Source organism: Diadema antillarum, unplaced genomic scaffold, assembly GCF_040938485.1.
Source record: "Diadema antillarum isolate AM-2024a unplaced genomic scaffold, OU_Dant_1.0 seq00000912_RagTag, whole genome shotgun sequence".
In the NCBI taxonomy this organism is placed as follows: Eukaryota; Metazoa; Echinodermata; class Echinoidea; order Diadematoida; family Diadematidae; genus Diadema; species Diadema antillarum.
Window position 1 is genome coordinate 524,536 of NW_027271768.1, and position 113,668 is coordinate 638,203.

Here is a 113,668-nt window from a genome sequence, read left to right on the forward strand (position 1 = left end):
TTCAGTTTATCCATTACTGATGTATGCAATTTGAGTTTGACACGATTGTATAAGCTTCGAGAATCCAAGCAATATCATTGTAAATGGTATCCATGAAAAAAGAACATGGAATTAATACAGCTATCCAAAAGGCATGTGATAGTATGTGATTATTGTAGCTTGACTTGGATTTTACCTCACATTCACTATAAATAATAATGAGAAATTGTGAAGGTAAAAGAAACCCTTGCTACAGCAAGGCTTTCTTTTTCCCATGGGGGATGGTGTCACAAATGTACACACTAGTAGTTATGTACACATACATGTATGATGTACTGTATGCCTGGCGGTTTTAATGTGTATGTACACAGGTTGACCAGATTAATGGAGAACATTCTATGTGGTATAGATATAGTACATACAGGCTGACTAGATCAGTGGAGAATTTTCTAGGTGGTATACAATGTAGCTATACAGTACATGCATGTAACAGGAAATACATTATAGCTTACTCAATCTAGATTGATTTTACCCATTCCAGAATGTTCTGGGAAGTGCTAACATATTTGGCTGAGTGAGGCACTGTCCCTGTAGCCCAATGTGATTGGTAGTTATTCTTGGCAATGATGTTTTGTACATAGATAGGCAGTGAGTCATCCAGATTTCCTGGAACTTGGACTGGCTAGTAGGTTGGAGAGAGTTACAGAATGTGCTAGAAAGGGGTGAATAGATAGTATATAAGCTAGAGAAATTCTGCAGTAGGCAGAGTACCCAACACCTCTGCTCTGAGAGTTACGTCACTTCTGGCTCTGAAGCGACTTGTTATAGTCAGTCCTGTGTTACCTGCTGACCTGTTATGTTTGTGGAGATAAGGCCTGGGAGACATTTTGCCTGCAGATAATTAATTTGCCTTCATTGGGGATAGACACCATTTTTATGTCAATGGACATTGCTGCGGAAAAGCTGTGACGGGCTGGATTCCTAGCTGGACAATATTAAGTGAATCATCATTCAACGCATCAACTGGATGTGGTTGTCACAACATTTGGACTCTGCACGTTTCGCCGTGGACGTATATCGTGGATTTTACCCCGGATCTATACCGTGGACTATCGTAACCTGTGCCTCTGGAGTTACGTCAGAGGAATCATTCATCGGTGCATCGCGGATCATTCGTTTGTGCATCGAGCATCGTATTTGGACATTTCCAGGGATATTGCGTGTAATGCGTACGTAAGTGATTCCATCACTGACTTATATTTGTTTCTATTGATCATTATTGTACTGATGTGAAACCGATTACCAGTCTGTACCTACAATATCACTGTTAATAAACCGCCTGAACATCAGTTGATTGTTTTTTTTTGTGCGATCATTCTCGGAGTGATTTTGGTCGTAACATTACCAACTTACCCTATTAAAAAGATCAAACTCAAGAAAACTGCAAGAAACACATGAACTGTCCAAAAAGTTGTGAGTCTCCCAGGATGAAAATTTGATTTCTTAACTGCCTCCTGGTAAAATTTCAAAGTGATATACTTTTTGCTCTTTCTGAAGCATTTGGCGTTTTAAATTTACCATTTACTACCTTGACCAACGATCTCTCTTGAGCTTCATCATGTCTAGAGTTCAAGGGTGAGTTTCTCACCGCTCTACTCTTTTCATGACCACCTGTCTCTCAATTTTCATATCATGCAGAGCAAATAGAGAAAGCCAATTTATTGATACATTTGAAAACTAAAAGTCAGAAAACTTAACTGTAAATACATTAGAAAATTCACATGTGACTTCATCGGGTGTGCATCACATCTCAAAAGGACACGCACACACACACACACACACACACACACACACACACACACACATACATGTTTGTCTGCATGTGTATGTTTATAAAGAGAGATAGATAAATATACACACTCACAAAATACAGTGCACCCCCATTATAACAAAGTACTCGCGACCGGCGATTTCTTTCATTAAATCGAAATCTCATTATAACCGAACGGTACGGTGTATAAAGAATAATGGAGATGATAATTTGGTTACCTGAAGTTTAATTTTGTTGTAACGAGAATTTCGTTATAACCCTGTTCGTTATGAGTGCACTGTAACAGAATCAGATATACAAAACAATGCGAGCGTGTATAGTTAATCCTATTCATGATGGCACACATGTAACTGCTGTTATGATGTATATGGTGTTAATATTTAAATGTAATACAAGGTACATGTACTAACCTTCCATATGCAACAAATTACAAAATATACAAGACATTTATAACAACACACATGAATCAACATGCAGGGGTAGGTAAATTTCTTTTGCACATTTGACATTTCTCAATGAAGTTTATTTTGATATCATTCAACAGAATAATTTGTCAATACCATTTAATAAATGTATTTCATACACTTAAACTGGTGGCTACACACGTTGAATCCACAACTGTTATACTTGGGGAACTTGGGCAAAGGGTGATAGACCACAAAGGCTTCTATGATAACTCAATAGCAAACCAATCATAGTCTTCATTTCAAACAAAATATGAAAAGAAAATATGGAGAAACAACTTACACTAATACCAGAGGTACACATTTGCATCATATCCATATCAAATTCATATCCAATAAGAACATCTAATATCATTTTATACAGCCTAAAACAATGTAAAATTGTTAGCCCACACATAACATGTACTCATTTATCAGACTCTACCCATACTAAATTGTGGCTAATATGTTTCAGGGTGCATATGTCTGTGTGTGTCATTTGAGGAAGTATATAAGGGAAAAAAACAAACAAACATACTTAATGCTGCCTTCAATATTTAGGAGCAGGGAGGACAATTCATACTTTGGTTAAACACAGACAAGCATTACATGTGAACTAACATACTAGAAATCTCTCAATGCCTCTGTGTTGTCTCATAGTGGTTGACAAGTCTTGTTTGAAACACAGAAGAGCATGTTGAAAAACCTCGCTATAAACTTGGTAAGAGGCTTTCCAATTTTTACTGAGCTCTCTCAGACTCACCTCCTGACAATAAAACTGCCACTGCTTGCATTTGGGTGGCCCCTGGCAATAACAAAAGACTTGTACGAAATGCTGCTTGTGCAATGATCAAATAAAACACAGAATATCAGAATGTAGAATACAAGCTGAAATCTTGCACTGCCTACTCCTACCAAATTAACTGCAGGGCTGTAGAGAATAGAGAAAAAAGTGTCTTTAAGACCCTTTTCTTTTCATTTTTGTTTGAATAACACATCTTCTGAAAAGTTATTTCCACAAGCTGACAAAATATACAGCATTATTTTTCATTTGCACAGAGTATCTTTTCAACTCGCTGAGAGCAAAAGGCTGAGTGCAGTGGAGTACCTATCAGAATTCAAAGCCCTAAAAATAAATAAGACTGTTGAAATGGAGTCAGTCTTAAATATTTTCCATCGAGCTCCCAACAAGTTACCGCAAAACTTTCGTGGAAAGTTTGCACGGCCCCATACAGCTGTGATGGCCGACTGTGACATCCAGCGCACTACGAATCTTGTTCTGTAATGTCGAGATGGGGTGACATTGGAGGTCACAGATTCGTGAGCGATTTCTAGCATCCATGCACACAGTGCACAACCAGGGGAAAAATTGCCAATTTCCTTCTTCTCGTGAGGTAGCCATACACTTGGAAAACCTGCAAACGTAGCATCTGTAGCAGCCTGCGACAAATCGAGTCTGTGGCGTGAGCATTTGCTGAACAAAATGTTTCAACCTATGAAGTATTCCCAGCGAGTTTCACAGCAGATCACTTTTCTGAAAACCTTACAAACAGACGGACTACCTTTAAGCATGCAATAACAGTGAAGCAGCAATTTAATGTCGCTTCTGTATTCTCTGTACACGAGTTGCACAAGGGTCATTGGAATGTTACTGTTTCAAGAGAAATCCTACTTGGACCCAAACGCACACATTACAAAAGCCTTGATATGAGACTAGGAGTACACACCAATATAGCAGCTGGACACACTATCCATCATTTACACAAATATTCTCAGTATACCAGCTTAGTGCAAGTTGTGGAAACACAAGAAAATAAATACTGTGTGTTACGACTGGGTCATTGAAAAACTGGCTCGATTCCCAAGCTTTCAGCTGGCTTCTGTTTAGCCCAAACCAGTCTTTCAAATATCATAGTACTACTTCAAGCCACAGGACGTATTGCCATATTATTTAACTATCATTTACATAATTGGTGTATTCATTAATCTTTTCTCTCTTTTTTTTCACACAACACATCTTTTTTTCTCAGTGTCAGAAAATATACTTGCTACCTGGTTACTTGGCAGGATTTTTTTTTCAGCTATAAGATTGTGAAAGGGGAAAAAAACTTCCTTCAATGAACATTCACATCATATTTGACGGCTCTCCCTCCCTGGTTTTATGAGAGTTGTGACAGTCAAAGCTTCTACGAGATACAAGTGAATACATTCCTGCAGAAATCAGATAATTTATGCACGTACACCAGTCTGGAATTAGAGCCTAGTATCTACAGAACACAGAATAGAAATGAACGAAAGCGCAGAGCGAGTAAGTACAAGGACTACAAAGCTCGTACTCCACTCTGCTGTAGAAGTTAAATGATAGGACTGATTAACTCACCTTTCGGTATCTGGAGTGCACGATCATTTCTGACCCTTATGACAGCCAGTGAAATGATCAGTGCACTTTAATGCTAGTATGTCCCAATCAGAACAACAAAATCAATATATAGAATAGCTCTATCTAACGATACAAAATGTTTGGTAGATTACTTTCTGTTTTTTTTTTTAAATTGTACAAAAAAAGACGAACAGCAGCACAATATCTCCATTGATTGGCAAAGCCATGATTCAGTGTCCCTCGCCTCTCTGTTAAATGCTACAAGTACCATTTATATAATATATATATAATATTTACACAAACAATACCTTTTCTCTTAGTTAATAATACGCTCTGCTGCAATATACAATCTATGGAATGCCTGACAGGCACAGGCAACAGGAGGCGATCACAACAATCAGCAAACAAAGTCACATTTAGCTTGCCATAGCACATACAATCAGTTGGTTTTTTAGAAATGTCCAAAATTGCTTCATTCCTCAAGGAGTGAATTACACATTCGTAGGAAGAAGCCCCCAAAGAGATGCAGAGAGTAAGCACTCATTTGTTTACTCAACTTGTTCCTAAATTTTTTAAAAACTCTTCATTTTTTGTCTTCTGGCGTGGCTCCAACTTCCTAATCATGACAAGCAAGTGGGTACTAAGTGAACACAATCGCTTTCTCCTCTAAGTTGTGAGTGTACACATCAACATCTATCCAGATTTGCATAATATTGCCACACAAAAAATGGTTGCACTCACATACAGGGAAATGAGGGGGTAGGGTTGGGGGAAAGCTGTTCACCTAGCGTCTGAGCAAACGTCGATACTTGATCCCATAGGTGCCACATCATTCACAACTTGATCAAACATAATGTACCTTGCTTATCACTGAAAGACTGTGATTGGCTCACATACAGCCCTGTTAGAGACAGAAAGAGTTCATTCTACATCATCCTATGCCTCATCCCAACTTTTCAAGAGCACTCCACAAGCCAAGCTGAGTAAACAAAAGAGACTACCACTCGAACATTGTTATACCAAAATTTGTTGTTGCTTGTCCCCCCTAAGCTACAATGATGTATTCTGCTGATAATGTGATTACCAATAGCTGGAGATCAATATAATCTCCCCCAGCTCCCCCCCCCCCCCCCCACCCCCCACTGGATATAAGTGCCCATCCCAATCATGCTCACAGCATCGAACAATTCATTTCACACCATTTTTGCCATCAATTTCCACCACGAGGTCTTTCGTTCGCCAGTTCATTGCAAAATCTCATCAACATATGTACAGCTTAGTTTGTAGCACAACCATTTCTTGCACAATGTACAGTTTAGCAGCAGTTTCACCACTGTATACGTCATGCAAGACATGATTTTGCACACGTTCCTGTGAAACGCCATTACCGTTTGTTTCTCCACAGGCAAGAACGTCCTTAGGTGGACAATGAGAGCAGAAAACTACAATGTACATCCAACAACGGGTTGAAAAGGAAAGCTAACTATTCTTAATTTCCATCAGGTTCACTGGAAAATAAATGCTGAAGTACGAAAGAGATACAGCTGGCATGAAGATTATGACAGTAGCCAGACATATACCACGACTGCCTCAATGAAAATGGTTATGCTATAAAATTGATCATCACACGTCAAAATGCTGTGAGCATTGCATTATTACAGAACAATGAACGGTCACCTGTATTGGTAATATCATGTGCACAGATTACTCTACATATCTAATGGGGAAGCTCATTCTCTGATAGTTTGCAATACCCACTGGTCAAAACCACTGCCTTCAACCGCCACTGGCAGTGATCGTGGAAATGCAGAACAAACAAACAAACCAGCCCAATATCAACCCATCAAACTCTATTTCGCTGTGAATTTCATCCTCATCCCACTGACTGTGAGCACAGTTGAATCAGAGACCTTTCTTTTTTTTTCTTCCAAGCGAGCGGACACGAAGAGATAGATCTAAAGAGACAGAAGTGATGTCGATGCTTTGTTAGCACGCGCAGCCCTCTTTACCCGGCTGTTGGTCTGTGTTCAGTTGATTGCTCCGGGGTGCGGCGGGCTTGTGTTGTACCCCTGATTCAGCGGCATTTAGATCAAGACTGCGTACGGAAGATGAGACAGAGAAAGAATTCATACAGCATGGTCATTTTGAAACCAGAAAAATATCATGAAAATTATACCGATTTTGACATTTAATCACGTCATAATATCTTACTAATACAGATCAATAATGAATTCAAATTAACATTACCTCAGATGGAAACACTCAAAGGATACCAATTAAAGTGAAATACTTAAGGGATTATAATTATCTTCTCAAAATGAGAGGGCAACTATCATTTGCCATGCAACATCCAAATACGACAAACAGGTTGGGCTAAATCAGAAATATGAATCAGACATACAGCAAGCTAGAATCTTATGGCGATCTTAGCACAATCCAACACACCCAACTGCCGTCATCAATTTGTAATGTCTTGGCCACCTATGAAGCAAAACTGTTTGACTCTCTAAACACTTTCCAATTACTACAGAAATAAGATGTCTTTCTCTTCTGTGCAAATTTAGATCTACCTATGACAGTCACTTGAAAAATAGAAGCCTCAGGTTCCATAAAACAAAACAAAAAAAATGATGTTTTTCCATTAATCTTCTTTGTTCTGACAGATGAGGCATCTGCATGAACCAGCAGCATGTGTAACTTCACTATTTATGTGCCATGGTGGAAACCCCCTGTGTGCCACATTATTCTGAGACACCAACGGAGTCATACTTTGAGAAAACATTCTGTTTTTCAAATCTATGTAAGTTTTTTAGATTTCTCTTGCCAATGGACAAGCAGTGATCAAAGTTGTACAGAAAATATCAAGCTTTGCTTTGATGTAAACTGTACATCAAATCTATCATTGCTTTTCTTTCAAATAACCAGTAGTTACATTACTGTAAAGCAGGACTTTTGCACACAAAACAGCGGCAGAAACTTAGAATTTACATCTAAATCCAGTAGAGAACACTGATTGCTAGTCAATCACCACATAAAATGCAAGCTAAATATGAGAGGAACGGAATCATGACAAATGCTTTCGTTGTACTGTGGCGTTTAGCAATTTATCACTCGGTTTGGGCGGCTTTGTGCGTTTGAGCAGACAATGCAAAGTTGGCACGCCGTCGACTGAGTCGGGCGTGCAAACGTGGCACATAAAAAGTCAAAAAGACTCACCTTCCATCCTGAATATTTTGGTAGATCTTTTTGGCAGTATCCAGGAATGCTTCTTCTACATGGTCACCCCTGTGAAAGAGAATCAATGACAAGACAGTTATAAAGTTTTATTCCATATAATGATTCCTGCAGTGAGTAGTCGTTTTTGTTTGTTTTTTAAACACTGAAATAATCAGTGTTTACGTCGATGAAGGACAATCTGTCAATCAGTTGCGAGTCAGTTCTATCCAGAATCTAACATGGTAACTGCCATCCTTCAGCAAGCACTTGCATTTTGGTCATCCTCTAAAAACCTATACATCTCAATATGATGGGAATATCATTTTGTTGAAGTTTAAAACTAGAAATGTCGCTATGGCGACTGGTATGCCTCCACCATAATGCATGATTCTCCTAATAGGTCTATAGTACATGTGGACAATGTATCGAATGTTCACCTTCCTTGACCTATGTTTAATTGGATGAATAGGAGAGCATGTATTTGGGGATTTAAGAACTTTCACTTCGACTTTGACCCTTTCATAAGTTTCCGCACTTGAGTAATTTTCAGGGTATGGAGTAAAAGTGCAATTTCTGTATTGAACAGTAAATTGTTATCATTTTCATCTGGCCTTTGATTCATAAGAGAATCACTGTCAGGCAGAACATACATAAATATGTACTAAGTTTAAAGATAACTTGAGCCACTTCCGAGATATGGAGAAAGAAGAAAGTTCAGCACTTCCACTTGATCTCTGACCTTTTGACCTTTGACCTTTTGACCTTTGACCTTCTTGGCAAAAAAAAAAAATCCCAGAGAATATCTAGTGGGTTTTACATGCATACATCAAGTTTAAAAAAAAATAATCCTGCTGGCATTGCATAAATACACTGTATAAGGAAACAAATAAAATTTTCAAGTATTGCCCTTGACCTTTGACCCCTGACCTTTGACCCCAAGAACCCCAAATTCCCTAGATAACCACTGCCATTCAGTACATGCATATATACTTTGTTCCATAAAGATACCTTGAACAATTTCCAAGATAGAGAGAAAAAAGTGAAATTTTAACATTTTACTTGACCTTTTGACCTTTGACCTTTTGACCTCATGACCCAAAACTTTTACCAGAGAATCTTAATTGGGTAATACATGTATACACTAAGTTTCAAGAAAATATCTTCAGGCATTGCATAGATATGGGGGAAATAGTGAAATTTTAAGCATTTGACCTTGACCTTTTGACTTTTGACTTTGAGCATGTGCACCCTAAAGTTGACAGGCACAACTTCACCCCCTAATACACATACATGCCAAGTTTCATTAGGATACCTCAAAAGGTTTTGATAGTTACCCTGTCCACAAAATTCATTACGGACGGACGGACGGACGGACAACCCGAAAACATAATGCCTCCGGCACCACTTCGTGGCGGAGGCATAAAAATATCATTTATAACACAAATAGTGCACAATGCATAAAAAGTCTGAAGACAAAGCTACCACCATTTACCCATTAAAATCACAAAGGTTCCAAAGAGCAATCAAGGAGATACTTGAACAGTACATACATCTGAATGGGCAAAAATAATTTACACACCAGGAATATCCTTTTATTTCCTAATTAGACATGAGGAGATAATGCAGTGTTCAGGAAACCTCCTCCAGAATCAAGGAGACCTGGCAGCTCTGCTAAAGAGAGAAACGCACATTATATCAGCGACTCTGGTCTTATATTGGTTTCAGTAATCACACCCTTCATTACAGGTTTCCATAAAATTTTAATATGTTGTCCAAGAGGATAGGTCATGCTTTGATTTGATACTGATTAACATTTTTACATACGTTGTTCCTATCCCTAACTCACAATTTGTAACTATTTTGAAGCACTAAAGTTGGGTTTTTGTTTCATCTGCAAATGGTAAATAATGCATTTAAAATTCTCCTTGAAGACTTCAACAATTTGTAAAGTAAACATTTCTCTGCAGGTATATTGATTCATACAGCCTTTGTTGTGTGTTGTACGTTTACTATAGTTATTTTTATTTTCACCTTGAATGCAATTTGTTAAAATGCTTTCTTTTTTCGAAAAAAAATCATAATTGTAAAGCGCCACAGGAACATTTATTTGCTTTATCATGCAAAAAGAAGCTTAGCATCATATATTTAATTATCATTTAAATTGAATACATCTGGACAAGGGAAAGCCATTCCATTGGAGACGGCTTTGCATCTTACGTCTTTGCACTGGCTTCTAGGAAGAGCAGACCATTCTCTTCTGCAAACTGCTTGGCCTCTTCGTATGTGACATCTCTTTGCGCTTCTAGGTCACTCTTGTTGCCAATGAGGAATATTACCTGCAATTGTAGACAACAACAACAAAAAACGGAGGTATGGGGGATTCTTGTTAGAATGAGGACCTACAGAAAACAGTGACAGTGACCTTGAAATATCATCGTCCTGTTGCATAAAACTTTTTAAATGAGAAAAACTCTGGTAAGAAGAGAAAACTCAGGTTAGCATGAATCTGCCATTGACTTTATAGGGAAAAGATCTCTATTAACAGTTTTCCCAGGATAATAGTTTAATGCAACAGGCCCCAGGTTTCTAAACATACCAGGATACAATAATAAAGACACGTAAAAGAGTTTGGACTTTAAATACAAATCACCTTCGTATTTAAGAGAATTTAATATTTTGATGCATGCCAAATCTCTGCTTTTACAGTAGACCATTGGCTTCTACTGTGACACAGTGCACACAAGGGATCACACACACTCTAGGCTAACTATATTCAATGGCAACTATCACCCAAAATTTGGTTTCTCGTTTTTGTTGCCACAAAATCTTAATCATCATCACACGTTTGTGAACTTCATTTATTTCATTTTGGATATCTTTCCCTTTTTGATGGGAATTTGGTTGAGGACAGGACTCAGGAGTATTAAGGTACCAGTAATAAATTCTCTTAAAACTTCAGTTCATATCACACTCTCCTTCATGACTGATTTTCCTGATAATAATCTTATTTCATTAATTCCTTTCTGCCTGAGATTTGCTAACTTGAACTGAGACTAAAATAGTACATCATCAGAAGGTTGACATACTGTGTTCGGGTTGGTGAGATTCCTGGCGTCGGTAAGCCAGCTGCTGAGATGGTTGTACGTGCTTCGCCTTGTGATGTCGTAGACCATTAACGCTCCCGCAGCGCCACGATAGTAGCTCCTCGTTACCGCTCTGGTGGGGCAGATGAGTTCATGGTACATATTTGAAAAATGTAAATACCATGCCAAATACTGCTTCCTTCAGAGACTGACTAGCTCACATCTAGTAGCGATGGGACTATGAAGTACATGTAATTATGATATAATCATCAGACATTTGACATAAATTTCTAGCAACATCTTTTCTCCTTTTTTTTTTCTTAACATTTCAGTCTGCAGGTCTCTATGTAAAACTTACTCCAAAACATTTCATAATCTGAATGTATGATTTCATTTTCAGAGAATGATAATCTTATTATCAAACCTTTCACTTTAATTTTAAGCTGTCACTTGAAAGGGGACAGTTCCACATGAACTTAAAATTAATAAGATACAGTAGTAGTTCCAAGATATATTGTCAATAGTCTATTTTAGTTTAATAGACATAATAATTCAAGAGTTCATGCATTGATCAATTAACAGACTTATTGTACTTCATACATTACCGATATCTGCACCAGTATTGGAATATATTTAGATCGATCTACAATTGTACATGTATCTAAAGATTTTGACTTAGTCGATCATAATGTATCTTTAAAGTTCTCCGTATGGTGTACATGATCTTCCTCTGTTGTGGTTTGACAGTTTATATCTGAGAAACTTTAATTAGTAAACTGTTTGTATTAACAAATAATCTTGCTAATGGCCTAATAAATTGCGGTGCACCATAAAGGTCAGCATTATTTTGAAAAACACAAAAAACAAACAAACAAACAAAAATTATGTAATTCCAACCACTGTCTGTTTCTGTATTGTATAAATTATCTACATTCATTTATCTACATTTGTTGTTGTTGTTCTAACCTGAATCTCTCTTGTCCTGCTGTATCCCAGATCTGTAATTTGATCTTCTGTCCCGACACTTCAATTATCCTTGTCCCAAACTCCACTCCGATTGTGTGCGGACAATCTGCCATGACTGTGGGAAGAGAAAGCCGAACAACTCGTGATGGATTTTCTGCAGTGATGGTTCGCAACTGCGAACTCATACACGCAGTTGGAAAAACTACACCCCACTGTACAATGAATTTTTCTGCCAGTGGCACTTAGCATAGCAGTAAAATAGCAAGTTTCCGAGTGTAATGTTGGGATTTTTCACTGCCGGTATGAATGACCCTATACCAGTCTACTACACATACACAGCTCTTTGAGGGCAGTTTCTAGTCATTATTTGCAAAATACTCGAGTGTCCTACTAATATTCATAATTCTATGCATGAAGTCATGCACTTAGCAATAAATTTAAGACACATGATTTTACACATTCTATGAACCATTAGAGATTTTTAATCTTTTTTCTTTTTTGTTAAAGGGTAGTGTACACTTCTAGAGTATTTTGAGTGGCATACAAAAAGAGAAACAGACAGACAGACAGAATGTCAGTCAAACAAACAGGAGATGGGGAGAGAAAGACAGTGACACAGAAAAGGAAATTCATGGAATGCTTTCACTTCTTCCTGAACCAACTACAATGTACATAGAAGCTACTGCTAGAATTTGGAATCTATAAATATGCCATTTGGTAAAAATGGCAAATGTCAAGCCCAGATTACAACTGCCACAAAGTAAGTTTGGCTTGCAAGAGGCATTCACCTAAATTCTGCAAAGAGCATGCACACTTTACAGACTCCAAACAGCTGGCAACCAATACATGCCTTTAAAAGCTTGATGCTGTCTTCTCACATTAAAACCCATGAATAACACTTCTTTCAAGCATTTGATAATACATCGTGGTATTGTTTTTTTCAGTGTAGATCACACTGCATTGAAAATTCTGAATGATTGCCTCTATGCTGTAAAAGCATTGATAAATCTTTGCTGAGAAATACAATTGTAAATAAATATTAAACTCTACCTACATGTGTGTCAACTGTCAGGTAATGGGTATTACGAAACATGATGCACCTACACCTCACAAAGCAATGGAAAACACTCTAGATTTTAAAAAAAAAGACAACTAAATATCTATAAATTGTACCTACAGTACATCATCTCAAGATGCCTGTGTCATGTCATTCTTTACATTAATATATTGTCCTTAAAGTACACAACTTAATTTTCAGCTACATTCCTCTCTTTTGCTTTACTTTAAAGACACCATCAAACCTTGGGAAACTTGAATCTAATTCCATACAGACTTGTAGTAAACAAATACAGTGGAATATAAGAAAGTGGCTTCTGTGAACAGCAACGGTGCCTAAACATACTGGGCAATGTGCAAGGTTCAATGTACATTGAACAGAGTGAACCACCCACTGGGGCTTTTAACACATGTAATGGAATGAAGCTGAACACACATCATCAGTGATAATAAAAGTCTCGCCGACGGTGAGGGAATAATATATGCACCCTATCTCATGCACCACTGATCAAATACTGAAAGGCGCCTAAAATCTCCGAAAGGAAAAGCAGGCATTGTTACATGTTGCAATGATGATTACATACTGTATATATTACGACATCACAATAATACAATACACAGTGTGCATTTTTGTTATCAAATCAAAGGAACAAGCAGTATTACATGTATGAAAATGTTTTACTGCAGTTAACCTTAAAAAAAAAAGATGAACGTTTTACATAACATTCATTTTTGAGAAAACTTTGTGATGGAGACGGATGGATTTAAAAATAGCACAATTACGTAAAATAAAATTCAATACATACATACAGTTACAATAGAATTATTTCTACATTATCTTTGAATGTAAAAGCGTGATATAATTTGTAATTGCTGTATTGCATATTAACTATTTCTCTTTACGATATAATTTTAGTTGACAGAACTGGCATCTTTGCTTCATTAGTAGTCATTTTAACTGATATGCTTAATACAGAATTGTATGAATTCAGATTACACAGAAATAAACAGCAGATAGTTTATCATACTTACATTTTTTCTCTGTAAACTGATGTAAGAGACATGACTTCCCCACTCCCATGTCTCCTATGATGATGTATTTGAAAATATAAGAGTAGTTGTATGGCCCGGCAGCCATGGCGAGATGTGTGCCTGAAAGATATAACAAAAACAAGACATAAAGCTGAGTACATGGGACTATTATCATCGTAGCATGCCCTTCTACAGTACATTTGTACCTTTTGTAGTATTAATGTCAATAGTACTGCACTACCATAGTGTGCAAATGCAATTGTATGTGCAACATGAAACCAAAACACTCTTACATACATTGTATAGTAGAATACAAACTGGAAACACATTGATAGAGGTGGATGACCCTATGTGCACACTGTACTTAAAGGGGCTGTACAGTACTGGTTGAGGTACAACTAGGGATTCATGTTTTGAACATTCCTAATTGAGATAATGAAAAGCCTCTTATGAAATATGAAAGAGCATGTAATTTTAAGAAGAATTCAACGTTTATTAGATGAAAATTGCTTTTCAATGGCTGAGATATCCAAAAAAGTGCTAATAATAAAAGGCGACATGCCACAACTTTATTAGGATCTCTTTGTTTCACATTGTTTCTGGATATCTCAGCCATTTCAAAACCGATTTTCATCGAATAAACTTTTGATACCCATAAGAACTGCATGCTCTTTGACATCTCATAGAGTGGTTTCTGAATATCTCGCAAAACGTTAAAAGCTAAATCTTCACCTCGACCAGAACTGTACACACCCTTTAATTATCCAGTGAAGAAAGCTGTAGTCCCTTGTTTAATACGTGTAGATTGCTTGTACATGATACGTGTACATCCACCACATAGTAGCAGTGGTTTAAAGCCATGGTTTGGTCTTTCATATGCCTTTGTGTAAACCAAATCCTGACAAACGACGGCTATCCCTGAAACTGAACCCTTAGTCACAAAATTGTCTTTATGAATTTAATATTTCAATAAAAAAGTATGACAGCATTTTCCAGTTTAAAATCATTCATGAGTGCAGGTGGATGGATTTTCTATCGACCCCTTATCACACTGACTGATGTCAGAAACAATGTTTGAAATGGACTAGATGAAGGAAAGGTCCAAAAGATGTACACTTCGTGCACTGTATCCTTTGTCAAATTGTACAGAAGCAAATCATCCAATTATCCTTCATATATACAAACTTGTACTTTGTAAGCTCAAAAGCTGCATTAGTCTTTACACAGCTCAGTAATGTCATGTGATAACTGATATCCATAACAAACCAGGCACAATGTACAACTTATTTTGAGTATTGCATTTAAAAACAAATTTCCTTGTCTAATATTCATGATGTTTAACATGCTCATTTAAGCTTGGCTGAATGCCAAAAGTTTGTAGGTGCGTAAAGGTGATGACCAATATTTATAAGCTGCATTCACACATACAAAATAGGAGGATAACAATCACAATCCATATCTCAAGATTTTTTTATGCAAGCATTCACATGGACAGAGATAGCAGGATAACGATAGTGATAAAAATCTCAACAATTTTTGCAAACATTCACAAGGACAGAAATTTCCACTAACTGCCAATCGCGATAATTTTACAACGGATCTGCTAATGCATGAAATCAGTCAGACTGGCGCACGCAGTGTGCTTCATTGCATTTAAAATGCTTCTCTTTTGCCCTTTTGTCTTGTATGTCATAAAGGTGTGGTGCCCACACAATTATGATGTGCGCTTTGAATAATGGGCTATAAAATCTCGAGATTATTTGCCCAAGCATTCACATGGTCACCAAAGGGGTGAATCATCATGATAATTCAGAAATAAGCACAAGATTTCTTGGGATTTGAATCATGATGCTGATTGCAATAATCACTGGGATTTTTGGGTCCACACAGTCAAAATCTCATGACTTTGATCGCAGCGCAAATCTCAAGATTTATATCTCGCTACTCCCCCTACGTGTTCATTCATTCATTCAAGCATATGGCACAGTGTGTGTGCCTGGTTGATACCGTTTGCTAGGTATTGCTAGTCACCTGGGGCAAACCACGAGGGGTCGGCACCCTGCTCTCTGGGATGAATGAATGATTGAAGTGGGATCTCTTACGTGCGTGTGTCGTTGCTAACACACACACAGGACCTCCATAAATGTCCTCTCTGAGGGACAGAGTGTTGATATTCGTAATGCTTGCACACAGCATTGCTCGGTGAGATGCGGGGAAGTGGCAGGATTCACACGGAGGGTATGCACATTGAAAAGCTCTGTCTGGTTTACAATGTGCATACCCTACGTGTGAATCCCACTATTTAAAGGAAAATTGTAAGTGATATATAGACAATATCATACAATGTACTTTAATTACGGTAACCAGAGTGGTTAAGGCTCAATTCGGTCTGCTCTATGTGTGGAGAGTGCACATGTGTGGAGAACAATGTATAATACAGGCAGCCTGAAAGTAGACAATTGTTCTCCCCGATTTGCATCACAAAGGACATGCCTTGTGCTCTAGAGACATGAACAGCAGGCCGCACTAGGGCCTTTCACACTTAATGACTACAGACCCCTGGGAGTTGCAACCTTTACATGGGGGGGGGGGGGGGGGGGGTTAGCACTCACTTGTCCTGTTCACACACACACACACACACACACACTTGATATAATGGTTTTTGAAAATCAATGTTTGCAAAGTGAAGTTAAAACCATAAATCAGTCCATCTTTATTTTTGTAAATTTCTTTGTGTGCCCCTGATTTTCTTTTTTTTTTAATCCCGTAAATCGAATGTAACTCGCCACCCATAGGTCAACACACTCCCGTGCCCAGCGTCATACTTTGATCATTGCTCACACATGCTCAGTCCAGAGATTTGAAGCTCCTAACTTGCAGCCAAGTGATTTTTTTTTTTTTGGGGGGGGGGGGGGGGGCTTGTGTAAATGGTGGCAAATACAATTGATTTTTGCATCGCATTGCAAAAAAAAACAATAATTCATGTATATGAATGTGACTTTTATAGAGCTCTGTATCTGTTATACTCTTGATACAAATTAAGTTAAAGAAATCACAAAAGTTTCAAACAAAGGCAAAATAGCTTTAATATTATTAATGTATGTGATGTACGTCAAGTGGTAGAAACTTGGAAAGTGTAACTGTCATTCACGTTTCTTCTTCCTATCAATGCTAGCATTCCACTGTACTAAGACTCTGTCACTCATATCAAGTCACAGCTAATCAAGTATTGTTTATCAACCACAGTGCTGAGAAAAAAAGGTTGCCACTCTTTTACTGCACAGTTGATAAGTATCAAATTTCAGATCCTCGGGGAGGGATTGTTTGGGTAATGAAGCATCACAACCCATCAGTAGTGTACATATTCATACAACTGAATAAACTGAATACACGTCACTGTGTACAGGAGCTTCACACAAGTACACTTTCAATGATCCACAGAGTCAATTCTTCCTACAGTGTACATGTATACAGTAATCCTGTGATATGAAAGAACTTACCGGTATTACTGTATGTATTGAAAGTGAAATGTTGCTTGACTTGCACAGTTCAGATTGTTTGATATTTTCTTCCTGTATATGATGCTGACCCTTATGGTCATAGTAAATACAAAGATGTGCATTCCATGTTTAAAACAGCAAATGTGATAATAATAGCACTAAAATGCCTTCTCATATGAGCATCTGTATTTTGAATTCAGTATATGCTATTCATCCCTACAAACATTCCATCCACATTGTTTGACTGCGCATGATCAAAGAGCAGGATGCTAAAAACCCAACTGACTGTTAGTCCTGGGCAACAGAAACCCACTGTATATACAATGTAGGGGCCCTTGCCGACAAATGTACATGTAAATTCCCACTTTGGGCAAACAGGTGAAACATCTCACATAATGCCTACCAGATTGTTAAAAGTCAGATGATACAATCATTGTCATATATTGTACCTACCTGCACAATCTCCCCACAACACAGACATGCACTGTTAGTTCTAATGGTACAAGAGCATCAGTTGGCAGTTAATTAACTTTATGGCCTTGAACACGCACTCTAACAAAGCATAAAACCCATTAATTTTAAGCTATACACTGTAACTCCCTCCGCCCTCCTTAAAATAAGAAGTGAAGTTTACCTACACTGCACTATCAATTCAGTAAGGCATGACAAATTATATTAAAATGGGGGGGGGGGGGGGGGAGGAAACCCAATCACATCCACATATGTGCACTTGTAATCATGCTTTCTGCCCAATCAGTCAGAGTAATAATACTAGATACAAGACAATGCCCACATGTGTTCTTGGACATCAAACTTCCAGCAAAGATTCTCAGTTTTTATGTGCTCCAAAGGGCTGTTCTAGAAAAGCCCTTCAATATTGTTTATGAAATGGAGATTATCACTGACTGCATGATAATCCATTCATCATTTAGAGTAGATTATAGAGGTCCACATTACAAATTGCAATTGGGCTGTAAAATACCTATACCATGTCACAGGTACAGGTTGCATCGATTTCCTGCATAAATTTCCTTGTTTTGGGGTGTTTTTTTTTAATTCTCTCTCTGTTTTTTTTTTTAAGTGTAACTGCTCATAACCATCAGTCAAGTCACAAATGAAGATGAGATATCAGTCAATGTTCAAATATTTTCATTGATAAAGTGAAATTAAATGCTAAGCTAAGTGCGAGTGTATCATTTCACGTGAAGCAAATACTTCATCATCTCGAGAAAAAAAAATGTAAATTAATCAAGATGACTCGTAATAGTGTGTATAAAATCTACAATGTATGGCACGAAGAATCACTTTTCCTGCTGACATGTATTCAATATACTGTACATAAGGCATACAATACACAAAGTGTATCACTACAGCCAAATTATTATTGACATGTCACAGATATGCACATGCAGCTAACATCCCAGAAATGTGGGCACATAGTGGGTAGCATGGCGATTCATGGGTGGCCCAATAAGCCAGTTCGGGGTTCCAGTTTGAGCATGAGCAGAAAAAGGTCATTTGTACCGAGAGATGGGTTGGTTTTTAATTTCACTGAGATAACCATCTGTAATGCTATGATTATTCATGGAATCCTTATAGATGGTGCCTGCCAGTATATCCACCTCACAGCAAGCCTAGTATTTGGCAATGTTAACAGAAAAAGTTTGTTAATGTATTCAAAACAGCACAATGAAATTATGCTTCCCAAAGTGTTGATTGACGAAACATTCCGGTCACTTTATCTACACAGGTTCATTCTTTGTGAGAATACGAGTTCCATAAATTGCTATGTTGGGCAAGCTGCTGCATTATGTTGCTTTGAAATGAGTGAAGTGCCTAACCAACTGAGAAAAATGAGAGGTCATTTGTACCCATGTGCACATGAGCTATCTCCGAACTGGCTTATTCATTCACTGTCCACCAAGGTACACTGTACATTCGAAAACCACAACTACTGCATTGTAGCACCAGTCAGTGAATACACGGACATTAAAAAGTATCCTCATTGGTAACGGTCAACTCCTGTCAAGATTCTTCGGCCATGTGCGTACTTAATACAAAGAGATAATGATAATAATAATAATAATGACAATGATAATAATAATAATAATAATAATAATAAATAATAATAATAATAATAACAATAATAATAATAACAATAATAACAACAACAATAGTAATAATGATAATAAGACAGTACTTCACTGAGAATACAATATTAAGGTACAGGGTACAACAAGGTAAATGGGTGTGATTTACAAACTGTCTTGCAGATGATTACCATTCTTGTCCTATGGAAGTATGGGGTTGCAGAGCACTTCATAAAAAAGAATCACACCCATCTTTTCACTGTCATCATCAAACAAACAAAGTACATGCGAATGACCTCATTCTTTAATTTTTATCATCAGAGTGTCGCCACTTCATTATCAACCTGAACATGCATAAAACATAGACAGTGGTTACCCCATTGAGGACTGATTTTGCTGTAACATGCACTTCTCACAGACACCTACATGTACTCAAGATTCTCGGGACTCTTCTTCCACTGATAGTGATGATGATAATAGTACTTAAAGGTACTAGCCCACATTTGCAAACCCACGAAAATCAAAACTGCATAAAACAGGTCCAATATGACTTCAAGTACAAGTTATAACAGTAACATACCTCACCTGTTGCTCTTTGTCTATACCATTCGATAAAAGAGAGATAATCATCGTTTTAAAATCAATTTTCAAACCGGGTCAACCCAACCCAAAATCGAATTATGAGCGCGGGCTAGCTACGTACATTAACTTACACATGTATCGCATGCATGTAGTACGTGCGTGGACCGGAGCTAGCGAGCGTTTTTATACGCACGCATACGGTGCATTTTCATTTATTTTTATGAAAGTAATGGACTAATTGGAACGAAATTTTGCACAGGTGTTACTGCAATCATACCCAAACTCCATGCTAACTATGAGACCAATTGCTGCAGGTTTACAAATGTGGGCTATTACCTTTAAAGGGGATGGCTAGTACATGGTGTAACTGATCAGTGGGAATCAGTGGGAATGCTGGGGGATGCTTGTTCCAATTCTTGTGGGATTCATTTAAGAGTACATTATATATCTCTTGTTGTGTGAAAATTATTTGCTTCAAAATGGGCTCATATTCAAGTAATGTCACTGTACAAGCATGCTACCCTGGAACCATTAAACTGCACATTACTTGAATATGAGACCATTCTGACGCAAATAATGTTCACACAACAATAGATACAAAATGTACTCTTTAATAAATGAATCCCACAAGAATTGGAACAATCATCCCCCAGCATTCCCACTGATTTCCATTGATCAGTTACTAGCCATCCTCTTCGAAGTAGTACACATATTAGTAGTAGTTGTAGTTGTAGTTGTAGTAACAATAGTAACATTCATGAAAATGATAATAAAGATGATGATAATGATAATAATAATTACAATATAAACATAAAAAACTACAACCACAATGATTCTAGTTGGGCAACTGGCTAGATTACTTATCTATAAATACTAAGATTCTGACTACAACAGCAGCTCACATCATGTACATGTACATGTATGTGATAGAAAGTATAACTGATATCACCACCATAGTTGACTGCCAGATTTTATCACAGTACACAAGCTCATAAACAGACTTTATAATTGCAGTTTCTATGTGTCAATCTGCTGAACCTCAAATCAATTCAGTACAGACAGCAGGGGTGCATTATATGGATTACATCCTTTTTCTGTACTGCAGAATGTTAAAAATCAAAATTGAACTTGTATGCAGTGCTTCACAAAAGGACCCTTTTACGTAGATATGAGAAAATGGGCTTGATAACATATTATTTCAAGAGAATAACAATTTGAGATTTACTGGCTTTACCACAAACAAAATGTTTGGTAGATTACTTTCTGTATCATGTAACAAGTGTGCGATACAGTGACTTTTGAGCTACGCATTGTCCACTACATTGTACATTACAAATGGTGCACGCATGTGCCCACTTTACCCACTTGTGCTAAAAGTTAAAGCACTTCAGGGCTGCCTCTGAAGCACTACTTGCCTGTATAAAGAGTCTGTAATGAATCCACACCTGCCTTTTTTAAATGACTTTAATACAGTGTACATTTAATACATGTACCGATGTGATGAGATTAAAAAACAGGGGGCCTACTAGTATACTGTACAAGTGTATGTACACTGTACCTGTAGTTATGCCTTATAACCTAATATACTGGGTGAAACATAAGTGTACAGTACTCAAAGCTTGAAAAACATGCTATACATTGTACATGTACCAACAATATGTACCACAACAAGCAGTGTGTCAAAGTATTACTGCTGCAGTGACAGAGAAACTACTGGGATATGTGTCTGTATAGGTGTAATTTTATTGGTGTATGGACAATAAAATGTACTAAGACCATATGTGAGTATAAGGTAATCTTTCAAATGTAAACATGGCTTTTTATCTCTCCACTAAAATAGTTTCTCAACAGAGGGTTATGTTTATTTGTTCCCTGAACGGAAATATGCAGCACTTATTCCTCACGTGGACAATAATTTTCAAGTTACCGGTAGGTGTAGATGTGGTAGGTACATTGTAATGCATTATACAAATTGATGTGAACAGGATGCATACTACCCTGTACAAAGCTATACCATGAATCACTTTTGAATACCGGTACACAGAGAACATAATCCTACACGTGTGCACAGAGAGGTGATAGATTACTGTTTTTTATATACTTTTTTTTTGTCTCAGAAGGAAGGACGACAGGATGAATAGGATGTGACTGTCTACCAGGAAATATGTGGTAGTGAGTACATGTACATTACAGGTATGTATTCAGTAAAGTTTTGTTTTGTTTGTTTGTTTGATTTCCATCTGAGAAGATGGCTGGATAGCCAAAATTCAGATGCACTAGTTGGTCTTACATGGCGTCCAGTTGGATGTGACACAGTATCACTTCACTGGGCTATATGCACCCTCCTCTTTGCAATGAATGAATGAAGCTGGGTCTTTTACGTGCATGAGTTGTGACTCTCTCACACACAGGACCTCCATTCTATGTCCTATCCGAGGGACAGAGGTCTCATACTAGAGGGAACAGTATGATATCACACATTACTATCTATATAGGACGTTTTGTCAGCGCATTAAAAATATAATTGGAAAAAAAAAATATTGCTAAGCTAGACTTGGGAATCGAACCCAGTTCCTTTGGATCTGGAGGCAGACGTGCTATGTTGACCAACTGTGCCAAACACTGCCCTCTGCCAAACACTGCCCTCTGCATGTAGTGACATGCTATGGATGTGACAGTGGAGCCTATCAGGCTATAGACTGGGGTGTACATCCAGAGACACTTTTCTGGCGGGGAACAGAAGGGTATTCCCCTTGATAGAAGACCAATCAATGGTGACTGCTTCCCTTTTCAGGTCACATTACAGTTGCATTCACAAGGACAAAATAGCATAACTATCACAATCCAAATCTCAAGATTTTTGACGCCCACGCAAAAGGATAAAAATATCTGGCTAATTGCCGATACGGTAGCAATAATTTGTCGACCAAACTGTGCATGCCTAAAATCTACTGAAATGGTGAGCCTGAATTGCCCTCATGTTCATGCGCTGTTCAATCATACATGTTTTACTAAATGATTGGATAAAAAGATCTCGAGATGTTTTGCTCCCGCATTTACACACTCAAGGCGGTGTGAATTATAGCACTATTTCTCAAAATATCGCAGGCACTTCAAAATTAGAGCTAATACTTTGACATGCAAGGGGATAATCAAAGCAAAGAGAGGTCTTTGATGTGAGATGTCAGGTCATAGCCCAGAACTGATGTACTGTACACTGTATGCTACAATGTAGTTGTCATACTGTACTACAAGAGTTCAACTGTACATACCCTATATGTACATTTGTATAATATACACTGGTACCAGGCAAGGTCTTACAAATGCACTTTGTACATGACACAAAAACAAAGCAATGAAGAGTGAGCATCTGGGCTCTTGGAATTTTTATGTTCACATACATTGTACTATGTACATGTAGGCAATGGGGATTTTTCTTGTCATAATACAGCTTGCTTGTTATACATGTAGCAGTTACGTGCAGTATTTCATTAAATTGTAAACTACATGTAATCTCATTATAACAGTCGTGTTACAGATGGACTTCTTATGGGGGGGGGGGGGGGGGAATATGACCACAGAGATTTTCATGTAACGTCTGGTACCTCGTTATACATCATTGTAAACTGTGCTCATAATATTACAAGTTTCCCCTGTAATTTATCATGGCATATTGGTATCACAGTACATGTACCACGGTACTTTTATAGCTCCAAGTGTGAGTTCAAATAGAAAACAATAGCTACATTGTAATATAGATGGATACCATGGGAAAAATACTAAATGCAGCACAGGTTTACCATTCTTTTTGTACTAAGACCCTGTATTCAGTATCATTTTCAAAAGAATGGCCCATTTCTAAATCGTCTCAAAATTTTCAGGAAATCAAAACAAACATAAAGTTCTATCAAAACAGACTGCGACCAAAGGTCTGATACTGTACATCACTGAAAGGATTGCTGAGTAATGCATGAATTCCTCTTTAATTCACTGACATCATAAACCTGTGTACCCTATGGAAACCTACAGTCTACAGGACAGGATTCTGAAATGACAATTAAAGTGCACATTTGTGACCTTGGGTACTGGCATTGATTTGGATGACGTACCCAATCTTGTGAAATAGACAGGAACTTACAGGAAACGATCAAGCAAGTTCACTACTATAGTTCTACCACCACGTAGGCTGATAGACCTATAGATACAATACTTCAAGGACTCAGCCTAACTGTAGAATACCCAACACTTGCCAAACATGCAAGTACCACTGCATGCGCGCATACACTGTAAGTACCCAGTAGGGTTGGGTAGTGTAATGTTGATTGGGCACTATTTTACAATTGTACTTTTGTATTCACATACAAGATATCTTGAATTCTACAAAACCAGATGGCAGCAAAATCACAGGAAATACTTAAAAGCGTATTTCCAATCACTCACTAAAACTTGAACCAAATTGGTTGTCAGAAAGAATTAGGTGATCCGAGTATCCTCTCGGATCACCTTCTGTATCTGTACGGATTCTTTGTTTTTCTTCTTCTTCTTCTTTATTTCTCCTCAAAAGTTGTGCAGAGGTTAGCTCAGAAAGTCCGCTGCCTGTCAATTTCAAAATTATATCATGTATGCATCATGTCCCAAAGACGGCAAATCTAATGTATCATTGTGATCAGTCGACCGTGACGTCACTATGACGTCATTATATGAAAACACATTCTCAATCATATCTCATTAATGAAATAGAATTTTTCAATGAAATTTACGTCACATATATTTAAAGTTATGCGCATTCTACTCATGTTCTCAAAATTCATATTTTCTCTTAAAACGTGCGCGTACGCGCGCGTTGAAATATTTGTATGCTCCAATCGAGCTCAAAATTTTTTTGCACACGTTTCAGACCATTTGGAGCATTTTTTGAAAAATTGAAAAAATCGGACGGACGCGTACGCGCGCGCGCATATACGCACGCACAGCTCATATGCAATTGAAATTTCCAGTTTTTTCACTTTGATCGCATGTCTGAAATGTCAAGGAATATTTATACCACGTTTCAAGTCAATCCGACTCAATATGACGTCATACGGGGCCGTCAAAGTTGAAATTCCGCGCGCGCGTCAATGGCGATATACAGTGCAACTATGCCAAAAAACTGCCAATTTTAAATCCGATTTTACTCGTCAGGATGGACGGTGACCCCCCATTTTCTTTACATATATTGAAAGCTGATGAGTTGTACATGTCATTTCATGGGTAGGCAATGCTGACAAAATGATTAAAAGATATCAAATTTCTTAATAAAGTAAAAAAAGTACATTTTCAAAATGACGTCATCAAATTACAAGTTTACTCGAGCGTATCTCACTTATCCTCTGCCAATTTTCTCCCATATTTCAGTATGTTGTAGCTTATGAAATGTTCTTTCATTAATGTAAAAACAACATTTTGATTAGATGACGTCATCGCCTCGTAAAAATGGATTGAATGTATCCTTGTAGAATTTGACCAGTTTACGTGTTATCTCTATGGGAGAGCAGTTTTTCTGGCAGTGAAAATTGACATGACTCTCTTTTTCGAGCACTAGCTCACTTTTGCTTCGGTGAATTTTTCCCAGATTTTAGAATGTTGTAGCTGAGACTTTGGGCTATCGTAAGTGTGCCCTTCATTTTTTCATACGACGTCGGCATCACGTCGAAAAACTTGGTTGAAAATGGCACGTGGCTTCGATGCAGCGTCATTTTGCTTAATACACAGGGCCTATGGAGCATGAAATAGGTCATTGCATAGCGCATCCGACTCGTAATCCTAAGGTCCCTGGTTCGAGGCTCACCCCTGCCAATATTTTTTTTCATTTTTTTAAACACTTTTTTTCTTCTTTTTCTTTAGTTAGTCTTAATCTCCCTTCCTAACTTTATCTTTTTCTGATTTTTTTATGCTTCTCCTTCAAATTTCTATAAAATAACATATTTTTTCTTTATTTTTCTTTCTTTCTACTACTTTCTGTGCAATAGATGAACAACAACAATGGCTATCAATCCCATATTTTGCACATGTTTAGTTCATGTCACGTACATTATTTCATAAAATAACAACTACTTGATCAGACACCATCTTGGGTATGTAAATTAGGGTCAAAGGTCATAAATGTGTCATCCTGTGTCTTGGTGAATACATGTCCTATCTTTCCCATATTTTGCACACACAAAGACCATGTAACAAGGATCATTTCACAAAATAACCACTTTTTGCTCAGACGCCATCTTGGGTGTGCAAAGTGAGGTCAAAGGTCATATGTACTTCTTTCTGTATTTTCGTTATGACGTGTTATCTCTATGGGAGGGATTTTTTTTTAATGTGAAAATCGACATGCTTTTCTTTATCGAGCACTAGCTCTCACTTACCCTTCGGTGAATTTCTCCCAGATTTTATGTTGTACCTAAGACTTTGCATTTTGCATCTTGGTGAATACCTGTCCTATCTTTGCCATATTTTGCACACGAATATAGACGATGTCGCAAGAATCATTTCACAAAATAACCACTTTTTCCTCAGATGCCATCTTGGGAGTGTAAAGGTGGGTCAAAGGTCATATGTATTCGTTGCTGTATCTTCGTTATTCAGTGTATACAGAATTGGTACCAAAGATGGCAGATATGACTCCCTTTTCTAAATGAGAATCCAAACCTCACACGGCCAATGTCTCTAAACACAGATGAAACTTGTATTGTCATGCCTATTACGATCAGGACTCGAATCATTGATTAAAAAAAAATCGGATCACCTTAATTTGTCAGTGATGACAAATTACAATCTCTAGTTGATATTGTTGTCTACTTTCTTGTCATTGCTCAAAACAATTCACTCTTTGGGAGCGATGCAAAATGTAAAAAGTTTGAATACACAAGATGCACGACGGACGCCAAACAAAGAGCGATCGCAATAGCTCACTTGAGCCTTCAGCTCATGTGGGCTAATAAACCTGATAACCATTGAAAATGAGGAGAAAATTTGTGGGTTTTTTTCATAATTTCATATTCTATAGTACCATACCCTTCAATTCAACACAACTGGTGCTCAGACACTTAAAGGACAAGTTCACCTTCATAAACATAAGGATTGAGAGAATGCAACAATAATAGTAGAACACATCAGTGAAAGTTTGAGGAAAATTGGACAATCGATGCAAAAGTTATGAATTTTTAAAATTTTTGTGTTGGAACCACTGGATGAGGAGACTACTACAGCTTGTGAGTCATATGCGTACAACAGTATAAAGAAAATGTAAAAGAAAATTTAACATATTTTCACTTTTTTCGCATAATAAAAGAGCACTTGACTTGCCTCTTTCTAAAGGCGGGGGGAATAATATTACCCATAACATTTGTCGGTAACGAGTCAGGGGAATGTGTACTTTTTTCAAAAGATGGAATTTTGTGAAATTCTCTTTATATTTTCCTTATATTGTTGTACGCATGTGACATCTAAGTTATACATACACTGCAGCAGTCTTCTCATCCAGCGGTTACTGCACAAAAACTTCAAAAATTCATAACTTTTGAACGGATTGTCTGATTTTCCTCAAACTTTCACTGATGTGTTCTACTAATATTGCTACATTCTCTCAATCCTTATGTTTATGAAGGTGAACTTGTCCTTTAACCTGTTGAAGACAGTCTGATATTGCTACAACACGCATTTCCCATAGACCCCTGCCCGAGTATACTCGGGACTCATCCTCAACGGGTTAATAGACACATGAAACTCCATGGGACGGTTGTGCAATTTTTGTGCTACCACAAGCAAGTGTGCAGGAAAAAGTCTCACACATGAAACAGCAACAACGATGTACCCAAAGCTCGTTTCGTCCGCAGTCTGCAGGAAGTGATACAATACTGTACTTCTGCATTCTTGACATATATTGTAGTTAGAGCGAACTACTGCTGATATTGTAGAATATCAAAGCTGGACAAACTTTTATGCACAATGTAAGGACTCATCAACCATACACAAGCAAGCTGCATCAAGCTGCGTCACTGTAGCTGTATGCCACTTGGTGAATGAGGAAAATACGGACAATTTAGGGGATCCAAATGCTGTATTTTGCACAAATAATAACAGAGTATGAATTAAAGAAGTTTTTAAATGTCTACATTAAAGGACAGGTTCACCTTCATTAACATAAGGATTGAGAAAATGCAGCAATACAAGTAGAACACATCAGTGAAAGTTTGAGGAAAATTGGACAATTGATGCAAAAGTTATGAATTTTTAAAATTTTTGTGTTGGAACCGCTGGATGAGGAGACTACTACAGCTTGTGAGTCATATGCGTACAACAGTATAAAGAAAATGTAATGAAAATTCAACATATTTTCACTTTTTTCGCATAATAAAAGACCACTTGACTTGCCTCTTTCTAAAGGCAGGGGGAATAATATTACCCATAACATATGTCGGTATACAAATGACGCACAGGTCTGAGTGCGTCAGTCGGAATTGTGTGCATAAGGTAACTATGGAATGCTTAACCCACGAGGCGAAGCCGAGTGGGTTTAGGCTAAATTCCATAGTTACCGCATGCACACTATATTCCGACTGACGCACGAAAAGACATGTGCGTCATTTGATTTATAGAATGGGTAATTTTCTTGTCAAAACCCAGTTTTCTATCGTGTTACCCGATGACAAAATTACTGGATGCATTTCCTTTTGGCTTTCCGTAAAGGGCATGCATACCCGTACTTACGGTTTTTACTGGATGCATGGCCAGCCATGCATAAGTTTTTACTGGATGCATGGCCAAGCCGAGTGCGCGAACGCTTGCTTTAGTGCGCGAACCTTTGTTACAAGTACGCGTACTCTTGCTAAGTGCGCGATAACATGTTTACCACTGTGACTCAGCGTGTGGCCAGTAAAAATGAACACATAGCTCTCGACCAATCAGATCGCAGGATTCTCGCTACCCATTCTATAATAACGAATGAAGGGAATGTGTACTTTTTTTCAAAGATGAAATTTTGTGAAATTCTCCTTATATTTTCCTTATATTGTTGTACGCATGTGACATCTAAGTTATCCATACACTGCAGTATTCTTCTCATCCAGCGGTCACTGCACAAAAACTTCAAAAATTCATAACTTTTGAACGGATTGTCCGATTTTCCTCACCCCCATTGCAGGGGTCGCACTTAACGTAGATAGTCGGAGAGGCGCCCTCTAGCTCTCCGACTACCTACTACGTTGTACGTTGTAGTATACGAGAGTGAATGCCATTCAAATAACACGCAGATGAGGAGTGAAGCAATAAGGACGTTTACAGACCTGATTTCAGCCACAGATTTCGGTGAGTTTTTGACGTAATTAAACAAAAAATCGCTTACCGATTATTGAATGATTATCATAGATTACGATAATTTCTTATATTTTAGTTTTCCACAATTAATAAAGATATTCATGAAGGAGTCGCACAACCACACTGAAAAATGACAACGTCTGCGAGGGAATAGAGGTGCAGCCGCGTCGCTTCGCGACAGCGGCTGCGTGTAGTTAATTAACGACATGACATTCACCATTATACAACACCTCAGAATGATGTCGAATTGTGATTGGCCAAGAACATGTCACATGACATTCAATAGAAAATACCTACCAAACTCATTGAGAGTGACAGCCATACAATAGGCCCCTGGCATGGGCCTACGTGTATTGCACGGCTCGAAAGTACTATAGCACGGCTTCGCGGGGGGCTACTAATGCATGGCCGCTCACAGAGTTCTGTGGCCGGCTCACAGCAGCAAAGCGCCAGCAAACTACATTGTACGTGCTGGCCCTATGTGCTGGCCGGCTGCGATGCGCTGCCGGTAAGTCTCACAGACCAGGCGCGGCGGAGTACTGCAACGTTAACGTGTACGCGCAGCTACTTTACCTAGCTGGTTACGTGTATTGCGGCCTTTCTACCTACTGCTGTGTTTTTACTTTTGACTCTGATCTGCTACGTGGACCACAGTGATCCCAAAATCAAGACTTCATTTCAAGTTGAGAAACCGTAATTTGATTATTTTTCTGTGTTTTTATACAAGATCATTTTCGGAAATAGACAAAGTCTAGACCTACTACTAGATCTACCGACATCTCAGATCGGCCTAACAGTCCGGCCTAAACTCTATCTAACGTTAGCGTAGAATGGGTATAGACCCTGCGGAGTTTGTGATTCCTGTGACTGTGTGGTCGAATCATGACGAGTGTTTGAAAGCAGTACATAGGGTGGTTTACAATTCTCGGCCTAATTGTTACATTTATTTTTGGGCCTTCCTGAGTTGGCGTCACTAATTTAGTACTGTGATTGTGGACAAGGTGTTGTATAAAACGAATAATTTATGATTTTGTTCGTGCATTGGGGCACGTAATACCGCACTCGGCGCGAGATTCGCCACTGGTCTATTCAACGCGGCGCTACGCGCCTTGTTGAATAGACCAGTGGCTTATCTCGCGCCTCGTGCGATATTCGTGCCCTATACACTCACAACTCATAAATTATTCGTATACTGTTTCACTGCACTGGATGGATGGCATGCGCATGTGATGTGGGTTTTAAAAGTCTGCAACTGTCTTTGCAAGGATCTTCAGGATCAGGAATAATCAAGGTCAAAGAGGCATATCAATGATTCCATGATGAGGAAGTAGATGTATTCTAGCCGGCCTCTTTCTACATCTACGTCGTTTATATGAGCGGATGATTTTTTCCGAAACTGTAAATTACGCTTTGGATCAACAGAACAACATTGCAAGCGACTGCCTTGTCTGGAGCATCGGTACCGGCGAGACATTCCACGACACACCGTACCATTGATCAGTGTACCACTCATCACTGCATGCACTGCCTACCGATTCCGTCCGTGCGCCATTCATCCCCGCCGCATCAATCATACGATCTACAACACACAAACACACTGAAGTCACCGCAACACACGCAATGTTTTGGATAATAAAACTTACGATATGAGCCTAATGCGTCAAATAATTGCCTCCAATGGCAGATAAACAAATGCTTCTACGGAGATTCTGCGATCTGTCAGCACCACATCAAGATGAAGAGCTAAGGAAGCCGAAAAATACACGATCTCAAATGCAAGAGCTATGGTTCAGCATTACACGGAAGAGGCGTTATCAGTGCGACAGTCATACCCCGTAGTTCAATATGGCGGCTTTGGATACTCCTCTCGTTGTATGACGTCACTGACCGGCAAATAAGAAGGCATCAGGGTGGGGTGCTAAAAGTTAATGATAGACCCACTAATTCAGTTACACAATAAGATTGATATTTGAAACCAACGATACCCTACATTCAAGTCCTTTCTTCAACTCGGGTTGTATGCAGAATATTGCAAGTATGATGAGAACTTTCAGAAGCTGTTTTTGTTCTTCTCTTGTCAACGGGGAAAAGATGCAGAAAATCAACTACATATTGTATATAAGGAATGAAGAAAGATTATAACAAAAAAACATAGGCCCGTAGAAATAGGACATAATAAAAATCCAGTTTCTCGAAGTGGAAAAGACAGAATGGAATAAATTAGAGTAGACAAAGCACAAAAAGAGAGTATTCTCAAAGAAAAAAAAACCTTAGAAATTGTTTCTGAAAAGATGCGGAAAATCAACTACTCTGAAGAAAAATAATAATATGTCCTAAAGGCCTATATAGGCCCACTATTGGACGTACAAGTACCTCCAATAGTGGGCATATAGGCCAGTTTCTTGAAGTGGAAAATAAAGTGGAAAATACAACAGAGAATAAAGTAGACAAAGCTACAAAAAAGAGTGATCTCCTAAAAAAAAAATGAAAATGTGACAAATCTAAAAACTGTGAACCTTTGCTATATGGTCTTATTGAAACAACAGAAACTAAATAAACAAATGGTGAATATTGTATCACATAAACTGCAAATTGTAGGACATTAACAGAAATTTTAAAAGTACTAAAGATTAACATACATATCTTTCTTTTATCGACATGATGTACGGTCTGTGCCATGAAATGGCTCTCATGGTCATCACAATCCCCATAGTGAGCCACGACTTCACACGTGCAAGTCATGTCTTTCAGCATGATGTGAGTGGTCAGTCAAAGTTTGTTTCACAGAGAAAAAAAAAAGGTCTACTGCACCTGCAAAACTGATACGGAATGTCCATGTTAAACGCTGTTGTGAATAGATAAACAAATAATTAAATGGAAATGTTTTTCCACCTCTTAAAAATATTGCCCTGCTATGTGGAATTAAGCTAACCATAATAAGCCATGACTTATAGAAAGCCTGATCTTTTGCACCAATTTGACAAAGATTCCACCTGCGTCAGTTTGCATCAAAGCATTAAACTGGTCCAAAGCCCTCGGAGCAATATCATTCAAGAAACAGAAAAATATCGCTATCTAATACATACCATCCACCACAGCGCATGCCATGTATACCGGGTAGTATGCAAGATATTTAGTCTTCTTCTTCTTCTTCTTCTTCTTCTTCTTCTTCTTCTTCTTCTTCTTCTTCTTCTTCTTCTTCATGGCTTCTTCTTCTTCTTCTCCTTCTTCCTATAGTTCTCTTCCTCCTCCTCTTCCTCCTCCTCCTTTTAACTTTGCTAGGTAATTTGCAAATCTCGTAATTTGCAAATCTTCAGTGGGTGTATGAAAGAGGTTTATAATTTTTTCGTTGATTTAGAGAAAACTGTATTTATTATGAAAAAATAGAAGTAGTTATAGGAAACAAATAAACTCTTGGCGTAAATTTTCTTTAACGTTGCTCGGTAGAGTTGTAGTTAATCAAGTCACTGTTGTTATTTGTTTTTGTCTTTACCGAGTCCTAAAGGTAATTTTGGGGTGAGCATGCTTTATAGTTTTATTTGAGACAGGAAGTCTGATAAAAGAAATACAATTCAAATGCCTCACACATAGGACCTATTATGAACAAGGATGAGTGAAAAGTGATAAATATTGTAATTCATATATGCACAAGTTTTACTGCAATGAAAATTATTATTAGACGATTCCTGCTGCTATTCACAGACTGTCAGAAAAATTATTGAGCTTATTTCTACCTCAGATTCATCAATCAACATGAGCCTCGAAAATGATTTCCTATTTGAACAAGCCTTATATACATCTAATCCTTATTGGAAGGAAGTATTCACAGCTTACGGAGATTTACTTTCTGTTTCTAATCAATTCCAGTGTCAACCCTCGTGGAATACAATAAGATAACTGTAGGGAATGTATCGCTTTTGAAAAGAATGCCATGGTACAAAAATTAATTCATTTTTTTATGATTTGTTAGATAAAAGAGGAAACGCTTATAGGTTCATTTATTGCTTTTAAGAGGAAATACGATGTGGGTGTGATTTTTTAAGATTTTGTTGGAACAAGTCAAGCAGAAAAGAAAGCAGGTTGAATTAGAGGTATGTGATGGAAAAGTTTTGTCAACCATGATACCGGAAATTTTAAATTTGGTTATTAAACAATGCATTATAAAAGCGATGTTCGCATATTCATTTTATGTTTTATTGAGGAATAGGGTAGGACCTATGTATATCAATGTAAAGGATTTTTTTAAATGGCAGCAATCAATACACCTCGAGGAAAAGAAATGGCAATTATTTTCGTTGGCCCCGTATAAGAGATGCTAATTCCAGTTCAAAATAGTTAATAAAATTTTACTTACAAATAAGATGTTGAATAAAATTGGGTTGATTGAAAGAGTACAATATTCGTTTTGTAGTGTGTATGTTGAAACTTTAATGCATCTTTTGAGTGAGTGTTAATATGTTGATAGATTGCTGGCGGAAGTAAGAGGTTGGATTAACTTATGCGGCTTTAGAAATGATATTTACGACGGAAAATAAATTATTTGTTTCGGGGGTTAGCAATTCGGCATTGAATTGAAATACTGTGCTTCTATTGCAAAATAAAAAGTTTAAACCTCGTTTGTCTTCATGTAAAGATATAGCACGAGTCTAATGTCAAAATAACATTTGGCCTAACAAGGGCATGATTTCATCCTATGGAGATAGACCACCAGTGGTTTTTCTTTCTGTTGTTGTTTGTCTGTTTGTTTGTTTCTTTATCTAATGTTGTTATTCATTTATTTATTATGACTTTTTGCTCAGTATTATTTATTTATTTGTTTATTTGTTTGTTTGTTCGTTTGTTTGGGGTTGAGGCAGGAGGTGTCGGGAAACTCTCAGGCCTCGGGCCTGAGCATTTTGAAAAAGAAAAATCTTATCAAAAGAAAACATTTTATTTTCTCCATTGCTTCACATAACATGGCTAACATAAACGTTTCATAGCATTTGTGTCATGAAATAGGTTTATGGTCACTAAATCAAAGAAGAACAAATGATCAACGGCGATCCATTAAATAACAAGTTGTTCTAAGCATGCATACTTGTACTAAATCTATCAATTTTGTTTTGCGTTCAGATCCTTTGAGAAGAGTAATTTTCGGTTTTGCTTCCGTAATGGAATCTCAACATCTACTTTTGATAGCTAAGCTCTTCAATTACCTGATTTAGGCTAACCTTAATACGGTATCATAGTGGTTACCCTAGGCTCTATCACTATCTCTAACCACCATATTTCGAACTTCCCGAAATGCCCTCCGGAGAATCACAGCGTTAAAGGGATTGTACAGTACTGGTTGAGGTGGGGATTCAGGTTTATAACATTTCTAAGACGTGAGATAATGAGAAACCTCTTATGAAATATCAAGCATTTTAAAAAGGATTCAACGTTTATTTGATTGAAAAAAAATGGTTTTCAAATGGCTGAAGTAGCCAAAAAATGATAATAATAAAAGGCGACAGGCCACGCCTTTTATTAGGATCTCTTTGTTTTACCTTGTTTTTGGATATCTCAGCCATTTAAAAACCGATTTTCATCAAATAAACTTCTGATACCCTTTAAAAATGCATGCTCTGTGACATCTCATAAAGTGGTTTCTGAATATCTCGCAAAACGTTAAAAGCCAAATCCTCGCCTCAACCAGAAGTGGACAGTCCCTTTAAAAGGAAATTTGCTTTCGAGGAGCCTTCCCTGAGCATACGCCTCTTTAGCCAGCAGTACGTCATTGATAGATTACTTTTTCATGGAAGCCCCTCCTTTACACCATGGACCTCAGCGCTGCACGGAACCACTATAAAAATTCGAGGAGCAGACGCCAACTGACTACTTCAGTCAGTAGATGGCGCTGCATACCTTTGAACCACAGAACTCGTCATGGAGCTTGCCGAGAGTTATGTGAGTTGTTAACGAAAATAATCTTTGCCCTATCATGTGTAATGTCAATTAGGCAATCACTGTGTATTTTTAAGAGTCTACAATCCACGTAGCTAATTTGGTGAATCATATGATCTGGGAATTAGCTCTGGTGTCCTATCTTAAAAGTGCAGTGTGTGTCAGTGGATCACGCTTTGTCAGTCCCATACGTTCGTTATCGTGTAAGCACGGATAGTGTCATATGTGTCAGTCTCAGCTCACATTGATTGTGTGGTAGTTGGCAACCCTGCTGTAAATTTGTGAAAAGTGACTGCGACTAGATAGACTCGTATTAGTAATCACACGCACTTGTAAATACTCACTCCTGGCTAAATACTTACTCCTGAGCGATACACGCGATGGAAACCAAAACAACAACAGCTTAACAATGACTTGTAGTTGTACTATCTAGCAGAGTTGTTAGACAGTGTCTGTTGTGAGTCTGTTGTAAAGGCATAAAGCAAGTGGACCTTGTGTCCTTGATTCGACAGGGTAGGGTTCCATGAATAGACCACTCTTACAAATAAAGATTTACTGAAATTCATGAATAAAAAATGGCACATATCAAGTGCGAAATTCAAACTATGCAACTACCTCCACTCGTGTTCCGAAGAGCACAACAGTCACAGTGGGCCTCGTCGCCAGACCCCCGAAATCATTGTCGCGACCCTCCCGGGTCATTAAGGCATTAGCAGTTCAACAGGTAATGTAACATAATGGGTAAGTAAAGTTGCATAGCAACACACATAGACTCGTTTCATTCCAAGTTACGAAGTTACTAGTCCGTTTATCTGCATTGAATCTGTACAGTTTGTACAAACGGCTACAGCCATGATGGCAGCCGTTTCTGAGATAACTTGAGCGTTTACGCGATATTTATATTTTGCATGCCACCCGTGCCAGAATTTGCGGTATCACCATGGTTCCGTCGCAACGTGTTGTGTATGCGTTGAATCTCTCGCACAGCGTGGAGTACATGGAGTACCGCCCTCTCGTAGTGCGATGTACTATGTATACAGTTTCGCCCGCCCGTGGCACGCGTGCTAATACATTCACATAGGCAGGGCGAGCGCACGGCGCGGTATGTCGCGAATGTCGAACCATGGACACCCGGTGCCAAACAGTAGTACAGGCGTTCTAACGATGATTGCAGCACAAGCGTTTGGATCATGCACGCTATTTTGCTTCCGCAATTTAGGATGTCGAACATTGGGTAACTTGCTTTACATGGTCATGGTTGTTGTACTTACATACACGTCATTGACATTGCAATGACCTCGTTTATGGTCAAGTTTATTCAGTGTGAAATTGGACATAGAAAATTCTTATTCAATATAGGTATCAGGTTACTGATTCATTTCTACTCGGTAAGATATCATGCTGTTATGGGTGAATGATCCTGAAGAGAAAGGAAAGATGTTTGTCAAATAATGAAAGACAGCTTCATTTGCATTGCAATTTGTATGTATGAATCATGGCATATCATGATGGTACATTGTGATGTAGTCCCGTGAGCAAAATAATACTTAACACTTTTTGTAGGACATCATGGCTAGTGAAAGCTCCTAACAGCCCAACTTCTCCTACTTACAACCTCACATTAGTCAACAAATATTTTGCCCTTTGGGGTTATCTGTCTTTATCTTATGCTGTAAGCCAATAGATATTTGTTAGAGAAAAGTTGTGCAAGTGAATAGATTTTTGTGTGCTCTAGCTTTTGACCGTAGCATATCCTATTTCTTCTTCTTCTTCTAGCTACAGCAAGCAAACTCTAGAGCTTGGATATTAGGTTGCAAGCTCAAGGTGGCTAGTAGTGTGTTAAAAGTGGGCCCAGATTGAAAGTTTAGATATCCATGTCACCTAGTCTTGCCCTATCCACTGACTAAAATTGCCACACTTGTTTCACTGCAGTTACACATGAGTTTGTGACGTGCATTTTAATCCATAGCACCATTCATGTGGCAAAATACAATTATCTGCACTCTTCAAATTTTGCATTATTGATGCAGCTGAAGGATAAGTCGTCATGGCAACCGGAGCTGTTCCTAGGTACTCTCAGGGAGCTGGTGGACAAGGAGGGCACAAAGGAAGTCCTGGACATACTCAAAACAGACAAATACAAGGTGAAGAGGATATAAAGTGGGGCTGTAGGGAAAAACATCCTACAGGAATAGTGAGTTTTAACTTTGTGTGGGATCCTACATGTCAATGTAGACTTCTATGGCCTATGGTCCCCATTTCAACCGGAGAGGTAATATTCAAAAGCAAGTTTATAAAATGATAGTCAAGTGACATTTGTGGATGATTTTTGTGTGGAATATTTCATTTTTATTTATTTGCTGGGTTTTCTTTTTTTTTAGTTATTTCTTGAAATGTTGTGTAGGGTTATACGTTATGTAGCCTCTTCATAAAAGAGTCATCACTAACATGATGTATTGTGCTAATTCAAGTTAAAGCATGTTTTCTTTCATTACACTAAGTGGATGTGAGGTTGATCAAGGTTAGTTTGCAAAGCCAATGTACTTTCTACTATAATACCATGGCATAACAATTCAAATTTTTTTGTATGACTGTGGCGAAGTCCTGGCAATCTATTGTCAGACTCAATAACAAATTAAATGAATGGTTTTTGCTTTGATCCTCAGCCAATGGTAGAGTCGATTGCGTGGGACATCTTTCCCATTGTGACGCCACACATCAGCAATGCTGAGGAGAACAACGAGATGTTCAAAGACTGTGCCGATATTCTGAATGTCTTGGCAGAGGTGAGCATATGAGAATGAAGGGATCAAAAGAAAGAATTCACATTATGCAGTTGTGTTGCCTAGGGCAAGTAAAACTCACAGTAGGGTGAGTTAAGTAAAATGGGCACTTGATTGGGGAAAGTATGCAGCCTATGTGCCTATGAGGGCAAGTGGAAAAATATGTGACCTGCCACTACAAAAGGATCCAAAAGTCACTGGCGGCAAAGCCGCTAAAATTGAGATCGAAGTCAGATCATCAAAGTCAGTCAAAGCCATCAAATTTCTGTTTTTGATATAATTTTTAAGTCTCATGTTTCGTCAGTCATCTGCTGAAATTTTGAAGCTAAATGATCAAAGGAAAGGCAATAAACTAGTATTTTTCTGAGCCGTGATTTTCTGACTTTCAATGGAACAGAAACGTGTCCAAAGATTTGGATTTTGCACCACAGACAGACTCCACCCCTAGCAACGAGGGAGTAATCTAGTTTGTAAGTGCGTGGCATCCTGGTTGCTGATTGGTCGTCCATAGACCGCTGGCGCTAAGCTTGAATGAACATCGCGGAGGTTGCTAAGAACATACTTCTATTGTCAAGCGTTGAAAACTGTCATACCTCCCCTTGATCACGATTGCTTCGAAAGGAAAACTTTGAAGGTGGTTTTCTTGAAATACTGATTTTACATACCGCTTCATAAAATCATTGATATCTCCGCAACCAAGTACTTTTAAGAGTTGTGATACATATGAAATTAAAGTGGAAGAGTAAGGAAATAATGTCATTTCATTTTCAGAAAGTCGACCTCCCCTGATTTCTGGATCCTATTGTTGTGTAGTGGGTCACGCATGTTTTTGTAATAACCTGCAGCCCCTTAACCCTATTTTAACTGGGGGGGGGGGGTCAAATTGACCCCCCCCCTCGACATTTCGCGCCATGATTCCGCAACACACAAAGATTTTGCCGTGTCATTTCATGACTTTTTTTGTTAAAGTTTCCTGCATATTTTGAGACCAAATTTGCGATGTTCGGGTATACCATTCTGAAGTTACGCAATGTTTTGCATGTGCATGTCAACCCGAAAACAGCTCAAATTCATGATTTCGTGTGCAAATCCAATGCAAATTGTGTTTTTTTTTTGTTTAATTGATATAAATTAGATTATTTCAACTTGTGAACATTGAAATTAAGCAATTCTAATGTAGGTCAGCTTAAAAAAGTGCCTACAACAAATTTTTGCAAAAAACAATAGAAAACAAAAGGTCGAAAAAACAGTAAAACACATAAGAAATTAACAAAACAATAAAAAACAAAAGAAACTGATTTTCATTGCACTACTTTTTTCAAGAAAATTGTTTGATGTGTCTTGAGGAACTCTGACACAAATATTTAGCAATCCTTCATTCTTTTTGATGGAGTTATAGGTGAAAATATGATTTCATACATAAATTTGCATAATTAATTTATCAAAAACATAAAATCAAAGTTTTTCTATTGTATGACCGTGTAATCTTGTAGTTTACATCCGACTCTATGTTCATGCAATATTTTGCGGCGATCGCGCGATCGGCGGCTGAGATCTGAAGTGGGGTCAACTTGACCCCCCCCCCCCCCAGTAAAAACTTGGTCTCAAATAGCCCAGTTAAAATAGGGTTAAAGCACATCCCCAGGATCTGTCAGTAGCTATGACTGAGATTTTAGGGTTGTGTTATTACCTCCTCCAAGGAAGAAGGTTATGTTTTCATTGGTGTAGGTTTGTTTGTTTGTTTGTTTGTTTGTTTGTTTGTCTGTTTGTTTGCAAACTAACTCCCAAAGTTATGAATGTATTTGAATGAAACTTCCAGGAAAAATTTATGATGACACAAGGAACAGATGATTTAATTTTGGTAGTAATCCAGGAATCTTTATGGATTTTTGACAGATTTTTAATCTTTTGGCAGATAGGGTCAGTGAACTTGGGAGTTCAAGCTGTATGTATTTGAGGTTTGCTCTAAAGCGTGTGCTCTGCTCGGGCCAGGCGAGGCGCTGCGTAGCTGAAAGCTGATAAGGTAAACAAAAGGCTTCTTTCTTGGGGAAATTAGCAATTTTCAGCATGCGTGTATGTTTTTACTGCCTTATGAAACTTCTTTCCTTTGTTCACGTTGTGAAAAACAGTAACAAAAAAGCCTAAAGTTAAATCTGAACAGCAACAGAGATTAGGAAACTAAACAGAGCAACTGAGAGGAAAACAGACAAACCATGTTATGAGGCATTTCCATAACTCTTCCACACATCAAGTGTCATAAGATATTTTGCACAGTTCATCTCCTTTGATTTAACTTTGTATACCTGATATCATATTTTCTGTTTACATTGATCAAAATGCAATCATATGCACAAGGCTGTATGTATATTTGTGCTTACTTGAAACTTAATGCAACAACTTAATGCAACCGATGGGCAATGATTTTCATGTACAGTTGTACTGTCTTAACAATATATATATGTTTGTACACCCTCTTTCTTTCAAATCTAAATAGGTTGGGAAGCCTAAAGAAATGATTCTTGGATTCCTTGAGCAACTTGACCGATTCTTAGATGACACCTCTTACCGCACCCTCCTAAAGCCCATTACAACAGGTTAGTCAAAATTTCTTATTTCGTGCAGTAGATCTACTCACCAAAAAAATTCAAATTTACAACACACTATTCTTCCTGTGGTGTCTAGCAAAACCCTCTCACTTACTCCAAGAGACATTTGTTATTATGATCTTTTGAAGTGTAGAATGTACAATCTCATAACAAGTTTAATACTTGTCACCTAAAGTTGCTGTTTTCACCTACCTAACAAGTGATTTTTCTACCAGTTACAATCTATAGTAGATAGGAATAAATCATATGTGTTTAGTATTTTGGGAAAAAGTTGACAGAGCTTAGGTTTAAAGACTGATTCAGTTTGTATGAAAATATCAAAATGAATCGTACATATAGCAGGATGTTGATATAAATGTTAACGTAAGAGTTCTTTTGATGTACCTCCACTAAAACTGCAAACTAAACTACTTCTCAGATCAATTATTAGACATATTTACCTTTCTAGTGGGAAGAAATGAGAAAAAATTATTATACTTGCCAGTGCGGAATTACACATAATAACCTTGTAATTCCTCTGTAGTCCCTTTGTTTCTCTTTGTCCCCGCAATTTCATATCAGATATGTTTTCTTCTCTTTCTCTTGTGAGAATATAAGTGCTCTCTATATAGATTTGAATTTATTAAACTGATTTGTGTTCTGTCCTCCCATCTCGATTAGTGTTGATGCGATTTGGCCTGACAAAAAGTTACCATCTCAACCAGACATTTGTATTGCTGCATACACACATCCAGACAATCAAGGTAATCAAAAGTATAACTATGTAATTTTAACTTAAAATTTTTAAAAGAATTAACATTTAGCTTAAAGAGTTTCTTTTATTTTTTTTCTTGGGGGAAAATTGTTATATCTGTGTAGTTTGATGGCAGTTGTCATTCCGTAGCTTTGTCTGATCCAATTAATTTGCATAGATTTCTGGTGAAGGTTCTTTTTGTAAAGACATTTCTGATCTTGGTTAATTGCATTTCTGTTAAGTGGTTTGAAATGTTAATCAACTTGTTCTTTTTTCTAAGATCTTGCCCTGTGTTAAATTCAAAATATTATATTGTAGTTGTTCCGCGTATTGGCAGTACTAGAAATAGCAATAATAAAGTCATAACAGAGGAATGCAGGGAATGCATTAATAGCCAATCTTGATTTAATGAATAATCCGAATTTTCGAGGATCCTTCCTCTTCTTCAGGGATGACAGTGCGAATATTCACAATGATTATTAAGAGTGAGGTGTTACTACCCTGCTAGCGCTGGTGGGATATTGACATATCACTGTGAAAATCCATTGGCACCTTCATTGTATCATGTTAACTTCATTGCCTTTATGACGTTTCTATTATTGCTATTATTGTCTCATGATCTTTTTGTGCAGCGCGCGCAATCCTAGTGTGACGTCTTATCTATTATGACATAGAGTATGACACTCATAAGCGCACAACATGCATTTGTTGTTATTATCTATTATTTTTTTGTTTTGGTTACACATATTACGCGCGCTAGCAGGGTAATAACACCTCACTCTTAATAATCATTGTGAATATTCGCACTGTCATCCCTGAAGAAGAGGAAGGATCCTCGAAAATTCGGATTATTCATTAAATCAAGATTGGCTATTAATGCATTCCCTGCATTCCTCTGTTGTGACTTTATTATTTATATTTGATAGATATAGATATCTGTAATCATAACACTGATGGCTTGAGGTCTGGCACTTATCAAAACTGATATGAAAAAGGCATTGAACCTATTCTAAAGATTCTCCAAAATATTGAACCTGTAACTCTAAAATACTAAACTGTATCAAAGAATTTGATAGTCTTGCCCTCTTAGTCCCTAGATTCTGTATACATTTTTGTTGAATTTCAACATCAATCCATGATGTGCCAGGCACGTTGTTAACATGTTCGCTGTGGGAGCCTGGTGATCTGTGTAGTTAAAATGGAGGGATTTCAGAATTCAGTATGGAACTGGTTAACATGCCAAGCTTCTATTGTCAGCATTCAGTAATGCGCCCAAATGTGGTCTGGTTGTGGATTAGCAAGCCCACTCAGGCATAGCAGTGTGCCTCAGTCCAAGGGGAAGACCATGGCATGGTGACACAATAGGATTAAGGGGGATTAGGTGGTCTATATTCACTGACAATTAGTTTCCAATCAGCTGTACCCATTGGCAGAGAAAGCTCTCCAGTGTGTTTGTTAATGGGCAAACAAAGCACAGTAAGGGTTTGACCAAAAGATCAGTCTATATCTTGTCAACTGGGATATGTTCCACGGGGACTACATGTGCTGTCTGGCTTCACAGAATCCCCTTGTATACAAAGAGAGCCATAAAAAAATTATAAAAAACTCCTCCACACAGATGGATTTCCCTGTCTAAGTCAGAGCTTGTAGGTCTTAAGAATGATTGATAAAATCTTGCATGTCTGTATGATTGTCTTTCAAAGTTTCCATCAAGTCTAGGAATGGATGAAAACCAGAGACGCCTTCTGCTGGAAGAACCGGCAATCTTGAGGCTCGGCACCAGCACAATGGCTGTGCTGGATTTTCTGGCACCGTTTGTCTTTGAGGTGGAGCAGATGTTGTATGGCAAAGTCAGGAAGCTTACTACACTCGTGAGTTTCACTGTGCTTGTATGTCCGCTGCAATGATGTGGAAACATTGAAGGGACTGTACAGTACTGGTTGAGGTGGGGACTCATGTTTTGAACATTCTTAAGTGAAATAACGAGAAACCTCTTATGAAATATGAAAGAGCATGTAATTTTAAGAAGGATTCAAAGTTTATTTGATGAAAATTGGTTTTCAAATGGCTGAGATATCAAAAAAAGTGACAATAATAAAAGGCGACAGGCCACAACTTTATTAGGATCTCTTTGTTTCACCTTGTTTTTGGATATCTCAGCCATTTCAAAACCAATTTTCATCAAATAAACTTTTGATACCCCTTAGAATTGCATGCTCTTTGACATCTCATAGAGTGGTTTCTGAATATCTCGCAAAACATTAAAAGCTAAATCCTCACCTCGACCAGAACTGTACACACCCTTTAAACATTGATTCCCTATGATATTCTGCAATCTATTCTTTGTAGGAGACCCACCTGTTCTTAATAGAGTATCAAAGTGTGACATCATAGCCAATCATCGCCATGGAAACCATTTCTTAACAACCTCATCTTGCCCAAGTGTTCATGGGCACACCTGGTTCCAACCCAAGCTATAACAAAACACTGTGACATCACTTCAGTTCCGTATACGATAGGTATTGAGTTAACTTACACGTTGAGAAATTTATTTGCCAGGTTAATGTACACTCACATATGGCAAAGTGGTTCTTGCATCCTCTTTAGTGACAATTATTTTTCCTTTGATTATCAACATTTTGTTGTAATGTGCAAAGTACTGTACAAAGTGTGATTGCTACAAATATCAAGCACATTGCATTCTCTCTGTGACCTCTCTTCTAAGGCAGATCAATGATTTTGAGGATTTTTTTATTTCCCACATTTTCTGATTTTTCACAGGAGAAAACTGAGATGGAAAACTGCAAAGTGGAAATAACAAAGCTGTAAGTATACCATCAGCGATCTCTCTTTAGAGGGAAAGAGTATGTGCAGAGAGCACTGAGTTGAATGATGTCTTCTTGTTCAAAATTTGTTAAGTTCCATGAGAAATATCAGTGCAAGGAGCTGTGATCACTACTTTCTGTTATATTCGTTCCTTAAAGGACAAGTTCACCTTCATAAACAGAAGGATTGAGAAAATGCAACAATATTAGTAGAACACATCAGTGAAAGTTTGAGGAAAATTGGACTATCGATGCAAAAGTTATGAATTTTTGAAGTTTTTGTGCAGTACCCGCTGGATGAGAAGACTACTGCAGTGTATGAATAACTTAGATGTCACATGCGTACAACAATATAAGGAAAATATAAAGAGAATTTCACAAAATTCCATCTTTTGAAAAAAGGACACACTCCCCTGACTCGTTACCGACAAATGTTATGGGTAATATTATTCCCCCTGCCTTTAGAAAGAGGCAAGTCAAGTGCTCTTTTATTATGCGAAAAAAAGTGAAAATATGTTGAAATTTCTTTTACATTTTCTTTATACTGTTGTACGCATATGACTCACAAGCTGTAGTAGTCTCCTCACCCAGCGGTTCCAACACAAAAATTTAAAAAATTCATAACTTTTGCATCGATTGTCCAATTTTCCTCAAACTTTCACTGATGTGTTCTACTAATATTGTTGCATTTTCTCAATCCTTATGTTTATGAAGGTGAACTTGTCCTTTAAGTTATAATTTACAATGTGCGTAGTATGTACTATGTATCTTGTTTCATCTTTCCATTTACTTCATGATTGAATTTCTCCTTTCTAATGTTATTTTTCTTAATCACGAGACGCTTAGCGCCTAGAAACTTGAGTAATATAAAGCGCTTTATAAATGATGTTTATTATCATTATTATCATTAAGAAAGAGATTTGCAAATGATAACCTGTCTTTTATGTATTTGTGTGTAAAGGGGGGGGGGGGCAGGGGGAGGTGCTTTTTTAAACATGAATAAAGTGGATTAATTCTTAAGCCCTGACTTCAGCAAACTTTATTTCAAGACAGAGTTGAATACGAACGATGGAATATTCTTTCATACTCAGTCTCATGAAACACAGCTTTTGACCAACCAAAATCCTGTCATCTTCTCTAAAATCCCCAGTGTGCTGAGGATCTTGGACTACCCTCTGGCCAGAACGGACCTGGTGTGGACCGAGATGGAGGAGGACTCGAATGCACCCAGGCATAAGTCTGACTTCAGGCTTTGTGCAGAGCAAGCTCTGGTAAGGCACTATATTATGCAATGCTCTGTGATTCTTGTGTTTGCAGGGGACTATTTCCTTAGAAGACAAATATTGAAATTGAATGACATGAGCGATGTGACATGAGCAACAGATCATGGAGAATGTTTGCGCAGCAGAATTTTGCAAGTGCTGCAAGGAATATGACCATTTGAATTTAAATACTTCACCCATGAGGACTTCCTTTATTTCTGTCAAAGTAGCTGAAAGATAATACAACTAAGATGTCCACCACAAGCTTTCTTGCTTACTGTGTGCACAAAGTAACCAATTTTCCCTTGTCTCATTTCTCATCCAGTTGATTTCTTTGCGTGATATTGATGTTATGACCTGCATGTATATCCAGCAGAAGCACAATGTTTTTGTACAAATGTGCACAATTTTAGGAAATTATGATATGCAGATTAAGGGATGTTTTATGAACTAATATAGTAAGGAGTATTGGCTGATTTGTAGTGTGTTTTGGATATCATTTTATTTCTTTATTTCATTTGTTTGTTTCAAATCAATAAACAGACTAGTCGTTGCGACACTTTCAAAGTAAACAGAAAAAATTACAAAAATCTTTCCTCTGAAGGTTCCCCTTATGGGGGGGGGGGGAGGGATTATCAAAACTGATAACTCACTGGCATTCGTTTGACTAAATGTTTTATTAGATATCAACTTAGTTTTTCTGATCACATGCATCTCTTCACGACCTGCATCACTGTCACTTTGAAAAACAGACCTACCTGGCCAGGATGCGGTTCAGCTTCACCCGCCTCCTCCACTATGGCAACGAGTTCAAGCTTCCCGTCACCCCTTCTCCAGAGGAGGACGAGCTGGGGGAAGAAGACCGGGGTCCAGGGGATATAGGAGGAATGCCCCCCATGGGGATTGGCTGTTTCTTGTATCTAGTCATGGCTGAGGAATTACAAAGTGATCGTCTGCCATCAATATACAGGTTGGTGCACATTGCTTATATCACTCCCGCACTGGTTTCTCAGTGTATGATGCATAACGGGAACCTGGTTACCTGTGTATTAAGTCAATAGGGATGAAAGAATTCAGTATGGAATGGGTTAATGTCTCTGCCATTTAAAATGGTTTTGAAGGTATCAATCTTTCCTTTCTTTCTTTTCTTCTGTCTGTGTATTCGACCATCTATCAGCTGGTGTGTGGGAATTTCTTGTCACAAGAATTCATCTGCATATAATTTGATATGTATATGGTTAGTCAAAGATGACCTGATGAGATAGTAGATCTTAAGGTCAAAGGTTGCATTCTTTTTAAAGCAAAAGTGGCAAGTTATTGATTTAAGGTCAGAGTTGCAAGGTCATACGACAAAAGCAGCAACAAGTGCCCCATGTACTTCTGTCAAAATGCAACAACCTGGGATAATTCAACACTTAAAGTATGATTATTTTGGTATGATGCTTGTGAATGTTTGTGTGCAAGATTCATGTGTGTAATGATGCAGACCCAGCTATAAAAAAGACAGCACAGCAACAAAAGAAAAAACAACAACTGAAAACACAGGAAGAGGATGTATTTTAAGAATACCAATACTCCGTAGCTAATGGAGATGAGATACCCTTTGGTTTTCCAGTGTACACCAGTTGGTACCAGGGGGACTTTGGAGATGGAGATACAGACTACTCATACAATGCACCATGTCCTCTTTTTTTTCTCTCTCTCATCTCATTTCGCCCCCTTTCTTTTTAAATTTGCTAGGATGATGCTAAATGCTTCCATGTGCATCTCATTTAGTTGTGTTTGATTTTACTATCTTGTAAAAAGCCACAAGTCTGAAGACACCAGCATGTACACAGTGATGACATTTTTTTTAAAAATCTTCATTAGGTCTGACTACCTCCTGGAGGTCATGAGTGTCTTCATCACTGCTCTACTGAGAAAATCTCAAGAGGAGGCTGTTTACAAGGGTCTAGTGAGTAGGAAGACTCATATCTTCTCTTTTCAAAGACTATTATCTCTTGCTCTCAATCTCTCATTAGAATAAAAATATTAAATAGCATTTACCGTGGCTTTTGCATCCTGGAGATTTGCTGGTCTTCCAGATGTGCTCATAGTTCATTGAATAACACCTCAATAGATCCTTAACATTCATTGCTTGTTTGACATTGATCATTTGTCCCATTTCACCATTACGTCATCATCCGTGCAATTGTGGCTCCATTTACGGTGCAATCTTGGATACATGCGATTTTCTCCATTGCATGCACGCTTGGAGCGCAGCACGCTATGTATGTAAAACACTTGCATTTGCAGTGTGTGACAGCATGCTAGTGTATAGCGCTCAGTGAGCACTCTCTCGATCTCAGATCTCACACATTTTTTTACTTTCTAAATTCATAACAATCATGTGACAAGGATCTGTTCTTAGATGTTATATGAAACAAATAATAAATGTTTTCATTCGTGCAATGGACAGAATTGTTCATGCAGTGAAAGATTAAATTATTGCTCCATTCAACTCCACTGTGCCTCGTCATCTTTCACCTCATGGAATATTCTGTCCATGGCACTCATAAACATTTTTTATTTGTATAATATGAGATCAAATAACTAGAATATGTCAATCAGTGATGCTACAGATTCAGGATAAATTTGTCCATACTAATAATGAGACATCTTTTCTCCCGAGTTGGATATCAACTGTAGATTGTGATTTGATGAGACCCTGTTTTGAATAACAACATGATTTACAAATAGTTGCATCATATCTTTAGTTATCAAGTTAGCTGTTTTTCTTTGAAAACAGTCATATTAAGCAGTAAATATCTGTTGAAGAGCAGACAAAGGATAAGTTAAACATGAGCACTTGAATGTAGCTTTATTAAGCCAACCACTGTCATGTGACTCTAATGTCCCTTGAGTTGGTTCTCAAGATCATCCTCTGTGTTGCCAATAAAGAAGATATCATATTCAGTAGATAGTTATATTCACTAAATGGTCGACCTCATTCCAAGTTATGTGTGTCTTTAGATGAGTTAATGATATCTTTGTTGTTTTTTTCTTGTCTTTCTCTCTTTTTTCTCTTTTTGCACTGATTGTCCTAACATGCAGAGATTATTATCACTGTTAGTGGAAAGCATTGAGGACGGCTCCCTGCACCACAGTCTCCTTAGCAACACATTCTATGAGGACCTCCCACAGATGTTGTCTGTTGTCATGGTGATGAGCCCTCTGAATCTTATTGTGAGTGTCAATATTTCTTACTTATCTGAATGGCATCCTCTCTATCAGTGTAAAAAGGAACGTTGTTGACTGAGCAATAATCAGCTAAATTTTAAACAACACGGGTACATATGCATGTTATGTAAAATTGATTGAGAAAAAGTATCAATATAGCAGAGGGCTTTTTTTCCATTCAATCATTTGTTTATGGAAGCATGCATAACTGTATTGACTTCAGAGGGAATAACTGTCTTTGCGAGTCAATGGCTTAAGTTTGTCTCATGCTAAAACATGCCCACATGTTAGGACTCTTGCAAGCGGGTTGAAATCTGTAAATGTGAATTATCAATGGGGATATGTAGTTTTGCATAGAATCATTGTCCATCATGATGATTTCAGTGTTAAGGTGCTAATCTTCCAGTGACAGATTTATTTTGAGACTTGAGACTGGTGGGAGGATAGAATAAATCATGGAATCAGTCATTTGTACAATATCATCCACGTCCATCAATACACGTAGACATGACACGTTGCACAAATGTGGAACTCCTATACCTCGTGCTACTGTAAAACAGCGATGAGTAAGTGTGACTATGGTATGTTATGGGTTAATGCTTGAAGGAAATTTAATGTAGAACTCTTTCTTATCTGCATCAGAGGCAAGCAGCTTTCAAAGTGTTCCCAGCCTATATCCACAAGTTTGACTGGAAGGGTCGCTATCGGTTACTTAGGATACTTCTGAAGAACACCGTCCATTCGGGCGTATGCGGATTTGTCATTGGAAAGGTCAAAGACTATTTCATCCACAGTTCGCAGGTAGATTGAAAACTGATTTTTCTTCAATTTTCTGTTATATATACTTTGATATGTTTGGTAACTTGCATTTGTTGGTTGACTCTCACTTTCATTTTGTTACCTCTTCTTGGTACACCAGGTTAGGGCTAGCTGCTCACTCAACCCTCCCCTTTTTGCTCTTTTCTTTTCTTTATCCCTTTGTTGTTCCTTTCTTGTTTGACATTGCCTCCCTATTCATCCTCATCCTTCAAAGGTTGCCCCCTTGGTCCTCCGGATCATCACTGACCCTCTTCTGCCTTTTGTCTGTCAAACCTCCTGCTAATTCCCCTCATTTTACCTTTTGGGCTCCTTGCTTATGACCTCCAACCCCTCCCTTTTGTTTTCTTTGTTCTGTGTCCCTAGCCCTCCCCTGACTGTTCTTGTTGTGTGTAATCCTTAGAAGTGATTGCTTTCCCTGCCTGTTTGTCATTTTACCTCTGACAAAGACTCTGCTAGGATTGAAAGCTCAAGCCTCTTTTGACTCCATCTTTTTTTTTTCTTTTTAATTACCTTTTATAAGAAAAGCAGAGAGATAACTCTTCTGCATCATGTGTTACTCCGAATGCCAGATTAAGTACCAGTAATACATTTGTGCAGTTGACTAATGGCTTGTTGATCGGGTGATGTTGCTCCTATTTGTCCTTAGTGCCAGACATAAGTATGACTTTGAAATTGATTGTCATTTCTGCTATTTGCATTGCAAGATGCAAAAAGGATGACTCTTTGGTAATGCCATCTTGGTTTGTTCCTTTCAGCATTTTTTGTTTTGTTTTGTGTCTTTTTTTACCAGAATGTGGACACCAATTAATCTGTGATAAACAAACTAAACAAAATGTCATCCTTTTTGTATGTTGACAATGTCTTTGACTGAACCGATCATTCTTTAGATAATTATGCACCTAGCCTACCCCCTCTTTATATTCTTATTTTCCATCAATATTTTTGTTCTTCCCAATCACAGCACCATGACAACGACTGGTTTGTTGGTCAGAGACTCGCTGACCTCTACCCTTTGATCTTTGTTCTCCCCAACGGTCCTGAGAGTGACCTGCTTGAGAGCTCGGACAAGTGAGTGTGCCTCCACTTGACCCCTTGACCCTTTGACCCACCCTTACATGAGGATGATTGTGATTAATGGACAGTCCTGTAGGGAAATGAAAATGGTTTCCAGAGTTACCTGTTTAGACCAGGCATGGATGTAATCTCTTGCAGAGCCAATAAATAGTGTAACTGACCCTTAAAGAAATCGCGAGATATGAAGAAGTTGTCACATGTTTACGATATCAATATAGATTTCTGACTTTATTTCAATATCCTATATAGGCATTGAATAATGGAGAGTTATGGCAACTAGATTTCCAATAATGGATGGTTCTGATATTTAAGAAATGGATAGCAATATCATTTTGTTTCAATTTCCAGATAAGATATGGCTTCATCTACTGTTTTAATCTTTGGTAAAACACTGGAGAATGACAGAAACTGAAGTTTAGATATTAGGGTGGTATCAACCCTTGAAGAAATCAGTGGACATGCAAAATGTTCTTTCACTTTGGATAGACCAGATGAATATCTGTCTTACTCTCAATATGCCCTAGCATTGAGCTTAATTTGCCAAGCTTTTTTTTTTTTCATTAGAACTAGTAATCCCGCCAAACTTGACCTAGTTGTTTAGTTAGCAAGCCCATTCATGTTTAGCAATGTGCCTCAGTCCAACAGGAAGGCCAGTGTGACACAACAGAGATTAGGGGGATTAGGTAATCTCTTTTCTTTGACATTTGTTAACTCCATTTATACTTAGCATAAAGGGGGTTCTGAAGCCTCCTATAGCAGCTTCAAGCAGGCAGACAGACAGAATTCAGAAAAGAAGATCCAATCAGGTGTGAGCAGGTCAGGTTCTGAAACCACCTACAGGGGATGGCTTCAGAGCCTGTGATAGCAGCCTTAATAAGCTGCAGTATAAACGCTAGGGGGTTCAAGAAGCTGCTTTTTTGCCGACCCGGAAGTTGTCACTGAAGGTCATCACCAACTAAAGTAAAACAAGTCGGCCATCGTGACCAAATGTCACCGATGCATTTAAATGCAGAACAACTTGCACACTTTTATGCTCAATCACGTTTGCCGTTAGGTAAGAAATTTGAAAGCGGGTTACCTTAGGAACGGGGCCAGTTGGGCCTGCTTGGGCGAAGCTAGCCTGAGCAGTATAAACAGACAAGACACCGTTTCTTTGAGCAAAGTTTCTAACCTCCTCGAGGAGGCTCTGAAACCCACTCACAGTATAAACGGGGTATAAGTTTCCAGACAGTAGTGCCAATTGGCAAAGGAAGCACTCCAGCATGCATGTAAATCAATGAACAAAGCACTGTAAGGGTTAAATATGCTTCATTATTATAGCTCAAATATCTTAGTTATCATAATGACAAATGCTGGAACCCAGCGCCACCCCCCCCCCCCCCTTTTCCAGGGAGTCAGGGGGACCGCATGTGTGTTCCCCTAAGTCTCTGATAAATAGGTACTTTTTGCATGACGAAATCCAGCCGAAGAATTGTATTAAAAAGTGCAGCATATATGACTTTTCACTTGGAGACTTATTATAGAAGGGGATGCTCAGAAGTTTAGGCATTCCTTAGATAAGGGGTGCTTTCAAAGAGAGGGAACAAGCATACCCTACCCTAAATGATGCTGATTTGGGGGGGGGGGGGGGGGTAATGGAAACTAAATTTCAACAGACATCTTTACATCTTAACCCATTGAGGACGAGTCCTTGAGTATACTCAGGCAAGAGTCTATGGGAAATGTGTGTTGTAGCGAAATCAGTCCGTCCTCGACGAGTTAATGACATCTCTTTTTATCTCAGGGTGATGGCTGCTCTCAACTTCCTCCGCTTCCTCCTCCTGAGGGACACGCCCACCTCCAACGACTCCTGCATCTGGAGCCGCATCGATCACATCAACAGGGGCTACCTCACTGACCTGCACACCGGTCTTGGTCTCTCCATGGCCCACTACCAGTTCAAGATTGACTCCCTCATCAAGGAGAGCAAGACCAAAGGATCAGGATCAGGTTCAAGTTCAATTTCATTCTTATTTTGCTCCATCTCCACATAAATCACTGACATATATGCACAGTGTACATGAAAGTAAAAAATTTCAACATAAGTGATCAATAAAAAGGGGGTACATTGTACTTTAGAAACGGATCATACAAATAAGCATTATAGTGATAAAATTAATCGGAGGATGGAGATTAGGGACCCACTGTAAAGTAAAGTTTGAAGATTGTGGGCCCTCTAATTATTAGTTCCCGCTTGGTAAGTGACCGCTTTGATTGATCTGTCTCATTTTCCGAATCCTGTTCAAAGCCAGTGTTAGAACTCCTCATACTTACTAGCCTGTATCAAAGATATATATACTTATGAATTGTATCTTCTTCTTTTTCAGTCTGATTTTTTATTCCCCTGCTTGTAAATCTCATTATTTGTGTAGTGGCGATTAGTGGATAGTCTAAGAAGCTGTCTACAAAATTGTGTTCATGTGTATCAGCATCTTTGCATTCTATTTCGTGAACATACACTCAAGTGTGGTTTTCTATTGTGCCTTGAATGTGTGAATAGTTAATGCCTCATATTGTAATTCCTGGTATTGTAGTTCCTTGCATGTTCCATAGCTGAATAATGTGGTCATGGAGTTATGTCAATATTTTACATGTTTCTATCTTAACCACATACCAAATCTTCGACAGCCCAATGTTTAAACAGGTGACAATATTAGTAGTAGTAAAATGGCTTTTTATTATGTATATCTTGACTGTTTTGGCAGTAGGAAAACCAAAAATGCAAACCAGCTTGAGCGTAGCGGGGCATCAGCTTCCAGTCATGCCTCCAACACAGCAAATGCATGTAAGTCTGAAAATTGTACATCTCTTGGACTTCGGGTAATCTTATTCCAGGTGTAATGGTAGTCACTCATTTTTGTCAAGCTTATCTCAGTCCTACACATTTCGATCCAGTGATCCAAAATGCTTGCAACCACATCTAGACCTTGATAAAATCTAAACAGAATTGTATTGCGCTTGCTTTATGGAAAGCCCATCCATGAATTAGGACAAGAGCAGAAAACACTCAAAGTGTTATGATTTGAACTTTTGAATATTTTAATTTCAAATGAAAGTCATTATCTGGTAGAAAATAAGTGTTGATATGACTAATAGCATTAGAATGAAAAATGGTCATTACAATGTGAAAAACTTTATCTAATTAAGAACATGTGACTCTGTGACATTGCAGCAATAGATTTGTGTGGTATTGAGAAGTGATAGTTAGAATGTCATTTGCTTACGGGTCAAATTAAAAAAAAAAAAAAAATATATCACTTAGTCATCTAGAGGTCCTTGTGTTTGTGCTTTTCTCAGTAACACCATGGCTACATCTGAACGATTATTGATTAGCAAGATCAATGGTCAATATCATCAAAGATACATGACTTTAGAACCAGCACTGGCTGTCAGGTGCGAGCTTGGTGGTCTAGTGGATAAGACACCTGTCCAGCGATCATAAGGTCGTAGGTTCAAATCTTCCTTGAGTATATCTTTTGTCATGGCTACTACTAAAACACTCATCAATTCACTGCTTATTTACATCGATGTAGGGCAATTTGTCGATCAGTATCAAAGACATTCTGCAACTTCACTAAGGTTGTTGTTGTTGTTGAGCTTCTGTTTATCATTGCTCCACCTCTTAGGTTCTCAAGTCGGCCTGCTGCACATTTGAGCTGATGCAAAGCATTGTGGGACGTGTGAGAGACCTACTGGCAGCCAATGAGAGGTCGGCGCAGGAGCCCATGCAGGTTGAGGGAGACAGCGCCAGCTAACACTGCGACTTCCATCTTCCATCACGTGGACCCTGGTAGATGTCGCCACGATGGACTACTTATCTTTGAACTGCAATGCCGATGGTGATCAGGACTCTTGTTAATCCATACTTGGACAGAGTATCGGTGGTAATAGCTGGCCTATGAGTGCCTCATCACAAGAAACCTGCATCAGTGGTGGTGTATTTTGCTCTCCCTGCTGGTGCTCAGTTCATCAGTAATGGGGCATTCCAGTCGGAGACAGGTTACGGTGAAGTTTCAATCTTTGACCCGCCAAGGTTCCTTGATTCTGCAGGGGGGCTTCCTAGAAAATCACTGGTAACTTCTTTCTTTATGTCATGACAAAAGGACATGTAAACCTCCCTGATTTTGGAATGGTCATCATCTACTGAGATGCTTGTAACAGAGAAAGTATCTCCCATATTGCTTTCCCTGAAGTTGATCCACGAATGTTGCCAGCCATATGGAAGCTCCCAAGTTTTGAGATGAGCCTCTGGCATCCCTGCATACTTGTCACACAGCAACCATACACTGGACATGGTAGGATCATGGTATTAGTGCATTAACTCTTTATGTGCCATGTTCGCACACGTGACTCAGTTGACAGCATGCCAGCTTCACATATTCTGCTCAAACGCACAAGCCCGCCCAAACTGATCGATAAATCGCCAAATGCCACAGTACGATGAAAGCGTTTCTCGTGAATCTGTTCCTCTCACATGTACCTTGCATTTTATGTGGCGATTGACTAGCAAGCAGTGTTCCCTACTAGATTTGCATGTAAATCCTAAGTGTCTGTCACTCTTATGTGTGCAAACTCACGCATTTATAGTAATGTATAGCTACAGGTCATTTGAAAGTTTCCGTGGTAAACCAATTATACATTTGTCATACAATTTACGTCAAAGCAAGGCTTGGCATTTTCCTACAACTTTTCACACTGCATATCCAGCTTTTAACAGAAACATGATATTACATAGAGTTGAAAAACAGAATGTTTTCTCAGAAGCATAACTATGTTGGTATCTCAGAATAATATTGCACCCAGGGGGTGTACACCATGGCACATAAAGAGTTAAGAATGAGGTGATTTTGCTGTAACACACACTTCCCATGGCCACTTACCCTAGTGTACTTGGAACTAGCCTTCAACAGGGTAATAAACATACATCCCTCCATTTCCAATCCAGGATACATGTAGACAATATTCATGTGCTATACTATGTAAAAAAAGGTAATGTGTCCCTCCAACAAAGTTGGGTTTTATTCACTCTGACATAGCTGGAATCTGCCCACTATTTATTTTCTTGTCCCTTAACCCTTTCAAGGCCATATATGGTCCTTTTTTTGTACATCGTCAATTACACTTTAATTTTGAAATTGATGCCAAGATATTGAAGGTTTGTGGAAGTGTATGCACCACGCCCCAACCTTGGAATATTAAAAGATTAAACTCAAATCTAAAAACCATTTGTAGTGTGATCTTGATTTTGTGAAAAGTCAGACTTAGAGCCTACAAGCTTACTGTAAAAGTGGATATTTTTGCGCGATATTTTTCGTGCTCGGCGGGGTAAGAAGAGTTTTGCGTGTTTTTAATTCCGCGGAATCAAGACATCAACTACTGGAACATATGGCTTGCAAAAATATTCGCGTGCTTTTATTTTCATGCTAGTTTCGGGTTGCGCAAAATGCGCAAAAATTTCAACACCGCAAAAATTTCCACTTTTACAGTACATGAAGAACCTGCTGATGTGCAACTGCTTCACTCTTTTGAGCAACTGCATAGAACCATCGTGTGCTAAACGACAATAGTGTTGAAAACTATTATGAGATTTATAGCCCTGAGATACAAGTAGCTCGTGACAACACTTTCAAAAAGTGTGCCCTTTAGACCAACCTGCCGTTTTTAGAGTGTGGTCATGAAGTGGTTGCTAAGTGTCAGAGTGCAGTATCAGTTGAAAATGTCCATATTCAGTTTTCATCCAGGTTCTCCCAATGCATCTTGAGATGTTCTGGACCACAGCTTGCATACAGGGTCTTTTGTAGCTGGCAAAGAGCGACCCTTTTCTCCACTCCCTGCAGATTCTTTGGGAGATCAAAGCACTTGCTTTTTCATGTATCAAAGTCATCACCATTTGGAGACAGAGTTGCCTCAGCCGTTTTACCATGTTTGTGGAATCAGATTACAGTGCACTTCCATTATAACAAACACGGTTTATAACGAAACTTCGGTTACAACGTATTAAACATTCAGACCACATCATTATCAGCTCTGCGGTATGTTTCTTATTGTCCGCTGTACCTGTTCATATCCGTTCTTTACAAACATTTGATTTTTTTCACAGCTAACCTGAAAATTGTCCTTTGCACAAAAGCATAGTATATACTATTACAGTACATAGCTGACAGAAGTTTGTAATTGTCTGCATTTTTTCTTCTTCCTCGTCTGCCTCACAATGCGTCTTGGAATAGTTTTATCAGATAAAAGTTGCAACATAAATGCTCTGTCTTATGACTATCATTACTTTTCCATGTATGTTACCACCCATAATTGCATAGCCTTTGCTCTAGAGGGTGTGCTGCAGGTTTCAGCTAATTTTCCAGTTGAGCCTGGCCTGCTCTGCTGGACCAGTTCATCCACGTAGAGCACTGCCTTGTGCTCACTAACCACAGAATTATCCAAAAGCAGTTTGTGTAAAGACTGCCCTCTCCAATTTGAAATAAAAAGCTGGTCACTCCAATATTACAGATGACAAGTTGGGCAAATAATTCAATACTGATGTCACCTGCTACACTTCCTTTTATCTCCATGTGGACCTCACCACAGAAGATTGAGATCGGAAAGCGTTGGGTGTAGACTTATTATGATTAGTTTGAATAGGGAAGAGTTTGAATGCAAAAGCCTGTAACTGCCATTTTCAAAGTCTTTAACGCTTTATGTGCCATGGTGTAAACCTCTTGTGTGCCACATTATTCTGAGACAAAAACGTAGTCATGCTTTGGGAAAACATAATGTTTTTCAAATCTGTGTAACTTTTGTAGATGTTTGTTACCCTGGAAATGTAGTGCCCAAAGTTTTAGAGATGTCAAGCTTTGCTTTTGATATAGATTGTATGACAAATCTACAATATGTTTTTCTATCAAATGGCCAGTAGCTACATTATTGTAGAGGCATGACTTTTGCACATAAAACATTGACAGAAACGTAGAATTTACTTGCAAATCCAGTGGGTAACACCGCTTGATAGTCAATCACCACATAAGATACAAGCTACATGTGGCAGGAATGGAATCGCAAGAAACACTTTCATATACTGTGGCTTTTGGCGATTTTATTGATTGGTTTGGATGGGTTTCTGCGTTTGAACAGAATGTACAAACTTGGCATGCCATTGACCATGTCAGACGTAAGAACGTGGCACATAAAGAGTTAAAGTGAGATCATTATCAAACAGAGAAAAATTAAATCTTTTCAGTGATACTTTAAAGTATATAAAGATATATAGATGATGATTTTTGGATCTCAATTGTTGCTTCATTGTAATGAAAATTTCGCTATAGCTGTGTTTGTTATGACAGGAATGCACTGTATCTGTTTTTGCTTGTAAGCTCTTAGTATCATCAATGAACTCTACAACCACATTGTTGACGTTATCTGCACTATTGAGCTCGTCAGACACTGGGTTGAAAATCTTGGTGCTTGTGTGTGCACATGCATATCAGCGGGTTCTTCATATTAGTTTGTATTAGTGTGATCAATGTTAAAAATCAAGAGCAGTCTTATTTCCATCCTGGTTAACATAAGGGAAATGTGTTGCTTTCAAGTGACCTGGTGACATGTTGTAGGTACAGGGGGACCTCGTTATAATGAACTGCGTGGGAAACTGAAATGTCCTTGTCATTTCCAGCATCTCCTTAAATTATGGCTAAAATCAAAAGCATTAAAAATGGAATGGGACCTTTAAAATTATTTCACTGTATCAGGTATCTTGCAGTATCCAACTTTATTATAATAAGGTTCCACTGTACTGAGTTTCCCTAAGATATTCTCTGAATGACTCAGTACTTGTACTGGCTGTGATGTACAGGCATTCAGAATATACATGCTACGACACTTCACAGGTCTCATGGATATATGGCATTTTATTTGCCAAGAGAAGAAACACCAGTCCAGTATATGTTCGATTATCAGACATAGCATATGTCCAGAAACTAGTCATTTTTCAGAAGTTGTTGGTGATTTGAGAACTTTTCAAGGTATAAGTAAATAATTGAAACGTGTTTGCACATGTGGAATATTATCAGTCAAGTTTTGTGTTCAAAGGGGATATTGACCCTTGACCGTAACACATTAAATAGCATTCTGTAGCATGTGTGTGTGTGTGCGTGTGTGTGTGTGTGTGTACATATAGATATATACATATATAAAACACTCAGGATCCACCTCTAGAGAGACATTGTGTAGATGAGCAATGTCAGCAGTAAAACATATGATTAAATGGGATACTGTATACAATGTATTTGAAAACGTGAAGGATACACAACATGTCTCCTTGAGAAGCTGTATCCATAGTCATATATATATACTCCTAGATGGGTCATTTGGAAGACATTTCCATTTGTTTTATATGCAAATTTTAAAATACATGTTCAATGGCAATTTACGCAATGGAGACACGAAAATTGTCTCCTTAATGACCAGTTGTCTCCCTAATGAAGACACTTCCCCCCAATATGTCTCCCTAAGGTGCCAACTAGGGATATATATATATATATATATATATATATATATATATATATATATATCAGGGCTCCACACTAACTTTTATTTTTGGTGGCCCAAAGGCAAACATCCTACCTTTTTTGGTGGCCCGATCAGGCCACCAAATTCTTCATTTCTGAAATTTTGGTGGCTCGCAAGTTTTTGGTGGCCCCGGGCCACCGGGTCACCGTTAGTGTCGAACCGTGTATATATATATATATATATATATATATATATATATATATGTTTTATATCTATATCTATATATATATATATATATATATATATATATATATATATACGTGATATAACACACATGAATACATATGCTTATCACTAGTGAGACAAACATATATTTCTGACAGACATGAAATTTAACTTTGATTTGATCATTATGTGATCAGAGGCACTTTTCATTTATTTGTTCATTTACAAAACATGTATGACGCTTGCTGAGGGATACTTCTGACAACGCAACCCAAAAGGTTAGGAAAATAATTATATTTCATTCTTTAGCCTACAACTTCAAGGGGAGATTTATTTTGAATACTTGAATGCAAAAGGCATACACTATACTATGAATTTTATAAATATTATTTCATTGAGTTCAATTTACAATCGTATTAGAATTACGATTCATAACCACCCTCATCCATACACTATTACAGAATCTGCATCTTATGTTTTTAAATGTTAGGAAGTTACAATTAAGCTTATATTTAAATTTCTTAAATACATTATCGTAGAAATTAAGTTTTCGTTGATCAGCAAAAACATTGGTCAAAGACATTGAGACATACAATGTATGATACAGACACGTACCAAACTAACTGTCGTGTTTTATGTTTCAGTAACCGATGAGTGTATGGAAAGAGCAAGTCACGTCAAGGTATATGTTAAGACATTCTTTGCACCTTGTGTACATCTCTGTCTTTTGGGGTACACGCATACCATACCATACTATCATCTTGACATTTACACTTAAGTAGCTTGACTAAAGTAAGTCCTCCAAATTATTCAATGAAAATTAAAGAAAATAAAGAAACAATGCCGCAATAAAATTCTTTGTTGATTTATCAAGCACTGTAGAAAAATTATTCAAAATTATACTAATATGGAGGTTTAGATATTTGCGACGCGGACGTTGAGAGGAAAATAATAATAAAAAAAAAAAAACTATTCTGTGCATGCGCAAAAATTGCTTATCAAAATCGATCCCGCGCCGTCTGCGTTTTCACTGTGCGTTCTGGGCAATTTGTGCATCTGCTCAAATCTCGACGCAGAGAGCTGCTCGATGCAGTGATCATATTTTATGGGGCGTCTTCGCGAAATCTAAAGCTACTTTGTAGGCCCGTAACTAGGGGGGTTCAGGGGTTCGAACGAACCCCTCCCCAGCCCCCCCCCCCCCCCCCCCCCTTGCTAGCGAGCAGGGTCCGCTTGGAAAAAAAAAAGAAGTGAAAACTTCTTCCCAAAGCTCCAAATACGACAGAAGAATGATACGATATATACGAACATGTTCAGATAATGCTCACACTGATTTGTAAGTTTTAGCAAGCTCTTGGATTTGGTTGTCGCATGATCTGTTATTTTATGTAAGGACAAGCCACCATGATTATAACAGTGTGCCAGCATTGTATGATTTACAAGTACAACGAACTATGAGATAAGTGCAATGTTTCCTACACAGAAATATACAAATTTCGGCTCACTCGCTCGTACTAATTTAGAGTAGTTTTTCAAGTCCTCAGTTTGTTGGCATAAATCGTTATCTATAAGGCCTTCACTATATCTCGATTACAATTGTAAAATTTAATAACCAAAAATGACAAGGATTCCATGTTTTGATAGCTGAAATACAAAAATTTTCGGCTCGCTCGCTGCGCTCGCTCGCCAAAATTTATCAAAATTTATTACATTTAAATCACCCACAATAGACCCCTATATACGAACATGTTTAGATAATGCTCACACTGATTTGTAAGTTTGTGCAAGCTTTTGGATTCTGTTATTGTCGCATAATCTGTTATTTTATATACAGGGCAAGCCACCATATAACAGTGTGCCAGCATTGTATGATTTACAAGTACAACGAACTATGAGATAAGTGCAATGTTTCCTACACAGAAATCTTCAAATTTCGGCGCACTCGCTTGTACTAATTTAGAGTATTTTTTCAAGTCCTCAGTTTGTTGGTATAAATCGTTTAAGGCCGTTACTATATCTTGATTAGAATTGTAAGATTTAATAACCCAAAAAATGACAAGAATTCCATGTTTTGTAAGCTGAAATACAAAAATTTTCGGCTCGCTCGCTTGCCAAAATTTATCAAAATTTATTACATTTAAATCATCCTAAAAAGACCCCTTTTAAGTGCTTGAAAAAGCATATCATGCGGACTTTTTTTAAAGTCCCTACCGGGATGGGGTTGGGGTTGAACACTTTCAGAAATTAGGGGCGCAATTTTCGCGCTTGCCCCGGGCGCCGTTTCCCTAGATACGCATATACTGTATAAGAACAATCCAGTATATAGGCACGAAGATGATCAGAGACTTTTCTTCATGGCTGATACATGTGTCAAACCGAACTATTAAAGGTGAAAAATTGATTGTTTTTACATTTGAAAATATACCCCTCAAAAGTGAGACCCTATCCCGCTTGGTTTCTTAACTTCCTCACAAAGGTCCACTATTTCCAATTTTGAACCCCCCATAAAAATCCTAGTTACGGGCCTGCTTTGCAACGCGACCCAGAGAGAGGGGAACGGCCACCGCAATCGCCTTCTAAACGTCGGCGTCGCAAATCTAAATCTCCCTAATGTCCTTCAGCTGAAAACACTGAAGGCAAACATGATGACGGGCATGCGATAGAAAATGTAGTTATAGGTCTTCTAGATGGTGATCGTACTCTAAATAGCCATGGACGAGTATTTTCAAAAGCTAGAAAACATTGCTAGTGCAGGAAAAAAAAAAAGCTATTGAAGTAGTACGACATGTTCATTGTCGGTATCGTTGTCATCGTCTTCGTTGTCGTTGGTGTCCTTCTTATAGCGTCTCCTGGAGCATAGGAGGGCGAAGAAACCGAGCGCGAATAGCGTCGTGCCCACGGAGATCAGGCCGACCACGGCCATGACCATGGCGTAGCGGAAGCCCAGAGCGTGCCGCAGCCCCGGTAGCATGATGTTGAGTGTGCCGCCGACCGTGTTGATGAGGCAGTAGTAGAAGGCGAAAAACGTGGGCCGCAGCGAGGCGGGGATCAGTTCGGAGAGCGAGGAGACCGTCACTCCAGTCCAGGCATCCGCCACGGACGTACCGATGGTTGACGCGCCGAAGACCTCGGGGGGATCGAGGAAGAACACCAGGGTGATGATGGGGCCTGCAATCACCTAATGAGTTAAGTTGAAAATGGAAAGTAGTTCGAATCTGTCGAGAAAAGTCTGAACTGTTAGCAACGGTTGTAGCTTCATGGTAGATAGCCGTGGGGTCCCGATTTTATATGCAATCTCATAATTAATGTTCTTTTCGTTCAAAAATTGCAATGTATTCCAAGGATCAGTCTGTAATCTTAACCTCAGCGTAAGGATAATCTTGCGCAGAATTCACATGGCACACATTTTGTTACTCGTGTATTTGATGAATATGAATAACCATATTGTGAAAAGCCCGAGCGATTGTTCTACTCTGACGAAAAAAGAAGAATGGTTAAAGAAGCCTAAGCAGGAGTGGGGTGACTTCCATCATAAAATTCAACTTGAGAGGTGTCTGATATCCAATCAAGAAAACCCATGAAAACAATTCATCGATCACAACACAGCACTTCCAATAAAAGTTATCTTAATACTTCATGATGATAGTGCGGAGCCCGCACCAACAAAGCTAATAGCCGTCAAGCCCGGTGTAACTGTTGACTGTTCCGACTTTGACCAATCATGATTAGATGATTGCTTCTGATTGCTTTACCTGGCAATCGATAGCCCAGTACATGTATAGTAGCGTTGTTTTAAGCAAGTAGTGGACGTGAAAAACAGCAACAGACTGACAAACAATCAAACAATCAAACTTCCAATTTAGGCTCCTACCGAGAGAGCGATTTGAATACACAGACGTCCTTCCAGCCCGTAGTTTCTCCAGGCAGCGTCGCTTAGCAACCCGCCGAAGAAGATGCCGCCAATGCCCGACAGAATCGGCGTCCAACTCAGGTAGTTATGGACGGGGAAGTGCGGATAGTAGTGGAGAAGATAGTTGTTGATGTTGTAGTTGAAGATGTAGGTGGAACCGAAGCGGAGAGCGGAACCGAGGCTGAGTGGGATGATGGTCATCCAGTTGAGGAAGACGAGGAGTTCCCGACGTCGCATCTTACCCACGGACTTCGAAGTCTGCCGCTGAGGGCGGCAATATAAAAAAAATGAGTATTTTCAAGATGTGACATTCGTATCGCTAGGCCCTTTTTTTTATTGTTCCATCGAGACCTACAGAATTTCCCAATGGCTTCTGTCGTATTGAAACTGACTGACAAGTTAATTTCCTTACATCGACGTACATAAGCACTGAATAGATCAGTGTTTTATAAGTAGCCATGGCAAAAGGAATCATGGGCTTGCATACTCGAGCAGGATACGAACCTACGACCTCGAGGAGCCTGTTGCATAAAACTTACCGTTGAATTTCAATGGTAACTACCGTCAAAATTACGCATCATAGCCAATCAGCATCAAGAATTATAAAATTTACCGCTAATTTGAAGACTTACCGCTAGAAAGGAGCGGTAAGTCCAGCGGTAAGGGTTTTATGCAACAGGGCCCTGATCTTCGGACAAGCGTCTTATATCCATATCCACTGGACCACCGAGCTTCTGCTCGACAGCCAGTGCTGGTTCTAATCCTTATCGGATTCTGTCTTTATTCTTTGTTTTCCGTTTTTCAGAAACGTATTTCTTGCAATATGTCTGTTCATCTCTTTATCTGCTACGTTATTTTGAGGGTGTATGAGATCTGTCGCATATTATTGTTTACACTAGTGATTCCCGATCGAAAAGTCAGATGTATGTCTGCTATGATGGTATCATTACAGATTATTGCATTGCTTTACATTCCTTGTATAGCCATACGAGAATTGAATGAATAGAAATTATATCTGAATCATGATTTAATGTTTTAAGTTGTCTCCAGAAATGTCGAGGATAGTTTCGGCGACTTCATTTTACCTTGACCAGTTCGGTGGGATTATTGACGGTGAAGAGCATGATGACGGCCACGATCACGCCCGATGAGCTCGCCGTCCAGTACGCCCACCGCCACCCCGCCATCTCCCTCACGAAGCCCAGCCCGTAGGCCAGGGCGTAGCCGATGGCGATGCCGCTGTTGAGAATGCTCAGTGCCAATCCGCGTAGTGGCTATATACAGTAGCAAGTGTACGTACACAGGAAAAATCGGTTTGATTAACTATACAACGTTGTGAATATCTTCAATATGATGCCCATAAAGATGTATGTTATGTCTTTTATGACAAACCTCACTTGTTCACGCCATTTTAAAGTGCTTACCGGAACTAAATTGTAACCTGAAGACTTTTGAATTACTTTCCGTGTGTGTGTGTGTGATTATAATTTTATTTCTATGTCACATTTGCTTGATCAAAATGTATTTGCACCACAAGAGTAATTAAAAATGTGTGTCAATTTACAGTTTTGAGTAATACAATAAGCCGTTTATACCATCATTCTCATTATTTGCATACAATAATATCTAATGAAACCTATCTGCATGATATACTCTGTAAGACAAAAATATGGGCGGCAAGAAGGAATTCGATTAAGAAGGAATTTGTTAAGTTCGAAATTGTAAAAATAAATAGATCACATGAGATCAACACATTTATAAAGTTCACAATCACACACAACTTTCAAGACTAATAGAGATGAAACACAAGAACTAAAGCAAAACATCGATGAAAATGGTAATTATTTTAATAAAGTCAAAAGAAAAGACAGACAAATTAATGTTACATGGCTTTCCGCTACTAAACTGAGACTATGTAGGTTTGTTTGTTTTTTTAATCAGTGTTATTTCTAGTCGTTATAAATGGTCAAGGAGAATAATCAGTGAAAGGGTTTTACGTATAGTATTGACTAACTGTAGGAAAGTAGGCAGTAACCAAGGCAACGGAGAACGGACTGAATGGAGCTTGGCTGTAATAAAAGCAAACCACAGTACACGAGAATTTAGACAATTATGCGAGTCGTTTTGCTGACACGAAGAAACAAAATGATTGCATCACGTATAATGGTCCGTCTTCCAATGCCAACGAAATTTTGATAAAAAATTGACTTTCAGCGACAACTTTACAAAAAGTACATTTTAAAGGTACACTTTACATTCATTATGTAATTCATTATTACGTTTTCCAACGTACGTACTCCTGACCAAATTTTCACAACTCAAGGCCGCTCATTTTTCAGCAATTAGATTTAGTATCGAATGAAGTTCTTTGGCAGCGAGCGCATGAGCAGAAAAAAAAAAAATCATTATTGTATTATACGACCAGGACTGTTTACTTTTTTAAATTCACTGGGATAACAATCTGTAATATATTAAAGTTTTATTCACCTGATAGCAAGCCCGTATGCATGAATGGAAATATAGATAGTAGAAGTTTATCAATGCATACAAAGCAAAATGATAAAATGTGTGCTTCCCCAAATGTTGCTTGACGGAGAAGTCTTGGTCACCACTGTCTACGCAAGTTCATTCTTTGTTTGAACATGAATTCCATCAATTTTTTACCTCGAGAAGGTTTATTTTAATATCATATTCGCTTTAAAAACGAGTGAAGTGCCTAACCAACTGTCTTATTCTTCGAACATCGCGATGGATTTTGTTTGTGGTTGTTATTCCCATCATTGCCACCAGCAATGACGTGATATAACTTCCTCTTTTATATGCTACTTCTTTTGCTGCCGCTGCTGCTACTATCATATACAGCTAACATTCTTTCTTCACTGTCGTGGAGTTATACTTATACCACCTTTGTTATGCCAATAGTTTTACCATTTGTGTGCTGTGAGAGCATATTGAATTAGAAAACCCCAAAGTATTATACACGTACAAACTATCCAAAGTCCCTTGTACAGTAGTAAAGGGTAGTATTCCCTCCATATTCAAGATAATTTTGATCACAGTAGAGTCAGATAAACAGATATAGGATTTCATCCCCAAATTAAATGAAACATCTATCATCCCGTTTATTTCATCATTCTGTCAAAGTCAACTTGGATATGGAGCGGCATTCTTCCTTTCTCTAACCCTTTGTGCGCTCAGAACGCCGACCGACACAGAAAACCTGCATAATAAATATGGCCTTTTACGCACTGTCCAAAGTCATGTCACAGAAAGGGTTTAATTACCATCTTTACCACACGATCCTCATGACCAAACTCTTAATTCCCTTTGGTAAAAAGCGACGAGAACGACGAATAATGGGTATCAGGTTGTACCACCTGCCTCGTGTAATGTGGTATAGGCCCTACTTACAAGAGCCCCAGCAGGATTCGACAGACGGCCACGTGCCACACCTCGGTGGCGAACCCGGTCATCAACGTGGCCATACTCCAAGCGATGGCGCAGAGGACCACGACGTTGCGACTGTTGATGCGCCCCTTCTCCATGACCCAGGTCAGCGGGATGCGCGTGAGGCCGACGACCACGATGAAGGCCGGCCCGGCGAGGAGCTGGTACTCGAGCCCGGTGCCCCAGTACACCCAGTGGCATGATGTCAAGTTGGCTTCTGTCTCGTTAAAGCCCAGCTCAGTATGGTCGCATCTGTGCAACAAAATAAACAAACAAAATAAACGGGATATAATTGTTTGAGTGATTGATTGCTTGATTGATTTTATTTTCCGTATAAAAAAAAAAACAACAACAACGGCTGGATGGCCCATATTCAGCGATGCCATCATGGCATCGCTGGTCTTCCATGGGGTCAAGATAAACAATTTATAACCAACATGTTGACCCTGTCACCATCGCAATGCTCTTATATTGTGATACAATGTAATTCAATGTTTTGATAAAGCATAAAACTGACATTTCTTACAACCTAAAGAGTTTTTTTCATATCTTCGCTTGGGGTAATCGAGAGAGATTTGTGTACACTTTCATAAGCCTTAGAGTTTAAGCCTTTCTTCCTTTTTTTTGTCTTTTTTCTTCTACTGGTTCACACACAAAAAAATCTGAGTCAAATGACTCATTTGCGTGAGTCTTCAGTTTGTCCGTGTGGTTACACACTTTTTCCAATTATTGAGTCTTTTCACTCACGCTTACTGAGTCACTTGACTCATAGTCAAACAGCTGAGTCAAATGACTCATTTGCGTGAGTCTTCAGTTTGTCCGTGTGGTGACACACTTTTGCCAAATATTGAGTCTTTACTCAGTAAAGTCACTAAATGAGTCAAGTGACTCAGTATGCCGAGTCAAGCGACTCACTGTGCGAGAATCGAAACTCAAAATGATTGAAACGTCTCTTGTTCAGCATGCTGATCCAGTCACTGGCCCTACGCATGGAGCTGCACGACCGTAGACGGAGTATAGGAATCAGATCCTATATCTTGTGGTAGCCTATAATCCTACTCGTAACTAGCTATTCCTAACCTACTCTTAACTTATTCCTAACACCTAACTACACATCACGAGACAATGCTTCTAATATATACCCATGTCGTAAAATTGTATTTATGTATGTGGTTACTGTTTTGAAATATATTTTCTGTCCATTTATTCAAGACTTCTCTTCTGATAACAGAGCTGAATATTTCATAAATTATATGAAATTATAAATATTTAAAAGTTATGCAATTTACCATCCGCGACAAAATCAGAAATTTCAGGAAATATTTTCTGAAAAATAGTTAATTCTTTTGCTTGAAGTTATTACATGATCGATTATAACCGTCTCACTGGACTCACATGTCACATAAAATGAGTCGGTTGACTCATTTATAACAGTTACTGAGTCAAATAGAGATGATGCAATAAAATTATGAGTCATCGATTTCGTGGATCATTATTGTAATTCGGTGTGCGTCATTTTACTCGTTAGATTTGGTAAAACGAGTCTTTTTACTCAGAAGAACTTAAAAGGTGTGTCACAACAGCAATGACTCAGTAGATTTGACCTAAAATGAGTCAACTGACTCGGGTAATTTTTTGTGTGTTGTCTTATTCCTGTGTGATTCATGATGTCCCTACGCATAATGTCCAATGCATTAAAAAAAGAACAGACAGAAAAAAACAAACTAAACAAAAACCTACTAAATTAAAAGACTTGTATAATTTCTTGTATGCTTTCTAGCAGCGTTCTCTTCTTCTTTTTTCTTTGACTAAATTGAACTATGATTACTGCAACCATGGTAACCAACAACACAGTTCGTAACGTGCAGATCACCTTTCCGGGGAACACGTGTACTGTTTCATCTCGTCAACGCTCTCCACGTGCACCGAGGAAGTGATGGACGAATTCAGGCAGTTCCGGTCACCGAACTGGATGTCGTGCGCCATGTCCTCGATGACTTCGATGAGGACGTATCTGAAAAAAAGGAGGTCATTGACGAGATCGGCAAGTTAGAAATGCGATCTGAGACAAGTTAAAGTATAGTTTAAGTTACCGTCACTGGAAGGCGATGCTTCCTAAATTAATCTAAATGAACATGGACCTAATATACAAGGACATTCATCGTATCGTTAATTAATTCATGCATCTGTACATCTCAAAAGCGCCACAAAGACATTTTTAACATGCTTCACTGCTTTGATCCCACCATCGTCACCGCCAGCAAGCCGGGAGAGGAACAAGACGGAGATTCGAGAAATCTAGAACTATATATGCGCAGAAGAAAATAACTCAAAAAATCAAGTAAAGTGAACGCGCAGTTGTGGTGTATACTAAATCATGCCTCAAACAATTTCGCTTGGGAGGAGTAGGCAGTTTTTAAAAGAAAGCTAACATTTTGGCAGAATGTTTGTCATTTGTGATCTCAATATTTCACTTTTCCGCAGCTTATTCCAGCGCAAAAAGGGATGGTAATGGTAGAGAACAGGTATATTTTGCCACTAGGCAAGGTATTAGGCTGCGTTCACATAGAAGTATTCGGTATTCGGTGTTCGCTATTCGCTATTCGGGCACCGAGTACACCATCACCCGCACCGTCAACTCACCATCCCATGCAGTGAGGATTTCTTCCTCCTACATCCCAGCAAATCTTATTAACAATTTCTAAACTGTATCAGAATGTCTGTCTACATGCTTATTTTTGCTAAAGGGCAAATCCAGACCAAAAGTGTCATTATTTCATAAACGAGAGACGGTATACGCTGCAAGAAAATCGAACAAGCTCGATTAACACTTTGCTATACTTTTCGCAGCTATTCGGTACTTTCGAATAGTGCCCTCCTATGTGAACCGGTGTGAGGAAATCCTATCGTTCGAATCAAGCTATTCGCGTGCCCTCGAAAAACGAGCCCGAATACCCGAATAGTATACTTCTATGTGAACGCAGCCTTGTGCGTGTGCGAAAATGTGCGAATCAGCAATTACCCATCTTTTGACATAAGATTTGTCGTGATCTCAGGTTTTACTGCTCCTCATCATCTGTATTTATTTAAAGATATTTCCGTCTTAAAAAGGCACATCAGCGAAACCAGACTGAATGAGGGAAACGATTCTTTTGTTAGTGACGATACATGATCACACAATCGTTATTGTCCAGACACCTGAATGTACTCATTAAGATGTACATAATCAGGTAGCGGTGGTGATGATGGGATCAAAGAAAGACTGCCGTGAACAGTCCATGTGTAGTAGGTCCATGATCTGAACTAGATGACACAGTGAAGGACGTTTTATAGTGGGCATGTCATTGAGCTGGAGACTAAAGTTGGCGATCTGGTGGCGACTAGAGTTTCCCTAGTCGTGGAGACGTCTCCGCGACGTCTCCTGGAATGTAGCCGAGTCTCCGGGAAGTTGCGAGAGAATCGAACATATTCGATTCCTTTAGGAGATACAGTATCCAGCTGGTCACAGAGACGTCTCCACGACGTCTCCGCGATATCTCCCTCTAATTGCGGCCAAGTCGCGGAGACTAACTTTATTTTCCGAGAAGTCTCCGCTACTTTGCGGAGACCCATTGGCAACCTATACTGGCGACGTCTCCGATACTGAGGATACGTCTCGGAGATCTCCGCCACTTCCGGACAAATGAATCATAATCTTGTTTGGAGACGTCTTTAAGTCGCCCTGACGTAAAGTTTACTCGCCTTCTTGTTGAGAGAGCAAGCCATTTTTGGTCTCTCAAGTATAGCACACGTACGTGGCGGCGACCGATCAGCCGCGACGAACTTCCCTCCAGTGAGATACGGCCTTATGGCACTGATTTCCTATTTGATAAGTATAGAGTTACCTGTTGTTTACGAGATCCCAGTGCATTCTGCGCAAAATCTCCGAGAATCTGAGAATTTCACGTCTATAAACCATTTTTTTTTTTTGCCGCTTGAAACCGACAGAATCAAAATTCTTGATTATGCGTTAGGTCTTGCATCGGGACATTAAATCATCAAAATAAATTAAATTAATTTACTTTGCAATGTGTGGAAAACATGCGATAGTCTGTGTTAGCATGAGCGACACTGATTGTTTCTTTTTATGGGAAAGCTTCCTTTAGTTTAATTTGTTTCATTAGTTTGCAAAAAGTCAACACTATGGATCACAATAAGGCGGTGACGACAGTGATAATCAATATCATTACAGCGATTTGCCAAAGATGTGTCAAATTCTTAAAATGCAAGGACTGCTAACACGTGAGATATGCCATTTCAGCTTTGAATGAAATAATGCGGATAACAAAAAGCAGAGCACATGAGCTAAAAGACAAAACTCCCAAAACAAATCAAAAGTTTTCGACACCAACCTGTCCAGTTTATTCGTGGCGTTCAGTAACGTCAGCATGATGATGACGAAGGCTGCCTTTTTGCGCGACGTCGGCCATTTGACTAGCGCTGGCTTGTTCCCCACGGGACCTTCGTACGCCGCGTTTGCACTGGTCACGCTGGTTCGGGTCACGCCCGAAGAACCGTCACTAACACCTCCATAATCTGGTATTCTCGACGCCACACCCCCGTTCATTTCCTTCTCGACGCTTCGTTGCGACATGGTAACATCAAAAACTTCAGGGGAGTATACAAATTCTTCGTTAAATCTTACTCTTGTAGAATTAATAAATTTGCAACGAAAGTTACTCGAACATCCACTTTTCTAGTTCGGTATCCGTCTGCTCTGCACGGAGAAGTGAAGTTCCAAAATTCCTCGTTCCTCATGCCCCAATATTTCGCGTTGTGCGCACAGAAAACGATGTCTGCTACAGTGGTTTTTGTTCGATCCCGAATGCATCGGACGTGAAACTCCTTTCCACAATCATCTTTTTTGTATAGCGACTTGTGTCTTGTGTTATTGGTCGTCATAGCATTGAGGCAAGTGCCAACGTGGAGGCCAAATTCGCTACCATCAATATTTTGTACGCAATCTTTGTTACCTTATTAAAGCGTGTTTTGTTTTTGAGGTTGAAAATACATTTGAATCGAGGGCAAGCAAAGAATGGCCTTCACAGTTTCGCTTTCCATGTCCCATTGCGTAAAATCACGATTTAGGTGACTGAGCCGACACATGACCCGAAGATGATGCATTCTGCGTCAAGCAAGTCTTCCTCACTCTCTCTCTCTCTCTCTCTCTCTCTCTCTCTCTGCTGTATTCTAAGTATGTATCTGACGTCATAATGCTTTTCAACTCTTTTTGTTTCTTTAAGGGGGGTGTGTTTCACAGATGGCGGAACTCACTACAATGTGTCTATCATTGTCCATGTTCTTCCAGAAATTTAAAAACCTATCACGAGTTCACCTGTCTCACGTTAAGTCTGTATCCAGCACAGCCCAGACTCCACCAGTTGGTGTTGCCGTGGCAACACGACAGCGTGGATTATAATGTCATGTATTTGCAGTTCAATGAATTGCTTATTACCGCCGTTCTTTTTTAAGACTATTTCATATTTGCATTTCATGCATACCTTTAAAGCAAGCTGTTTCTAACATGGACCTGTACTTGACATCAACATTGTTCATCGCTCGAAAATTAATTCATACACCTGTTTCTGTCGAAGGTGTCACAATACCATTTTAAACATGCCTTCCTGCTGTGATCTTATCATCACCACCGAAAGCCAGCCTGGATAAAACAAGACGGCGCTTTGAGAAATTAAAAAAAAAAAACCACACCTACATGCTCGGAGAAGAGTAGGTCTAACTCTCTTGAATCAAGAAAAATGTGCGTGGACTTGAAGTGTATGTTGTAAAATCATCGCTCCAGCAATTTTATTTGCGAAATGCACTTACTTTACAAGAAAAAGGAAATATTTTGGTAGGTTGATTATAATTTTTAATGTAATTTTCTCGTTTCCCCGCATTGTTTCAGTGAAAACATAGACAGTAACCGTAGACAGAGTGTATGTGTTACCATTAAAGGGGACGTAAACCCAAAGAGCAATGTGGATTGAGAAAAAGCATTAACAATAGTAGGACACATCAGTGAAAGTTTGAGGAAAATCGGACAATCGATGCAAAAGTTACGAATCTTTAAAGTTTTGGTGTCGGAATCGCTGGATGAGGAGACTACTAGAGCTTATGACGTATGAGTGGACAACAATATGAAGAAAATATAAAAGGAATTCCACAAAAATTCACTTTTCTAACAAAATGAAAGAGTACTTGACTAAACGTATTCAGAAAGCAGTGGGAATAAGTGCTACCCCTAGCATATGTCAGTATCAAGTTAATGGAATGTGTAATTTTCCTGAAAAATGAATTTTTATTGAATTCCTTTTATATTTTCTTTATATTGTAGTCCACTCATACGTCATAATTTCTAGTAGTCTCCTTACCCAGCAGTTCTAACACTAAAATTTTAAAAATTCACAACTTTTGCATCGATTGTCCGATTTTCCTCAAACTTTCACTGATGTGTTCTATTAATGTTACTGCTTTCACTCAATCCACATTGCTCTTTGGGTTTGAGTTCCCTTTGAGCAACGTTACATGCGTGCCCACCAAAAAGTGTCCACTTCATAAAGAATTATCAATATCTTTTTTTTTTGTCACAGAAAATCATGTTTTGAGGTTTGCTGCTTCCCATCATTAGTGTTTATTAAAAGGCAGTTGCGAGTATGAAAAGGCACCTCAGCCATCCCATGTAAGACCGAAATGAGGGAAAATATTCTTTTGTCAGTGACGATCAATGCGCGATTATATAGTCATTTTATAAACATCTGAATGTACTCTATTATGACTTTGATATTGAAAGATACTTTTTATTCTCCCTTTAGAAAAACAAAGTCAAGAAAATTCTGCTACTCATTAAATTTACTCTATAGATGCACATATTCAGGTGGCAGCGGTGATGATGAGATCTACCAAATTTAGACCTCCGTTATTAGTCCATTGAGTAGTATATTTCTAATAAGCATGCAGAAAGCTTCCACAAGACTTACCCGACGTAGCAACCACTAATTATGAAAACTTAAATCCGAAAATGAAAATGAACTGTGAAATATAAGTGGCAATTTGAAAGGCTCGTTACCATATCCAAATGTGAACAACAATGAAAAAATAAAGCTAAAATTATTGTTACATTGGCCTAATTGACAGAAACAACCTTATTATTTCGTCTCAGTTTATCTTTAATTCTTTCTAGTTTGGAAATATCATTACATCTTTGCTTTCCTTTAGTTTTAATTCATTAGATACTAAGTTAAAAACAAAAACTTATGAACGAATATTATTACAATCATATTTGTTTTCTCCGTTTCAATGTATTCTTACATGACAAATACACTCAGCAAAAAAAGAAAGAAAGTAAACACTTTTTCAAGTTTATATTTCTCATATAACATTTGGCTAAAAGTTAATGTTTTATATACCATAATGAAGGTAATTTAATTGGCTATCAGTCTAGTAGGTCAATGTAAAGGAAAACTTTACGCATGAGTGAACACCTTTGTTTTTCTCTTCCAAGGCACAAAAGCAAAAATTTTGCAAAAATGAACAAGTTGTCATTCATGCGCAAGTGCTCTTCCATGTAACTATAAGAACAAAAGACAAACTTAACACAATTAGATACATTACTTAACCCGTTCCATACGGGAATCAACCTGGTGACCTGTGTATTAAGTCTATGTGGATTTCAGAATTCAGTATGGAACGGGTTAAGTTGCCAAAATAAACCCTTGATCTCTATGATATCTTTGAAGCCCAAAATATCACTAAAGGCCTAAAATAAGGGAGAAAATTAAGAATCTTTGGTCAAACCCAAATTTCAAATGAAATAAGGGAAGAAGCAATATTAACAAAAATGGTAGAAATTTAAATTTGTTTTCAAATTAGGAAAATTGTAGATAATATTTGTTTCTTAGATTTATCTCATAAATCCTTAAATTACTAAATAAAAAGAATGAAATAAAGAAATTCTGTTTATTAATCATCTCTATGCATGCCATTACTCCCTATGTCGTTTAAAGTTTAAGCTGACAGAAAATTCTTATTTCCCCCTTAAGTTTCCCATTTTGTTCTTGTTTGATGTTACAAAGAGATAAAGAGAACAAAACTTGTTTTTGCTATTTCATTCATGTCTCTCATTGTGTTAACTGGCTTTTTGTTGTCATTGTTATCTTGAATGGCGTTGCCAAATGAAAGACGACTTGTCAAATTTTGCAATTTTTACTTTTGTGCCTTGGCGGGCAATAATAAATGTGTTAACTCATGCGTAAAGTTTCCTTTTGAATTAACATACTAACTTGATAGCCAAGTAAATTACTTTTAATGTGGTATATAATATTTTCATCAAAATCTTCTATGAAATATATGAACTCGAAAAAGTGTTTACTTTCTTTTCTTTTCTTTTCTTTTTTGCTGAGTGTATTTAAGTGAGAATTTTATTACATCTATACATTTCTCTTAGTTTATAAAAGAAAAAAATATAGCTTCTTTTTAATCATTGGGTTCTACACAGTCTATTTACAGAGCTATGACAAGCGCTATATTATACGTACTGTATACATACAGAGCCGATTTGTAAATGTGCAAGACTCCTGCGTGCTTCTCTTGTAAAAGACATCCACAGTTCAATAAGCAAATTTGTTATCTGTCATGTCATGTGAGATCCCATATGGTCTAGTGGTTAGGATCCGGCGCTCTCACCGCCGTGGCCCGGGTTCGATTCCCGGTGTGGGAAGCACTATATTTCCTTTTTTTTTTTAATCACTTGTCCATCTTTCTATCTATAGGTCTGTGCTTTATTCATGAAGAGAATACATTTCACTTTAAGAGAAACATGTGATTATGTATTTTAAGAAGAACATATTCTATGTGTATATAAAAAAATGTAGTTTATCTTTTAGTATAGGCCCTAATATCTGTCTTTCCTTCTTTTCCCCTTATTGTAATAGCACCCACTTTTAAGGCTTACAAGCATCACAGAAGAATAAACAAGAATTAACAAACAAGTTCCGAATAAAGTGGGAAACGCATGAGATTCATTGTACCCGAGGAATGGGTATAAGGTCCCCTCCCCCCCCCCCCCCCTTCTTTCGCGGCACATAGCGGCTCTTTGTTAGGTTGTAGAGTTAGATCAGATGAGACGAGACCAATACATTTAACCGATGTTCTGCTGTTTGAATATCTTTTCTTAATGCATTTTTGTATTGGTCAATCATATAACATGGAAAGAAACATTATGATTTAATCATCATGCAATGGCAAAGTCTAGCGAAAAGAATTGTTTCTAGTATCTCTCTCTCTCTCTCTCTCTCTCTCTCTCTGAAAGCAAAGCACATAATAAATATTTCTTCCAACGTAATGAGTATCCAACCCAAGACCTGATCTAGTATCAATTATAGTAATAACTCTCCACACGAATGGTCCAGTCACCAATGGCCCATGTATTCTTCCAGTGATACAATATGTGTGAATTTAGCAGTATATAGGAATATCATCATTATATCTGAATTTCAGACTGCCGATGAAAAAAGAAAGCAAAGAAATATATATATATCAGTGTGTATGTATGTGCTTATAACATCAACAAAACTTGCGAGTCGGTTTACTCGACTAAAAATGAAACCAAACCAGAGATGTACTTCGTGATCAGTATACATTATGGTAGTCCGAAGAGGACCAAGAAAACTATCATTCTCAGTCTAGCAACACGGATACTTTACCTGACATGATGTGATCCACGCTCTACGTAATGCATGCAGGCGATGCTTGAAAGCAGAGATTAATTGCGCAACGCTTACTGCAGCAAGTCCCATCCCGCAAGCTCAGTGTATTATTATTAGACAATGATTCGGCCAAGTTCAACGACAAATGTGTGCAATCCCATATGGTCTAGTGGTTAGGATCCGGCGCTCTCACCGCCGTGGCCCGGGTTCGATTCCCGGTGTGGGAAACACAACTTTATTTTCTTTTCTTTTTTTTTTACTTTTTCTTCCTTTTGTTTTACCACATTTATGAATTATGTTGTTATTATGATTATCGATGTTTTTGTAATTAGAATCATTATCATTATTATTACTATTATCATTTTCATCATTATCGACTATCATCAACATCAATATTATCATTATTATTCTTAGTGACCTTCTACTTAGTATTAAGACAATTATACTAGGCTACATGTTTCATTATTTTACTGACTTGCCCTTTCGGTGAGCTATTTAATCACAGTTATATAGTAAAAGACAAACAATTCCTACGCCTAAAGGTTTTACATTAAAGGGCTTTAATTGGTAATAATTGCATAACCCGGAGAGCATTAATATTTGTGGCTCACTCATTCTGCATTTGAGAACGTATATGCAAGAAATTCCCCAACTGGTAGACCAGGCATTTCGTTGATGATAGCATGCACATACAAAGAGGGTTTTAATGGTATAGTCAAATGACGTTAATGACGACAATGACGTTATCATGACAGTTGGTCATGGATGTACACGTGGCCCTTCGCAAATTGGTTTCACAGCGTTTTGATAGCTATAAAGTATATAATGGATGAGTATACGTAATTGAGCGAATCAGTATTGGAGTATTTTAGAAGTTTTCAGATTTTTTTAAATGGGAGCTGATTCAACAAGAGAAAAAGTGAACATAGAGACCTTTATAACATTGAAAAGCACTGTGTAATGTAAACGCGAGATGGATGCGCAACTGTAAGCTGATGAATGGAGCACGTCTTGTCGTCTTTGGACTGATTAGGTGAAAGAAGAGTACAGAGATGTCATCGGACGTACATAAAAGTCATGCTCTGTGTATTCATGGTCTTTGTTATTCAGCTGTGTAATTGACCTCATGTCACGTGATAAGCCGCTTGAAATTCTTCCTCAGTGATTCATTTCCTGTTGGCTTGGACCAGCTCTCAACTCCGTGTACGCTCTGCTATTTTATCAACGAGTGATGAGGTCACCGAGAAAAGAAGAAGAAGAAAAAATTATTTCACCTGCCCGATAGTTCCCGCGAAATCCCATATGGTCTAGTGGTTAGGATCCGGCGCTCTCACCGCCGTGGCCCGGGTTCGATTCCCGGTGTGGGAAGCACTGTATTTTTTTTTCTTTTTCTGTATATTTATGGTAATTCGCTTTGACTTCCCGGTTTTCTCTTTTTTTTTCTGCTGTCAATGGCTGTGAAATTCAGATTATTGAAGGAAATTCTCAGAGGCTCTAATAATTATATTCTGCCTATCTCTCTATATAAAAAAAATCGAGTGAAAATATTCACTCCTGAAGAGGTGAATACAAAAAAGAGTGAATTTGGAGTGAAATTGGAGTGAATTTTGAGTGAAAACGTTCATTTTCACTCGTTTTGGAGTGACCTCAGGGATCACTCGAAGATTATGGAGTGATCTCTGAGGTCACTCTAAAACGAGTGAAAATGAACGTTTTCACTCAAAATTCACTCCAATTTCACTCGAAATTCACTCTTTTTTGTATTCACTCCTTCAAGATTGAATATTTTCACTCGATTTTTTTTTTTTAGAGAGTAACCTTCAATTTAGGCATATTGATTAATTCACCTGTTGGCTCTTATTTCCTTTCTTCATTTTTTTTTTTATCACTTGTCCATCTTTCTATCTATAGGTCTGTGCTTTATTCATGAAGAGGAACATATTTTATTTTAAGAGGAACATATTCTACATAATAATGTGTATAAAAATGAGGTTCATCTTTGTTAGTAGGCCCTATAGAATATCTGTCTTTCCTTCTTTTTCCTTCTTTGGCCTGGGTTCGATTCCTGGCTTGGGAAATGTGTTCTGTTTTCCTTTTTTGTTCTCCTTTTTTCATTTAAAATGTAGTTAAAAAAATGAGAGGCGCAGAAGAATAAGAATGTGTTTGAAACTGCATGGAATAAACTGTTAGTATGTTCGCCCTTTACGTATATGACTGTGTGAACGTGTATGTTATGTTATCTTAATATTCAGCTTTGTTGAGTATCACATCGATGTTTCTTCGTGCATTTACACTTTTATCAAATATTTTGTATCCATCCATATATTTATCTATATAATATTATATGTATATCTACACGGATCGATATATACATAGGCCTATTGCATGGCTCGACACTAACTTTTTTGTTTGGTGGCCCGATGGGGCCACCGAAATCCTAAATTTCAAATTTTTGGTGGCCCGAGAGAAAAATTTGGTGTCCCGAAAAAAAAACAATAAAAAACGTTAAAAGTCCTTTTTTTCATGAGTCAAATATTTAAGATTTATGATAGTAAGAATTAGAAGTTGGACATATCTACTCATAAATAAACTTCAACAAACTCGCAACACTCACTCTCAGGCATTCATTCAGTCCTTTTCATCCATCCTTTGAACAAATTTAACTGCTAATTTCCGGCGCAAAAAGTTACGAATTTATTGACATACTTTTCAAAATATTTTGGTGGCCCGAGGCGGGCCACCAAATTTGCCCTATTTTGAAATTTGGTGGCCCGACTTTCATTTTTGGTGGCCCCGGGCCACCGGGCCACCGTTAGTGTCGAGCCCTGCCTATTGTTTGCAGTTTAATATAGATCCTGTAAGATGCAGAAAACAAAATACTAACACTTAATCACATAATATTACAGAGTTATATTACAATCACGCGTACATGCACTCAACAAAGGTCATAATATAGGCCTTTCGACAGAGAGAGAGAGAGAGAGAGAGAGAGACCCAACAATCAAGAATATAAAAAAGAAATAAACCGAGGTCACTTCCAATTCACGTCAGCCTCTATTCTTTTCCCCATGATAATACTAGGCATCAATACATTTTTCCTTTGTTCCACTTTGATCAATATTAATAATTCATGTTATTAATGTGCCCTTCTTTTTTGAATGATTTCGTCTAATCCCCCAGAAACAAACGTCTGTAAACTCCACTCACACTAGACACAAGTACAAGTAGTGAACAATTCCCATATAAAACTGCACAATCTCATGATCAATATTCTTCTGTTTATCGGTCATAACCTTTGGCAAAGTGTAGATAATAAATTGTCTCGAAAATCTCCAAAGGACTTTACTATAATAACAAAAGAAACATACTAAATTCAAAAACAGAAACAGAAACCAGAGTCAGATTTGACCGATACGTGATAGATTATCAAACACATTGCTTACTGGTTTTCTGGATTTTGCCCAATATCTTCTTGAAAAAGAAGAAGAGGAAAAAGAAGAAGAAGAAGAAGAAGAAGAAGAAGAAGAAGAAGAAGAAGAAGAAGAAGAAGAAGTAGTAGTAATAGTAGTAGTAGTGGTGGTAGTAGTAGTAGTAGTAGTAGTAGTAGTAGTAGTAGAAGTAGTAGTAGTAGTAGTAGTAGTAGTAGTAGTAGTAGTAGTAGTATAGTAGTAGAAGTAGTAGTAGTAGTACTCTCTAAAAAAAATCGAGTGAAAATATTCACTCTTGAAGGAGTGAATACAAAAAGAGTGAATTTAGAGTGAAATTGGAGTGAATTTCGAGTGAAAATGTTCATTTTCACTCATTTTGAAGTGACCTCAGGGATCACTCGAAGATTTTGGAGTGATCCCTGAGGTCACTCTAAAACGAGTGAAAATGAAAATTTTCACTCGAAATTCACTCTTTTTTATATTCACTCCTTCAAGAGTGAAAATTTTCACTCGTTTTTTTTTTTTTAGAGAGTAGTAGTATGTAGTAGTAGTAGTAGTAGTAGTAGTAGTAGTAGTAGTAGTAGTAGTAGTAGTAATAGTAGTGGTAGAAGTAGTAGTATACAGTAGTAGTAGTAGTAAAAAACAAACCAACCGACAATGAAGAACATACTTGGAGCTTAATTAATACACCCGAAATGATTTAGTCACCTAATAAAAACCTTTTTTAGAATAACGTCCATAGAAATAAACAGAAGAAAATGCTAGGAGGCACAATTAACGAACAGGCGCAAGAAAGCATTGTCCTCATTCAGAGAGGTACCTGATAAACACATGCATCATTTGAATGCTCCATACAAAGGTTAATGTTCAACACTGGTTCAATCAACTCAACACCAATACTCTAACCTTGCATTTCATTGATCATGTTGACTCAACATCTTTGTCTGCCCACAAAGGGAAATGCTGTCACATGCTAGTTGTACTTTTGTACACGTATACTGGACTTGCCTTACTAGTGTATTCTCCCACTATCAACTTTTGACGTTGACTTTATTGGGCGTTGGATTTCCTTCAAGTTAGTGACCCTCAGACACAGTGAAAGAGAATACAAATATAACACACAAAATACTAGCACTTAGATTGTGGTGTCCGCTTGCTTGAACATCAAAAAGTGCACAAGCGGGTATGAGATTCGAGATTACTAGACTACCAATCACCCTCACCGACGAGGCGCAGCGTCGCGTAACTTCGCAACGATCTGAGTACCGCTTAGGAGCATAGAATATTAGTTGGTAAAGTTTGTGTTACTTGTATGTCTGATACAACGCACATTTCAGGTCATTGGTGACATAAATTTGATTTTGATACAAAATTGAAGTAATTAACAATCCAATCCCTTAGTTCATGACTTGTGAATATTTATTTTCAATCCTTCGCATGTTATCAACTAATCATCAAAGCAAAGAAAAAAATAAAAATGATTGGGAACAGTCATCAAACAGAAATAGTTGAGACTCACTAAATGTCTTGATAATGACTATTAAATAGCTTTAGATGATAATGACTAGAGGAGAAGCAGAGTGGGGCGGGGGAAGATGATGACTGTATTTTTTCAAGACAGACAATGTTAATGCCAGTAAAATGTGAAAATGGAGCAAGCTTTAAACAGAAGAAGAGCAGTTGCCAACGTGTGTCATTAGTTGACGTTAGAAACTTTGAAATGCTTTATATTGACTATCCTAGACAGCATGCATTCGCTTACCAAACTCTTGGTAAATGGCATCGCATCATGAAAAGGTGCATATTTACAGGCCTAACTTATTTTACGCAGTTGAGAAATAGAGCATTCTGCAGATAACATTTTTTCTCATTTTCTTTACCGTATTATGGCATTAATTGCTGTCTGTCAACCACCGTTATAACGTGACACTATCACACTCCTTTCGACGGTTTACCAAAGGAAATATCTCGTCAAGTAATATCCAGTACATGTATATATTTATGTATTCATATTTGACCTACTGTTGTCAACTGAAAATCAATATATTTCTCGGTGGAAGAAGTTTGATGGAAAATAGTTTATCCGATTTTACATCACACTATTATTATCATAGTTCTCCTTGCAGTTCCTTTCATCGTGTTTACATTTTCTTTTTTCAGTTTGCTGGGTAGGATGAAATATAAAGTAGCTGATACAGGATTGATAATGGAGTGTTCATCATCATGGACTCTTCCATCGTCTAAAAAATGATCATCGAAAAGTTGTCCACCTCAGCATAGCGGGAAGATGAGCAAGAAGAATTCAAGATTTCGAGAGGATGCGATGGTGAGAAATTATATATCCAGACTGATTACATTTTGAGCTGTTTTGAGCGATTGTTCCCTCGCCCCGGCGCCCCTTAGGCTTCGTAACATTCGTGCAAACTGAGTACGACACGGGTAGAAAAGCGATATCCGTTGACGGACTGTGGCTCTCGGGTGTGCGCGGGGCCTCCGGGGCTGCTCTTCGTGGCGGCCGGTGCACGCGGTGCTCTCTGGAAGCAGCTCGGGAAAGTGCAGTACCGGTAATGGCGGTACATGTTCTATTTGATATAATATGCCTACTACTGTTCAGGCAAACTCGGTAAAGGCGGCCGTTCAGCTGGTTCAAGCCGGTATAAGTAACACTATTGACAATTGAATCTGACATAAACACCTTACACTACAGTTTGGTATGACACTAGATTTTTGCATAATGGGGACAGGGTAAATGACAACAGAATACTAGTACGGTAGTCCGGTTCAGGTTTATTCTGTAGATACAATCAGCAGAAAAGCCAATGATGTTGATAGAGCGCGTTCCATTGAGCTGAGTGCTGCAAAGCAAGGCAGTTGCAGGTGTGTACATGTCCAAGGAATCCACGAATGTGCTTGTCAATTTCTTTTACTTCTTTTCTACACTGTAACGTTAGATATCTTCTATTAAAAGTGGATATTTTCGCCGACTAATTTTTCGCGCTTGGCCGAGAGTTTCGCATGTTCTTAATTCTGGGGAATCAAGACACGGAGTACAACTTATCTACAAGAACATACGGCAAGCAAAAATATTTGCATGCTTTTATTTTCGACTAGTTTCTGGTTGTGCGAAATGCGTGAAAATATCAACACTGCAAAAATTTCCACTTACAGTATTCCACATACTAAGAATGTTGCAATAGGATTGGTCCAGAGCTGATCACGTGATGAAGAGTACTTTTGCCCATCACATCACCTGAGAAGAAAAGTTTGTTACACTCTTTGTTGATAGTCCCTTTTGTTTCGCTGATCTCCACACATTCCACACAGTCCTAATGCAAGATGAGTAGGCCTACGCGCGAAATAAAAGTGCATTGCACTGTGGACTATCATGTGACCTAGGTCACTTGATAGTACACAGTGCATCGCACTTTCAGTTTGGTGCCACATGGTGCGCGCAGCAAATTCATTGTTTTGTCGTTGCTACGCGCACACGTAGCCTAAGCCTTAAGGATACCTAAAGACAGCAAAAATGGTTTCAAATGTGGAATAGAATGGGAATTTCTAGGACCTCAGATGTGGAATATAAAGCAAATAATCAACTTTTAGTTTCAGGCAATGAGACAAACTATCACTTCCTCGGCGATCTGAATGTGTACGCTATCTTTCCTCAGCTGCGCTTCGGAAAGATACATCCAGATCGCCTCGGAAGTGAAAGTTTGTTCTATCACCTTCACCAACGTTGATTATTTGCTTACTATTTTGTAGTATAGATCTGACCTTGCACCGCAAAACCAACAAAAAGTCGCCAGACATGGATTTTTAAATTTTAGTTAAGGGCAGATTCAGATAGAGCAGACTCTCTAGTCTATTAGCTTTGAAATGATGTATTTACTATAACTCAATTCAAATGGATTCTCCTAACCTAAATAAATACTGGAAAGAAAGCACACACTCTGGAAAAGTTTGAACTGAGTAAAGAGGCTGTGAAGTAAAGGGTTTATTCAAGTGCTTTAGCTTTACATAGCTGTGCTACCTGTGCCATGAATGGGCCATAAAACATGATTTTAACCACTGTAGCAACAACAATGAAGGGATTATGAGATTAAGCTGAAATCAAGCATGCTGTATTTATTAACACATTCTGTTCATGATAAATATCAACTTTCAAAGCAGTAGCATCATCCTGTCAAAAGTTATTAGAGTTAAAAGTGAAGAGTGTGCAAAAGATTTTCAAGAAATGAAAAGGGGCCTCGAAGAAAAACCTGATCACACTACTCTACCAAAAAAGAGGTTGTTGAAAAACTGCTGAAAACCCACTTTCCTATTCAATTTATGATCCCAAACTTAAGAATAATGTAGAAGAAGAATAGCTCTTTCAGAAAATATGGAAAACTCAAATTGACTCTGTTGATTCATTTCACCTTTTTTGAGTCCTCACATAAAATCAAGGGGTGTGACTTTTTTGTTTGTTTTGTGATGCACGGTCACATATTGGCGCATAATCAACCATGTAGAACATAGTTTGTGCTTTTCTAAAAATTTAATTCAAAATAGATTCTACAGTGCACTCCTGTTATAACGAACACGGTTAAAATGAAATTCTGGTTACAATGAAATAAAAATTCAGGCCGCAACATTATCAGCTCTATGTATATTCTTATTGTTTATTTGTTCACTTGTAACGAAAGAAAACTTCTGGTCCTGAGGAGTTCATTATAACACCACTTGAGTCCACTGTATTGTTTATTACCAAATTTTACCCAATTTCATATACTTTCATTTACCTGTACTTTTATCCACCGATCTAACTAGTACTGGCTTGAGCCCAGTGCCGCTGCCCTGGCCAAGCTGGAAGAGATCCAGTCGTCAGTGACCAGCATGAAGCCGGCCAGCTCTTACAATGTCCAGTCGGTGTGGGTCCCGTCCAGTTCTACCCCACCCACATCGTCCAGGGGCAAGGTGGTGAAAGCATCGCCATACACCGAGCTGGAAACAAAGCCACCCCTGTCTTCCCTCAGCATCCAGAAGACAGCATGGTAAGGAAAAGTCTTGCTTTGCTGAGGTGTACTGTAAAACATGATATATTTGCGGCATGAAATTTTCGCGAATTGGAGCCGACAGCCTTTTTCGAGGCATGAAATTTTTGCGCATTGCTACTGGCATTCAATGCATGTAGTGTAGACAAAAGCTTTTGCGTGCATTTTAATTTCGCGAATTTTGGCACTCGCGAATTTCGCGAAATTAAAATGCACGCGAAACTTCCTCGTTTTACAGTATTTGTTAAAATTGCTGCAAGTCAGTATGGTGTTAAACAAGCTTTGTGGACTTATTGTATTTTTCTTTAGAAGACAATTACCCCTGGACAACTACCCCAGACCTTTCCCCTAACTCTGAACCTCATCCTAATCTGGAACCTAATCCTGACCCTAGCCCTGACCCTAACCCTAATCTTTATGCTCTGACCCTAGACCACTAACTGGTATTTAGTAAGGAGGGGGGGGGGGGGGTTGTAATTGTCCCTGAGGGGGTTATTGTCCTGGTAGAGTATTAAACAGGTTTTAGTACAGATTAGGATATAATAATAATTTTTCTTCTTAAAGCATGGGGGGGGGGGGGAGGGGGGAAAGGAACACATTTTGATGAAACTTACCGTAAAGTACATCTCAATGTTGCAATCGATGAAAATCACCAAAACAATATTTGTTCAATATTTGATGCTCTGAACACGACAAATATTGAGATTAAATAAAATAAAAAATCTTCATAGGTGTTGTTTATCACTGCAGAAGAGGACTCGTGAAAGCATAACTACCTGATACTTATTTTCTAACTTTCTTCTTAAAAATAGATGTACACATGTTAAGTGTATAAGCTGGTTGTGGTGTGATGCAATGATAAAAAAGTCACATATTCATTTCTCCCTCTGCAGTGAATAGCTTGGCATCATTCTTGTACACAATGAAGGCAATGAGTTACCTGATGAAAAAAATAAAGAATAATAATAATACTCACAATGTGTTTACTTCATGTGATTGCACACAATAACTGCAGTCTAACTGGCAAAAGATTGCAAAGTTTAAGATTGCGATCATTAACTCTTAATGTGCCAGGCCCAAAACCCCTAACGTGCCAGAGGTTTTTACCTAACGCCGGAACGTTCGAAACCGCACTGACAATGAAATTTAAAACTGCCATATCTCTGAAACTATTGACTGTTTTGAATTGAGTTCTACACAACAATTATCAAGAAATGTTTGTTCCTTCGTGTCATGTAGTCAGTTTGCCATAATATTTCTCTGAACCTGAAATATTGCAGAAATAATTGAGACATCAGAAAAATTATTAGAAATTTTTGTGTAGTATGGAAAAAAAGAGTCAGTCGTGTTTTTTCTTCAATAGAACACTCCCTTGACTCTGTGAGAAAGTTTTAGAGCAACATATCCTCTTTCAAATGATAACAAAATTGCGTTCTAGAATTGTATGATTCCAAAGATACTAGCAGTTTATTTTGTCTTAACAATTTCTCTTTCTGCCTCAGTAATTCATTCCCAAATCTGAGTCCTTTAGTCCCAGATCCTGTATTTGAAACTGAAGTGATTGTCCCGGGCCCTGGAAGAGTGTCTTTTGTCCACTTGAGAAGGAAGAGCCTACTAATCCTTCTTTTGTCTAAGCGGACCACGGACTACTCTATTGAAATCGGCAGGTCTTTGTCCGCGCGCAATTCCTATGCTAGCGTGGGGACGATTAGTGACGTTCACCAAAACAAAAGGATGAAAGACTTGACCAACGAACGAAAGCTGACCCCCTTTGAGGGACAAAATCAAAAGAGCTTCCCGCAGGACAGCATCCAAGCGGAACAATGCAATGGAACCGCATAGACAATACACGCAGATTCAATAGCATACACACGTGTGGTTTACCAATGAGACTTTTGATCCATACACATCTTGCAGAGGGTGCGCTCGCTGCGGATTTTCCCGACGCGAAAAAAATACATCTAGCTGAAAAATCATGTAATTACTCAAAATTGTCTAATGTAAGCATGCTCACATTTTCAGTGGAAACGATGGCTATGCTAATCAGCTACCACTACATATCATTGGCAGTTTCTTGGTGTAACACATTACGGTACCAGAAGAACTTAAATGATCAATGCCTTTCTCGCCCTTCTTAGTCGTCGATCGGCGACCATGGCACGTCAGGACTAAGGTCGCCGTTCGGCGACCATGGCATGTTAAGAGTTAAGATCTCAAAGATTTGCCATTGTGACCGCAGCTGATCTGAGTCGTACATGGTGGTACTTTGAAAGGTTGGTATGTTATTTTTGATCTCCGTTCCAGGGGCAGTAACACCTCCATTCCTGACCTAATCAAGCAGCAGGGAGAGCGACAGAAGCTGAGGGATGCCCGCGGGCCGCGCCGGCCCTGGAGCGGCCGCAAGGTGCCCCCAAGCCCCACGGCCCAGAGACGGACAAGCCAGGGTGGCCTTGCGAGTGAATCAGCCGCAGAACTGACGGGAGCTTTCATTGCTGGTTTGTGACAAATTTTTTTTTCTTTGCTTTGCATTTTTTTTCTCAGCCTTTTCAAGTTACGTGCTTACGTGCATTATATCGCCTTTCTCAGAGGGCAATGTGCCCATCTGCAATTTACATGATCACTAGAGCTACATGTACAAGTATTTTTCTGTTTTTTTTTTGTTTTTGTTTTTGTTTTTTTTTTTTGGGGGGGGGAGGGTTGCCTTCACAAGGGTGACACAAAGGGGTTAGAGTTAAATGAACAGAGTTATAGTCCAAGAAATCCCATTAACCATTGTTTTTACCAGGGAAGGGAGTGGGGAGCTCATGAGCTCTAATGCATGCCGTGATATGGGTAAAAGAGCTGGTTTCTTGAAATTGATCTTGAGATCATGGTTAACTTTGCCGTATTCTCCAGTGTAATGTGTTGTGATGGACAATAATGAAAAATGAAATGATGATCTCAATAAAATATAATGACATCTAGTGTAAAAACCCCACTTTGTCACGATTTTCTGTCTTCAGTGAAAGGCTCCAAGTCAGTCATGTATGAACCTGGAACCAACTCCAGACCACAGAGTGGCCGATCCCAGTCTGCCTCTTCGTCCACAGTCCCACACAGTGAGTCTCGTGATGTGTTTGCCATGATGGAAGCAGCAAACACGTACAGGCCTACAAGCCAGGAGAGTGGGGAAGAACAGGACAACGCCCTGGAAGAGTTTCTGCGGAGTCAGCCGGATGGACAGAGACATGAGTTGTGTGAGTATGATGGATTTTCATCTGTGTATATTTATTTTGTCATAGTCAATCATTTCATTTATTTTCATCATCGAGAGAGAGAGAAAAAAAAGAGAAGCATATAAACGTATTACAGGCAAAACATAACATAGATGACACTAGATATCAATACTATACAAATCAGTACAAGTTACACAATAAACGAGATGTGAAACTCGTCACACTGAAGACGAGTTAGGTGATACGCTGGGGGTCATCAGATATCGGTCATGGGTGATCGACAACAAAAATGATATCAAATAGCGACTTGAAGTCATGTTGAGAAACATTCGTGAAGTCCAGTTTTTGTCGAGCCCACCGGAGGTGAGGGGAGACTAAGGAATTGCCTGCGGCGTCTGTCCGTCCGTCGTCCGTCCGTCCGTCCGTCGTCTGTCCGTAACGCTACAAAAACTTCAATAACTCTTTACTCTGGGCTTCAATTGCAATCAAACTTTGAGGGAAGAGGGGTCATACAAAGTTTCTCATTTTGCCATTGTATATATGAAGGTCACCTCAAGGTCAAAGCTCACAGGAAAGGGGTCAATGAACTTTAGGGCCCAATGTTAAGTTTTTATGGCGCGTTTCTATTATGGGTCATAACTTTTGATCCATAACTCCATTTGTGACCAAACTTGGATGGTAGATGTCCCTTGGGGAGTGGATGATCACCACAAGGTCAAAGGTCACAAGCAGGGGTCAACAAACTTTTAGAGCCCAATGTTAAAGGGATCGTACAGTTTTGGTTGAGACCTAATTTCAAGTTTCTAACTTTTTTTGGTGAGATAATGAGAAACCTCTTATGAAATATGAAAGAGCATGTAATTATACGAGGAATTCAACGTTTATTTGATAAAAATTGGTTTTAAAATGGCTGAGATATCCAAAAAAGAGTGATTCTTATAAAGTGTGGGACCCACACTTTATTACGATCGCTTTGTTTTACTTTGTTTTTGGATGTTTCAGTCATTCCAAACCCGATTTTCATCAAATAAACTTTGAATTCCTTTTGAAATGGTATGCTCTGTACTTTATCATAAGTGTTTTCTTGGTATCTCGCAAAAAGTTAAAAGCCCAATTTTCATCTCCACCAATACTGTACTGTCCCTTTAAGTTTTTATGGTGCGTTTCTATTATGGGTCATAACTTTTGATCCATAGGTCCGTTTGTGACCAAACTTGGATGGTAGATGTCCCTTGGGGAGTGGATGGTCACCACAAGGTCAAAGGTCACAGGCAGGGGTCAACAAACTTTAAGGGCCCAATGTTAAGTTTTTATGGCACGTTTCTTTTTTGCCATAAATTTTTACCCAGGTTTTATATCTCTTTTTATCTGTTATATCACTTTTTTTTATCTGTTATATCCCATTCGCGTGCAATTTCTTGTACACGAATGGGTAAGACACATTATGGCACTTGCCTTGTTTTATACAGTCCTACATGATTCAGATCAAATTGTTTCTGTCATGCAACCAAGTGGAAATTTCATGCATGTGTCGGGGAGTGCAAGTAAGTCGATTAGACAGGCTATGTAACTGAATATTTACCAATAGGTCTTCAAAATGTAAAAATAGAAAACAGAAATCAAACATGGCAATAAAGTCTTTTAAGAGTTACCTTCACTTTAACATTTGTATTTTCAAATATGAACTTTGACCATTATTTACAGTACATACACGTTGTATAACCAAGAGGGCTATGTCTCATCTCATCATTATTTATATAATTTGATAAGTTTGACAAACCCTATAAGCCTGCAAAATTTTGCAGCAGTCGAAGCAATGTGGTCTCCAACACAAAACAAAGGGATATTGTGTGTGTGTGCGTATACATGAGAACGTGATTTCTACATGGATGAAGGTGTTTTAATACTCCATTGAAGAAGAAAAAGGTAAAAGATCGAAGTATTTTGTTTCGTGTTCTTGTGGGGTTCGAACCCGCACGTGTGCAACCTCACGTCTCTGGCGCCAGAGATGTCGCCTTTAACCTCTCAGCTATACGTCTCGACGAGGAAATATGAGGAACGTAAGCTTATATGTGAAAGATAAATCAGGAATCCTTTCATCCACATTCCATTCTCATTTTCAGTTTTAAGCTGCAAAATTATAAACCTGATGAGGAGATTTGAAAAAATAAAATGCATGATTACTGCAGCTTATTGTCCAGCTACAACATACAATGTACGTAAGTTTCAGAGGAAATGGAGCAAAATCAGCTGAGGTAAAGGTGCTTGAACGTTATCAAGTCAATGCATGGTTTTAAAAAAAAATCACCTCCCATAGACATAACACGTAAACTTGGCTGATTTTGAGTCTTTGCCATTAATCACAATTTCCAGTATGATGGCGTTATCAAATTGCAAAACAATGACATGGACTTGAAAGAGAAATGTTCAAAGTACAACATATCTGAATTTGGGATAATATTGAGCTAAAACAACAGAGATACCAGCAAATGAACATCAGAAACAGTACCTCAAAAAATTCACTTCCACTTTTTTGATTTCAGGTGACGATATGATGATGTCATAGAGTATTCATGGAAATATTGATAATTGAAATGTTATGTACAATTCATATGCTTTTGTAATATGCAATAAAAACATAGGGTTACCGGACATTTTAAAGAGCTATGGCGAAATAAACAAAGACATGTTTTTCACTATATTTACACATAGACACGCGCTCGGATTTTTAACTTTTACGACAGTGCATTCCTTTGTTATTGGTCAAAATCGATCGGAAATCAATGGCTATTGTTACTTCATGTATCAGGAATCCAAATCAGTCGAAAAAAGTGCATTTTCATGTTGCTTATGCGCTATGCGCGTGAAAACGTGCGGACAGATGCGGACGCACAGACTTTTTAAAAACGCTTAAAATTGTCTGAAACCTCAAGAAAACCGGTCGGGAGTTCGTTTTGAGCATTTCATATTTTTGACGCACATGTCATGGTGACCTGGGTAATTAGCATAGAACAGGATGATCAGAGGTGACTTGAACTTTATGTCTACCGAAAATGGTAAAGAAATGACATTTAGTTATGAAGATATGATGGATCACTGAAAATCAAAAAATGGCGCCTACATGACGTCACCGATAAGTTATCGTCATTAGAATGTTGCTGTGCTGAGATATTGTCATGAGATATGATGACTGAAAATTTCATGTGAAATGGTCACGTCATTATTGAGATATTTTGTTCACAAAATTCGTCAGAAAGAAATGGGAATTTCGAGCAAACACAATAGGTGATACGCTGTTAGCGTATCACCTAATAAGCTGACAATAAATTCATGGATAATGGAATGTACATCAGAAAGCCTATGTGGCTTGTAGAACTGTATACCTAGTGGTGTAAAATAAGATTATTAAAACCAGTAGAAACTATGAAATCGAGTCATAAGAAGATACCATTCACAAGAGTTGATATTCATTACTTTTACACAGAACATCAAGAATTCAGAAGTATCTTTTTGTGCTGTTTTTTTTTTTAGCACTTCAAATATTTTATTAAACTGTAGATTAAAACATTGCTCAAATTTAAGTCATTCCACAATACAGAGTATCTGGTATGGCATAATGAATATTTAGATTTCATTTGTCATATGAAAGACAACCCAATGGTGAAATTAATGACAGAACCTAGTGTGATAATTATGAACATCAGCATTCATCATGAAATGGACAATCATATTCATTAGATAGTCAAAGAGTTTTTGAGCAATAACGTTGCAGCAAAGAAGCAATTGGCATCTTATATAATCTACCAACATGATTTTACAATGATTTTAATAATTTGGATGTGGGTGCTTGATATGCAGAGCCAGTGCAATGCACATTTTGCCTGCTTTCATAAAACTATCAACTTTTGTTTACAAATGGGAAAAATATGTATTCCCCCGAATGGATATTACAGTATGTCCAATGTGACAAATCATAAGAAATAGAGTGAATAGTATAGGCTATGGTACTCATTTTGGCCACATAGTGACTGCATAGTCTTGTCTAACCGTGATATAAAAAGTAATATCATGTGTAATAACATTAGTGTCATCATAATTATGTTATATTGCACGGTGACCCCATAATACTCGTGACTGCACAATTGACATTATACAAAGAAATGTAATGGTACCACACCTACTTGTATAGATGTATCTGAAGAAACGAAACGAGATTTTGAGAAAAGTAGCAACGACACACGAAAAAATTATGTAAAGGGGGATGATCCGAGCTGTTATTTCTCGCTATCTCGCATTACTGTAAGAACTCAATACGGCAGCGGTGCTATTTAATTTTCATAACAGTTGAGTCAACAATGCTGTGCCGGTGCACAATACGAGCTCTATTTGATCATACACAAATAACACTGAGTAGTAAATCTACCTTGAAACTACAATTTAGTTTGTACGTTTTCCAAGTAGTAATTGCTATTGCTGTACATGTTGGGAAAAGAAATATCTGCTGTAAGCTATCAAAATTTCTATTGTGAAGTGAGAATATTCTTGTCATGATAGAAAAGGGAAAGATAGATGTATGATACGCATATCCATGCACTTTGCCCATGCCTGCTGCTCAGTAAATATGCATTAACTACCAGAAATGCACAAGTGAACCACGAAAGTGTGATTCCGCTTGTTGCACGTGGGTTCATGAGATCACCTCATTCATTTGCTCATGGCTTACAGCCAGCGTATGGGACCCCGATCGCTAGCGACTAATTTGAGTACATTTGTGTGCGATCCATCAAATTGATTGCCTTTTCATTCAAGCAAAGCAAGGGAAGGGTGGGGGAGGGGTGCTGCAGGCCAATTGGAGCTAGGCAATGGTACCCCCCCCCCCCCCCCACACCATACCCAGTTATTTTAGTTTCTGGTGTGTCAAATGTTGTGATATCTTATATGCCCTGTGATATCTAATACTTCTTGTGATATCTTATACTTATACACTGCTGTGATATTGTGACATTTTATGCTTTAATACTATGAATATCCAAATTAGAATGTTCTCTCATGTCACAGCTATGCGGTTTAAAACGAATAAGGGGTATTTATGTTTGAAAGTGCTCTGTCCTTTGATGGTTTTGTCTGCCTAGCAGCTTGATGCAAGATCTTTAGGGATCTCATGATATCAACTTACCAAACACTGCCACCTGTGTGTGAGCAGGATGTTGAACCAGGATCTTTATCTTAATCAGAAGACCAAGGGTCATCCGATAACAGTACTCATTCGGGTCTTGAGCAGTGTTCGTACGCCAATGTACGTGCGCTGATAATTATGATTACTTTACCTCATCCACAAACCCTCGGGGCAACTAATGTGTACATAATCTTTAAAGGTGTAAGATGAGCAATCGTTTGAGCAATAAATTGAGCAATAGATGATGTGCAGTAGATTGACTCTAACCCCAAGTGTCTCTTGAGTGGGAGATTTTTCCACTTCGACCTCCTAGCAAACTTGAGACTATCGTCATGCAAACACTGGCTCAGTACTATGTGCGTGCAACCAAGTGCTAAAATCAATTCTAAGTTCAATTCAACTGATAGTACAGGCAATTTTGGGATCAGTTACTCCTAAGAAGAAAGGGACTGTTTCACTAAGCCATTTGTGAACAATACCTTGTGCCCACCTTGCAAAATCCGAGAATACATGGAAAGTCTGTGTATCCTTCCCAACTAGATCTGATCTGAATTTGTCCGAACTTTGGGTTCATTGTTTTGCTCGATATAATTCCCGCGTTAGTGAAACAAGGCCGAGATGTTTTTATTAAAACCTGTCCTATGACGTGCTATATTGGGATTGTGCGGGGAAACAAGCTTCTTTTTTTTTCTCCTGTTTATGCAGTCTTCCCATTTACCAATAAGCAATGGCTGGTATCGACCTACTCTGCAAATCACCCCACATGAAACCTGCAAGTTTGGGCATCACACTAGACCTGCATGTACAGTCAATCATACTAATTGATATCCACAGCAACAGACACACACATGATACAACAACCAGAGGCATAGGAACCAACTTTCATTAAATATTTATGTAAGCAATCATACATGATGATCAATAGAAGTGTTTCAGCCAAGAGACTTTCATGTAAAAATATGTTGCAGTGAGTTCTCTTTTAATTATATGTATTATATACACATACTTACGTGCTGTTCCCACCTGAAGCAGTTCCGTATTGGCTTCAAAATCTACCATTTTCTTTTCCTCACACATGGTATACACTTTGCACAGTCAACCATTCTATATGCCAATTGAGAGAATTACAAATGACCAAGTCATATTCCCAGCTCTTAATGAGCTATACTGTCAATCATAGAAGCAAACAGATGCTAATTCACTGGGGTTTTACATGGCTGTTACCTCCTTCTGACTATCACGTGATGCTACATTCTTCTGTGTACATGTATGTCCCTGAGCTCTGTTGGAAGTCATATGTGTGATCAAACTGTAAGTTGACTAGCAGTGTTGTTGTTGTAGTTTTTATACAAGCAGTTGTCGAGTATAATGACCTGCATGCTTTAATGGATTGGGGGGGGGGGTGCATTTATATTGATTTTTGCTGAAGGATGGATGAGATGGAGCAGCATTAGTTTTCACAGAGGAGCAGGTGTTTTTGGATGGATGATGAATGGTCACACAGCATGCTGGCTACAAGCTAGGAAGATTATACCATAGTCTTTTTTTTTTTGGCTCTCATCCATTATTGATCAAGTTCAATGTTGCAGTGGGGATGTGATTGACACCGTCCGCAGATTGAACCCCGGCCATAGAGGGCGCACCTCGTTGCCATGCGAGCTCTTCCTGTTTCAGTGGGTTGTCAAAAAAAGCGCAGAATGATTGCGAGAGAGATGAGAAGGTTTCTGCACAGTTGATGGATATTACGTCTAGATGCTGGAAATGATGGACAACTCTCTGCTGGAATTCATCACATTGAAGACTCTGAAGGCAATGTTCCATGTACAGAGTGTGTAACACATTTATCTTGAGGTGCGCTTGATTTACATTCGTTGGTTTGGTGCCTTTATTTGTGGTCTGTTCGCCAGAGGAGTGGAACTGTGTGAAGACTTTTTTTTTGTAGGATCACCAGGGTATGTACAAGTGTATGAAGGGTATTTGACCAATGCCATTTTTTTTTTCTTGTAATTTTTTTTTTTTTGCTCACACACACTGTTGGTTTGATGTGACATCATATCGCCTACCTGTGGTATCTGCATGTCCAGCTACATGTATAAGGTGTGCCTCGAGAACAGGATTATGTTATGGCTCTTTCATGGTGTACCTGTATGGGATATTAACTCTCTCATTACCATCTGCAAGTTGTTTGAGTACAATGTCAATGGCAAGTTCATTGGTAGTTGGTTGAGAGGGTTATTATTATAGTACATAGCAAATAAATGTATCTATGTCATTCATATTTTATCTGTTCTGCAGAATTGCTCTAAGACTTTTTTTTTTTCTTCTAAACATCAAGATTATTAAGGTCTACAATTCCTTGTTATGGAGTCAGTTCTTCACTTTCAATGATTTTGGAAGATGAGACTAATGGGAAATTTACACAAATGTGTATTGAAGGATGAAATTTTAAGTCATTACAAGCACAGGAAATAATTCTACTGGTATGGCATATGAATTTGCCATGCATTTTAGATATGGCTGCTGTACAAAATGTTGTTTGTGTGGCAATTTCACTGAATAGAATTCATAGGCCATTTTGTAAAAAAATATTTATCCATGAGACTGTGGATAGCAGTTTGACATCTATAGACGTTTTTAAATGGCAATAGAAAGGCAAAATAATTCCATGCCTTCACTACATTGTGGAGTCTGAGCGGGCAAGATGCGAGATCTTGTGTTCTTGGCTTCCCCCTTCAACCAGTGTCTCTCTTGTGTCTCTGCTAGTCTCAATAAATCCACCTGATAACTCTGATAACTGTCCTTGTTTGATATTTCATCGGCACTACTCCCATGAAGTTTATTGTCTTCCCCAACATTTACTGTTGCCAATCACAGGTAAAGAAAGAAGAAGAATTCTAATCTATGTTCATGACAACCTGACACTGTGGCAGTGAGCAGTGAGTGCAGATGACCCAGACATCTGATCCTCTTCTTCATCTGGAGGTGTTTTAGTGTCTGTGAGGGCTCCCTCTATAGTGTCCTTTCAAAGATGCTCAAACTCCACCTGAAGACCTTTCTCTATATCAAGACACGCTCAAGCATCTTACCAATGGGATTGCCAGAAATATTGTTGCTTCTATATTTAATAGATTGCACTGGATGCAAAGTACTACATTAAGCCAAAATGATACAACAAAACGATAAGGGTGAAATGTATACTATTTCCAGAAGGTCATGTTGATATCACTTCAAAATAGACGACCGTGTGAACGTCTACACCTTCACTCGAAAACAGTGTTTGTCTAGGCAATCTGTATATCATGTAGCATCATTGCTGAACAGTCTGCATGTGAGTATGTATTAATTGCGCTGAGCACATATACATTAGTGATCATGACATCATTAACATAAGAAATATGCATGGGGGAATATGGTAAGCCGAACTGCATGATACTACAGTTATGATGCTAAATCATAAATCATAAATCGAGAGGGGGTCGATAGAGTCAATAAAATCTTACAAATCTTACAAATCTTACAAATGATTCTCTCAACTTATCTTGTGACCTACTTTTTGTACTGTACATCGGTAAAACCGCCATCATTACCATTCCAAACCCTGTTGACAGTCAGTCTCTGTGGTACCATCAATGCCAGTCATTGTATCTGTACAGTACTTGAGTTCTGGGCCCCATTTAACATATTAAAGATATTCAGTAGAATACTGTAAAACGAGGAATATTCGAGTGCATTTTAAGCTCGCAAATTTTGCGAGCGCCAAGATTCGCGAAATTAAAATGCACGCGAAAGTTCTTGCTTACACTATATGCATTGAATGCCACTGGCAGTTCGCGAAAATTTCATGTCGCAAAAAAGGCCGTCGGCTCCAATTCGCGAAAAATTCATGCCGCGAATATATCATGTTTTACAGTAGCAATTATGCCAGAATGAGCCACTTCTTGTAGCAACAGCCAATCAAGGAAGTAGGATTCTTGTCATTACCATGATACTTGCCATTGCACCAAGAGTTGCTGTCATGGCAACTTTCTATGAAATGAAGCCCTGGATTTCAGGATGATATAGACCCTGGATTTTAAAGCAAGTTATTCCAAATCACAACTTGGTGTCTATGTCATTTGATAGACAAGATGATTTTATCCACAATGTCCCTCTGGACCTAGAGGCAGGGCCCTCTAGAAGAACAGTGGTTGCACTAGAGTTGCTACTCTACTAGAGTTGTTACTGTAAAATGAGGAATGTTCGCATGCTTTTTAATTTTGCAAATTTGGCGGGCGCCAAGATTCATGAAATTAAAATATACACAAAAGTTCATGTTCACACTATATGCATTGAACGTCATTTCCAATTCGCAAAAATTTCATGCCACAAAACAGGCCCTCGGCTCCAATTCGCGAAAATTTCATGCCGCGAATATATCATGTTTCACAGTACTCCTTTTGTGAGTCTTTCATGATTGCTTGATATTCACTCCCCCACTCCAGCCAAACTGTCTGCTGCCTACGCCGATGAGCGCAACATCACACCCCCTCCGCCCCCGCCCTGTGCCTCCCCGGACCTGGAGAAGCTCATCAACGGAGGACTGGGAGGTGAAGGCAGCAGTGATGATGAGGATGATGGCGATGGTGATGATGAGAGGCCAGAGGAAGTTGTAGATCGGGTGGAAGCCAGAATCCCAAAAGAGGTGTGTGCCTTCATGTGAAGAGGGCATCCATAGAAATCAAGTCAGTATTTAGATTGTTTTCCTCAGTAAATACAACCTCTATCAGGGTGCAACATAAACACTTGCCCAATTGCCCGGGGCAAATGAAAATCTAATTTGGGCAAGTGTTTTTGACCAATGATAACAAATGTTTGCCTGAATTGGGCAAGCAAAAGTTTTGAAGCCATCTTTTTTTTCATTCCCCCCAACAAACCCACAAAGTCAACCATACAGAAGCCCAAAGATAATGTCTGTTAAGTGATGGAGCACACATTATGTTTCATTTCAGCAACTTTCCAACCCTTACATGAAGAAGCTCCAATGCAATGCAACGGCAACACTTGACCAAGTTTGGTACTCCATTGTGTTGAAGCATGCAAATCAGTATGTGCTGTTTATTCAAATGATTGTGTTTTATTAGGCCCTTGACTAACACATGATTTTCTATGTTATTTCCTTATATTTTGGACTTTCTTTTTGGGCAAGTAAAATTAATGTTTGGGCTAGTGTTTGGAGCAGATTTGAAAATCTGCTTGCACGACTGGGCAAGTGGTAAAATAAAGTTATGTAGCACCCTGCCTCTATATTTAAAGAGAGCAGTGTAGATTGTACACACTGTGTGTTGTCTATTTTGTTCGTTCATGAATAGAGGGAATGAGCATTATTTAACCCTTCATGTGCCATATTCCTGTTTGAAGTGTCATATTCCTGTCTGCTTGTACATTTCAGTAGGCCCATTTATGCAGCAAAATTATTGGTTTTTGGATCAGTGATCCAAAATTTCTTTTCTCCTTGGTTCACACATCATTGAGGAAATAAAAAAGTCACTTGGCTGGAAGAAAAGCATTCTAAATCTCACAACTACCCATGCCCAAACATTGACTAGAACTTAACCTCTGACACTCTCACCCAAGTTAAAGGCAAGTGAGTTGGCTCAGTCAGTAGTGTGTCTGCCTCCGACCCAAGCGACCAGGGTTCGATTCCGAGTCTGGATTAAGCAATGTTGTGTGTAATTATACCATCCCCTCTAGCGAGAGGCAAAACACTCTGTCCTTTGGATAGGACATAAAAATTGAGGTGCTGTGTGTGAGAGAGTCACAACTCATGCATGTGAAAGATCCCGCCTCATTCATTCATCACAAAGAGCAGGGTATTTGACCCGGTGAAGTGGTTCTGCCTCACATCCAACTGGACCCCATGGAAGACCAGCTTAGCATACATGTAGCTGAATATGGGCTATCCAGCCATCTTCTCAGATGGAAAATGAACAAACAAACAAGTTTAACCATGGGTGACCCCCCCCCCCCCCCCAAAAAAAAAAAAAAAGAATCGCATTTGCTATTTCTATTCATGTGTTCCATTTTCTCCCTGCAGCCTGCAGCCCCTCAATTGCTTCGCAGACCTACCCCAGAACCAATCAAGTTGTCTATGACCTTACCTGGAGCGGATGTGGAAGAAGACTATTCCACTGATGAAGACAGGTGAGAGAGAAAAAAAAAGACAGAACTAATAAGCAAAAGTGGCAAAGAAGAAGGAAGGGATGAGATGATGTAAATATTAATCCTATATTGATAAACCTATATAAAAGTATGCTTTAGTGTCTATTTTATACACACATTCAAATTTGTGAAGGATATAGGGTAAAACTAGACTTTTCCAACCCTTTCTGTATAAGGGAAAACACCCTTACAGGGTTTTCTGTGCCAAACAACACCAAATACACACAGAGCGTTAATTGTTTTATTGTTATAAAGACTGTAAATATCATGCAAAGATTCACTGTACATAGGTGCAAGTTTATAGAGATAGAGGTATAGTCTCTAGTCTCTGTGGAAAACACCCAGCCATCTACCCTTGCATCAGAAGCAAAACAGATCTACAGAGGAAACCAGATCTATGTTTGAATACCTATTCAAAGATGTATGTGGGAGTGTGTATGTGTGTGGGTGTGTGTATTTTGATTGCGTGTGCATGTCATGATGTACATGTATTGGGTGTGTTTACATTGATGTTCTTATTATGTATCTGAAAGTTTGTGTCACAGCAAAGTGCAGTTTTCTTTTCAGCTTTTTTTTTATTTGGCTGGTGGTAATGTATGAGCTACTATTTCATCATGAGAGTTCACCATCAAAATATGATTCTAAAAATATGTTTACATTCACATTTTCAAAAAATTTGTCCAGGTCTTCTTATGGGCCATCACCACAACTGTCACCAGATATTGAAGTTCAAAGTATATCAAGCGAGAGTTTTGCCCAGCTGGCCCCTTACCAATCTCAATTTCAAAGTGGCACCCCTGCAAGTAATGGTCCCTCCCACAGTGGTATAGCTAGTGTGTCTGTCACCCCTCGGAGTGGGGCCACTACCACTGTCAGAAATAGGGTGGATGATAGCGAAGACTCGGCAGGGACCGACAAGACTGCAAATAGGAACAGGTCCAAAGGCAAACTCTCTGTGCAATTTGTGGAGGAGAAGAATGTAACCTTTGATATTACTCCGCGAGGTTCCGTCACCACTCTGAGACCTAGACCGCCCTCTGCTGGCAGAGAAAGACACAGGCCACAAAGTGCTTTGAAAAGTTCAAAGTTCAACAAAACAAATACCACAGACTCAAGGACAGCTCATTCATTGTCACTTACTCATTCCTCTCGCCCCCTCTCTGCTGGTAGAAGGAGACACTTTCCTTCCTCGGAGGACGATGGTGATGATGATGAAGATGATGATGAAGAAGTTGTGAGCAGTGATTCCCTAGTCGGTACAGATAAAATGATGGATACGCTCAACAATAACAGCTCGAACGAAACCAATGATAGACGCGGTCAAATGAAATTGGCGAGGAGACAGGATATTGAGACCATGATGTCGCGATTAGCGCTGCCGCAAAACGAGGAGAATGAGGTGAGGTCTGACACCAAGGAGGCGGAAGAGAGGGCGCCTCGAGGATCTCCTCAGGACATCATGAGGACCGTCCAGGTCTCTTCCTCGGCCTCCTCAAGGAAGAACTTCTACGAGAAGGCCATCAATGCCAAGAAGAAGAGCATGTACCAGCAGCGGCAGGCAGCAGCGGCGGCTGCCCGCACCCTCACCACCAAAGTGATCGAGTACGGGGAGAACGGACCCACCATGGAGACAAAGGGCGTGTCCTACCTCCAGGTGGGGGCCACGCCCGGCCAGTCCAAGCCTGTCCGGCCGGGGTCCCTGAAAGGACCCAAGAAGGGGTGGGATGATGGGAGAACTCAGGTCAACCGACCAACCATGGAGAAAAAGTCGGTGCGTAGAGTAAATTTTCTGTTGTGTTTTTTCGATGTAGCAGAAATAAGATTACATTACTAGTACGAGATGGCATCAAATTAATATATTTTCTGCATTCTACACTAGTAATCAACTATTGTGAACAGAGCCCTTAAAACTAGGACTTTGTTATGTAGTTTGGCTGTTTATTTGTTCCTGAAATATGCCATGATTTTGTTTATTATTCTGAATATCATATTTGAAACAGAAGTATAATATCAGTGGGGAATACTCAGTTAAAGGCATCCAAAATGTAGTTTGAAATGGAAAACTGTGTGACTAACTGTTGGAAACTTCAGATCTTCTTTTTCTTCAAGTGGTCTACAGTCTGTTTTCTATCCATATAACATTTGCTCACACTTTCATAGTATACAGATATTGACTTTTTAGAGATTTATGTAACGGAACACTCAACATCAGGATGGGAGTTATGTTTTTCCCAAGAGATTATAAGATATTGCCTCAAGGGAAAATGTAGCTTCCAAGGGACTGTAAAGTTTTTTGTTACAATGATAAACAGGGCAATATTTATAGACTATATGGTCTGTATGAATACACATCATTTCATTCTATTCTTGTTAGCAGCCGGTCAAGTAAATCTGATATTATTAGTTATCCCCTGCTTGTTCACGAAATACGGGCAAATATCTACGGTCTGGTGCCATATTCCATGAGGCCGAAGGCCGAATGGAATTTGGCACCAGACCGTAGATATTTCCCGTATTTCGTAAGAACCATCAGGGGGTAACGATTTTATCTTTTAGTGTAAGTGCTAACCTTCTTCTCGCTGATTTCCCCTCGTGAATGATGTTGAAATCGCCGGCTGTCAGCCATGACCATGTTGACTTAGGCCTACGTCTCGCGAGCTGATTACTGCATGCGATGCGCGCATACAAATACGTACACGTACACGCCATGACTGCAGTGCAGTAGCCAGATAAGTTGCTGTTGTTTAACAAGCATCTAGTGGTCTCAGGTTATGTGCGGAATACGCTTGAGGACCGCGTGCTGTCCATTTGTTTTGTACAGGATTAGCGCGCACTTTCCTATAAGCGTCTTTGGTACATGCGCAGCTGGCTGTGTAATACAGTATCATGACGTCATATCCACGTAATACGGGATATATTAAGTGGTTGATTGACCAATGAGATGACAGAATTCACGATCACTAAAAGATAATACTGTATGTTACCCGATGGGACACTAATGACTTTGATCCTTGCTTCATGAGTCGTGTGAGTGCATTGTGAACAATCACTGGCCAGTGTTTATGTAGACCATGATTTTGATGTCATGGTTTATAGCCTCTTTTATCTTTTCTGATGATGTTATGTTCCTGACGTATGTTATGTTTCTAACATATGTTATTTAGCTGGTGGAGCAACTTCAGGATAGGCCCACCTCTCGCATGGGGATGTATGAGGATGCAGACAGTGCTGAGACCAATGTAGGACCAGAGACCAGCAGTCAAGCCCAGGCCCTGGCACTTCAAGTAGGTCCAGATGCAATTTAATAGGCTTACATCATGCCCTCAACAACTCAATACACTTTGAGCAACAGTTCTTTGTGATTTGATGCATTTTCACAGTTACATCTACGTGAGAAGTCGCATATTTTTTCAGGCTGAGTAAAAAATGTCATTAGCACTGAATGAAAGCAGAGAAATGTCAAAAATATTACTTTTTTCTTTTTAAATTTCCAATAAGAGTTTGCCCTCTCTGCTTTTCTTTAACAAGTTCCATATGCAATGACTGTAGTTGTCATTGTTAAGGATTCATGCATGAAGTACCAGCACAGACTTCCTTATGGTTCGCACTTTAGATAGAAAAGGGAGTATTTTTTAACTTTATTTCATTTGTGTAAATAGGTCTTTCAGTCCCAGTGGAAAATAGTGATTTACTTGATTGTGTTTGTACTGTAATGAATATAATCACATCTAACTGACTGCTGTGCTGTGGTTGATAATGATCTTCCACATAAATCCTTTAAAGGTACAAGTATAAACCAACATTTGTTTGAAACCAGCACATTTTGCTGCACCAGTTTTTATGCCTCCGCCAACGAAGTGGCCGGAGGCATTATGTTTTCGGGTCGTCCGTCCGTCCGTCCGTCCGTCTGTCCGTCCGTCCGTCCCGTTTTGTTTTTGTCGATATCTCAAGAACCGTGTGGTGGTTTTACATCAAACTTGGTATGAGGGTATATCCTTGGGGGATAATACTTTGTGTGGATTTTAGGGTCACAGGGTCAAAGGTCAAAGGTCACAGGTTATTTTGTGAAAAATAAAATTGAAATTTCATGTTTTTCTCCATATCTCGCAAATGGTTCAAGGTATCTTCATGGAACTTAGTATATATGCTTGTACCGATGGGCAGTGATTATCTAGGGAAGTTGGGGGTCATGGGTCAAAGGTCAGGGGGGTCAAAGGTCAAGGTCAACTCCTCAAAATATCCCTACTTTCCTTATATTTATGCAATGCCTGAAGGATTTTTTTTTCTTGATATATGCATGTATAACCCCATATATATTCTGTGGGAAGTTTCTTGCCAAAAGGTCAAAAGGTCAAAGGTCAAGTGAAAGTGCTAAATTGTACTTCTTCCTCCATATCTCAAAAGTAACTCAAGGTATTATCATGAAACTTACATATTTATGCATATTCTACCTAACAGCGATTCTCTTTGGAACTGTGAGGTCAAAGGTCAAAGGCCAGGTTTAGATGATACTATTTTACCATTTGATCTGAAATTATACTTTTCTCAATACCTTGAAAATTACTCAGTGCATAAACTTATAAAAGGGTCAAAAGTCAAGTAAAAATCATCAGTTCCCCCAAATACCTGCACTCTGACGTTTTAATCATTCATCCAATTGAACCTAGTTCTAGGAAAGTGAACATTCAGCACATTTGTGGCAAACCTGTCATTTTAATATTTTGCCAATTGTGTGAAACTGTCATCACACATTGTCAAGACATTGTACTATAGACCTATTAGGAGAACCATGCATTATGGCGGAGGCATACACCAGTCGCGGTAGCGACATTTCTAGTTATCATTATTACTTCTTCTTTTCTTTTTTCTTTTTTCATGTCTGGTTAGTGCTTTATTGTGGGTTTTGAGGGAGATGCGACACATACCTATTAGTAAAATCCTGGTACAGTCAAACTTATCCTCAATGGACCACCAAAGGGAAATATGAAATGTTCTTGTAACAGCCAGGTTGTCATTACAGACATGTGGTTTGCTAGAGCAGGTTTGACTGTGAAAATGCTATGATGTACCCTGCAGAGAGCTCGACCCAAGTCAGCTGTGCTGAGGTCTAAGCAGGAGGTCACAGTTCACAGGCACGGCAAGAAGAGTCCCACTCCATCCAAACAGCGCCCTCACTCATCGTTTGTCAACTCATCATCGCCAGCTAAGGTTTGTGGAACACCATAATTATTAATTAAAGCCTTCACGCAAAATGTCTTCTTTTTTATACGTTGATTGTCACTAAAAGGTAAATTATTACACAACAGGGTAAATATTCACCATTATTGTGTGTAAGTAAATGACAGAGGATTTATATGAGTATTAAGGTTATCATAACCATATCATAGCATAATGGGTATACATTACACTCTCTTTCCACACTGAAAATTGTTCTCACCTCTAACAGCGATGATTGATACATTATGAGGTTTTACTGCATGAAATTGAGGGATGTCCAAGTCTTTGTTATGACAAAGTTGTCAAAGTACATTTTCTGTTTTACAAGAACTTGAAGTGATTTAAATTAGTAACTGTTTTTACCATGCAGTAAAAAGGATAATCTATATATCATATTTAACAAGATTATCTAGCCCATTGCTTATTTGAATCATGTGTGCCATTTAGTAAATGTGTGAAAAATAAGCCCATGCGGGAGTCGAAAGGTTAAATTTCTTGCAGTGAAGTGTAATGTAAGAAGTCATAAATACAATGAAATGATATTAGACTCTGCTCTAGCTGTTTGATAACTTGCATCTGGGAGACAAAGGGCAAGGAATCTGTGAGTGAAATGTAGGAGGTCATAAACACCACTAAATGATATTCAACTTTATTACAGTTGCTCTATTCAATGACTTTCATAGGGCTGATTTATCTTATACTCGGTATATTTTTTCAAATCCAACTTGTGCATTTCACTGTTGACCTTTGACCTCCCAGAAGCCTCCCAGGAGAAACTCCTCCCCTTCAGGCCGCACCCATAGCAACTCCAACAGGGCATTGACCCCAACAATAAGAAAGAGGTGAGTTTGGTGCACATTGGCTCGTCCAATATGTCTTGATGGTCTTCTCTGCGTGTGTCAGGATTTTATGTAACCATCATTTACCGTCATGAAGTTTTCCTTGAATCTAGATCCTTTAGTGACATATGTATGTCTTTTTCAAGTCAAAATTTGAATTAAACAGACTTAAAAAATATCCATCCATGGGTATTAACCTTGAGACACTCGTGTTCAGATAAACTCTCTGTGAATGGCTGGTTGTGTGTTCCAATGTACATTAAATCCTTATCACTGTGATGTGGAGGGGATGACTGTGCATCATAAAACCCACAAACATCTGCTCAGATTTATTTTCCAAAAGGACTACAAATATGTGTTTATGTTTAACTTTACAAATTATTTGTTTAGTTTAGTTTTTTTTGTATGTTAGTTTTGATTACACGTCTCCCTATTTCGAAGTTTGAAACATATGTGTATACAGGGTTTTAATCTTGTTTTTAAAAAATGTATTATTTCTCATGTGCGTTACCTCCTTTTTGCAACCATGAGCTTGTGAAAGCCCTACAGAAGCTGTAAAAAAAAAGTCTGATGCTTTGATACTTTGATATGTTCATCCTTTTAAGATGGACTGATTTTCCTATAACACGCATTTCCCATTTACCCAAGTCTGAGAGTACTCGGGACTAGTCTTCAACGGGTTAATCTGGTAATCCTATTGCAGTGGTTACCATGGAGTGTATGATCCCCTTTTTGTTCCATGCACAATAAAGGGCGAGTCAGTGCACTTGAATATGCCAAGCACTTTACCATTATTTATTTAGTAGGTTAGGAACAGCCAATTTTGATGAGCTACCAACATCATTTTGAAGGTAAAAATCTCCACTTTCGGAATTTGACTTCAGCTAAAATCTTATATGCCTACCTTTTGTGCAAGCTTACATTTACTTAAGATAAACTTTTTGACATCATGCTTAATTTCTCTGTAGCAAAGCTGAGAGGCAGAGAACGAGGGCAGCTGTGAGAGCTCTGAAGGACGGCTCACTTACCAAAAACAAGATGTTTGACAAGCAGAGTGAGTGTCCAAGTTTCTGGTGATATCATCTTTCGACATGATCAGATGACGGTAGTTTGTTCAGCTTGTCAGATGTGATCACAGGAAAACTTCCCTGCATATCACATTTACAATATTTAGTGTGTTTCTGCTAAAAGATATAAGTTCGGGTTGATGTGAGATAGTGAAAGGTGATGTGGGAAACAACTCAACTTTTTCCCTCAGTAGAAACACATCGGGTAGTGAGTGATGCGAGGTAATTCGACGTGATTCGTTGTCCACCTTTTTAGATGGTCGATGTGAGGTAATGCGAGGGGCGATTTTCAGTAGAACAGAGGAAGTAACAAAATTCGCAGTGTGCCAGAATTCTCAAATTCTGACCAGGAGATTCCTTATGTTATGCATTTGATCATTACAGCGATCTGATCTGTGACCTTATGTTATGTACTTGAGTCAACTTCCTAATTCTGTGCATTTTGTACGTTCCCTCACTTTACCCCACATTACTGCCTATGTTATTGCTCAGTAGGAGCAGTTTTGGTAGTAGTAAAATACAAAATGATGCATGTGACAAAAATTTGTGATAATGCAAGTTAGTATGTTGTGTCCAATAGAAAAAATATTCAATTGGATTTTCGCCCTGGGAACACACTCATAGTTAGACAACAGATATGACAGTGTTTAACAGAGCAGTGAGGGGGTTCAATTGGTAGTCTGTCTGCCCTGCAATGAAACGACTCAGGGTTGATCTCAGCAGAGTAAGTTTGTGTGTCAACATGCTGTTCTCTTTCGTAAAAGGTAGACACACTCTGTCCCTTTAAAAGGACATAAAATTGTGATCCCATGAGTGAGAGTAACACAATTCTCTCACATAACTGATCCCACTTTGCTCCTCCTTGTGAAGCACTGCTAGTTTTTGTCCAACACGGTTTACAAATTTGATGCAACTTATGGGATCCTTGAAGGGCAATGACGTCACTACCTCATGCAAAATATACTTGCATGGTAGTGCCTGTTGTATACATATAACTTCTTTAGCAACGACTGAATGCTACAGCTTATCAGTTTTTGAACATTTTGTTTCAAACCACAAGGTTCTGGTTTCACACTAGAGAATTCAATACAGTTTCGAACTCCCCTTATTATATTTTGCAAGCAGCGTCACAAGTTCTGCTAGTAACCTCAAATACTCAAGCAACATGCTTTGTTTTCAGCTGTTCTATTTTATTCACTTCCTCACATTGACAGGCACTGACTCTTTCCTGCCTGTGATTGAATATTAAAAGCATAGTTAATAACCAGACTGTTATCCTGTCTTGAAACCAACCTGTTAGTCAAACAGGTGCACTCTGATCCCGGAGCTGTGAGGGTTTACCAGTCAAAGAGGCAGCAAGATGAGGAGTCCGATGCCGATTCAGACAGTATAGATGAGGTAAGTCTAACCACCCCTTTTCTTCCCCCTCTCTTCCTACTGTTCTTTCTTCTACTTCTAATTGTTTCAGCTCTTTTCCCTTTCCCTGCCTTTTAACCTAATATCTTCTGATGACAGTGTGCTTTTTGCATCTTTGTGACTTCTGCCTCATGCACAGTTTGAGTTAGCATGAGTTAATTATGATGGGAGCATGCTCTGTGTATGAGAATTTGAGAATTGAAAACTTTGAGAATACTGCTTTCTTTGCATCTTACTGAGTAAGTTGGATTTCTGAACCCAAATTATTACACTGAACCGTATTCTTGGTGAGAGCAAAAAGGTTCCCTTATGAATTCATTTCCATTCATCTCCTATTTTTGCTTCCATTGCTCTCAAATGTACACAAATTCTTTATATTCGTTTTTATGCCTCCGCCACGAAGTGGTGCCGGAGGCATTATGTTTTCGGGTTGTCTGTCCGTCCGTAATCAATTTTGTGGACAGCGTAACTAAAAAACCTTTTGAGGTATCCTAATGAAACTTGGCATGTATGTGTCTTAGGGGGTGAAGTTGTGCCTATCAACTTTTGGGTGCACATGCTCAAGGTCAAAGGTCAAAAGGTCGAGGTCAAATGCTTAAGATTTCACTATTTCGCCCATATCTATGCAATGCCTGAAGATATTTTCTTGAAACTTAGTTTATACATGTATAACCCAATTAAGATTCTCTGGTGAAAGTTTGGGGTCATGAGGTCGAAGGTCAAAGGTCAAAAGGTCAAGGAAAGGTTAGAATTTTACTTTTTTTCTCCATATCTTGGAAATTGGGTATCTTCATGGAACATAGTATATATGCATGTACTGACTGGAAGTGATTATCTAGGGAATTTGGGGTTTATGGGGTCAAAGGTCAGGGGTCAAAAGTCAAGGGCAACACTTCAAAATTGTACTATTTCCCTCATATTTATGCAATGCCAGCAGGATTATTTTTTTTCTAACTTGGTGTATGCATGTGTAACCCAATATAGATCTCTGGGAACTTTTTTTTTTGGCCAAAAAGGTCAAAGGTCAAAAGGTCAAAGATCAAGTGACAGTGCTGAACTTACTTCTTCCTCCATATCTTGGAAGTGGCTCAAGTTATCTTGAAACTTAGTACATATTTATGCATGTTCTGCCTGACAGTGATTCTCTTATGAATTTTAGGGTCCAAGGCCAGATAAAAATGGTAACAATTTATTATTCAATACAGAAATTGCACTTTTTCTCCATACCTTGAAAATTACTCAAAGCATAAACTTATGAAAGGGTCAAAGTCAAGTTAAAGTCCGTAAATCCCCAAATACATGCTCTCCTATTCATCCAATTAAATGTAGGTCAAGGAACGTGAACATTCAACACATTTGTGACAAACATGTCATTTTGATATTTTGCCAATTTTGTGAAAATGTAGTCACTCATTGTCAACATGTACTATGGACCTATTGGGAGAATCATGCATTATGGCGGAGGCATACCAGTCGCCGTAGCGACATTTCTAGTTGTATCTGTTTTCCTAGGAATTTCACTCATTCTTCCTCCTCTTCATCTTTGTCTTCTTCTCTTTCTTCTGCTTTTTTTTATTTGTTTCCATTTTGTTCATATTGTTTGTCCTCCTGTTCTTTGGCACACTTTCTTTCTCCTCCTGTCCATCCTGGTCTCACCATGGTGATTTGTTATCTTCTCATTGCAGTATCCCAAGAGTGTGAGGGAGGAAGAGATCTTCAATCTCCATCGACACCTGCTCAAGAATGGGGTGCACATCTCCTTCAAGACTCTCAAGAGGTATAAAAAGACACCTTTCTGCTGCGGTTTCTCAAAGTAGGGTGCAGTAGCAGCCACATGTCTCTTTATCTTCTTTTGTTCCTTTGCAGTTTAAAAGAAATAAAAAATCGCATGAATTAAGAAAGAATGAAAAAAAAAAGTCTGGATTTCTGAAATGATGAAATGGCAGGCAGCAGATTGGAGAAACGAGGGACAGACTTTGGTCAGCTTTTTTTGACACCTGATATTGTTTTGTGAAACATCAGGATGTAGATTTGTCGTACTCCATGAAGAGATTGTATTGACCTGTACTTTGGCTGTTATTATATCATTTCTTATAGGTTGTTTTTTTTTTTCATTATGAACTATAGTATAATAAACATTTGGGATATTGAATCAAGTAATAAAAGTGAAAACATCTGCCTTTCACACAGTGTCAACAAAAGTCTCAGTTGTTTCTTTGAAATTTTGTATGCATTTATTCAAAATATCTAGATTTCTTGTGACATTTGTGCAACTGCAGTCCATTTTGTTCACGAATTCTCTCCTTTTTAAACTTTCCTCTTTCTGTTGAGCAATGACTGAACAATGAATAGTGACCCTACAATGTATTTTGATGACAATCCTTGTAACCTTCCGTCTTGTTTTTTTTTTACTAATAGGGGCCTGGTCGCTCCAGGGGAGAAAAATGTTCAAGAATGTGTGGAACAGTTGCCAAGCAACACATCTCTAGGGTGAGTAAGGAACGTTGAATGTCAAAAAAGAAACTGTACATGACGTTTGTAGCATTTTTAGATCCAAATAAGCCACCTGTGTGATACGTGCTTTGTGATCCATGACTGAAAAAAAAAAAAAAAGTTTTTGAGTGATGCACTCTTTGCAGGGGTCAAATGAATGTCAGTAAACTTCACTATATTTCTGAACATTACTAAATGTCTCCAAAGTATACTTGCATGTTGTTGTTTTTAAACTTGTTCAATAGAGCACATAGTACGTAAAAATTTCCACAGCTCAAAGTTTCATGCTTACTGTAGTTGCATATTAAAAATTTGAGAAATGAAGGCGTCAACTTTCCAAAGATGCTAACCCTTTGTACATACCCTACCCAGTTCTGCAAAATTTTGCCTGAGATTGTTATCGCAACACAAGAATGTTAATGAAAGTTTCATTTGAAGCCTTCGTTGTGTTAGGCCTTGAGGAGTGAATGTGTTGAACGTGTTCCACTGTATAGTGTAATCCCTGTTCATTGCTGTGAATACCATAATGTAATTGAGATCCTTCAAGCCATACACCATCGCCCAATGTTTTACTACATCCACCACTTGAGCAACCAATTCCATCTGTCTTGAACCCATTTCTGTTCAGAGCATCTCCCTGAAAACAAGAATGACATTAATTACCAAACTTTAGTGACAAATGAGAACTGCCATGTATCTGTTAAAACAATTCTGGAATAGGTTTAGATAACTGGTATGGGTTTGCATAAAGGTGATATCTGTCTGTGTTTCTTTCTCAGTTTGTGCTTTGCCATTACTGTTCATGGTTTTTTGATAAAAAAATGTGTATCAGAGAAGGTTGTGACTTTTGAGATTTTTAGGAGCTCATCAGCTTTGTCATTGACTTGAAGAATACTTGAATTTAAGCTATGTCTGAGTTTAGAATAAAGGAGACTCTTTTCCAAACCAATAATTACACATTTACTAGGAGAGCAAATGATAACATCAATCATTCTATGTTTGTTTTGTAGTCACAAAAACTTTCATGAAAATGTTTTATGCTATTACCATTTTGTCTGAAGGCCTTCTTACAGTTAAGAGTTTAGCTGAGAGCCAGGAGATAATAGCTGTCAGGTCTTGTGAACTAGAAACACAATTTTAAGAATTTTGCCAAGATTTGTCATGGTAACATAAATTTTTGTGTACCTCTTCCATCTTTGTCATCAGGTTATTGAGTCAACCTTCAGCGTGGCTTGGACAGGTGTATGAGAAGTACAGGATAGCAGAGAGTGCACTGCGTAAGTAGTCTCTCCCATGTGATGTCAATTTGATTTGTTAAATTCTGTGCTAATTATGGTAGAAACGTGGTCAGTGACAATTTCCAATGAGTGACAAACAAAGAAAGACATTAAAAAACAGAAAACACTGAAGTGCATATGAATTGAAATGACTTTTGGAAGTTTTCATGATGTACAATTCTTGAATGTGTTAAAACAGATGTACAATCCCCAAAATAGACTCCCAATGTCCCTGATTAACATAGTTAGTGTTTGATAACAGGCTAGAATAAGATCTTGGTCGTAATTTGCATGATTAATTGAAGAGAATTAAAAATTGCGATCGCGCCTCTGATGGCCAAGAAGGGGGGGGGGGGGGGGAGGAATAGGCCTCCCTGTAGATATGGCATAGTAAAAAAAGCCTAGCCTTAGTGGGGTCAAAAGACAAATAAGACAATTGAAAGAAAAATATCTGTCCTGTTTGTTAACCATGAGGTAGAATGATATTCAGAACGATTCGAAATCTTTCTCTGTTTGTCAAGAAATGAGAAAAATGAGAGAATTCAGCCTTCTATTGACATCAAGGTCATATTGGTGTATCAAGGCTTAGAAAAATATATACCTCTAAACTTGCTTCTGCCTTAATGTCCCCTCCCAATCCAGGGAGAGCTGACCACCAGCTGGCAGTACAGGAGGAGAGGGCAGTCAAGGAGGCCCAGCGGCTACTGGAAGCCTCCCGAGTGACTGCCGGCGGCCGCAAGAAGAAGCGGAAGAAGATCAAGAAAAAGACGAAGTCGCCGTCGTCTTTGAGCACGACGTCCTCGCGCCCCCTGTCATCGACGTCCATTGTGCAGAGAGAGAAAGAGAAGAGACCGTCAGAAACTTCAGTGTTGTCTGCAGCCTCCTTGCTCTTCCCGCCTCAAGCTGATGATGATGTGCAGTGAAAAAGGTTAAAGGTCACCCCAATCATTATGAACTTTGGGGAAAGATTCATGATTTTAATCCTTGTCAGTGTCCAGTGTAAGTTAGAGATATCCAATTTCACTTTTCCATGACATAGAAAACGCAATGCACTTCAATGCAGAATGTGGTATTACTTTGAATTTTCATCCAAATCTTTCTGAGTTTCTGCTCACGTAGATTTGGAGAAGTGGGTCTAAAATTCGTGATGCTGTCATTGCAGTTGCACTAATGTCTAAAGCGATGATTGTTGAGTGATTGTTAAGTATCACCGTACTTTGAAGTAAAGCGTCCATGAAATTTAAACTCTTTACCCACAGAGCTGTGAAATAATTCATTATGCTTCAACATTTATTACATTATCTTTTTACACTTTGTGAAATTAGTAATTATGTGGAGAAACTTGTGTCATTTGTCCTGCTTGCAGCTTCCTTTTTTTTTTCTTCTTCTTTTTAGAGTAATAGTTGACACAAAGAATTCTAAGCTTAAATGCAAACTCAACTGCTTTGTACATGTACTTTACTATAAAATTTTTGTGTGTGATTACAATGTACCAGGATGATGCGATAGTACAATTATGTTTAGCCAGCATTGGAACATCATCTTTGAAAGTTGGCAATCATAGCTGAAATTATTTCAACTGAGTTTTAATTTACATTGTGGTGTTTTAAGACATTAACCATTTTTGTTGGTATTAAGCTGTTTGTTGTACAAGCCATCACAAAATCAACAGAATTTGTTTGCGTTAAATTCTCATT

General features: G+C 38.5%; 4 protein-coding genes and 3 non-coding genes across 7 annotated transcripts; 5 read left to right on the forward strand and 2 right to left on the reverse strand.

The window, feature by feature from the left end:
- Positions 1–5,798: 5,798 nt before the first annotated feature.
- LOC139741269 (ras-related protein Rab-14) lies at positions 5,799–31,252 on the reverse strand. The gene is made up of 7 exons (XM_071651865.1): positions 31,150–31,252; positions 13,987–14,106; positions 11,899–12,013; positions 10,936–11,065; positions 10,067–10,185; positions 7,850–7,918; positions 5,799–6,728 (listed from the first exon to the last, which is right to left on the reverse strand). Exons 2-7 carry the CDS (start codon positions 14,090–14,092, stop codon positions 6,620–6,622), a joined length of 648 nt encoding a protein of 215 aa, XP_071507966.1. The 5' UTR covers positions 14,093–14,106; positions 31,150–31,252; the 3' UTR covers positions 5,799–6,619.
- Positions 31,253–35,413: 4,161 nt separating this feature from the next.
- Positions 35,414–54,546, forward strand: LOC139741258 (glomulin-like). The gene is made up of 16 exons (XM_071651854.1): positions 35,414–35,434; positions 37,462–37,575; positions 38,098–38,217; positions 40,709–40,808; positions 41,481–41,563; positions 43,257–43,424; positions 44,335–44,378; positions 45,529–45,649; positions 46,393–46,610; positions 47,510–47,594; positions 48,734–48,865; positions 49,502–49,660; positions 50,640–50,746; positions 52,536–52,741; positions 53,500–53,576; positions 54,418–54,546. The coding sequence occupies exons 1-16, from the start codon at positions 35,414–35,416 to the stop codon at positions 54,544–54,546; spliced, it is 1,884 nt and encodes a 627-aa protein (XP_071507955.1).
- Positions 54,547–62,279: 7,733 nt separating this feature from the next.
- On the reverse strand, positions 62,280–71,541 carry LOC139741259 (probable sulfoacetate transporter SauU). The gene is made up of 7 exons (XM_071651855.1): positions 71,261–71,541; positions 68,743–68,883; positions 66,834–67,121; positions 65,437–65,491; positions 64,508–64,696; positions 63,384–63,686; positions 62,280–62,690 (listed from the first exon to the last, which is right to left on the reverse strand). The coding sequence occupies exons 1-7, from the start codon at positions 71,500–71,502 to the stop codon at positions 62,280–62,282; spliced, it is 1,629 nt and encodes a 542-aa protein (XP_071507956.1). The 5' UTR covers positions 71,503–71,541.
- Positions 71,542–75,552: 4,011 nt separating this feature from the next.
- Trnae-cuc (transfer RNA glutamic acid (anticodon CUC)) lies at positions 75,553–75,624 on the forward strand. The gene has a single exon. It is a non-coding gene; the product is annotated as a tRNA-Glu (tRNA).
- Positions 75,625–76,767: 1,143 nt separating this feature from the next.
- Positions 76,768–76,839, forward strand: Trnae-cuc (transfer RNA glutamic acid (anticodon CUC)). Its single transcript has one exon. It is a non-coding gene; the product is annotated as a tRNA-Glu (tRNA).
- Positions 76,840–77,908: 1,069 nt separating this feature from the next.
- On the forward strand, positions 77,909–77,980 carry Trnae-cuc (transfer RNA glutamic acid (anticodon CUC)). Its single transcript has one exon. It is a non-coding gene; the product is annotated as a tRNA-Glu (tRNA).
- A 4,347-nt stretch (positions 77,981–82,327) lies between these two features.
- LOC139741260 (uncharacterized) lies at positions 82,328–112,894 on the forward strand. The gene is made up of 16 exons (XM_071651856.1): positions 82,328–82,366; positions 84,850–85,073; positions 87,378–87,568; positions 88,076–88,309; positions 97,946–98,145; positions 99,538–99,644; positions 100,347–101,433; positions 102,827–102,946; positions 104,739–104,870; positions 105,642–105,721; positions 106,687–106,772; positions 108,086–108,183; positions 109,887–109,978; positions 110,620–110,691; positions 111,901–111,971; positions 112,614–112,894. Exons 1-16 carry the CDS (start codon positions 82,328–82,330, stop codon positions 112,892–112,894), a joined length of 3,114 nt encoding a protein of 1,037 aa, XP_071507957.1.
- Positions 112,895–113,668: the final 774 nt, after the last annotated feature.

Excerpts from the sequence above, each read along its gene's own strand:
- LOC139741260 (XM_071651856.1), top strand. The coding sequence starts at position 82,328 with ATGAGCAAGAAGAATTCAAGATTTCGAGAGGATGCGATG. Across the intron at positions 104,871-105,641 it reads ACTCATCATCGCCAGCTAAG|CCTCCCAGGAGAAACTCCTC; the intron begins GTTTGTGGAACA and ends ACCTCCCAGAAG. Across the intron at positions 109,979-110,619 it reads TCCTTCAAGACTCTCAAGAG|GGGCCTGGTCGCTCCAGGGG; the intron begins GTATAAAAAGAC and ends TTTTACTAATAG.
- LOC139741258 (XM_071651854.1), top strand. The coding sequence starts at position 35,414 with ATGGAGCTTGCCGAGAGTTAT. Across the intron at positions 37,576-38,097 it reads TCAAAACAGACAAATACAAG|CCAATGGTAGAGTCGATTGC; the intron begins GTGAAGAGGATA and ends TTTGATCCTCAG. Across the intron at positions 44,379-45,528 it reads AAAGTGGAAATAACAAAGCT|TGTGCTGAGGATCTTGGACT; the intron begins GTAAGTATACCA and ends TAAAATCCCCAG.
- LOC139741259 (XM_071651855.1), bottom strand. The coding sequence starts at position 71,502 with ATGTCGCAACGAAGCGTCGAGAAGGAAATGAACGGGGGTGTGGCGTCG. Across the intron at positions 67,122-68,742 it reads TACACGTGTTCCCCGGAAAG|ATGCGACCATACTGAGCTGG; the intron begins GTGATCTGCACG and ends TTTGTTGCACAG. Across the intron at positions 65,492-66,833 it reads CGAATCCTGCTGGGGCTCTT|CCAAGCTCCATTCAGTCCGT; the intron begins GTAAGTAGGGCC and ends CTTTTATTACAG.
- LOC139741269 (XM_071651865.1), bottom strand. The coding sequence starts at position 14,092 with ATGGCTGCCGGGCCATACAACTACTCTTATATTTTCAAATACATCATC. Across the intron at positions 11,066-11,898 it reads GCAGGACAAGAGAGATTCAG|AGCGGTAACGAGGAGCTACT; the intron begins GTTAGAACAACA and ends CTGCCCCACCAG. Across the intron at positions 7,919-10,066 it reads CTAGAAGCCAGTGCAAAGAC|GGGTGACCATGTAGAAGAAG; the intron begins GTAAGATGCAAA and ends TCTCTTTCACAG.